This window comes from Prionailurus viverrinus, chromosome A3, assembly GCF_022837055.1.
Source record: "Prionailurus viverrinus isolate Anna chromosome A3, UM_Priviv_1.0, whole genome shotgun sequence".
Classification (NCBI taxonomy): domain Eukaryota; kingdom Metazoa; phylum Chordata; class Mammalia; order Carnivora; family Felidae; genus Prionailurus; species Prionailurus viverrinus.
This window is the reverse complement of record NC_062563.1, coordinates 10,000,832-10,140,000: the sequence shown is the minus strand read 5'-3', so window position 1 is coordinate 10,140,000 and position 139,169 is coordinate 10,000,832. Positions and strand designations below refer to the sequence as shown.

General features: G+C 47.3%; 1 protein-coding gene and 1 long non-coding RNA gene across 5 annotated transcripts; one reads left to right on the top strand and one right to left on the bottom strand.

Moving 5' to 3' along the window:
• Positions 1-20,612: 20,612 nt before the first annotated feature.
• On the bottom strand, positions 20,613-114,242 carry ZFP64 (ZFP64 zinc finger protein). Of its 4 annotated transcripts, XM_047852868.1 has the most exons (9): positions 113,668-114,242; positions 109,980-110,219; positions 95,535-95,696; positions 94,407-94,469; positions 90,536-90,787; positions 35,290-35,436; positions 34,785-34,847; positions 26,033-26,284; positions 20,619-23,066 (listed from the first exon to the last, which is right to left on the bottom strand). In XM_047852868.1, exons 1-9 carry the CDS (start codon positions 113,711-113,713, stop codon positions 22,357-22,359), a joined length of 1,935 nt encoding a protein of 644 aa, XP_047708824.1. In that variant the 5' UTR covers positions 113,714-114,242; the 3' UTR covers positions 20,619-22,356. The 4 variants fall into 4 exon arrangements, with proteins under 4 accessions (XP_047708825.1, XP_047708824.1, XP_047708823.1 ...); XM_047852867.1 differs by lacking the exons at positions 20,619-23,066; positions 26,033-26,284; positions 34,785-34,847; positions 35,290-35,436 and adding an exon at positions 82,913-84,788 and having other exon boundaries at positions 109,980-110,213; positions 113,668-114,233; XM_047852866.1 differs by lacking the exons at positions 20,619-23,066; positions 26,033-26,284; positions 34,785-34,847; positions 35,290-35,436 and adding an exon at positions 82,913-84,788 and having other exon boundaries at positions 113,668-114,232.
• On the top strand, positions 23,837-27,465 carry LOC125162180 (uncharacterized). The gene is made up of 2 exons (XR_007150922.1): positions 23,837-23,988; positions 27,002-27,465. It is a non-coding gene; the product is annotated as an uncharacterized LOC125162180 (long non-coding RNA).
• Positions 114,243-139,169: the final 24,927 nt, after the last annotated feature.

Below are 139,169 nucleotides of genomic sequence, written 5' to 3'. Positions count from 1 at the left end.
TGTGAAGACCGAGCACGCAGCCAGGGAGAGGAGCAGAGTGGTCACAATCATTTCAAGGCAATTAGTCAGGGCATACGTGGGTCGCACCCTCCACCACCCACGTAGTGAACAAAGCAGTCTCCAAGGCAAACGGGTTCAATGGCGAGTCAAGGAAGGGACCGTGGCTGGTGGTGTTTATTTCTCCTGCATATGTATAGTGGCCAAGGAGACTTGAACATCTGTGGCCCTGGGTTGTCATGGGTGAGTTAAATTGGTTGATTTGCATGCATTAAGCCAGCCTTGCATTCTTGGAATGATCCAGCACGGTCATAATGGATAGTGGGAAAGAGACGCATGGATCAGACCTCAGGCTCAGGTCCCAGGCTTCCTTGCCTCTCTCCAGACTTCAGGCACATGTGACCTTCTAGCCAAACCCCCCAACAGCTCCCTGAGACTTGGAAGTAAATACCACGGAATCTGTCACTTAGTGACCTTCAACCTGTTTTTCTTTTACACCACCTAAAGTAACTTTTAAGAAGTACATACTCCGGTAAATGTCGTAAAGTTGATATCTAAAATGTTTTCATAGATTTAAATAGCTTAAAAGGATTCTGGGGCACAGTAATTATTACATCGTGTATTTAAATATAAAGTAGCCTGAATACCACGTATCCTGGTTCATCCATTTAAATAACATACGCATGAGCTGTTGCGATTTGACATCATTACCGAAGGAGTTTTTCTCCTAAAACTTGTATTTTAATTCCACCTCCCTACAGGCTTTTATAGTCATGTAGTAATTATTCTTTGGCTGAGAAGTCTTGTATTGATCACCCTGTCAAGCTTCTTAGCAAGAAAATTTACATGGAAATTTTAAAACCCTTTTTAACTTCCTTTGATCAGATCCGAGTTCCGAGTACAAGGGTTATTTTAATGTAATTGATGAAATGATTATTTTTATGTAATTGATGAAAACAAGGTGACGGCATTACAAAATCAGAACGACAGAAGGTTGCTGATTGTTGAAGCTGGGTCCTGGGTACAGAGAGGGGCATTATGATCCTCACTCCTCTGTATATGTTTGAAATTTTTCATGAGAAAATGTTAAAAACACGTGGGAGATGTACGCCATACATTCTTAAATTTTACCGGCAATGACATTTTAACAAGATGGATATAACTTGAATGGTCTCTTTGGTGCCAAATAACAACTGCTATTACCAGGTTCTTGTGTATCTTTCCAGTGATAGTGGATGGACACATGAATAAATACTCGTATATACTCTTTTGATAGGTAAATGGTAGCACAGTGCAGGCAATTCTGCATCCTTTTTGCTTACGTACCTTCCCATGTGACCATGCCATATCATCACATACCGTATACAGACACACACGTACATACTTGGTGTATATATACATATATATAAATACACAAAAAATATGTGTAAATGTATGTGTAATGTTTACATATATTTTATGTTTATTATTATCATTAATTATTAACATTGTTTTATTATATATATTTTATAATGTTTATTCATTTTTTGAGAGAGAGACAGAGCACAAGTGGGGGGCGGGGGACAGAGAGAGAGGGAGACACAGACTCAGAAGCAGGCTCTAGGCTCTGAGCCGATACAGAGCCCGACATGGGGCTCGAACCCATGGACCGCGAGATCATGACCTGAGATGAAGTCGGACACTTAACCGACTGAGCCCCCCCCCCAGGCACCCCTGCTATATATTTTTAAATGTCTTCAGAGACTTCCACGGCAAGGATGAACCCTAAGTTATTGAGCCAGACTCCCTACGTGAGGGCATTTAACTGGTTTCCAATTGTTGGCCTTTCACAATCAGTGCTGTGATGAACGACCTCCATAAACTATGGTTCGTCTCTTAGTTTACATTAGAAAAAGGAACACAAGTTTTTAAGACCTGTTTTCATAGAAAAAGACCTCCTTCGATAGCCTGCAAAGTACCTTTCATAGACTTAAAAACGGATCAAGAACGATTCTCTTGGCTTTCCGGCCAGATCGTTGGCCCCTTCCTGCTTTTCTCATTCGAGTGGGCTGACCTCACTGACCTAATACAAATCTCTCTTCTCATTACTTACTTGCCAATTATATAAGTACAGCCAATTGTTCCTTGTTCTGAAATGACAGAGAACGGGAAGACAGCATTTAACGAGAATTCACGATATGCGGGTACCATGCCAGGAAACATGTTACATAAGATACATCATGGAGCCCTCACAACAACCCCACGGTGTGGACACTATTTAGAAATAAGAAAACTGTGGGGTGCCTGGGTGGCTCAGTCAGTTAAGCATCCGACGCTTGATTTCAGCTCAGGTAATGATCTCATGGTTGGTGGGACTGGGCCCCACGTCGGGCTCTGTGCTGACAGTGTGGAGCCTCCTTGGGATTCTCTCTCTCTCTCTCTCTCTCTCTCTCTCTCTCCCTCCCTCCCTCCCCCTCCCACACTGTCATGAGCTCTCTCTCAAAATAATTTAAAAAAAAAAAACAAAAAAAACCCCTAATGCTCTGAGAGGTTAAGTCACTTGCCCAAGGTCACACAGCTGGTAAGTGGGGGGTGTGTGGGGGAAGAGATTTGTCCCAGGTCTGTTTGATTTGGGGAATTCTTCTAATGTGTCTGGAGTCCTACAGTATATACCCATGCCATCCGGGCCAACACTCTTACACACTTTTTTCAAGTGTAGCTGGCAAACAATGTTATCAGTGATCCCACGTTTATACCCACCATGAAGTGACCCCCATGATAAATGCAGCTGCCATGTGTTGCCACACAAAGTTATTACAATATTGTTCACTATATTCCCCAGGCCGTACATTGTATCCCTGTGTCTTAAGACCTGAAGATTACACGGGTTAATTGTCTTACACTCTTAAAACTACCTTTAGATTTATGGGAACTTGTAACGATAGTACAGAGAGTTGTGCGTATGGCTCACGTCGCTTCTCCTAATGAACAAACCCCAAGCTTAACATTGCTCCGCTATTTTTTAATTGTTTAAAATGTTTTACTTATTTTTGAGACACAGAGAGACAGAGCATGAGCAGGGGAGGGGCAGAGAGAGAGAGGGCGACACGGAATCGGAAGCGGGCTCCAGGCTCCGAGCTGTCAGCGCAGAGCCCGACGTGGGGCTCGAACTCGTCAACTGCGAGATCATGACCTGAGCCGAAGTCGGACGCTTAACCGACTGAGCCACCCAGGCACCCCAACATTGCTACACTATTAACTAGACTACACATTTCCTTTGTATTTTACTAGTGTTCCCCCTAATATGCCCTTTTCTGTTGGGATCTAGGATACCACGTTGCCTGTAGGATTTTCTATTATTTTTACTTCTTTCCTGTATGTCTCCACGCCCCCACTACTCCTTGAGAACAGAAATATTACTTAACATTTAAGTCCATCCCAGGCCCCTAGGGACAGGGCTGGACTCACAACATGGAGTCAATCACAAAGTGACATGATTTATCGGGTCTGGACTGATTTATTAAGGTTCTGGCTGTAGAGGAAAACAGAAGATTCCAGGGCTCCGGAATATCAGGTGTGCTAATGAACGTCCCGTAAAGCCGGGGGAGCACATCAGCATTTTGTCACCTTGTCTGCCAGGCGCTGGCGGAAGTGGGAGATTTGTTCATAACACCCGGTCATTTCCTCCCTTCCCTTCCTGGCCCCCCAGCCCTTTCAGCAAGAGCCCTGCAGACGCTGTGGCCAAGTCACTTAGTGACATCTTAAGGTGAGGCAAAGAACTGACAGGGTGTGCTGGTCCTAAACGCAGACGGGACCCTCCAAGTCCAGAGACCCCCTCCTTGGATGGCTTGCCACGTGGCAATATGGGGCGGGGTCTAGACGTTACATGGATATTAGAAAATACTTAATAAACAAAAACGTCTGCGATGCAATCTTACCTGAGCCCCATGATTATCTAGTACTTTCTATCCCTATAAGGTTTTCTAAACGTGTGGGGTTCATTCATGTATTCATTCAACAATTGTCTACTGAATGCCCACTGTGTTCTAGGTACCATTTTAGGGGTTAGGTATAAGCAAGAAATGATAGTCCTAACCCCTTCCCTAAAAGCGCTTATATGGATGTAGGAAGCAGGTCAGTCATTGGTCAACAGTAAAGAGGCAAGTGAAATATTAGCCAATTGTGGTAAGTGCTAAATGCATTTAGTATTTGAGCACCTCCGTGTGATAGGTACTGTTGTAAATCTTGCAGATACGACAAGGAACCAAACAGCCCTTTAGCTTTGAAAACGCAGATCCTAATAAAAGGGAGGGGATTTAAAATAAAGGGGTCACGGAGGCCTCTCCAAGAGAGCACCCTTTCATCTGGGATCTGATAGAAAGAGCTAGGCTTGGGCGAGGGGAAGGAAGAGCATTCCAAGCAAATGGGGCAGCAGGTACAAAGGTCCTGAGGTAGAAAAGAGGCTGGCAGACTTGAAGCACAGAAGGGAACATAGTGGAGTGTGTAATGATCAAGGGGAGGAGAAGGCAGCCATGGTGTGAGTGAAGTTTAGCTCGCAGGCAACGGGAAGCCACTGGGCTAAATTGTTGCCCTTTGCACATTTCCCAGAATCCTCTTCCCCATGGGTTCCAGGTTCGAGACTGCCAGTGGGAGGCACTTGTAAGCAAGCCGGCCCACAGAGGAAGAGGTTAGCTGGGGGCAGGTGCAGGCATGGGCTTGAGGCAAGGGTGAGGTGGAGAGGTTGAGGCAGCTTCCGGGAGAACTTCATATTAACTGTGGTGCTACCTACAGAGGGCTAAGAGTTCATAGTGCCTTCGGGCAAGGTTTTGAAATTACACCTGCTAAAGCAGGCCAAATCCAGCTCATCGCACATTTTGCCAAGTTTTTCTGGAACACAGCCACGCTTTTAGTTGTACAGTGTTTATGCCTGCTTTGGGGCTACGACAGCAGGATTGAACGGTCTGCAAAATTGAAAATCTTTACTTTCTGGTCCTTTACAAAAAAAGCGTGCCAGGGGCGCCTGGGTGGCGCAGTCGGTTAAGTGTCCGACTTCAGCCAGGTCACGATCTCGCGGTCCGTGAGTTCGAGCCCCGCGTCAGGCTCTGGGCTGATGGCTCGGAGCCTGGAGCCTGTTTCCGATTCTGTGTCTCCCTCTCTCTCTGCCCCTCCCCCGTTCATGCTCTGTCTCTCTCTGTCCCAAAAATAAATAAACGTTGAAACAAAAAAAAAAAAAAAAAAAAGCGTGCCAACCTCGCACCAAGATGTGGCAGGCCGGTGTTGTTGTTGGCTGGGCTTGAGGAAGGCTGGCCACGCTCGAATGTGCAGTGTTCTGTTATCTCAACCCAACCTTGACACCCATCAAAGGTTTTATGCAAAGGAATGATACGGTCCAAATAGTGTTCCAAGACTATTCCCGTTACCACCTGGAAGGTGAGTGGGCGGAAGGCAAGACCGGAAAGAGGGGACCCGGAGAGGCGCAGGATATAGTCTGGAGATACCCAGTAGCAAGAGGCACGCTTTGTGCCCAGACTGATTTCAAATGCTATTCAAATAAAAGAAACCCGGGCTCCTTTCAGAAACGGCCAATTCCAGGGCTGGGGCAGGAAATGTGCCAGACGAGCCTGACACATCTTTTGGTGTCAGGAAGCAAGGAAGTGCTTAAAAAATGATGAGGGCAGGGGCGCCCGGGTGGCTCGGTTGGTTGAGCGGCTGACTCTGGACTCCGGCTCAGGTCATGATCTCACGGTTTGTGAGTTCGAACCCCGCGCTGGGCTCTGTGCTGACAGCGTGGAACCTGCTTTGGATTCTCCGTCTCCCTCGCTCTCTGCCCCTCCCCCACTCGCTCGCTATCACTCTCTCAAAATACATAAATTAAAAAAAAATGATAAGGGTGTGACGAAAAGACGCGGGAGCCAACACGAAGATGATCTCAATGGCCAAACATAAACCACTTTGAGCAACCAAATAAGTAATGAAAATAATAAATGGTTCAAGTCAATACTTGAATAAATAAATGGGGGGGGGGGAGGGAAAGGGCACTGCTTCCTTACAGACATTCCAGTAAATAAATGAGAAAGCAATGCCAGAGTTTGAAAAAATCATCATTTGGCAAACACCACGGGAGTAATTGTTGCAGCCACGGAGCACTGATGGGCGTTAAAGTGTGGGGCAAGGGGCAGAAAATGTAGAGAAACAGGACATTTGCATGGCATCAAAGAATCTCCCCATAAGGTATGTATTTAAGATTTTTGAAAAATGTGTTTTTTTGAGAGAGAGAGAGAGCACGTGCATGTAGGTGCATGAGTGCAAGTTGGGCAGGGGGAGAGAGAGGTGGGGACAGAGGATCCCACGCAGGCTCTATGGGGACAGCAGTGAGCCCGATGTGGGGCTCAAAACGCATGGGTCGCGAGATCGCGACCTGAGCCAAAACCGGAAGCTTAACCCACTGGGCCACCCAGGTGCTCCCCGCCCCCCCCAAGGTACAAAGGGGAAAAGGAAGCTTCAAAGTGGAGGAAGCCTACGGACACGCCTTGAGGCCGCAATGCAGCAAGCTCGTCGATTATGGGGACTGGACCCTTGTATCTCATATTTTAGCCCTTGTCAACACGTGGTATCGCCAACTGGGAAACGTCTGCCGGTCTCAACGTTTGGAAATGGGCTCCCCCGTCCATTTTCCTGAGTCAGGCTCGGTCCAGCCTCCCGCATACCATACTGGCCAGGTGTCTGTTCCTGTCCACAGCCTTTGCCACATTTTCCCCTACTGGGTTGTCTTTTTCTTACCGAAAGAGTTCTTTGTGGATTCTGGATTTGTCATCTGTCTAATACGGGAGGCAAATATTTCACCCAGCATCCTGCTGGTCTTTCACTTCGCTGTGCGCCTTTTTAAAATCGGTATTTCAGGGGGCGCCTGGGTGGCGCAGTGGTTAAGCGGCCGACTTCAGCTCAGGTCACGATCTCGTGGTCCGTGAGTTCGAGCCCCGCATCGAGCTCTGGGCTGCTGGCTCAGAGCCCGGAGCCTGCTTCCGATTCTGTGTCTCCCTCTCTCTCTGCCCCTCCCCCGTTCATGCTCTGTCTCTGTCTCAAAAAAAATAAAAAGGTTAAAAAAAAATTAAAAAAAATCGGTATTTCAGATCTGGAGCTATCCAACATCTTTCTTTGATGGCTTTTGTGTCTTTTGAACATAAATATATTCTTCCGTACATTCTTCCACAACCAGCAATTTTTTTGGCTTTGCTATTTAATCAGTGGGGATCTAGTTTTGTAAATGCAGAATCTAAATTTACTTCCCTCCCCGCCCCAGTAATTTTCCCAACCACATTTATTGAACTGTCCCTCATCTTTTTTTTTTAATTATATGTAAGATTTAAATCTTCTACAAATTACTTTTTTTTTTTTTTTTTGAGAGCAAGTGCGTGCGAGTAGGGGAGGGGGGCAGAGCGAGAAAGAGAGAATTTAAAACTTTTTTTTTTAACGTTTATTTATTTTTGAGGCAGAGAGAGACAGAGCATGAACGGGGGAGGGGCAGAGAGAGAGGGAGACACAGAATCGGAAGCAGGCTCCAGGCTCTGGGCCATCAGCCCAGAGCCGGACGCGGGGCTCAAACTCACGCACGGACCGCGACATTGTGACCTGAGCTGAAGTCGGACGCTTGACCGACTGAGCCACCCAGGCGCCCCAAGAGAAAGAGAGAATCTTAAGCAGGCTCTGAGCTCAGCGTGGATCCCAAGATCCTGGGATCATGACCTGAGCCGAAATCAAGGGTCAGGTGCTCAACTGAGCCACCCAGGCGCCCCTATATATTACTTCTTATAATGATAAAATACAATTACTTCAAAGGAAAGGAATAAAATCATATATTGAGATCTCTCTCTCGTATCTCTGTCATGCGCAATGCCAGGCACATAGTAGGTGTTCGCTGAGTATTGCTGAACTGAGGGCATCGACTTTTGTGTTCTCCTTAACAGTGTTATAAGTGATGCAATCTTTGTGTTAACTATGGCACTCTTATGGGGGTGAGATCATACTCTTGAAGGTTTTGTTCTGTTTTTTTTTTTTTTTTTTGAGGGTTTTGTTCTCTTAGCGCTAGTTTTTCAGGGAGCTTATACAGGATCCCATCCTATGGACACAAAACCAGTAATGGCGGGTGCCAGGAGTCTCTATTTTAAAAATGACATCAACAGGGGTGTCTGAGTGGCTCAGTCGGTTAAGCATCCGACTTCCGCTAAGTTCATGATCTCACAGTTCGTGATCTCATTACTTAGTTGCCAATTATAGAAGTACAGCCAATTGTTCCTTGTTCTGAAATGACAGAGAATGGGAAGACAGCGTTTAACGAGAATTCGTGATGTGCGGGTACCATGCCAGGAAACGTTACATAAGATACATCATGGAGCCCTCACAACAACCCCACCGTGTGGACGCTATTTAAAAATAAGAAAACTGTGGGGCGCCTGGGTGGCTCAGTGGGTTGAGCGTCTGACCTCGGCTCAGGTCATGATCTCGCTTGTGGTCTGTGAGTTCGAGCCCCACGTCGGGCTCTGTGCTGACAGCTCAGGGCCTGGAGCCTGCTTCGGATTCCGTGTCTCCTCCTCTCTCTGCCCCTCCCCAATCGTACTGTCTCTGTCTCTCGCTCTCTCAAAAATAAATTAAAAAAAATTCAAAATAAAAATATCAACAAACCATATATCATCTTTATGCTGTCTTACATTCTTTTTCATTGATGGATTATCCCTGTCACACATTTTTCAGTTATTCTTTTTTTTTCCCCAGCTATTCTCAAACTAAGCTACTGTGCAAGTCTTGAGTCTTATCCCAAATGATCAAACGCAGTTACAGAAATGACAGCATGAGTAGCCCCTGATACTAGATCAGTATTTTTTTTTTTTTAAATATGTCAACTTTGAGCGCTCGCTGGGAACAGAGTCTCCCCCACTCCCCCCACCGAGGTTTCCATCCATTTTCTGACATAAGGAGCTTAATTAGCTGCTGCACACTTCCGATTTTTAGGCTGCCCTCAGAGTTAACTGAAATCCGGCAAAGCTGTACATCTGTTTTATTGCGGCCCCCACCCCCATACCCTTTCCTCGACCCGTGCTTTGTTCAGCTATCAAGATTACATTTAAATACAGGAGTAGAAACAGACTTTGAGGCTATTAGCCATGAAAGATAATCAATGGAAAACGGGTCCGTGCCGGACAATTTTCAAGCCAAGTCATTACCAAAAAACTAACTGTGCCGGCAACTTTGCTCATCATCAACATCACTGTCCGATTAGAAGTTACGGTCCTACGACTGATACACAAGCAGTATTTCATATCGATTAAGGAAATTGACATGCAAGGGATAAATTCCCCATGTGGGGGCAAAAAGTCCCGATTCTTAATAATTTCCCTTTCTGCTGGTTACTGCAATCATCATGTGCTAAATGAAGGGGTGAAATTGCAAATGATTTTATGTCTATACAGTGTTTTTTTTTGTTTGTTTTTAAGATTTTTAAGGTAACTGTCACACTCAGCGTGGGGCTTGAACTCATGACCCTGAGATCAAGGGTTGCATGCTCTACTGACTGAGCCAGCCAGGCGCCTCTATACAGTGCTTATTGTGCCCTTGGATTAAGGGATTGGTAAATTTTCTTTCTTTTTTTTTTTTAAAATTTTTTTTTCAACGTTTATTTATTTTTTTTTGGGACAGAGAGAGGCAGAGCATGAACGGGGGAGGGGCAGAGAGAGAGGGAGACACAGCATCGGAAACAGGCTCCAGGCTCCGAGCCATCAGCCCAGAGCCCGACGCGGGGCTCGAACTCACGGACCGCGAGATCGTGACCTGAGCCGAAGTCGGCCGCCCAACCGACTGAGCCACCCAGGCGCCCCGGGATTGGTAAATTTTCTATTTGCGTGTTGGTACTGTCAGGATACTCATCATCACTTTTCCCCATTTATTTACTGTACTACATGTCACTTAAACTGTGTAAAAATATGACCATGTATGCAGTTTTAAAAATCTGCTAACGCCATTGAAAGTTACTAATGCCATACGGATAACTGGCTTAACTAAATTAGTATGGTGCTTAGCAAAATAACACCTAATTTTGGAGCAGGGGAAAGTACACTTGGCCTCTCAGTACCGTCGAGTATAAGACTGGAGCAATCTTTGCGGACAGCAATTTGGCAACATCTGGCCAGAGTCTTAAAATGCTAATAACCTTTGACACGGTAATTCGACTTCTGGGAATCTATCTGAAGAAAATAATCCTATCTTGAAACGAGCTTCATGCATTAAGATGATAAATACGGCATTATTTTTGATCATAAAAAAATGAGAAGAAACCCGAATGTTCACTGAGGGAACGACGGAAAGTAACGTCTAAGTAGTACACACGAGAACATGGGGGGAATGTCTTGCTACCTTCTAAAGAAGGGAAGATAAAAATGTCAAATTGTGCACGCGGTGACGCATTAGGCAATGATGTAAAAACACACCAAGCGGACCACGCTCTATGAAAATAGAGCAGCTGTTGCCTGTGAATTGAGGCCGAGATTAGAGGTAATTTTACTTTTATTGTTTTGTATTTTCCAAATTTCCTACAAGCATGGATCTAACTTGTATAATAAAAATGATCGTAGTGCAGTTTAAAAATTAACATCAACATTTTATTCTGGTGTGAAATATTCCTTCTGAAATATCAGTAACACATCATGTCATCTCCTAGTACAATATTACCTCTTCTTAAAAGATGTGGTAAAATTCTTGAGAAACACCGTAGCAGAGGGAAGCACAAGAGCGGGAGGTGAATCATCGACAGAATCGGTGTTGGGTGCCTGGGCGGCTCAGTCAGTTGAGTGTCTGACTATATACAGATTTTGGCTCAGGTCATGATCTCACATTTTCCTAAATTCGAGCCCTGTGTTGGGCTCTTTGCTGACAGTGCAGAGCCTGTTTGAGATTCTCCCTCTCTCTCTGTCTGCCCCTACCCTGCTTGTCTGCACACTCTCTCAAAATAAAAACTTAAAAAAATCAGTGAAAAGATCCACTGTATGACTGAAAATCTTTTTTTTTTTTTTTTCCAGACAGAAACAGGGCCAGCTGCTGAAATGACTACTGTGCTAATGGAGTAAATTCCTATTTTATCCTGAAATTAGCATCTCAGAAAGCAACAAAGAAAGGTGATCAATTCTTCCAGGCTCACGTTTGGAAAGACGAGACTCTGTGCAATTCACAAACTGCGTCACAAAGAACTTTTTCAGTTTGTTGTCCGAGGTTTCTCCAGACGCTGGCAGAAAGCGAAGCTAAAAATGTCCAAAGGTGGATGGCGAGGGGTGGGGAGACAGGTGCAGGGAGGGAGCAAAGCAAAATACAAGAAGGAAGACGTTCATAGGGCTTTTAAATTCTAAAGCATTTTATATGTTTAAATTAACGTATCGTATGCATTCAGAATGTGGACATCAAAGGGAATAAATGAGAACGGGGGGATAAACTTAAAGGCTCTTTTCATTATTTATGTAGGACTTGCTTGTTGTAAAGAGCCTAACAGAAGGCTAGTAAAGTCATAAAAGCTCCCCTCTCCTCACACCTGCTTCACTTACCAGAGACAGCCACCACTAAGGTTATTTTGTATCCTTCGAGACGAGAGCCACACACATAACCTCTTTTGTGAACACCAGTGGGGACAGGTGTTCTGTAACTTACTTTTTGCTCACCTTCAACCATTATCCACATCAACCACACCTTTGAAAGAGGAAAAAGGCCACTAAGGTTTCTGCGGTCATCCACTTATGGAAATTTTGGCTGTATCCTGCTAAGTGGTCCCACGGACAACGCTGCCCTGAACATCTTGACACGTAATCACTTACATACCCCATTAAACTGATTCCATGAGGGAAATCCCTACAGGGAGAATCGTTGGGTCAAGGAGAGTCGCATTTTATATTTTGGTAAATACAGCTGAATTCCTCTTCCAGGGAGTCTCCCCCTCACGGAGCACAAGAATCTCTTGCCCCCATCTTTGGCTGAGGAACTGAATTTTCTTCATAATAAAACAGATGATTTCTGTTCCTTTTTTTTTTGTCCATGTCGTTGCAAGACACAGGCATTTTGTACTTGACCAAAGACGAAAAAAGGCAAAATGTGTGGTCTGTTCCAATTCAAGTATGAGCATTGGAGATTTCTATTAACAAACTAAATCCAATGCAAACAGTATAGAATTAATTCCAAAGTCACACGTAACTGATTTGATCAAGGAAACTCTTGCATGTCCTGGTAGGCATGGGTAAAGGAGAACTGTCTGCAGTTATTAACTACTCATTTACAAACATAAATTATAATTAGGTAGCTTCAGCTCTATTACATATGTTAATTTATTTAACCTTTGTGACAATTCTGTGAGGAGACACTACGATTATCTTCATTTCATAAAGAAATAAGGCACAGAGGTCTCAAGTGATAGGACCAAGGTCATGAAGCTGATTAAACGACAGCCAGAGTTCAAACCAGGCATCCTGACTGTAGCCTTTGGGTTCGTAACCACCACGCCGTATCCGAAGTTCACGTTCAAGACCTAAGGATGCGCGGCGCCTGGGGGGCTCAGCCGGCTGGGTGTCCGACTTCGGCTCAAGTCATGATCTCATGGTTCGCGGGTTCGAGCCCCGCGTCGGGCTCTGTGGTGACAGCTCAGAGCCTGGACCTTGCTTCGGATTCTGTGTCTCCTCTCTCTGCCCCTCCCCCACGTGGACTCTGTTTCTTTCAAAAAAATGAATGTAAAACAAAAGCAAAAACAGAGTTCCTAAAAAAAAATATCGATAGTTCTCGAGGACAGAACACTGTCGATACCAGAAAGTGGCTCATCTTTCCAAATGCCTCATCCGTGCTCCCTACCAAGGGCCACTCGACATCAGGTGGGTTTCACATCCTCCCGGACACCAGAGGCAAAGTTTCAAGATTCCTGACCATAGCGTGTCACGTCGGTGCTTCCTGCACTTCGCATGCAAATCTGGAAGGTACCATACACCCACAGAATTTAGTACCGACGTGAGCACCCTGCTGTCTATACGCCCAGGGGAGGGTATGACGTGTCCACAACGACAACAGCCACGATCCCTGCGAGCAGAATTTGACAAGAGCGACGTCTGCTTCGGGAAGGAAAAGGGAAGACAGAGTCCTTCTGGTCAGGGAGAATTAGGAGGTAGCGTTTGAAACAGGCTTCTCGGGATGGAAAGAGTTCCGATAGAGAATATAAAAGCCCTGCCAAGTGCTTCTGGTACATTCCTCTGACGTTGTTTTCATTCACCGGCTAAGCAGCACACAAGAGAACCTAAAATCCACTGGACCCACGACCACTGGGGACATGGCAGAAAGACCTGGAACAGCTCAGGGGTTGATACGGGGGAAGAAGCTCGGTATTGGGGTGTCTGAGTACGAATGGTGACTCCATCACTCACAACATACCCTAGGCGTTCAGGCACTTGGGAAAACACCTGACACACAGCAATCACAAAACCAAGGCAAACTGGGGTGTGCCTTTTGGCTTGGTCAGTAGAGCATGAGACTCTTGATCTCAGGGTTGTGAGTTCAAGCCCACACTGGCTTCCCCCACAAGGGGGGAAAAATAAATGAACCCAAACCAACCAAACCAAAGGCAAGCTGTTACCAGCACACTGCACATCAAGTGTTGTGGGTTAGGGCAGGGTGGGCACATCTCCTGTGGAAAGACCATGGTCCTGGATATTTTAGGCTCTGCAGGACACAGGGTCTCTGCCTCTCCTCCGCCAGCACGGGACAAAGGCAGCCACAGACAAAGGGAGTGAAGGGGTGTGGCTGTGTTCTGGTGTAGTGTTATTTATGCACATTTGAATTTCATGTACGTTTTTTAAAGAATTCTTCAGAGAGAGAACGTGAGTGGGGAGGGCAGAGAGAGAGGGAGGCTCCCACACAGGTGCCACATTGCCAGCACAGTGGCCGATGTGGGGCTCGAACTCACAAACTACGAGATCATGACCTAAGCTGAAACCCAGACTCAAGATGCTTAACCAACTGAGTCACCCAGGAGCCTGAATTTCATGTAGTTGCCATAGATCATAAAGTGTTTTTTTCTTTCAACCATTTAAAAATATGAAAACCGTTCTTAGCTCAAGGGTTGTACAAAAATGGGGGGGGGTCATCCTTGGGGGGGGAAAGAAGGTGAACCGTACAAGAGCTTACCCTGTATTACTTCTCATGATCGCATGTGAATCTGGAATGATCTCGCCCACCTGCACACTGAGATGCCAATAACACTATCTGCAAAAACAGGCGGCTGGCCAGATGTAGCCCATGGATTGTAGAATGCTGATCCCTAGATTAGTCAACTGGTTCCTATTCTTCTCTAATAGGATGAGGCGCCCACATCCTTGGCTGTTGACCTCTGCAGTCCTCCCAGAGCACAGGACACGTATTTCCTCACCCCTCATGTTGGGCTTGCACGAGCAGAGACTTTCACCAGTGTTGTGAGTTCTGCTTTGCCTCGTGTGCTCCTGGGATCGGCCATGAGAAGATCGTGACGGTCACTGACCCCAGGAGAAGATGGAGGTTCACGGAATAGGCCGGAACCCAACCCCAAACCTGGAGTCCAGCTCATTTAACATACAACTGAGCTGCCGAGTCCACAAGTGAGAAAAGTAAATGTCTGCCGAAAGCCCCCATGTTTTGGTGGGCGGGTGGTTTGTTACGCAACATCGTCTCCAAAATAGCTGACTGCTACACCATCTAGGGTGTTGCTTTCCAGTTTGAGTGGCCCCGGTCAGGATGGAGGTTTCGTTCCCTCCACCGTAGTCTCTCTCTTTCCAGATAAAGCACTGCCAAATTCCAGTTTAGTCTGACTACACAAACGTGGGCTTATTTTAATGGTCGACCATGCCTACCAGATACAAAAAACGCAAGAAAGGTCAGGGGAGGTGTCCCGTCATCCTATGCCTCTTCAAGAACAATTTTTGAAATCCGAATCCTCCTCAAGAGCTGGTCTTCAGGCCATGTGTCTTTATTGGAACGGCCGCTGGTCACGCACCAGGTCACACGCGTCTCTGAGGGGACTGCAGGGGCTACGCAGTTAGCGTCGTAGCGCACGTCCGTCACAGATGAGGCCCCCGGGCAGATAAAGGAAGCAGAAAAGGAAGAGGGGATGGAGAGAGGTCATTCGCAAGGTGGGAGGCAAGAATCACCCCTGCTCAGCACGTGAGGCTAGACGGAGGACCTCCGTGCCCTGCCAAGGCACTTCCTGTGCAGACAACGGGCGGAATCACAAGACGTCCGGAGACCACTCCCTGCTGGTGACTGATGACCGTTCTCCCGGAAGTCCGTTGGAGCCCCTGAAAAGAGTGGGGCCAGCATCACCCGTGTTGCAAAGTTGCCGTGCGGAGCAGAGGTGGTGGAGAGCAGCACGCGCCTGAAGTGCTCACGAGTGTAAACCTTGGGCAGCGAACCCAACACCAAACCAGCGACGATGACAAATTTGAAATCAAAACTTGTGCAAAAACAAAGATCTTAGCTGCCTCTTGAAAGGGACAAAGAGGGACCAAGATGGGAGGGAGACTGCTCACGGCACATCCTGATACTGGTTTTTTTTTTTTTTTTTTTGAGTTTATTCACTTATTTTGAGAGAGTGCGAGAATACGAGTGGGGGAGGGACAGAGAGGGAAGGAGAGAATCCCAAGTAGGCTCCGCATGGGCAATGCAGAGCCCAATGTGGGGCTCAAACCCACAGAACCGTGAGATCACGACCTGAGCTGAAATCAAGAGTCAGACGTCCAACTGACTGGGCCACCCAGGTGCCCTGATACTGTTCTCTAAACTATGTGTATGTATTACACTTTTGAAATATAAATAGTCATAAATGACTTTGACGATGATGTGTTGAGCTAATCAAGTGAACATTTGACAAACTCACTTCCTATCATTTAGACGTTTGAGAAACACGAACGATTATAGGGACCACTACATGGCACAGGCTTTTATATTTGAACTGTTAATATAAAAGTATTTGGGAACAGCACACATCAAAAGAATATTCAAATGTTCTGATCACGTCAAGAACAATCTAAGAAAGGAGAGCGGTTTAAACAATATATTTTCATGGGGCGCCTGGATGGCTCAGTAGGTTAAGCGTCCGACTTCGGCTCAGGTCGTGATCTCACAGTTCGTGAGTTCGAGCCCTGAGTGAGGCTCTGTGCTGACAGCTTGGAGCCTGAGCTTCGGTTTCTGCGTCTCCTTCTCTCTCTGCCCCCCTCCTGCTCACGCTCTGTCTTTCAAAAATAAATATTGAAAAATTTTTTCAATGTTTGTTTATTTTTGAGACAGAGAGAGACAGAGCATGAACGGGGGAGGTCAGAGAGAGAGGGAGACACAGAATCCGAAGCAGGATCCAGGCTCTGAGCTGTCAGCACAGAGCCCGATGCAGGGCTCAAACTCACAGACCGTGAGATCACGACCTGAGCCGAAGTCGGACGCTCAACCGACTGAGCCACCCAGGCACCCCTAAACAAACATCTAAAAAAATTAAAAAAAAAAGTTCATAAGCTGTTCTGACCAGCAGGGGTTAGAAACTACAGCTTAGGGGCCAAAGCCAGCCAACTACCTGTTACTAAAATAAACAAACTTCCTATGAGAATTGTAGGTCCAAAGAACCAGAGATCCTGCGTAAACTTTGCCCAGGCTTTTCCATGGTAAGCCATCAACTGTTTTTGTATAATCCACAAACGAAGAGGGGTTCTTAGAGTTTTCATTGCTTAAACAAAAAATCAAAGTATTTTGTGACGTGAGAAATTACATGAAACTCCTTTCACTGCCCATGAAGATTAACTGGAACACAGCTATACATTCCCTTACGTACGGTCTACGGCTGCCTCTATGCTACAAGGTCAGAGTTCAGCTGTTGCAACAGAGACCGAAGGGCCTACAGAGCCGAAGGTATTTACTACCTGCTTTACAAAAAAGTGTGCTGACCCCTGGGCTAGAGACCAGGCTAGGGCCAGGGAAGAAAGGAGTATCTGGAATAAAGATTTTTCTTTCAAAGGGGAAACCTTTCCAAGGGACATTTGCACCTCGGATTCCCTCAGATACGGAGAGCGGAAAGGTCTTCTGGTAACCAGGGATGTATGAACCACCCAGGAGGGAGATGGACCTAGTTTTTCTCAAAATCCAGAGAGGTGTTTTTTTTTTTTTTTTTTTTTTTTTAAAGAACTATACACAGGGAATCAATTTCTCTCCCTCCTGAAGGGATCACTTATCAAAACTCAAAGAAATGGAGGTAGGTTGTTTCACAGCCATAAGTAACCACCAATACACCTGAAACCCCATTCCCCTCCCAGGATGCTTAAAACAGGTGCTCGGGACACCAGGCTGAATACTAGAATTAACCGTTCCGTATTCACAGGTTACCCTCCCAGCCTTGGGCAAAAAGCCTACCTTTGGTATTAGGCTGAAGCCAGTCTTTTGCAGCCTTCCAAGAAACAGATGATAAAACGTGAGTGCGAGCAGTGTCTTGAGAACGTCAGAACGGTCGGACGAATGTACAAGGTATTTTCTAGGGGCAAAAGTCCCTTAGACTGACATGTGAGCACGGAGTCATCTTAAAGAACAGCCTATCAGAAAAAGACGGTACAAGGAGCCCGTTTGGTGAAGCCTCCTAACGCAAGGTGTTTTGAGCAGGGGTACGGGGAGGGGGGGGCAGTTTTCAAATGCTGGTGCTACCAGGTCAAGTTATGACAGACGTGCAAGTTCACCATGGACACCAGATCCCAGAAACTGCATTAGCACTAGTGGCCTTCATATAGGATCAAGGGACCACGGATGGAACCCAGGAGGTCTGGGATCCAGACAGGAAAGAGGAGCTTCCTGCACTAGGCTCCAACCGGGCCCGTCAATTCTGGATATAGGTACCAAGTCAAAGGAAATCAGGCATTTTAACATCACGGCTCTAGTGATCTTGAAACACCATCACTACTGCAAAGGGAGAGCACTTCCTAGATCTGCTGCTAGAGCTTATTTAATGCAGTAATCGAAGCCTACATCATTCAAAAGGGGCGCCTGGGTGGCTCGGTCGGTTAAGCGTCCGACTTCAGCCCAGGTCATGATCCCACGGTTCACGAGTTTGAGCCCTGCATCGGGCTCTGTGCTCACAGCTCAGAGCCTGGAGCCTGCTTTGGATTCTGGGTCTCCCTCCCCCCTTCCCCCGCCCCACTCCAGCTCTCTCGCAAAAATAAACATTAAAAAAAAAATTAAGAATTTCAACACGGCAAGAACAGTCGAGCGTTGGCCCCTCTGTGAAAGCATACGTGGCAGGCCCTCGAATTGGAGCAGCTGTCCCACTGCACCTTAGAATCACCTGCAGAACTCCCAGAGATACCAATCCCCCTACCCCAAGATAGATTCCGAAAACCTAAAGGCTTCCCAGGTGACTGTAGCCACGGTGGAGACCCACTGGACTAGGGTGACAGAAAACCTTGGATGAAGGCCAATAAACCCTGATAAGATGGAAGTGTTTGTGTGGAGAACACCGAGGGTTCAGGATCCAGACCAGGGGTTTCCTAGAAAAGTCACCTGCAACTTCTAGGAGGCCTCATGACTGCATTACTAGTCAGAGAACACTCATGATCTGGGGTCTCTTTCCAGGTTTTAACTTGGCACAGGCTCTTCCAGAGCCACCACCTCCCAGCACCCTTCACTACCGTGTGACCAGCTACGTAACTGGAGGAGGCGAGCAGAAGTTTACCTATAACTTCTCGGTAGTGTTAAGGGGAAGGGGGATGGGCCTCTTCCACCTGGTGGGAGCTTAAGGGCCGCCATCTTGGACTACATGTTGAAGATCCAGCCTGGGTGAGAAGACAGAAGCCACGATCCCCAATGTCAGAAGCTACAGCGCTAGTTCTTGGTCATTCCCCATTCTGCCTCCCCCCCTGAACGAGAAAAGGACAAACAGGTAAGTCAACCTCGGTCTTGTTCTAAGCCGGTTGATTTTTATCATTACGCCAAACGCCTGAAGCGGCACATGCAGAGGAGCAAACTGAGAATCTGAGTCTCTGGCTGGAGGTCAGCCACATGGTGCCGCCAGAGGCTGGCCTTCCTCGCATCCTTCCTCCTCAACCCCATTCGCTTACATCAAAAGGTTTCCTGGGGATGGTGGTCATCACCCCGGCTCAGGTCAACTTATTAGCTTAACAAGATTTTTCTCCGAGACCCAGCCTCGCACTCTTGCTAAAAACCTGGATTCTGGAGCTACCCTGCCAGCGGCTGAAACCCAAGTCTGTTCCAGGAAGTTCCTTCACCTTTGTGTTTCGGTTTTTGCATTTGGCCAAGAGGCAGGAACCAGGGTGAGGTGGGTGAGGCGGTCCCCTCAGGTGCCAATGCAAAGTGGTACCAACCATCTCACTGATCAAGGTCAGTATCTTAATGCAATTTTAAAGATAGGATCCAAGTCTGCTCCCGATAGCTTGCCCTAAGTCCCAGGCCAACTTCTAATGCCACTTCACAAAAACAAAGTGGCTGACCTCAGCGCCGTAGCTCGCCGATCAAAATATTTGTCGGTTATGTAGCTTTTGGGGCTCTGGGCAAGTGCCTCCCACTCCCTGACTCCAGGCCCAGCTCTGGATGGCACTGGGAGAGATCAGTGAATGCAGGTAAAGTTTCAGCACAAGGTCTGGCCACGGCAAGAGGAATGGAGGTCCATCCTTTTAAGAAAGGAGCTAAACGCAGGGACAAAAAAAATCCATGGTCTATAGGGTTTAGAAGGCAGCAAGAAACCATAAGCAGACAAGAACATGAGGTCATCATCTTGATTCCTGGACTCCTCCCTGGAGATTTTATAGCCCATCTGAAGAAGAATCAGGAGGATCCAGTTTTCCCCAGTGCCTGCCACCTTGAACTCATCTGTTGAGTGAAATAGCCCCTTCCTCGAAGGGATCCCAGGACATTTAGCCACCTCAGTAGCTCTTCTCCACGTTTTCAACCCATAATCACTTACCCCGTTGCTTGCACTCAGTAGTCCAGCCCAGGGGCCAGCAAACTGTGGCCCTCCAAATCATGGCCCTTTTTGTAAATAAAGTTTTATCGGCACATGGCCACGCCCATTTGCTCACCTATCGCCTCTGGCTCCTGCAGTGACAATGGCAGAGAGGAGTTGTGCTACAACAGCATAAGTGAACACAGTGCGATAGTTTCATCAGAGACAAAGGCCGGCAGAGCCCCAAATATTTACTATCTGGCACTTGACTGAGAAAGCTCACCAACTCCTAGTCCAGGTGAAGTCAAACTGCCAACACGCTCAATTTCCCCCTTCAGACCAACAGGGACTTTGCAAACCGAGGCACAGAAACTTGGCTTTACTGGTCTGCACCGTCATGGCGGTTTCCCGTGGTTTTGGCATTGACTGTCCGCTTGAAGTCTCATCCTGGAAGGGATAGCCAGTTTACTCTCCCACCTCCTGGATTATCTTATCAAGTTTCTTTTTTAAAGTTTTATTTAAGTAATCTCTACACCCCCCATGGGGCTCAAACCCCCGACCCTTGAGACTAAGAGTCACATGCTCTTCCAACTGGGCCAGCCAGGCGCCCCTACGTTATGAAGTTTTATTGGAACACAGACAAGTTCATTCTTTTTCTTAGAGTCTATGGCTGCTTTTGTGCTAAAACCAGAGTTTCGTCATAAGGGAGACCTGATGGCCCCACCATGCCTCCAACATTTACCGTCTGGTCCGGAAGTCTTTGCTGACCTCTGCCCTATAGGGAATCCAAATTGCTGGATGATACCCAGGGTGGATCTTGGACCTCTGAAAGTCCATACAAAATGGGGGGAAAAATAGGCCTTCTCAAAAAGGCTGTTCCTGTTTATCTGAAGAGCTGTGATACCAAAAGTTTGAGGAACGTTTATGATTTCGATCTACGGGTTCCCACTTGAAAGGTCAACAGCCCCCTGCTACTAGAACAGAAACACAGATAAGACTCGTGACAAACAGCAGAAATGTGACAACAGCATCAGTACAATGCACTGGCATTCGGTAACCAAACACTCCCTTGAACAGTGGAAAACCACAGACGCAAAGCAAGGATTAATTCTATCACGTGTTTCCATCATTTTCATCTTTTCTTCTGGCAACAAAGAGGTCCGACAGGGTTTTATCATTCACCCGATGCCACACCTCAATCAGATACGTTCAAACAACAGAACGCATAACAAAGTAAGCTACGTACCTCTTGCTATTTCATAAGTAAACCATTTATTCCCCTGTAAACAATCTATAAAAATTTTCACGTCCTTTTTTTCCCTAGTTTACCAAAAACAATGGATCGACTTAATTGGTTTTAAAAGCACAGACGTCTAACTTGATGAGGGCAACAAAGACCGGATGTGAGGAAAGGTGTCAAAGGACAAAACAGCTTTGGATCAATTACATATCCACTGGCCTTCCAGAGCCCTCCGAAGTTTCGGCCAAGCAAAATGTCCATCTACAAGAGGGTGGGGTTTCCACTTGTTGGCGCAGCAAATACCAAGTGCTTACTGGGAGGAGACTCTAAGCTCCGGCCATCACGTGTCCCAGAACCAAGCTGGGGCCCCACTGGGCCCCTAGTCTTTTCTTCACGAAGCACGGAAGCGGAGTTTCGCAATTCGTATGGCAGGCGCAGGGAGTGCTAGCTTGACCTTTGGTGCCACCTACAGATCCAACTGCGTTTCACTTCCCTGAAGCAGAGACCTGGAGAAAGCCCGTGTGCATTCAGAATGCGTTACCCAACGGGCTGGGGCTGGGGCACCCCATGCCATAACCACTCTACTGCAAGGGCGTAAAGACAAAAATGGACCGTCCCTCTTACGTCATCCCACAGAGGAGTCTGCCTGTTTATTAGAAGACAACGCTAAAAGGGACCACACGAGCGCATAAGGCGAACACTCGGCACCGCCACCCAGGTTAAGATACAGAACTTTTCCAGCCGCCCCAGGCCTCCCCACATACCCCGCTGTCCTCTTAACCTTCCCCACTGTTTGCATCAGTTTGGTTTTCCATGTCGTCTAAGTAATTTAATAATCCCATCACAGATGGATTCGTTTTAGGATCAGAAACCAGCACGAAACCATCCCTACTGGATAGAGCCGTGCGTGATGGACACCCCCCCCCCCCCCCGACCTCGGGACGCCTGGGTCCGCTTGCTTAGACGACGCTCGGAGGGTAGACGGCAACGTGGAGGGCAGTCTCCACACTGGTGCTTTGGCGTTGGTTCTCATGCCAGCGACTGCGGCCACTGCCTCGAGGGCCTGGAAAGTTGGGGCAGCTGTCCCCGGAGCTAGCAGTTCAAGTCTGGCTTGACGGCCTCAACTCGGAGGGCATTTGCCTGGAATCCAGACAGCTGACCACCCTCTTTGGCTGAACTAGAGGCACTGGCTGGGCTCCAGGGGCGTCTCAAGCTGCCCCGTGGAGACCAGGGGGCCGAGCTGCCCCGAGGCACTGCTTTCGGGCGGGAAGGTGACCAAGTCCGAGTTCTTGTTCTCACTCTGGTCGTTGTGTTGCTTCTTATGGCATCTCAGAGAGTCATCCCTGACGAAGGAGGCGCCGCAGGTCTCACAGCGGAAGGCCCTCTGGGTCACTATCTTGGCCACGTGCTGGGAGCTGCTCCCTCGGGGCCCCTCCTTGCCCTGCGGGGCCCGGTTCTCCGTTTTGGTCTCGTCCCTGTGCACCTTGTCAATGTGCTTGGCCAGGCTGCTGGGCCGCTTCGTGTCAAAGCTGCAGAAGTCACACTTGAACGGGCGGTCTTTGCAATGCACCCTGCTGTGCACGCGCAGGGCGGCCGCGCTGGAGCACGAGTAGCTGCACTCGGGACACTTCTCGGGGTGGTCGGCCTGGTGCAGCCGGCTGTGCTCCAGGAGGTCGGCCCGGTCCCGGCCCTGGAAGGAGCAGTGCAGGCACTTGAACGTGTGCTTGATGCGGATGTGCGACTTGAGGTTGGCTTTCATGGTGCAGCGGACGTCACAGAACTCGCACTTGAAAGGCTTCTCCCCCGAGTGCACGATCATGTGCCTTTTCAAGTCCGAGCTGATTTTGAACTTGGCGCTACAGAGCCAGCACTGGAAGGGGGTGTCCCCTAACAACGGAAGGTGTGTTTCCATTAGAGCGGGCAGGCGAAAGAGCTCCCCCCAAACATACGTCAGAATACCTGTAGCCGCAGAGACACTTGGGTCTTTGAACTCTACCTACCAGTGACTCCCTGACAGCACCACTTACCACGTCTGTGACCTTCTCTTTTCCTCACGACAATCTTAGGAGTAGGTACCATAACCCCCATTTCATAGATGGGGTAACGGAGGCTTAGGGAGGTCAAACAGCAGGGGTTTAAACTCAGGCACCATGATATCCAATCCAAGTTCGTGCTCTTCATGAGGTCACTTTGCTTTCGAATCTGACTCTCACGCCTCAAAGTTGGACGTGGAAGAGGTACAATTTAGGTTACAGTTGTTCCAAATCCAACTAGGACCTAATCGCTTACTCTAGCGTTTGAGCTGTATTGTATCAATCGATAGGAAACTTTAGTAATATAAGCCAAAGTTTACGATTAGACTGAATTTTACTTCTAAAATTAATGAGGGAATATGTTGCCCAGCAACAAGTCCTGAAAATCCATAGCCTCCTTCTGTACTCCGGAGGCACTGCTAAGGGTTTTTAGTGCTTTGGGAGGTTCCTACTTTAAATTTTTTTTTTTTTTCAACGTTTTTATTTATTTTTGGGACAGAGAGAGACAGAGCATGAACGGGGGAGGGGCAGAGAGAGAGGGAGACACAGAATCGGAAGCAGGCTCCAGGCTCTGAGCCATCAGCCCAGAGCCCGACGCGGGGCTCGAACTCACGGACCGCGAGATCGTGACCTGGCTGAAGTCGGACGCTTAACCGACTGCGCCACCCAGGCACCCCGGGAGGTTCCTACTTTAATCATCATCAGCTGAACCTAAGCAAAGATGAGCATCTCACTTATCCTACACGCCCATCCTTCCCCCTACCCTCCATTATTGGGTAGGTGTTTTACTCTTCTGGTGTTACCTCCTACATTGGGTAATAACTTCCCGACTTCTAGTCTATCAGCTTGAGAGGTTTCTTGAGGAGTCCTTCCTCTTCATCACCACACTGTGTCTTCCTACTCGTCAGGATAGCTTTATTTTCACATTTAAGTTCCAGAACATTCGCATTCTGACCAGTGAATTCCCAGGCTTTAACTAGTTGTTTTCAGTGTTAGAATCAAATTACAATTTGTGACTGGGTATAGGTCATATTCACCAGAGGCAAATACTGGACCAGAATTCCGTCCACCTCCTTAGAGGGTTACTGTCACACCTGGGCCATGGGATAGTATCAAGGTCAAACTGATTCGCTTTTCCTTCATGCTTATTTTGGTTCACAGTTTAGCTTAATTCTTGACTGGACTACGCACTGAGGAAAAAAAGAATCTTGCCATAACCTCAGAGTCATCCAATCTTTTAATTATGTAACAGTTTATGGGAAATTTCTTGTGGGTTTTTAACTTCTGATTTATTGAATCTTCTCTTAAACCTTCTACAGAGGAATTATCTGCAGATTTCTTTACTGCAAACTTAACTATATCCAAATATACATCAAGTATCTCATGCCAAATTAGGTCTTCTCCCTGGAGAACAGCCTATCTTCCAGTAACTTCCGCCAGCAGGCTGGCTGGAAGTCTTGACTTCTTGCAGATTGTGCCTACTTTCTACTTGCATACTTCAGGAAGTTTAGCTGGGTATAGAATTCTTCCTTCAAAATCATTTCCCAGCTTTGAGGACACTATTCCACTATCCCCTTAGAAGCCAACACCACTGAGAAGTTTTCCTAGGTTTGACACTCCCCATCCACCCCCTCTGTGCTTGGAATCTTGTGAACCCTGTCCATTCTCACAGCTCTCTAGAATTGGGAAATTCTTTCTCATTTGATTTTCTCACTTCTGTTTTCTTTTTTTCCTAGGCCTAGTTAGTGACTCCGAACTTCCAGCTTCTTATTCTCAGTTATACAGATCAGATTTTTTTCATCTAATCTCTGCAAAATTTCTTTACCTTTGTAGACAGCAGCTCTCGTTTTAATTCATACTTTGTTCTCACTGCCTTCTCATAGAACTCGTCTTGGATGCAACATTTCTGCTAGTGGGAAGATACCAATTAGGATGGAAATGATTACCCAAGTACTTGGTTAACTCCAGGATTGGTTCACTTTGGTGCATTTTAGATCACTTGTTTCCACAATTGACATTTAGATTTAGGAAGAGTAGACGGATTTAGGATTAGACATAGGTGTCATGGGTTTTATCTGCCACTGGGCAGTTGGGGCCATATTGCCAAATCGGCTTTAGCTTGTCCTCTGAGCTATGTGGCCTTGGCAGGTCTACATGCCAGTTTCAAGTTCAGAGCTCTCAGGGCAGTAAGACATTGGCTGGAAGGATGGGCTCCCAACTCTATGTCTGCCTCCCATTTGTCTGCTGGAATTTTATTTACTTACTTAGTTTCAGATGTCAGCATTTTCAGCCTGCTCACCATCTTCTACGAATTCACTGAAAAGTCTAATTTTCTCAGCCTCTTGAGCTTCCCAACCCCCATATTTCCTGAGCCACCATGAGCTGGCTGGTTCTATTGTTATTCAAAAGGGGTCTCACCAGGGGAAGAGCAAGCTCCTGGCAAAGTCTGATTTCCAGAAACTAGAAACTTGGGATTCGCAGTTCCCGTCAACTAATTTGGTCACATTTCTGAATTAAGGCATGGAATCGATTTCTGTACAATGACGAAATGCCTACTTTATACATCGGACTCTGGAGACACAGCCTTTGCTTAACTGCTGTCTTGGGTATTCCTCCCCAGCTGTGGTCTGTGAAGTTAGAGAACCCAGCTGTCCGACTTCCATGTGTTACTGGAAGTTGTCTTCTTGGTGAAAAACCACCGAAAATTCCAATTCTTTTGCTTGGACCATCAAATCACCTCAGATGCTTGTGTTTTGAGGAGATGAAGGTTAAGAGGCTAGGTAACAAGTAAGGCACAGGTTTCCAAGGCCAGGGACCTACCTGTGTGGGACCGCAGGTGCACGGTGAGCTGGCTGGAGTTGCGGCTGGCGTAGGGGCAGAGCTGGCATTTGTACGGCCGCTCGTCCGAGTGTATCCGCAGGTGCTTCTTGAGGCTGCTGCTGTCCACGGCGGCGTAGTCACACAGGTGACACTTGTGGGGCTTCACGCTGGTGTGGCAACGCATGTGCATGGTCAGGTTGTCCTTCCGGCTGAAGCACTTGTCACAGAACTCACACTTGTGTGGTTTGTCTCCTTCAAACACATAAGGAAGATTCAAGGGGTTAAGGGTTTCTCTATGAAGAGGGTGGCAAAGAGATCTGACCAAGATGGGAGCCGGGGCATAGGGGTCTGCCTCTTTCTTCGGTCCAAATGCCCAGACAGGAAGATACCATAGCTCAGCACACTGGGACATGAGAAGGTGGGCTCTTCGTTGATGGCTCACAAATTTTAAGGAATCCAAAGAAACAGATGAGCTAAAATCAGACTGAAGGAGAACATCATAGGGCAAACCCGGTTTGGGAGAAAGCGAGGCATTATTAGAAGTATTCAAGTTCAGGTGTAGGGATCTTAGAACGGCTTTCTGGCTCAGCAGCTGACGAACCACACAGAATGATCGGGATGACTCCCTCCCTTACTTCTACCAAACCACAGCAGCAACGGTGTCTACCCCCAGGCTATTAGAAAGTGAGGGTGCTGACAACCACAGCAACAGTGCAAAGGCCTCAAGGAGCCAGAGAGATTCTGGAGAACAGGACCCTATTGCCAGAACATTTCCTCTGAGGAGTGCTCCAGCCCTCCCCTACAACCACTCCAGACTGATCATATGCAGGTAAAAAAAAAAACAAAAACAAAAACTACCCAACAAACAAATGCTTAGGGGGAAAGCCAGAACCACAAAAGGCATGTCCAAGAACCTGAGGTTCTAAAAGCAAACCATTTTCATTTTCGTAACACTTCCTATTCTCCTAGGACTCTCAAGACTCCAAGTTGTCTAGCAGAAAGGTGGTCTCAAGAGGACTTAGATGATGGAGCGAAAGAATCTCCCAGAAGGCTGCCCAAAAGGACAACGGGGAAAGTAGAAGACATGAAAGCCAGTTCTAGACGGTCTAGGACAGAACAGAGAAAACAGTTACTTCTCTACACAAAAGACAGCCACGGGTCTTCAGATGGCTTATGTAGACGCATAGGGAGGAGATCTTCCAGCTTTTAGAAAGAAATGCTCAGATCAGCTTATCATTCCTCCAACAACCCTGGATGGCAGCAAGATGAGAGCAGTGTCTGCAAAAGTTCTACAGAAATTATTTAAATGGAGTCCTACACTTGAACTAGCATGGAGTGGGAAGAGAAAATAAAGCCAGTTGATGACTCAGGGCATCACGCTTGAACTGTGTACATCAGGAAAAAAAAAAAAAAAAGGAAGATGTGGGATATAATAAAATGCAAACTATTGCTTCCAAACCACAAGAGAACCATAAAAGAGAGGCAAAAGAACACAAGTAAAAGTCAAACTACGTATAAGTAAAGATAAATGGGTTACGTTTCCCTGCCAAAAGTTTTAACGCATTTAAGGGGTCAGTTTAATGCTCTTAAGGTAAATAAAAATGACAAGTAGAAACCTATTCTAGGAAACAGATTCTAAGACAGAAAAACATTGTAGGAAAAGTACTAGAAGAGTATCAACTGTTAGACAAAACAGAAATCATGGCGAAAGCCACGGAGAAATTCATACTGAAAAGATAAAACCAAGCGGATGGGACTCAAACTTCTGAAATGAATGTGGTTTCACAAACGGTTTTCCAAAAGTCAGAGCATATATTTTTTACTTTAAAGTTTGAGAGGCAGTTTGAGTGGGGGAAGAGCAGAGAGAGAGAGAGGGCAAGAGAGAATCCCAAGCAGGCTCCGAGCTGCCAGCACAGAGCCCAATGCGGGGCCCAAACCCATGCCACCGTGAGATCATGACCTGAGCCGAAATCGAGAGTCAGACGCTCAGCTGGGTTGCCCAGGGGCCCCAAGAGCATATTTTAAAACTCTTTGTTCAAGAATCAAAATCAGATCACAAGCTCCCTAGAGATGAACAGGGAGAGCTCCATGGATCAAAACCTAGAGCCTATCCCTGTTTTCAGAGGAATGTTTATAGACTTGAGTTCATGGTTAACAAAAGGCTAAAGGTGAACCATAGGCAATTTAATAAACTAGAAGAAATTAGGATACGCAGCAGCTAACCCGTATACACATATAACGGTTAAGAAGGGAGATCTGCTCAAGGAGAAGATATCAATACCATAGGGTCTTCAATCTCAATATCGCCTTTTTGGTCAATTAGTTCTTTCCTGCAGGCTCTCCTGTGCACTGTGGGATGTTCAGCAGCATCCCTGACCACCTCCCACTAGATGCCAGGAGCACCTCCACTCCCAGTGTTAAGAGTCAAAAAGGTCTTCTGATTATTGACCAGTGTCCCCAGGGTGGGGGTGGGAGACAAGACTACCTACCTGATTGACAACAATTCCACCAGACTCTGGAAAAGAGGAAGGGGGCAGGATGTCGAGCCCATCGTGACTTATGTAGAACTTTACCCCAATCAAATTAAGATTTAATAACAAGGATAATGGTTTAGGAATAGGTCAAATTACAACGTCTGAACCAGGAAAAAACAGATCAACGACCATTCAAATCACTAGGTCAGAGATGTACCCCGAAGTGAACGATTCACTGCTCCAGTATTCATGCGCCCCCGCCCAGGAGAATTTTGCCTCCCTGGCCCCGGGACTGACCATAGGCTTAGGTACGGGTCTTGTGCCGCCCAAAGAAATAGAATTCAAGCTGAGGCGTTGCTGTCAGGCAAATCCTTTTTTCAAGTTTTAAGTAATCTCTACACCCAATGAGAGGCTTGAACTCACAGCCCCGAGATCGAGAGTCACCAGCTCTTCGGAGCCAGCCAGGCACCCCCAGGCAAAGGCTTTTTAAAAGCCAGGGTGTGGTTGGTCACGTTTCTCTTGCCCGGGATGACCAGTAACATTCCAGATCAGGGGTTCTTAATTCAGGGCTTGCGGGCAAGGTTTAGGGGGCCCAAGACCTTATACGGGAAGCAATTTTTATTTCTACTACCTCTAACTGGAAGTTAGCATTCCTACCCACTGTGCAGTCAACACGCTATACTAATAATATAGTCATACTAATAATTGACCTGAGACCCCGGTCAATAGACAGGAACCATGTTCATACCTGCGGGTCTCTTGAAGCCTCATTTATGCTCGTCACTACTTCCCAATTAAGAAGGATCTAGTAGCTGACCCGACATTAAACAGCGTTTCTTCTGTGTTCCTGCAAATACTAATGCGGGGGTGAGGAAGGCTGCATCACTAGGCGGTTTTGTCCGGCTTGGAGATCTAACGAACAGGACCTTAAGGCATCCAGCGTGATGACTTAATACAAGAATATATCGAGAAAGGATCACCACTAGAAGTTTAGTTAGCACCTCCTTGACCTCAGAGAATTATTTTTTGTGGTGAGAACACTTAAGATCTACGCTCAGCAACTCTCAAGAACGTAACGTTAACTGAACAGTCCCCACACCATACGTCAGATCCCCAGAACGCGTACATCTCGGAACTGGAGGTTTGCACCCTTTGACCATCATCTCCTAGTTCTTGCATTGAACTTAAAGAGTAAAAACGTAGTTTGCATCACGTCTGGGTTAGCCCCAAGATTCGGCCTTTTTAACAAGATCCCAGGTGATGCTTTCACTTCTGGTCTTTACTATAGTTTGGAATAGAAAGGGTTAGTCTAGTAGAAGACCACACTGGGCACCCGGGTAGCTCAGTTGGTTAAGCTTCCGACTTAGGCTCAGGTCATGATCTCACAGTTCGAGCCCTGCATCGGGCTCTCTGCTGACAGCTCAGAGCCTGGAGCCTGCTTCGGATTCTGTGTCTCCCCCTGAACACGGAGCAGTTGTACTAAAATATAGCTTAACGTCATTTTATCGCACTGAAAAACATTCTGGCGAGGGTCCACGGCAGGAAAGAAAAAAAAAAAAAAAAAAAAAAAAAAGGTCAAGACCGACTTTATCTGGCAGGTTCCGGGCAGAGGCTGCTGCTTCGGCCGGGTCCTGGACAGAAGACAAGGTGGGAAGCAATGATGGACTCTGGGGGACACCGGAAGGGGCCGAGCAGTCTTAGTTGCCACTGAGAGGACATTGTCCTCATAGCCTAATTGACACTCCCCCCTCCATCTGCTGCAAGTCCTAAGCAGAGAGCATCGCTGGCATGTTCTACCAAGGCTCCCAGGAAAAGTGTGCACACATTCAGTTAACGGTCTACTGGCAGAGGGAAAAGAGAAAAATGCCTCCACTCTTTCCATGACTGATTAACCTGCTGCCGCCACCAAGTGAGGAAGTAAAACCTCAGAACAGAAACCTTAAGCCCAACTCCTGTTACGACGTGCTGCAGGACAGGGCCATCTTCACTTCGATGAAATATTTTCGCCCAGGAGAGGGTCGTGTGCGTGACTTAGCTGGCCAAGCGTCCGATTCTGGACTCTGGATTGCGGCCACAATCTCGCAGTTTGAGGGTCTGAGCCCCACGTCGGACTCCGTGCTGGCAGCACGGAGCCCGCTTGGGATTTTCTCTCCCCCCTCCTCCCCTTGCACACTCTAATAAAACATTAAACACTTTTTCACCCAGGAGAAACTGGCATTTGGGCTATACAGACAAAACAGGACTTCTTTTTAATGTTTATTTTTGAGAGAGAGAGAGGACAGATGAGTGGGGAGGGGCAGACAGAGGATCCAAAGCAGGCTCTCTGCGGACAGTGAAGAGCCTGGTGTGGGGCTCAAACCCATGAACTTCGAGATCATGACCCCAGCCAAAGTCCTAATCTCAACTGACTGAGCCACCCCGGAGCCTCGAGAAGACGTAGCTCTAGGATAAAGGTAATAAGATCCATGATCAAGGTCTGGTTTTCCAAGAAGTCTCCAATGTGATGATCACAGCCAGCTTGCTAATTTACTCTTCCCAAATAGAAGTCTGCAGCAAGCCCACATTCTGGGTACACAGGCCCCCCGTTCTGAGCCACTCCTGTGCCTGTGGCACCCCCACCCTCCTGCCTTTGCCCCTCCAACTCCACCCTCTACGGTTCTCAAAGTGCAGTCCGTGGGTGCCCGGGGGTCCCGGAGTCTCTTCTGGTAAAGCCTGTAGTAGTATGGAAATACCTTTGACTAAGGGGGGGGGGGGGACTTTGTTTTCATTGCTGACCTTTACACCTGCCCCAGGAGTCGCTGAGCAGAACTGCAGGTGCCCGAGTACCGACCATCAGCTCTGCCAGCAGTACGGATGCCCTTCACCCCATGCCCTCCCAGGGAGCACAGAGCTCCTTTCACTTAGGAGTAGCTTTTCCCAGCAGCAAATTGCTCTGATTAAGCCACTCCCCCTGAAGCTTTTTTTTTTTTTTTTTTTTAACACCTTGTAGCGAAATACGAAGTATGCAGAAGGCACTCCGCCGTGAACCCGAGTACCCCGGTTGTCTGGAGAACAAGCACCATCACGTGGCTGGGATGCAAGCTAGGTGTCCACACCACTTGGACTTCAAAGAGCAGACCAACTACGGGTTTTTTTTCCTGCCCCAGGTCTGGCATCTGGCAAATCTACAGAAGGAACTAAGTGAACCTGTCATTGCAAGGAAAATTACCAACAGGGCCAGGGTAACATCCCAGCTCTGAGCGCAAAGTTGAGACGTCAGAATGGAGTCCCTCCCCTGAGGGCACAGCTTCCTGGTTCTTAGACTTTTTTTTTTTCCAAGGAGGCCGAGAATATGAAGGGATTTTTTTCCCTACAGGATTATGAAATGGGTCAATATTTGGAAGAATCACGTGAGTGGGTCAACCGGTATTTTCAAGAGACTAATGCAGGACATCTAAAAATTCAAGCAGGGGTTAAGAGCCAAAGTAATTACAACAATGGATTTTAGTTTAACGGTGTGAAAAGGTTGTGGATGTGGCTACAGATTCTACACAGCAACTAACCCTTAAGAAACCACCCTTTGTTGGGTTGGGTGGTTATCTGAAATGGCGATCAATACTCCCACCTCAACCACATGGGAGAGGCCAGATTTTCTTCCGACACCTCCAAACACACGGTGATGGACTGACTACAGGCGTGAGAATCCAGCTGACTTCAACAAGGAGATTTGCAAAGGTACAGATGATGCCCCTGGTCACATCTTTGGGGGAGTTAGTTTTTATTCAAGTTTTGAGAGACGTTCTTAAGATTTTAGGTAATCCTTCCACCCAATGCGGGGCTTGAACTTATAGCCCCAAGATCAAGAGTGGCATGCCCTGAGTCAGGCACCCTGGCTGTTACTTTTAAGCAGATATTTTAAGGTTTTCTTTTTTTTTAAAGTTGCTCTCCAAGAGTGTGTGCATGCACGTGCATGAGCAGGGGAGGGGCAGAGAGAGGGACAGAATCCGAAGCAGGCTCTGCACCATCGGCACAGAGCTTGACGTGGGGGCTCAGATCCACGAACTAGGAGATCATGACCTGAGCCAAAGAGTTGGAGGCTTATCTGACTGAGCCTGCCAGGTGCCTGTGGTTTTAATTTCTAATGCAGTAACTAGATAAAACACAAACTTGGGGTGGAGGGTGGGGGGGGGAAGTCTTTGCTTTTTAGATGTAAAAGCAGCTCTAAACAGTGCTTTGAGAACCACTGTTCTATCCATTTGGCAAAGGTCCAGCTGAAGCCTTAAATGATCACCTGCACACGTCACCGCCCCTGCCTCTCAGATCTGTCGGGGATGCCATCTGGCCCATGTATCAGTTCCGGGTTTTTTGTAAACAACCTTTTATAAGCTGGCCAAAGACTTTGTCAGCCTCCATTTCCACAGCTAAAAGTAGGCACGTGATGAAGTTTTGGCCCATCAGACATGAACCCAGGTGACACGTAGCTTCCAGGATGTACCTCGAAGGGGCAGGAAGCCTCCTCGGCCCATGCCTAGGCGAGCTACATCCTCGGGGTGTCAAAGGGACAACAGAAGAGCCCGACTCCCCGGAACCATGGGGGTTGTCCACCATACCTAATTTGGATGGTCACAGGATAGAAATACCTTGGTTTTAAAGCCACCATTAGCTGGCTCTCACTATTCCATGAATCATGACGGATACTACCTTCGGGGTCATGCCCCGAGGGAGAGATGCTGTGAGCGCCCAGAGCCCTCTCCTATTTTGCCACTGGTGAAGAGATTCAGACAACTAGAACATCTGCATTGGACACAAATAGCCTAATCATCCAATAGGGCAGCCATCTGTCCACTCCCCCTTCTGGATAGATCAGACTCTGAACCCCAAGGACAGGGCCTTGCCTCCTTCCTGTATCCCCAACACTCTGTATTTTTCCAATAGATTATTAGTCTAGTCTCTGGTAGCTTTCTCGGTCCACCCTGGCACTGTTCCATGTTCCTGTTGCCCTTGTGCTTCCAGGACACCCCCTTCCCCCTCTCGTGACCTACCCGTCCCTGGTGAGAAGGACCCTTCATTCTCTTGTTTGCACGGCACAATGCCGTGCAATTTCGGCAGAGATGACTCATCGCCCAGAAAGCAGCCTGCCTATCGCAGCTCCCAAGTTCAGCTGGGCAGGAGGCTGTCCTTCTGGAAAGGACTTCCCAGCCCTCCTCGATGCTGGATGTGGCCATGACCAAGTTCTGCTTCCCTCCCAGGAGTCATCAGGGATTCTGCTTGGGGGTGGGGCAGGACATGGCCTGAGGGAGGGATGCTTTAAGCCCCTCCCCTACTTCTGCTTCCCAGTGGTTAACCGAGTCAGGAGTGGGAGAGCAGTTGCCTTGGAGATGAAGCTCTATATTAAGGATGACAGGGCTATTCTACCAGCTGGGGAGTATTCCCTTCTTAAGTCGTACTCGAGAGAAAGTGGATCATGTTTAAGCCACTTCAGTTTCTGTAAGAGCCAAAAGACCAGTAATTTTTTTAAGTTTATTTTTATTCTTAGTCCTTTCTACACCTAATTTGGGGTTGAACTCACAACCCCAAGATCAAGAGTCACATGCTCTTCCAACTGAGCCAGCCAGGCACCCCACAGACCAATATCTTAACTCCCATGGACTAGGACCCGAGACCAACGGTGGGCAAAGTTTTTGTAAAGAGCCGGATAGTAAATATCTTAGACATCTGTGCCCCACAGTCTTTCTAGTGACTACTCAATGCCCACCGTGGGGCCAAAGCAGCCACAGACGACAAATGAGCCGCACAGGTTAGATCTGGCCCACAGTGTACAGACCCCAATTGTAGATCATGGAAACTCCTCTGCTCCAGCCCATTTTCTGTGTATTCTCAGCAGCTGGCTGCTCTCAAGAAGGAACCTTTAAGAAGCAACCTCATTATGCTCATCTGACATTTACTAGGGCCACAGGGCCTCCTCGGAACCTTCCCTCCACTCATTTTGTGCCTTCTAAGCCCCCGCCCCTGCTGCTCCCCCTGCTGGAATGTTCCTGGTCTTGTCTGGTTACGGAGCCATCGTTCAGACTTTAAGAATCTTCAGAAAAGCCCTTCGTGAACAGCCTTGATCCAATCTCCTGGAACAGGTTTCCCGGCACTTTTCCCCTAGCTTCTGACCTTTGAGGTCACAGCCCACCCCACCAGACCACTTCACGAGGCATCGACTCTTCCTGGCCTGCTTACCACATTCTATGCCAACACTTAAATTCATATCCTTTTTTTTTAAACATTCAAGCTTTGAACAAACAAACGGATACCTGTGTGGATTCTCAGGTGGCGGTCCAGATCTTTCATGCCATGAACAGTTTTGAAGTGGCAACCTAGGAGGGGAAAAAAAACAAAACAAAACAGCTTTTCTTAAAAAAGCTGGGCAGGTCTGGGTGGCTCAGTCAGTTGAGCATCGGACTTCGGCTCAGGTCATGATCTCAGTCTGTGGGTTCGAGCCTAGAGCCTGTTTCAGATTCTCTACACCTCCCCCGCTCGTGCTCTCTCAGAAATAAACATTAAAAAGTTTGTGACAAAAAAAAAGTTCACTAAAATAAATAAACAAAGCTCCAAAAGGAAGCTACCAGAAGTCTGAAGTTCTGGGAAGTCCCACTGAGCTCAGATGCCATACAGGATACTTAGAACACACAGAACGCTCCTGTGTGCCAGGACCATGTGGGAACACAGCACAGGGGCTCAGTGGGTAAAGTGAGGCAGAGCTCGTCCGCCAGCACCCGGTACAGAGAAGGGGCTCCACGTGGCACGTTTGGGGTTCACCTGGATAGCAACAGTTGAAGGTCCTTTCTCCGAGCATCACGGTTTGGTCCTTCGACTCTGGGGCAAGGGCCATGGCAGGGATTTTCTGAGCATCACTGCCATCCACGGCGGGACAAGTTGGTTTGGGATCATTATCTAATTCTGAAGCTGAAATGGAGACAAAAAAAGAAAAAAAAAAAAAAAGCGTTACTTTCTCAAATGGAACCACCATGGTGCATCTTAGGCTAGAACAGCCTTGGGGGGAGAAAAAAAGACGACACATTAAAAACAAAGCCAAGGGGTGCCTGGGTGGCGCAGTCGGTTAAGCGTCCGACTTCAGCCAGGTCACGATCTCGCGGTCCGTGAGTTCGAGCCCCGCGTCAGGCTCTGGGCTGATGGCTCAGAGCCTGGAGCCTGTTTCCGATTCTGTGTCTCCCTCTCTCTCTGCCCCTCCCCCGTTCATGCTCTGTCTCTCTCTGTCCCAAAAATAAATAAACGTTGAAAAAAAAAAAAAACAAAACAAAAAACAAAGCCAAGTACGCTCTGGCCTTATAGAAGTCCTTTCTTGAACTACCAACTTCCAGGAAACACAGGGGACAAGGGAAATGGTAACATGACACGCAACTGGCAAGATCCAGGAGGCAAAACTTGCAACAGTGCTTCTCAAATGACCTAGGGAAAACTTAGTTTGCAGACGTTTTCTGATCCATCACACGTGGACATTTTTTTATAAGTTGTAACACAAATTACAAGTGAAATAGGACCAAAAAGGCCAAATGTTATTTGAGAGGACAGAAAGCTGGGTGCCTTGAAAACATCAAGCTATTTTTATTTATTTATTTATTTAAAAAAAAATTTTTTTTTTCAACGTTTATTTTTGGGACAGAGAGAGACAGAGCATGAACGGGGGAGGGGCAGAGAGAGAGGGAGACACAGAATTGGAAACAGACTCCAGGCTCTGAGCCATCAGCCCAGAGCCCGACGCGGGGCTCGAACTCACGGACCGCGAGATCGTGACCTGGCTGAAGTCGGACGCCCAACCGACTGCGCCACCCAGGCGCCCCCAAGCTATTTTTAAAAGCTTTCTCAATTTCTGAATTTGCTTGGTCTCCATCCAGTAGGTCACAGACCACACTTGCAGCACCACGGAACTCCTACACAAAGACCATGGTTTCAACACCTCGCTTAAAGATGGGGGGCAGGGAGGAACCAGAGTCAAAGGCTTGAGATGATTTCTGCGATCAGGAGTTTCTCTGAATCCTGATTTGTACACACTTGAACAGCCAGTCAAGACCACGAGAAACATCAACACTCAAAGCTCGATAAGAAAAAAAAAAAAAAAATCCCTTCAGATTGCGAAGATGCAATCAGTTTTGAGAGCATTCTCATCCTTTAGGGACAGATACTTACAAGGCCTAGGTATCAGATTCATTTTCAAAGTAATCCAGGGCAGGGGAATGGTGGGACAGAGGAAACCAGACTGGCCACGCTGTCGTCTTTGAAGCCCAGCACCAGGTACGTCGAAGTTCACGGTATCCTTTTGCCAGGATGGCAGGATCATGCAAAACGGACATTTTTTTGTGGGCCAAAATGGTCCCACGGTTTCACGTGGTTTGAGCTAATGGGGAGGTTTAAGAATTTGTCACAAGGACCAAGTATTCCTAAAAGGTAAAGTGATTTCTCTCCAAATAGATTTAAACCCAAGGGAAAACAAAAGCTGTCAAGGTCTGCAGTCTTCAAGTATATATGCCTTGACTCCTGTAGGAATTAGAGGCCAAGAACTGGGACTCTTTTTGCTCCTGGTATACAAGGAGAATTCCATTCTCCGGGAGAGATTTGTCAAGGCGAACCTCTTACCAGGAGAGGCTGTTGAGCACACTGGGAAGGACATCAACTCCAGTATAGGGCTTGCTCAGCAACTTGCTAACTGAAACTTAACCTTTCTGAGCCTCAGTTTACCCCTGAAGAAGGGATCATTGACCTGTCGGCGTTGTAAGGTTAAGAAATGCACAATGTAAGTTCTCAGTATGCGACCCAGCTGGTGCCATGTAAACACTATTCAGGAATAAAGGCCTGCAGAGGTCACATCTGACTAGTGTGGTGCTCAGAGCCCCTTAACAGGATGTGAACAAGTGACCTAATCCTGTGGCTCTCGACGGAGGGTCATTTTGCCCCCAGCGGACATCTGGCAATGCTTGGGGACATCTGACTGTCAGATGTGCACACACATAGGGGATAGTGGCATCTAGGGAGTACAGGCCAGGGATGTTGAAACCATCCTACGATGTACAGGAGAGCCCCCACACCTGTATCAGGATCACCTGCACTATGGGTTTTATTTATTTTTAAAACATTTTGAAAGAACATGAGCCAGGGTTGGGGCAGAGAGATGGGGTGGGAGGTGGGGGGATCCCAAGCAGGCTCCGTGCTGTCAGCACAGACCCTGATGCAGGGGTCAATTCCACAAACTAGGAGATCATAACCTGAGCCTACATCAAGGATCTGTTGCTTAATGGACTGAGTCACTCAGTCGTCCCAGGAGTTGAAGGTTCTAATGTTTTTATTTATTTTTGAAGCAGAGAAAGAGAGCATGAGCAGGGGAGGGAGAGAGAGAGAGGGAGCCACAGAATTCAAAGCAGGCTCCAGGCTCTAAGCTGTCAGCACAGTGGCCGATGTGGGGCTTAAACTCATGAACCAGGAGATCATGACCTGAGCCAAAGCTGGACGCTTAACCGACTGAGCCACTCAGGTGCCCCAAGGAGTTGTAGGTTTTAAATGTACCTTCCCAGTGCTCATCGCAGATAACTAGGGGTTGGGGTTAAGGGCAGATCCCAGGAAACAAACAAAAAAAATAAGTTTGAGAGAGGAGGAGAGAAAGATCAAGTGAGGGCGGCGGAGGGGCGGGGAGCGAGAACCCCAAGTAGGCTCCACGCTATCAGCACAGAGCCTGACACCAGGCACGGTCTCCCAAGACAAAGCATGAGATCAGGACTTGAGCCGAAATCAAGAGCTGGATAATCCACCAACCGCCACCCTGGCATCCCGGAACCCATACTTTTAAAACAGGCCCCAGTGATTACGGCATATACTCTAAGCCCTTTTGCTACCTGAAGGGTGGTCCCAGAGCTTCTAGTTATCAGCGTAACTTGGAAGCTTGTTAGAGAAGCAGAACCTCAGGTCCCAGACCAACAGAATCAATCTGCCCCTTAACAAGATCCCCAGGTGATTCCTGTGCACATTCAAATAGGAGCCCAATGCCAAGGCAACGCTTAAGTGCTCCAGGATTACCTGGAGGGCTTATTAAGGCACAGGTTTGGGCTTCATCTTTAGAGTTCCTGATTCAGTGGATCTGGAGTAGAGCTGGTGATTTTTCATTATCTAACAAGTTCCCAGCTGATGCTGATCTGCCCACCAGTTTAAATTTTTTTAATGTTTATTTTTGAGACAGAGAGAGACAGAGCACGAATGGGGGAGGGTCAGAGAGAAAGGGAGACACAGAATCTGAAGCAGGCTCTAGGCTCTGAGCGGTCAGCACAGAGCCCGACGTGGGGCTCGAACTCACTGACTGTGAGATCATGACCTGAGCCGAAGTTGGACGCTTAACCGACCGAGCCACCCAGGTGCCCCTAAATGTTTACTTTTGAGAAAGGACACACACGCCCATGCATGGGAGGGGCAGAGAGACAGACCTAATCAGAAGGCGGCTCCACACTGTCAGCACAGAGCCAGGGCTCTGTAGAGCTGGGACTCACAAATGGAGATCATGGCCTGAGCTTCAGTCAAGAGTTGGATGCTTAACAGGCTGAGCCACCCAGGCACCCCTGGCAACCACACTTTTGCAAGCTCTGAGGGGCTGGCTCAGAGGAGATGCTGAAGCCCAGGGGGCTAGAAGTCTTCCAACTGATCAGAACCCACAGCTGCCGGATCTGAAACCCATCACTATGTGCCCTGGAAGCAAACCCCAAACCTTGCACTCTAGCAATGCATATTGAAGACAATAGTCAAATTCTGGAGGGTTTTTAATCCCACAGATACCAAGGAAGATTGAAAAGTGAAATCTACAGGAGAGAGCGTAAGGCGCCGTGGTTTCGGGAACTGACCGCGAAGCCAGCTGCGAAGTTTCAAATTTTGGTTCTATCATTTATCAGCCTTGTGGCCCCTGAGAAGTTGCTCCGCTTCCCTACTCCTCAATTTCCGTATCTAAAATGGGGATCACAGCTCTGATTTCGTAGGTTTAGGTGAAGGTTAAGTCTTAGTATGTATAAAAGGACCTGTTACAGAAGTCATTAAATCATCATTATGGTTTTTATTGACGTGTAGGCACGTGAGCCACGATTCTCCACGGGAGGGAGACACGTCATGCCACGAAGGTGTGGAAACAGGCTGAAGAGACTGAGGGGTGAAAGTGGTAACAAAACAAAAAAAATGGTAGAAAGGGGCATCCAGCTAAAATGTGGAGTGGCATGGAAGGGCCCCCCCGAAAGGCACTTCCTTCTCTTTTAAACATCCAGGAAGCCAGTGAAAGCTCGAAGCCCACATTCTCCTGAGCACCGTGCAGCTGGGACAGAGTCCCTTCTCATCTCAAAGTGGGGGTGGGCCACGTTTGACAGGACCCCATTTAGCACAGTGGGCCCTTTAACCCTAGGAAAAACTGCCGGCCCTTTTAGAAGGTTACCCTCAGGGCTTTCTTCTGGTTTTGTTTTTTTTAAACTGGTCACCACTGAAGTCTACCAGGTGACCTGCTGCATTTTTGTTCTTCCAAAGCCTATCTGAGTTGCAAACCCATTTGCCAGTTAACCTTAAAGCAAAGTAAGACCTCCACGAACCTCAAAAAGGAGGTGGGCCTTTTGTTCGGCTCGAAAAACCTAAGATGCAGGGGAAAAACCGCATCAGTCGGGAAGGTTTTTTTGTCTCTGCAGCGGTAGCTAGTGTTTAGTTCTGGTTATGCCCTGCTCCCACAGGGGCACCCCAAATACTGCACGGTACAGACCACCACAAGCCTTCTAAACAGAGGGGGTCTCTACACTATACTCGAGAAGAGAGGCCCATGGCACTGACCAACAGCCAGGGGTCACTCGGGTTATGCTCTTTGATAATGGCTTCCCCCAAAAGATTCAACACCCCCCAGTTCCTCTTTTAGAAGATCAGCAGGGGGCCTGCTCCCCCCACTAGTGGCAACCTGGGTCCATCACAGTCCTTGGGCACAAAGGTAGTTAGGAAGTTTTAGGTTAATGGGAATACCATCCAGCCAAACTTCAGTTTTAGATACTATTATTTGAGGAGTAGTTTCCTTAAGTTTCTCCCCTCCTCCACCTCCTTGGATAGTGGTTCTCAAAGCCCACACCAGAACGATCTGCACTGCTGGACGTCTGACCCGAGGTCCCTTGCTCCCTTCCTGGGCCGAGAAAATGGAGAGAGAGGGAGAGAAGAAAGTTCATTTGGGACTAAGGAGAGATTCTCAACGAACTGCGGGAGAAGGGCAGGGAGAGGCGACCGAGTGAGAATTTACATTACCTTAATCCGAGGCCGAGATGATCAGAACGGAAGCGCCTTAGAAATGCAGATTCCCCAGCCCCGCCTCACCCCAGAGATTCCAATGGGGGCGGTGCCCAAGGGCGGACGCAGGAATTTAGCGAGTTAGCAAAGCTCTCCACAAACCGAGGCTCCACGGACCATAACGCCCTGAGGGCTTAGGGTAGGCGGGGGGCCTCGTAGCTTCGCTCCGAGCCCCTCCACCCACTCTGCAGCTGGCTCGGCCCGCTAAGTCCTACCGTGGCGCTGCTCTGCTCAACACACCCCTCCCTCCAGAGCCTCGCTTAGAGTAAAAGGTGAAGTCCTTACTGGACCCGCCCCCCTCCCCCACCCCAGGCTGCAACCTCGATGACTCCCCCCGCGGCCCCCACTGGCCGTTCCTCCTACCTGGTTCCTCTTCCCCCAGCCACCTCCAAGCCTCTCCCCCGCACCCTTTGACGATGCCCACCTCGGGGAGGCCCTCCCCGGACCATGTGAAATACCTCCTCCCCTGCTTCAGGTTTGCAGCCGGCACTCACCCCTAACGCACCTTACGCCTCACCGCTCTATCTCGAGTCCCATCTTTCCCGACCCCACTCGGCCCTAAACTCGAGCAAGAGCGGGAGTTTTGCTCGTTCGTTGCTGTGTCCCGTCCCCCACCCCGGCCCCTAGCTCCGGGGTGCTGCGGAAACTCAGTCGTCTTTCGGAAATCCCCCTGGGCTCGGGACGCCGCACTCAGAAGGCTCACCTTCCAGGCGCCCCGGCCCGGACCAGCGCCAAAGAAGCAGGTCCAGGACCCGGGCGCCGGCGCACCCCGAAGACGGCCTCGGACAGGGTCTCGGGGCGCCCACCCAGCGCCTTGGAGAGAAGATTCGCGATTCGCTAGCGCTCGGGGGGCGCGGCGTAGTTCGCCCCGGGAGAGAGAATTCACAAGGAGGTGTAATTTACAAAGGCGCACGGCAGGGGCGCCGAGGGCTGAGCCGCCGCGCTGGACGCGGGGGCCTCAGCCGCCCTTCCCCGCCCGAGGCCTCGCACCCACGCGGGTCCCGGGACCGTCCGAACAACCGCCCGCAACCCCTGGGCGGGGCGCCCGCAGCGCTACTCACCCGACAGCCCCACCCCCTCGGGGGCAGCGTCGGCGACCCCCGGGCGCGCGGGCTGCGGCTCCTCCGAGTTCAGGTGCTGGGGCTTGGCCTGTTTGCGCCGCGACATGGCGAGCGGATCGCGGCCCCCGGCGCCGCGCACGCCAGTGGCCCGCCTCTCCCACGACCGCTTCCCGGAGTTCGGAAATTTCCCCCCAACCCCGCGACCGGAGCGCGCATGTCCCGGCAATTTTGCGCCTCGGCCGAGCAGGGCGATTTATCAAGAACCCTGACGGCTGATTGGCCCGGCGCCAAGGCCTCGGGGGGTCCCGGGGAAGCGCGGGCCGCGCCGCTGCAGCCCACACCACCCGAGAGCTCGTTAGAAATGCAGACTCTCGGGCTCCACCCCAGACCCGCCGAATCAGAATCTGCATTTTAACAAGCTCCCCAGGTGATTCGCATGCACATTAAAGTTGCAGAGACCGTGTCTGCATTTTAACGAGATCCCCAGGTGATTCGCTTGCCCATTAAAATTTCAGAAGCACAGCTCTCCTCCAACTTTCCTGCGCGCACGAATCACTGGGGATCTCGTTAAAATGCAGATTCTGACTCAGTGGGTCTGGGGTGGGGCCTGAGCTTCGGTATTTCTAACGAGCTCCCAGGTGGTACCACTGCCGCTGCGGCTGCACAGGCCGTGCTCTTAGATTCTGACTTAATTGGTCTGGGCTGAAGCCTGGGCATTAGTGTACATATATATATTTTTTTCTTAAGCTCCCCAGGTTATTCTGACGTGCAGCCAAGGCTGAGAAGCACGACCTCCAGCATATTCGCATTTGAAATTTAAATGAGGCCAGAGAGTCTCCAACGGCAGATGAACCACTTTATGGAGGAGCTCATTAAAAATGCAGATTTCGGAAAGTTTGGCTTCAGGCGGCGGAGCCCGGTAATCTGTATTTCTATACGGCGCCCCCAAACCCCGTCCCTCGTCCGGTGACTCTGGCGCCCCAGGTCTAGGACCACACGCGAGAAGCCTCGGGGCCAGCAGGGGAGTGGGCCTGCCTAGCAGGTGACCGAGGCGTGGTCTGGGGAGGGGAGGTGTTGAGCTAATTGGCGTTCAAGCTCAGACTGGCTGGGACCTTGATGAGACCCGAGGGGGACCCGTCCTTGCATCAGGTTAACACGGGGAGCAAGAGAGCCACCTACACCGCTCAGGTGTTTACTTTCTACAAACTGGGGAGTTGCTCAAGGCGGGGCTGTACCCTAAGCTTGCCCAAACCTGCGAATCACGAGAGGGCCCTCGTTAGAAAGGACCCGGGCTCGGCTCTGAATCCGTGGGGACGGGGGCCTAAGAATCTGCGTTTCTAACAGCAAGGATGGTGCAAGTTTACTTTGTGGCTAGGGCGGGCCCCGTGGGGTTCGGCAGCCGCCTGTAACTCGTCTCCTTGGGGTTGCCGTTGGCAAATCGTGGGGTAGGGCCTGCGGGATGAGCATTTTTACTTTTCTCAAAAACTGAGCTGTTCTCCAACTTCCCGCTGATTTTCAAGTTCTGAATTGACTTTAGGGATGGTTGTGTAATGCCAGCTGAGGTCACTCAAGGTTAAATTACTTATTTATGACTTAAAAAAAAAAGCAATCCCTACCCCCAACGTGGGGCTTGAACTCAGCCCCCAGAGATCAAGACTCAGGTGCTCTAGGGACTGAGCCAGCCAGGTGCCCCGGGATTAAGTTATAGAGCCAATTTTTTTTAACCTTTAAACTTTTCTTTCTTTCTTTAATGTTTACGTTTATTTTTGAGACAGAGAGAGACAGCATGAGCAGGGGAGGGGCAGAGAGAGAGAGAGACACAGAATCCGAAGCAGGCTCCAGCCTCCGAGCTGCCAGCACAGAGCCTGAGGCGGGGGCTTGAACCCACAAACTGCGAGATCATGACCTGAGTCCCAGTCGGATGCCCAACCGACTGAGCCACCCTGGTGCCCCCGACCTTTAAACTTTTCTTTGGGATGTGCGTGTAGTTACACATACACATAAAGCCATTTGAAAACCTATCATGTGCTTAACTTTTATTGTGTCTGGTGGAATGTCTCAAGAGGATACTGGATAAACTGGGGACAGTGGTGTTGCCTCTGGAGAAGTGCCCCCAGCCAGAAGGATGGGAGATCGCCGGTACCCCGTTTATACTGCCTGCGGTGTGTATGTGCTTGTATTTGATATTTATATGGCATTTCATCAGCTCAGGTGCCCAGGATTGGATTAATCCTTGGTACGTGACACCTGGTCATTACTGCTCATTGCTGGCTTGAATGGTGGCTTGTTTGGTCCCTGGCTTATTAGGGTATAAGAGATACTAGGGAGCCCAAAGCTGGGAGCATTGGTGTTAGGTAGAGTCTCTCCTATGGCCCCCTCCTCCAATTTCACGGCTGTCAACCTAAACCCCATACACTTCATTCCTTTGCTTTCTTTTCAGTAAGTTCTTTTGCACGTGCATGTAATCTTAAAAGACACAATTTTAATTAAAAAAAATTTTTTTTTGACATTTATTTATTATTGAGAGACAGACACAGAGTGTAGGCAGGGGAGGGGTAGAGAGAAGGGGAGTCACAGAATCTGAAGCAGGCTCCAGGCTCGGAGCTGTCAGCACAGAGCCCGACACGGGGCTCGAACCCACAAACTGTGAGATCATGACCTGAGCCAAAGTCGGTCGCTCAACCGACTGAGCCACCCAGGCGCCCCACAATTTTAGTTTTTTTCAAGAACTAAAAAAGCGTATGTAATTTTCTAGGAATCCCCCATATTATATTGCTAAAAGCATCCACATTGCTGTGAAAATAGCACAGTTTATTCATCTGCCCTCCTGGTGGTGGGCACTTGGGTTGTTTCCCAGTCTTTCTGAAGCGTGTGGGCATCATCTGTGACGCTTCTAAAAAAGTGTCAGAGTTTGGGGCACCTGGGTGGCTCAGTCGGTTAAGCGTCCGGCTTCGGCTCAGGTCATGACCTCACAGTTTGTGAGTTCGAGCCCCGCGTCGGGCTGTGTGCTGACAGCTCAGAGCCTGGAGCCTGCTTCAGATTGTGTCTCCCTCTCTCTCTGCCCCTTCCCTGCTCATGCTCTGTCTCAAAAATAAATAAACATTAAAAAAAGTGTCAGAGTTTAAGTGAATGTACACATTTTCGGATTGCAGGTGACCCTTTAAGAGATTATGCTAAAGTCCTGGCACCAGATTACATTTTTGCCAGCAAAGGGAGAGAGAGATACTGCGGAGCCAAATCCTTTCCTATACTCGGTATTATCAGACATGTGAATATACAATGATATTTCACTGTGGTCTTGATTTGCATTTTCCCTGCATGCATTGTTTCCAACACAAAAAAAACAAAGGCAAAATTATTGTTTTTCACAAAAGTAATGACAGCAGCTGATAAAATTTGTTTCATTTTTTTGAAGGCACCGTTTTATGATTTTTTAAACACATCTATTCAAAGTTACTGTGGGGGCGCCTGGGTGGCGCAGTCGGTTAAGCGTCCGACTTCAGCCAGGTCACGATCTCGCGGTCCGTGAGTTCGAGCCCCGCGTCAGGCTCTGGGCTGATGGCTCAGAGCCTGGAGCCTGTTTCCGATTCTGTGTCTCCCTCTCTCTCTGCCCCTCCCCCGTTCATGCTCTGTCTCTCTCTGTCCCAAAAATAAATAAAAAATGAAAAAAAAAAAAATCAAAGTTACTGTGTAAATTAAGTTTATTACCATGTATAGTTTTAATGGCTTGACTTGAAGGGTCTAAATGAAAAATTGGAAGAAAAATGGAGGCACGCCTGGCTGGCTTAGTTCGTAGACCACTCAAATCTTGGTCTCCGGGGGGTGAGTTCAAGCCCCACGCTGGGTATAGAGCCTACAAAAAAAAAAAAAAAAACCAAAAAACCCAAAACAAAAAAAACACACAAAAAACCCCCCAAAACTGAGGTGCCTGGGTGGTTCAGTTAAGCGTCTTGGCTCAGGTCATGATCTCACGGTTCGTGGGTTCGAGCCCCACGTCAGGCTCTGTGCTGACAGCTCAGAGCCTGGAGCCTGCTTCAGATTCTGTGTCTCTCTCCCTCTCTGCCCCTCCCTGGCTAGCGCTCTGTCTCTCTCTGACTCTATCAAAAATAAATAAACATTAAAAAAAAAATTGAGGGGTTCCTGGGTGGCTCAGTTGGTTAAGCGTGTTCACTCAGGTCATGAGACTTTGGCTCAGGTTATGATGACACGGTTTCTGGGTTCGAGCTCCGCATCAGACTCTTTGCTGACAGTTCAGAGCCTGGAGCCTGCTTGGGATTCTATGTCTCCTTCTCTCTCTGCCCTTCCTCCACTCACACTGTCCTCTACTCTCTCTCTCAAAAATAAATAAATGTAAAAAAACAAAACAAAAAATATAACTCCTAGATTAGAGATCTACGTAAAAGCAGGGTATCACTCAATGGCTATGATAAATCACACTTCTCCTCCAATTCCATTCACCAGTCATACAAATTGACTATTTTCTTGACATCCAGCTCATAAATTTTCATCTTCCCTGATAATCAAACCCGAGGCTTTTGCAAATTAAACTAAAGAGGGCACATCACTACGTCTTTAACAGATGGATTTCAAACCACTGTGCTTGGACAATGTTTAAACAGATTAGAAAATTCCATCGCTAAGTTTAAACACGCAGAATGAGGTTTTTTTCCGGGCGACACCTTTTCATCGTCCTTCGGCAACAAAGTCACAGAACAAAGAAACTACGGTCGAACACGCGTTTCAAAATACTTCCTCCACAGGGTGTTTCCCTTCCAGAGAAAGTCAAATTTGCAACCCTTGCCACTTTTTAAAGGGAGAATGGAACATATCTGTAATTTTGATCACTTAAGGCTTTTGCCAAGAGCTGAGCGGTGCCCTCTGAGTTCTACAAAAGAGTCTCCTTCTCCCTTTACGGAGCATCATACAGATTGAGAGGCAGTACAATGTAGTAACACATGGACTAGAGCCAGCTTGAGTTGAAATCCTGGCTCTGTTAGCGCGTGACCTTGGGAAAGCTGTTCTGTGCTCCCATTTTCTCGTCAGTAAAATGGCAATGCTCATATGACTAGGGCAGTCGTGAGGACGAATGGGTTTCCGTATGCAAAGTACAGAGAACAACGTCTGGCGCCAAGGGGGTAAGAGTTAACAATCACTATAACGGAGTGCGAGTATTAGTTTACCAGTACTAGTTATCATGTGTAATAAGAGCTCACACTCACCCAGAATTGGTGGTTCCAATTAACGAGGCGCAGACGCTGTTTTCCACGGAAATAAATGGGAAGCAAACGAGACTGTGTTGACTTTACGGAACCCTCAGGAGCTGCAGATTTTCCCTGCTTTCATAACACCTTCAGTAGAGGTATATTAAACGAGGAGTTCAACGTTACTCATTGAATTTGGCGCAAGTAACTGCTTTCTTTTTTAAGAGAAAAAGTCATTGCTCACCTCAGTGCTGTCCTGTCCCTTACCTTTTTTCCACTATGGATACAGGAATGAAAGAACGGGTAAATGTTTTCCAGGTACAAATGGTTCCCAAACAGGAAGTAAAGGCAGACACGAGCAAGTCTGACTTCTTCATCTGCCAAGAATTTATTTGTTCAACTGATCATTTTTTGACTTCTCGCTGTTGCGTGGCTCCGTTCCAGGTGTTGGGTACAGAGCCCCACGCAAGACAAACAAGATCCCGCGGGCAGCGAGAGGACGAATGAATGAATGAATGAATGAATGAATGAGGGCAAAAGGTCACTTCGGATAACAATGGGGACCACAATCAAGATGACATGGGGTGGTGTGACCCAGAGTGGGTGATGCAGGGGAGGGTAGCTGAGTCTGGCTAGAAGAGACCTACGAGCTAACACCTGATCTAATAGGCAGCCATGGGAAGAAGCAGAGAGAGAGCATTTCTGGGAGAAGAATCCATAGCAAAGGTAAGAAAATCAGCTTTGGTATGTTTGAAGCAAAGCAAGAAGCACCCGTGGCTAGCTGGTCGCCAGAAAGAAAAATATATGGCTTGTAAGAAGTTGGAAAAACAAAGTCCCAGCTCACTTATGAGCAAAGAAATGCAAGTTAAAATAAATTGAAATACTGTTTTATATCCTCTCTTAACAGAAAAGATTAAACCCACACACGTTATTAGCAAAGGTGAGCATGTGCCTTTTCTCCCCCACGCTGCACTTCTCAGACTTACTGTTCAGGAGAATCACCTGGGGACCTTGTTAAATGCAGATTCTGACTCCAGCGTGTCTCAAAAATGTAACATGAATACAGATCACCTGGGGACCTTGTTAAGGAGTGGATTGTGATTGCTCAGACCTTAATGTGCAGAAGAATGACCTGGTGATCTTGTTAAAAGCAGATTCTGGGCAACAAACCTCTAAGAGTTATACAGCCTCACTGCCTCGCTAATTATGAGGGAATGAATATTAAATAACCATCAATTCCACACACAGCCCCCCGCCCCCCTCCGCATCAGATCAGTGAAAATTAAGAATGCTGGTAACATCTACCCTTAGCAAGAGTGCAGGGAATTTGGTCTTCCAACGCGTTGGTGGCGGGAGCACCTATGAATGTTCATAGGTGCTGCAGAGGGCAATTTAGCAGTACTTTTTAAAAAAAAATTTTTTTTTAAACGTTTATTTATTTTTGAGACAGAGAGAGACAGAGCGTGAACGGGGGAGGGGCAGAGAGGGAGGGAGACACAGAATCCGAAGCAGGCTCCGAGCCGTCAGCCCAGAGCCCGACGCGGGGCTCGAACTCACGGACCGCGAGATCGTGACCTGAGCCGAAGTCGGACGCTTCACCGACTGAGCCCCCCAGGCGCCCCTACAGTACTTTTTTAAACGTGCCCTGCCAGTGATCTGTCAATTCTGCTTCCATCTGTTCTCCAGAGAAACGTCTGCACATGTGCACAAGGGAGCAAGGATGTTTGTGGCAACACTAATATCGTAGCACAACAAAACAAAACAACCCCCCCAAAACCAAAAACCCACAAACCATTGAGAAACCACCTAATAATGCCCAGCAACAGGGGACTGGTTAGGTTAAACTAAGGTTTAACCATACTACGGAATACCAGGCAACAAATGGAAGTAATCATCTCCCCCCTCTCTGCCCCTCCCCTGCTCTCTCTCTTTAAAAAAAAAAAAAAATTTAACGTTTATTTATTTTTGAGAGAGAGAGAGAGAGAGAGAGACAGAACATGAGCGGGGGAGGGGCAGGGAGAGAAGGAGACCCAGGATCCAAAGCAGGCTCCGAGCTGTCAGCAAAGAGTCCAACATGGGGCTTGAACTCACAGACCACGAGATCATGAACTGAGCTGAAGTTGGATGCCCAACCAACCGACTGAGTCACCCAGGCATCCCTCTCTCTCTCTTAAAATAAATAAATAAACTTAAAAAAAATAGGGACTGTATTCCCATCCTGCTTGATAGTTAAAAAGTAATAACTAAAATACTTAACTAACTGATGGTTCTTTTTTAAAAAAATGTTTATTTATTTTGAGAGAGAGAGAGAATGAGAACACGAATTAGTGAGGGGCAGAGAGAGAGGGACAGTGAGGATCCCAAGCAGGCTCTGTGCTGTCAGCACAGAGACTGATACAGGACTTGATCTTGTGAGATCATGACCTGAGCTGAAATCAAGAGCTTAACCAGCCGCTTAACCAACTGAGCCACTCAGGCGCCCCAAGCGATGGTTGTCATACAATGCGATACATTTTATATGACCATAATAGACAATAACGTATTTCTCTGTGTGCTGATACAGAATATTATCAAGATATGTTAAGTGAAATATTCAAAGGACAGAAAAGTAGTAAGTTATGCTATTGTGTGTGTGTATGTATGTATATATGTAAAAACATACATATATAACAGCATCTCTCTATTTTTTTTTTTTTATTTTTAAAATTTTTTTTCAATGTTTATTTATTTTTGGGACAGAGAGAGACAGAGCATGAACGGGGGAGGGGCAGAGAGAGAGGGAGACACAGAATCGGAAACAGGCTCCAGGCTCCGAGCCATCAGCCCAGAGCCCGACGCGGGGCTCGAACTCACGGACCGCGAGATCGTGACCTGGCTGAAGTCGGACGCTTAACCGACTGCGCCACCCAGGCGCCCCATAACAGCATCTCTCTATTAAATTTCACACACACACACACACACACACACACACACACACACACACACGAATGCAGAGACCAGGGAACTGGGAACATGCATCATCCATGGGGACAGGACATCAGTTGTCTGAATGACATCTTGATATGTACTTTTTGGCAATCTCGTAAGTTACAACATTTTATTTTTTTTTTCAACGTTTTTTAAAATTTATTTTTGGGACAGAGAGAGACAGAGCATGAACGGGGGAGGGGCAGAGGGAGAGGGAGACACAGAATCGGAAACAGGCTCCAGGCTCTGAGCCATCAGCCCAGAACCCGACGCGGGGCTCGAACTCACGGACCGCAAGATCGTGACCTGGCTGAAGTCGGACGCTTAACCGACTGCGCCACCCAGGCGCCCCTACTTATTTATTTTTGAGAGAGAGAGAGAGAGTGAGCAAGCAGGGGAAGGACAGAGAGAGAGGGAGACAGAATCCCAAGCAGGCTCTGTACCATCAGCACAGACCCTGATGCGGGGCTTGAACCCACGAACCTGACATCATGACCTGAGCTGAAACCAGGAGTTGGAGCTTAACTGATTGAGCTGCCCAGGTGCCCCTCAAAGAAATGCTTCACATGCTCCTGTCCGTTAGCGTCTCCTGCCTTCTGCCACCTTCTTTCACTAGTTCTAATTTTGGGTAATTATGATTTAAAAATAGTTTTGTCACTGTACATCAACCATACTTCGATGAAAAACAAGAACAACAGTTTTGTCACCTAAATAATGATGCTTAGTTTTGCTGCCTTTTGAGCTGCATGAGTAATATTCCTTCAAGTGCTTCTTGAAGTGTGTGAGATGCGCTGTGGTGAGGCAGGCAGCTGGAGTCCACACTTGAATATACGACATTTTACACCTTCGCTGCCAATGGGCGGTTTCCAATTTGGTAATTATGAGCAATGTAGCTATCGAGACTCTTGCACAGATCTCCTGATTCTTGGGTGTAAATTGCTCTACGCCCAGAATCTGCATTTAACAAGATCCCCAGGCGATTCTTCTGTACCTTATGGTTTGAGGAGCACCGAGGTCAGAATCTGCTTCTTAACAAGGTCTCCCGGTGATCTGTATCCATGTTAAAGTTAGGGACGCACTGGAATCAGAATCTGCATTTTATTTTTATTTATTAAAAAAAAATTAACGTTTATTTATTATTGAGAGACAGACACAGAGTGTGAGCAGGGGAGGGGCAGAGAGAGAGGGAGACACAGAATCCGAAGCAGGCTCCGGGCTCCGAGCCGTCAGCACAGAGCCTGACACGGGGCTCGAACTCACGAACTGTGGAATCATGACCTGAACCGAAGTTGGTCGCCTAACCGACTGAGCCACCCAGGCGCCCCTCAGAATCCGCATTTTAACAACGTCCCTGTCCCTGGTACGGCTGAGACGTGCAGCTGGGGGGGGGGGGGGGAGCTGGATCACAGCATATGCTCACCTACAACTTTTTTTTTTTTAATTTTTTTTTCAACGTTTTTATTTTATTTTTGGGACAGAGAGAGACAGAGCATGAACGGGGGAGGGGCAGAGAGAGAGGGAGACACAGAATCGGAAACAGGCTCCAGGCTCCGAGCCATCAGCCCAGAGCCCGACGCGGGGCTCGAACTCCCGGACCACGAGATCGTGACCTGGCTGAAGTCGGACGCCCAACCGACTGCGCCACCCAGGCGCCCCAGCACCTACAACTTTCCTAGGAAGTGCCGAACTGTTTTCCAGTGTGACTGTGTCAATTTACATTCCCGGCAGCATATGTAACTTTTAAGATGAAAATGATTGGGGGGACAAAAGGGAACTAGTTAAAAAAGTCACCAGGGCACAGTCTTATTCGAAAATGTTCATAACGGGGCGCCCGGGGGGCTCCGTCGGTGAAGCGTCCGACTCTTGATATCGGCTCAGGTCATGATCTCGTGGTTCGTGAGATTGACCCCATGTTGGACTCTGCACTGACAACGTGAAGCCTGCTTGGGATCCTCTCTGCCCCTCCCACGCTTGGTCTCTCTGTCTCTCAAAATAACCATTTAAAAAAAATGTTCAGAACCAGTACTCGCATCCTCACATCTCTCCTTTCTGCTCCCACACCCCAGCCCCTCCCCTTCATGGATTAGAATCTGTAATGAAATGACGTACTGGAGGAGGAGGCCGTGTAGGTGCCACAGTGTATCAGGGCCTTTATTTATAGAGAACACGGCCTCCAGGTCACCTGCTGATTCCTACAGGTTTGGTGGTTCCTGAACTATAAAGGAATGTTGTCTAAGAGTAAGACTTCTAAGCTTCTAGGGGCGCCTGGGCGGCTCCGTCGGTTGAGCATCCGACTTTGGCTCGGGTCATGATCTCGCGGTCCATGAGTTCGAACCCCGCGTCGGGCTCTGTGCTGACAGCTCGGAGCCTGGAGCCTGCTTCGGATTCTATGTCTCCCTCTCTCTGTTCCTCCCCCACTTGCACTCTCTCTCTCTCTCTCTCAAAAATAAATAAAGATTAGGGGCGCCTGGGTGGCTCAGTTGGTTAAGCGTCCGACTTCGGCTCAGGTCACCATCTCACGGCCCATGAGTTCGAGCCCCGCGTCGGGCTCTGTGCTGACAGCTCGGAGCCCGGAGCCTGCTTCGGATTCTGTGTCTCCCTCTCTCTCTCTCTGACCCTCCCCCGTTCATGCTCTGTCTCTCTCTGTCTCTCAAAAATGAATACACATTTAAAAAAAAATTAAAAAGAAAAGACTTCTAAGCTTCTAGATCTCGGGCAGGGTGTGGCAACATGGGTTGTCCGTTGTCTTAGCCAGTCCTGAGAAAAGTGAGTTTCCGATCCCTTTCCAGCAACATCGAAATCACCCAGACCGATTGTCACCTGCAGATTCTTTTCGTGTTTCCATGTCTTAGGCCACAGTCTCCCTGACTCTGACGTTGTCCATTAGGGCTTGCCCCAGAGCCATTCACTTGTTGGCCAAACATTTATGGGGTTCTCTCCGGTTTTGAGGCACTGTGCTAACCTCTAGGAATGCACCAGCAGGCCTTTGAGAAAGTCACAGATTAACGATGATGGAAAATAAGGAAACGGGCAGTTACAAGACAGTGTGATAAAGGTTCACACAGTGCTCAGGGAACGCTTCCTGCCACGGGCCGATTCGTAACAGGGTGAGTCGGTCTTGGGCAGGTACAGAAGTGAGGTGAAGAGGGTCACAGGCACAGGGACAGCCTGTGCAAAGACCAGGAGGTAAGAGATGGCCGTTTTGAGAAGCCTCAGTCTGGCCGGAGGTGGGCGGGACGCTGGCGATAAGGCAAAGGAGGCCGGTGGGAGGTCGACTCCATGGCCTTGTATGGCAGACAGGATACATTCAACCGTTTCCTGCTCCCTCTTTCCCTTCTCTTCCTGCTCAGCTTCGGACACATCCAGAGGCCAATTCCAGGCTTGGTTTGACAAGGTGAAGTTACTTCACCTCTCCTCGCCCGAGAAGCAGCCATGCCGACAGTGGTAATGACTCTGACCACGAACACCGTGAACGCTCACTGATGCTAAGGCCTAGTCTCACCAGCGCTTCGCAGATGTGTGCTTTGTACAAGCCTCTTAACCTCTCGAGCCTCAGTCTCATCTGTAAAATGGGGATAATAATTCAACCTACCTCAAAGGGGTTTCCTGAGTATTCAAAGGGAATGTATGGAAAGGGATCGACAAGCAGTACGTCATGAAGAATGTTACTTGTCATTGTTATCGGCAGTCACCCGCCTACTCCCCTTACACGATACTAACTTGGAAAACTATTGCACAAGATAACCTCACACCTGTCAGAACGGCTAACGGTAACAACACAGGAAACACCAGATGTTGGCGAGGGTGCAGATGTCGGCGAGGGTGCGGAGAAAGGGGAACCCTCTTGTACCGCTGGTGGGAATGCAAACTGGTGCGGTCGCTCTGGAAAACGGTATGGAGCTTCCTCAGAAAGTTACAAATAAGATCTGCCCTATGACCCAGCAATTGCACTGCTAGGTAGCACTTTAGCCAAAAGATACAAAAATACAGATCCGAAGGGCAACGTGCACTCCGATGTTTACAGCAGCATTACCAACGTAGCCAAACTATGGAGAGAGCCCCAAAATCCATCGACTGACAAATGGATAAAGAAGATGTGGTATATATACATATACAACGGAATATTACACAGCCATCAAAAAGGATGGAATCTTGCTGTTTGCAACGATGTGGATGGAGCTAGTGGGTATTATGATAAGTGACATAAGTCAGCCAGAGAAAGACAAATACAATGTGATCTCGTTCATATGTGAAATTGAAGAAACAAAACAGATGAACACATGGGAAGGGAAGACAAAGAAGGGGGAAGCAAACCATAAGAGACTCTTAACTATAGAAGACAACCTGAGGGTTGATACAGGGAAGGGGGGTGAGGATAGGCTAGATGGGTGATGGGTACTAAGGAGGGCACTTGCTGGGCTGAGAACTGGGTGTTATATGTACGTGATTCTACTTCTACTAAATTCTACTCCTAAAACCAATATTATATTATATATTAACTAGCTAGAATTTAAAAATTTGAAAAAGAAAAAAAAACTATTATAAAATATAATAACAATTATTATAAATGCTGATTTTACTTAATATCTACATTGTGCTGGGAGTGCTGGGGATACATTGGTGAAAAAGACAGAAGGGGCTGGGCGCCTGGGTGGCGCAGTCGGTTAAGCGTCCGACTTCAGCCAGGTCACGATCTCGCGATCCGGGAGTTCGAGCCCCGCATCAGGCTCTGGGCTGACGGCTCAGAGCCTGGAGCCTGCTTCCGATTCTGTGTCTCCCTCTCTCTCTGCCCCTCCCCCGTTCATGCTCTGTCTCTCTCTGTCCCAAAAATAAATAAACATTGAAAAAAAAAATTAAAAAAAAAAAAGACAGAAGGGGCTGTGTCTGGAACACTTAGTGTTCAGCTGTACTATAATGCAGGCTGTGATGTGATCCTGTGTTTAGTTAGGCTAGTGCTTTGAGTTTGTTTTTTTTTTTAACAGAGACCAAATGAAAGTGACGAATGAAAATAGAAAGTTTACTTCTGGCGGATGATGCTGCAGGAGATCAGCCGGGGACCCGTGTCCTAGCGTATTGCTGTACGAGCCCCTGCAGTGTTTCTCGCAAGGTGAAGATCCACACCTGTGATCCAGTCCATGGGAAGGAGCAAAAAGGGAGAGGAAGGCAAGCAGCTGTCTTTTACAGAGTAACCCAGAGTGTGTATCACTTCCTGGTTGTCCCCCATTGGCCAGCATTTAGTCACATGGTCACAGGTAGCTGCAAGGGAGTCTGGGAATGTGGATTCTTTTTTTTTTTTTAATTTTTTAAATGCTTATTTATTTATTTATTTTTAAATTTTTTGAATATTTTATTTTATTTTTGAGACACAGAGAGGCAGAGCATGGATGGGGGAAGGTCAGAGAGAGAGGGAGACACAGAATCTGAAGCCAGCTCCAGGCTCCAAGCTGTCAGCACAGAGCCCGACGCGGGGCTCGAACTCACCGACCGTGAGGTCATGACCTGAGCCGAAGTCGGAAGCTCAACCGACCGAGCCACCCAGACGCCCCAATGTTTATTTATTTTTGAGAGACAGAGCACGAGGAGGAAAGGGAGTCACACAGTCCGAAGCAGGCCCCAGCTCCGAGCCGTCAGCGCAGAGCCCGAGGTGGGGCTCGAACTCGCAAACTGCGAGACTGTGACCTGAGCCAAAGTCAGTGGCCCAACTGACGGAGCGGATTCTAATAGGGTGGATGTGTGCCCAACTAAAACTTGGGGAAGATTTCTGGGAATTCATCCTACTGATACAGAGGCACACGCACAAAATGACGCCTCTATGAGATCCTTTACTGCAGCGCTCTCTGAAATTGCAAAAGCCAGGAAACAACCCAAGGGTTTGTCCACAGGTGAGATGCTGAAGAAACTGTGATACAGCCCCACACGATGCGATACTCTGCAGCTGCTAAAAAAGAATAAAAAAGAATGAGGAATCCCTGTTGTACTAATATGGTAAGATTTTCTGAATATATGAAATGAAAAAAGCAAGGGACAGAACTGTCCCTTTTTTTGTTTTGCGAAAGGGAAGGAGGTAATGGAAGAATATTTTCGTATTTGCTCATGGTCGCAGACAGAAACACCGGAAGGCTATAGAGTGTAGCAGTTGCTGTTGGTGCCCCACCCACGGGCCCTCAACCTTGTCCCCTCAGTGCATGATGGACTGACTTCCAGCTGCCGGGACCGCGTTTGTTTCAAAAAAAAATTAAAAAAAAATTTTTTTTAATGTGTATTTATTTTTGAGACAGAGACAGAGTAAGAGCAGGGAGGGACAGACAGAGAGGGAGACACAGAATCCAAAGCAGGCTCCAGGCTCCGAGCTGTCAGCACAGAGCCCGACACGGGGCTCGAACCCATGAACCATGAGATCATGACCTGAGCCGAAGTCGGACGCTTAACCGACTGAGCCCCCCAGGTGTCCCTGCACCTGCATTTCTTTTTCTGGGGTTTTCTCTGTTTGCGAGCATTCACTTTGCCCCCCAGTGCAGCAGCCTGAAAGGCTTGGGCTGTCAATCTCTTCCTACTAGCTCAGGAGCGGCTCTCAATCAGCAAATGCGGGGAGTTGGTGGATGAATACCTCAGCAACCTTGCCCCACAAATGGATAACTCTGGATGCATCGGTTCCTTCCTGCCTCCCAGGGGTTCCAGCAGGAGTAAGTGCCAGATGCCCACAGCAGCAGCTCCGCCGATCACACACTCTGTATCAGCTCTTTCCCTCCTCTGTCTCACTCCTGCACCCACCTGACTCTGGGTGTTTCCTGGGATCACCTCCCAAATAAGCTCCTTGCTCTCTAATCCTTGTCTCAGGGTCTGCTACTGGGGAAGCTGCAATAAGACAAAGAAAAGAAGAAGGAAAAGGAGGAGAAGGAGGAGGAGGAAGAAGAGGAAGGGAAGAAAAAGAAGAAAGAGGAAAGAGAGAGAAAGGAAGAGAGAGAAAGAGAGAAAGGAAAGAAAGGAAAAGGAAGGGGAGAAAGAAAGAAAGAGAGAGAGAGAGAGAGAAAGGAAGAAAAGCAGTTACCCATAAGGAGCAGGAAGGGAACACAGGATGAGAAAGAGACACATCAACGTATACCATCTTATGTGAATGTATGAGTTATTCACGACAGGCCTCACAAAAACATTAGTGACTCTAGTCTTACAAAGAACACATTGAGGCACCTGGGTGGCTCAGTCGGTTAAGCGTCCGACTTCGGCTCGGGTCACGATCTCGCGGTCCGTGAGTTCGAGCCCCGCGTCGGGTTCTGTGCTGACAGTTCGGAGCCTGGAGCCTGCTGCGGATTCTGTGTCTCCCTCTCTCTCTGCCCTTCCCCTGCTCTCTCTCTCTCTCAAATATAAATAAACATAAAAAAAAAAAAAGAACACATCGGCTGATGGGGGAAAATGAACAGTTTTTGCCGGAGTACCCTATTCATGCTATGCTCATTTCTGTTCGATGCCAAACCACTTGCCATCTTGCAAAGGTGTAAGTCCCCCCAACTCCTCTCCCTCTTGTGTTAGGGGCATGAGTCCTAGGTTACATATGGAAGGGGGAAGTTGCACGAGGGGAAGGCATGGCGAATCGTGCCATCGCCTGTCCGGCAGTGTGCAGCGTGGAATGGCGGTGAACCCGTGAGTTTTGGGTCTCTGTTCCGTCACCTAAGAAGTGGGCACAATAAATACCCACACTATTTCCCTCTCAACGTTGTAAGGGAAATGCTGGATCTAAAAAAGTTCACCCTCAAGAGGTCTGCGTGCCTGACACGCTTATGGACTGCTAAATCAATCCATCGACCGATCACTCAATACGGCCAATGTATTTAACTTGAGGTGCTGGGCTTACAAAGAGTCTAAGAACGACTTTTCACCAGAGACACTCACTGAGGAACAATGTAGCCTGAACAACACTCAACAGATATAAACTTCTGTATCGGAGATGGCCACGTCATAGCTCTATGGCTTGGAACAAATGGCTTAATATTTCCGGGCCTTGGTTTTCTCATTTGTAGAAAGAGCATTATTGCATTGTCTCCTGTTTAGGGCTGCCATAAGGGTTGATGAAACACTAGTTGTAACACGCTTAGGGCATTACTTAGCACAGAGGGAGCAGTTGATGAACAATGCCTGAGACACCCAAGGCTTCCTTCGACTCAGTTTCTGTAATGGAGGGTCTATTAGTCAGGATTGTATGCTTGCAAGTAACTAAATACCCTTTCCTTTTTTCTTCCCCCTTAAGAAAGAAAAGAATTTGTGCCAAAGAACTGAAGGCCGAGAGTACCTTTGTATTCCAGCTCTGGCGTGACCCAGGGGCTCAAACATCACGCCATCTTGGTTTCTCTGCTCCTCTCAGCAAAGCTTTGCTGTGTGTTGGGTTTAGTCCCAGGTGGTTCTCTCATGGGGTAGGCAGCTTCTGATGTGGCCCTTAAAGAGCCTGGCTTCCAGAAATGCTTGCTCTTGGCTAATCCCCTCCCCGTGGCCGGACCTAGAGATGCACTCCTAATAAGCTGAATTGGCAAAAGTGATGAAATGTCACTTACAGAGACTGTCTTCCTTCTTGCTCACCCTGTCTTGTTCTCTCTTGCTGGCTTGCTCTGATGGAAGCCAGCTGCTATGTTTTGAGCTGCCTCATAGAGAGGTTCATGAGGCAAGATGTTGATGATAGTGTCGGGCCAACAGCCAGTGAGGTAACAAGGTCTTCAACCCAATGGACCATGAATCACTGAATCCTGTCAACAACCATGTGAACGAGCTTGGAAACAGATCTGTCCCCCTCATCTGAGCCTTCGGAGGAGACCCCAGCCCCGGCCAACAACTTGATTACAGCTTTGTGAGGAACCTTGAGACAGAAGTCCCAGTTAAGCTATGCTTGGACTCCTGACCCACAGAAACCCTGAGGTAGTAAATATTCTTTGTGTTAAGCCACTAAGTTTTGGGGTAATTTGTTATATAGCAATAGATTAATAATATATCTCTACTGGAAGATTTGGGGCAGGGCCAGCCTTATATCCTCAGAGCTCCAAGGAAAAGAAAGGTAGAGAAAGTGCCCTTTTCCTGATCATTCAAACAGAAGTCCCAGGATTTAGCCCCGGTTAGGCTTGATTGGTTTGCCTCGGGTCATCTGCCCATTCTTTAGACCAGGAAATGGCAACCCATGGTCTGTGGGCCAAATCTGGCCACTGCCTGTTTCTGTAAATAGGTTTTTGGGGAACACTGCCTCATTCATAGATGTTTATTGTCTATGGCTGCTTTTGTGCTGAAACCACAGAGTTCAGTAGCTGCAACAGGGATTAGATGACCCCCTACATCTAAAGTATTTACTTTTGGGGCATCTGGGTGGCTCAGTCGACGGGTTAAGCGTCCGAATCTTGATTTTGGCTCACATCATGATCTCACGGTTCGTGAGTTCAAGCCCCACATTGGGCTCTGCGCTGACAGAGTGGAGCCTACCTGGGATTCTCTCTCTCTCTCCCTCTCTCTCTCTGCCTTCCCCCTCCCACTCTGTCTCTCAAAATAAATAAATAAACTTAAAAAAAAACAAAAAAAAAATTTACTATCAATTATTTCTGTTGAAATCAGCCACCATTTCTGTTGCTTTAGCAAGAATTTGCTGGTGCGCCTGGGTGGCTCAGTCGGTTGAGCATTCGACTTCGGCTCAGGTCATGACCTCACGGTCGGTGAGTTCGAGCCCCGCGTGGGGCTCTGTGCTGACAGCTCAGAGCCTGGAGCCTGCTTCGGATCCTGGGTCTCCCTCTCTCTCTGCTCCTTCCCCACTCATGCTCTGTCTCTCTCTGCCTCAAAAAAAAAAAAAAAAAACCATTAAAAAAAAAAAAGAAAAAGAAATAAGTTGCCGACCCTTCCTTTAGACCAGTAACTTTGACCAAGATCACGGGGTACTTTGATTGGCCAAGCATGTGACACACCCCTTCCCCTCATGCAGGGGTGTGTCAGCCCCACTTGGAGCATATGGACTGAAGGGGGGGGCGGGGCAGATCCCTAAGGAACATCTAGGAAATGCTAAGGGGAACAGGTAGTTAGCAGAGGGAGCAGAGGCTTAAGGCCTCTGCAGTGAACGTTTATGGTTTTGTATAACCATGCTACCCTATTTCCTCCGGGGAGGTGGTTCTTGTCGGACTGGCAGAGTTAGGGGAGGTCACGGAGAGGATGTGGCCACCGGTTGACCCATGAGCTGGACCCCAGCCATCGGAGGCTTCTTCCTCCCTCCTCTCTACTTGAAATAGGGGTTCTGTTTGCCTTCCCCACTCCCACAAGCCGCCCCAAGGACGCAGCCTTGAGATAGTGATGTGGTGCTTAGACCGTCTGGATGGGATGGTACACGACTGAACCCAGTGAAGGCTTCCATATAGACTTTTGAGATTTGGCAGGAGGGTGTAGAGATCTCTTTGTCTTGCAGCCGCCCAAGACAAGTGTCGTGTGTACCTTCCCTTGCATATGAAAGCTCCCACCCTCTAGTATGGAGTGGCTTGACTCTTCAGTCTCTCTTTACCCTGCGGTACAGAGCTGGTTTCAGATTATACCCAGGAAGCTCCCAAGAAGGTTTTGCACAGACAGCTAGTTATGGAAAAGCCACAGATGGCCAGTGGGCAGGATGGGCTCGTCCTAGCTCACTGTATCCTCCAGACCACAGAGCGGCTCTAGGATTGGGCGTGTGCCTCAGCGGAGGGCCGTTCCTGGGCTATTTATATACCAAAGCAGAGAGAGAGAAGGACTGCCCTCTGGGTTTGCTGAATTGGGATGATGTTAAAGCTGGAGCTGCTGTGACCGTATCCTTCTGCCAAGTACCAAAAACAAACAAACAAACAAACAAAAACCAAAAAAACACCCATCTGCCGGAGGAAAGCATAAAGCCAAGCCAAGATCAGCTGTATGGGCGTGATCATGAAAAAAGATGCCCACAAAACCACCTCCCTGGTGTAGGTCCTAAGTTCCCTGGGGCTTAGCCCTGTGTTTCTTTCTTAGATTCTGGAAACTACCCACTGTCTGTCCAAAGTGTTCTTACTTCTGCTAGTTTTAGTATGTTTCCTGTTACGTGTAACCAAAAGAATGTTGAAAATATCTGATCAAACTGGAGACAAAGACCGGACAGGGGCTTCTGAAGTCCGGAGAAAGCAAAAACCCAAGGTGGAAGCCACGGGGTATGTGAAAGAGACAGAATAGAGGTGAGGTGCAGCACTGAAAAAAGAAATCCAAACAAACAGATCAATGGGGAATATCTGAGTCTCATCTATGGCAGAGAAAATACCCAAGAATTCCCAGAGCTAATAAGCTGTACCTACAGCCTCTGATCTCCTGAAGTCCAGCGGCCAAGCTTTCACTGTTTTGTATCACACAGACCTTCTCACATTTTTGTTACCACCTGGGTCTTACCAGCTTGTAAACGCTGGATTAAAAGTCCCTTTGGGGCTCCTGGGTGGCTCAGTCAGTTAAGTGTCTGACTTGGGCTCAGGTCATGATCTCGTGGTTTGTGGGCTTGAGCCCTGCATCAGGCTTCATGTTGGTCGTGCAGAGTCTGCTTGGGATTCTCTCTCTCTCTCTCTCTCTCTCTCTCTCTCTCTCTCTCTCAAAATAGATAAGTAAACTTAAAGGAAAAAGGAGGGCCTTTAAGAATGAACCAGTTTACAGGTGGCTGGCTGGCTCGATTGGGACTCTTGATCTCAGGGTTGTGGGTTCCAGCCCCACGTTGGGGTTAGAGATTACTTAAAAATAAAATCTGAAAACAGAATGAACTAGTTTCGCATGAGCTGATACGGAATGATTTCTGAATCTTCAGGCCCAGATGGTGGTGCGAAATGATTCCACCCTGTCAGGGTGCCTGCTGGCTAGAAAAAGTGCCTGGCACCTAGTAGGTGCTGAATAAACTTTACAGAATAAATCCTGAAAGATATATTGTTAAATGGAAGAAAAAGAACAAAAAGAGAAGACCCGCTACAGGACAGGATGTCGAGTAAGGGCCCACTGAAAAGAAGCAAGAAGAAAAAGAAACAAAAACTACACATACAAGCATGTGTTAGCGCATGGTTGCTTTGGGGGAAGAGAGGCGAGAATCCGGTCCGGTAAGGAGAATAATTTTTCATGAGATACCACATTGAAATGTTTGAATTTTTCCAGTCTGCATGTATTAACTTTTCTTTTCTTTTTTTTTTTTTCAACGTTTTTTATTTATTTTTGGGACAGAGAGAGACAGAGCATGAACGGGGGAGGGGCAGAGAGAGAGGGAGACACAGAATCGGAAACAGGCTCCAGGCTCCGAGCCGTCAGCCCAGAGCCTGACGCGGGGCTCGAACTCACGGACCGCGAGATCGTGACCTGGCCGAAGTCGGACGCTTAACCGACTGCGCCACCCAGGCGCCCCCATGTATTAACTTTTCAATGAATAATGTGTTGTAATGGAAAGATACTCCATAGAGCAAATACAGGGGCGCCTGGGTGGCTCAGTCGGTTGAGCGTCCAACTGGCTCAGGTCACGATCTTGTTATTTGTGGGTTCGAGCCCCATGTCTGGCTCCGCGCTGACAGCTCAGAGCCTGGAGCCTGCTTCAGATTCTGTGTCTCCCTCTCTCCCTGCTCCTTCCCCACTCGTGCTCTGTCTCTGTCTCTCTGTCTCAAAAATAAATAAACGTTAAAAAGCAAATATAGTAACATGGTGATAGAATCTTCATGCAAAGCCTATGGCTATTCACCAGAAAATTCTTTCAGTTTGCTGTACGTTTGAAACTTTTTACAAAAAAAAATTGGGGGACGGAATTACTTTAAGAAGTTCCCCTTCTGTGATGAAATCAAAGGCTGGCCGTGAAGCTGGTACCATCCAGCTCTCAGAAGGGAGGCAAGATCCCATGACAGTGGTGGGGGGCAGCCTTCTGCCTCAAGGTGCCAAGGTTCACACCTGAGCTGGCTCAGTGCGGGCAACAGAAACCAGTTGAACCAGAACAGGGACTTACTGGCAGCTAAGGGCCTCGATGGGCGTGGAGAGCCTGGCCGGGGTGATGAGCAGAGGGGGAGGCGGGCCAGACAGGTGCCACCATGACATGTCCCGTGGGGACCATCTGCTTTGGGTAACGCGGGGAGACTTCTCTGCTACTGACGCCGAAACCCCGAAGCTGGACCCCACGCGGCCCCCATCCCGCCATCGCACCCAGTTTACACGTCCGCTGAAACGCTGCCACTGTGAGTGAATTCTGATCCCTCCCGTCTGGGGCAGAAGCATCCGGCGGGCCAAGCCCAGGTCATGTGCTCGTCCTCCAGCTCCAAGGAAGGGGTGGGTGGGAGTGGCCGATGTGCATCGGCTGGTGCTGTGGCAGGTAGGGCACTGCCCTCCACCCAGGTGAGCACGGGGACCGCACAGGGCGGAGGTGGCTTGCGAGCAGCCCTGACAATGACGGGTGCGAGGTCTGGGTGGCTTCACCAAGGACGCATGTGCGCTGAGCGAGCGGCTCATTAGCGCTGCTCTTGTATTTGGCTACATCAATTGACCGCCTACTGTGTGCCAGCTTCTCCACATGCATTAGTTTATTTAACCCTACTTTACGAGGCTCTAAGGTAGGTGCTGTTATTATTCCCGCCATACAGGAAAAGACACTGAGGTTCGGAGAGGTTAGGTCGCTTGCTGGGTCAAATATTTGGGAAGATGCCGAACCGGGATTTGAGCCCAATTCTTTCGGACTCCAGGGCCCCTGTTCTTTTATTTTTTTAGTTTCTAATTTTTAAGTTGTCATTGAGCCTTCGACATACCCATCTTTTATTTTTTTGATGTTTATCATTTATTTTTGAGAGAGAGAGAGACAGAGTGCGAGTGGGGGGCAGAAAGAGAGGGAAGACACAGAATCGGAAGCAGGCTCCAAGCCCTGAGCTGTCAGCACAGAGCCCGACGCGGGGCTCGAACTCACGGACCGCGAGATCGTGACCTGAGCCGAAGTCAGATGCTTAACTGACTGAGCCACCCAGGAGCCCCAACATACCCATCTTTTAGACTGTTTGTCTTTCTGAAGACCCTGGTAAGTGAGAGGTAGCTCGAAACGAACAGAATCCTCTGTGGGAAGGTGTGAAGTCTCATAAAAGCGGAGGCATCTCCAGCACTACGTTCCTTCTGTGCGTCTGCTCCTGGGGGGTGCTGGGTCTCAGAGCCAACCGGCAAAATGCTGCCTTGAACAAAAGATGCCCTATGGAGGCCAACAGGTCCTACGTAGATTGGGAGGGGAGTCCTATGGGCAGGTGTCCTTGCCCATGAAAGGAAAATGAAATTAAAATTAAAAAAAAGAAAAAAAAGGAAAGAAAAGGAGGCAAAACAAGATGGGAGGAGAGACCTGATGTATTTACATCCAAATGGTTCTTTTTCATCACCCTTGTGTTGAAAGTGATTTTATTTTATTTTTTAAAAAACATTCTTGAGAGAGAGAGAGAGAGAGAGAGAGAGAGAGCAAGTGTGAGCAGGGAGGGGAAGACAGAGGGAGACAGAGGATCCCAAGCAGGCTCCATGCTGACAGCACAGAGCCTGATGTGGGGCTTGAACTCATGAACCACGAGATCATGACTTCAGCTGAAGTCTGACGCTTAACCTACTGAGCCACCCAGGTGCCCCAAAAGTTATTTTAGTCAAAAGCGAAAGATTTATTTGATCTGAAGAGAAACCAGAGTATGAAAGCTATTTTAAAGTAGGATTGTAGGGAAAACATGATTTCACTCATTCAAATAAATACTGAATACTGGATATGGCAATTCGGTATTCGATCATACATTGACGTTTTCACTCATCGTCTCCTGTATTAGTCAGTCTTTGCTGGTGTAACAAACAAAAATCTCAGTGGCTTTCCACAACAAATATTTATTTTCTTTTTTCTAGGTCTGTGAGTTCATTGTGGCTCTGCTGGCTTTGGCTCTAGGCTGAGGGTTGGGTTGAGGTCAGTTCCATTTGTCTGCCCGTTTCTGCTTGGGCCATCAGCCACACAGGGCACGTTCTTCTCAGGACAGGTCACTTGAGAATAAGAGGATAAGCCGAATCGTACAGGCACATTAATGAATGTGAGATTTTCCCCATCAGGTCCACTAGTACTCCATTAGCCACAGGAAATCACATGGTTTTGCCCCAGATCAGTGGGGGTGGGGAAGCACATTTCACCCACCATGATGCCGATGGGCGAGGGTGGATGCATAGAATTCGGTCCCAGGGAGGGAGTGTCGAGTTGGAACAATAACCTGATCTACCGCAGCTGTTAACATTGAAGACTGGAATACAATCACACAGTGAAGCATAAACAGATTGGTAAAGGCTGACAGAGACATTTATACTCCTAATCAATTCATGTCTAAAGCATCAGGTCAAAGACCCCACCTTTGATCAGCTTTGGGGCATGGGACTTGTTCTTTTCTTCGGAAAACTGACCCGTGGGAGGCGACACTCTAATATCTGCCTTGTGTTGCACTGCTGCATCGTACTGCTAGGGCTAAGCTCTAGTCATTAGCTGACAGCTTCTGGCCGTGGCCTTCCGTCAGTCACAACGGCACGTTGGAAGCTGATTCACATCTGCTCTCCCAACATCATTCTCAACGGTGCCCCTTCACTCCCACAGGTGTCCCAGTTTGGACGGTGAACTGTACGATCGTCTTTTATTTTTGGTATACGTGTGGCACTGTTTTCTCCTGCGATAAACAACCTCCCCAGGCGCCAAATGCACCACGAAGAACACCAATCTGTGTTCTTCCTTTTTCCCCTTCTCCCTGCTGGAAAAATGCTCCAATCGCAAAGGACCCCTCTCCCTCCAGACCTTCGTATGTTCCCGCCCCCCCTTAGAATGCTCACTGCCCATTTCCTAGTTCCTGCTTTTCACCTGTGGCTATTACTGGGCATTTTGACCTTCCGTAGGCAGCCTCCCCTGGGCGGTCCAAACCTGGGTCACCTGGCTTCCTGGTCACGCTTTCGTGTCCCCCGCGAGAGCACTTATGTGCTGTCTGCCTCATGAGACCGTGAGCTCCCAGAGGGCAAGGGTCCTGCCTGCCCCGCAGCACCAACAGCATATTTGCAGAGTGAATACAATTGCTATTCTTGCTTTAATTTTTATCATGATATATGTCAGGCACGCATAAGGCATAGAGAAAAATTCTCGCATCATCCTCGTTGTCTACTGCTGTTGTTCGTTTTCTCCCTTTTCCAGCCACATTTACACCGAAAAGCACTCTCGTGTTTCGCTTAGGGTTTTTCCACTGGCTTTTCCCTCTGGAATTCTCCTTCCCTTGGCAACCACATGGCTTCCTCCCTCATTCCAGTCTTTGTTCTGATCTTAACTTCTCAGGGAGGACTTCCCCGACCACCCTATTTAAAACATCAACCCCTCTCCCCCTACCGAACTCCCCTCCCCCCCCAGCACTCATCACCTCCTGACACTGTTATAACACACTTACGTATTCTGTTTGCTGCGTATTGTCTGTTTCCCCGCCCTGGAAGGGGGACTCCATGAAGGCAAAGATCACTCTCTGCTCATTGATAACCCTCAAGTTTCCAGAACTGCATCTGGCGCATGGTAAGTGGCCAAAAAACACTTATTGTATGAATGAATGAATGAATGAGTTCCATGAACATTTACTGAGCGCTTTTTCCGGGGGTGCAGAGTGGTCAGGATCAGCCCTGACCCTGATCAGCCCTCCAGACCCACAGTTTTGGTAGAGGAAACAATGGTGCCCTGGACAATAAACAGCTTCAAGGCAGGGGCTCAATCATTCGACCCGGTGTCTTCGTCCCCCTGACCTGTCCCTCGTTCTGTACACGCAGCCGGAACGATTCTACCAACGAACTGCCAGTATCATAAGAGTGGATGGGATCCAGAACATTCACTCTATAGTCTCCCTTGTTCTAAGAACTAAATAACATCTAGTTCCACCTTCAGAATCCCGTGCAGTAACTCTCAGGGCAAGGATAATACTGGAAAAATGTAGTCCAAGGTAAATGACCATCACCATTGCTCAAAACCACACCAGCATTAAAAAAGTAACTTCCTAATTCTTCTCAAATGTCATAGTTAATTTTCGAGAAAAAAAAAAAGAAAAGAGATTGATGTCAGGAAGAATAGTCAAAAGTACCACTGGACTTGTAATTTTTCCGTCCAAAAAAATCTTGACTGTCCTAAGAAACCGTGTTTTAAAAATACGAATAAATGTATCTATGTTAAAAAAAAAAAAAAGTAAATACGATATGAGTATGGAGGGATGTATTTCCTGGGGGCTCAGGGATGCCAATGTTGTTGCCGGAAGAAACCTCAGAGCTTTCTTCTGGTCCATTCTTGATTTCGGGGGAGTTGGAGGTAGGAGGCGGCAGTTAAATGCTTAGTAAGTACCTGGCTTGCAGTAAGTGCTCAATGGACATTAGCTTAGTAGGAGAACAGAGCACCTCCTTGGCCCGCCACCTCCACCTGTCCTACTCACCTGAGCGAGAAATGTCCCATCCCCCTGCCATGTCCTCCCATTTTCATGTTGGCCCCTGGGCTCATACCTACTGCTCTGTCTTTGTGTTCAAGCAAAGGCGGGAGGATGTGCCCTGCTGTTTACTGGATTTCCGACGCGGGATTCTGGCTCCAGAAGATCTGAATCACTGTGTGATTCAAATCAAAGCAAATCAACTAGCCGTGGGACCCGGGGTCAGCTGCTTACCCTTTCTATCGCTCAATCTCATCAGCTCTAAGATGGGGAGGGTAATAACAGCTCCTTAAGGGGCTGCCGGGGACGTTCACTGAATTAGTGTGACTGACCCAGAGTAGTTGCGCAATACGCAGCGGGTATCATGATCAAAGTGCACAAATAATTCTAAAAATCTGAATATATGAATAGCTTATAAACAAGGGCTAATAGGAAAGCAACCTAAATTTCCACCAACTGGTGAACAGATAAACAAAACGTGGCCTGTCCAGACAGTGGAATACTATTCAGCACGGATACATCCTACAACACGAACGTTGACAACGTTATGCTGAATAAGAGCCATCAGTCGCAAAAGATCCCGTATGGTATGATTCCAGGGATGTGAAATGCTCAGAAAAGGCAAAAACGTAGAGCCAGAAAGCAGATTTGTGGTTGCCAGAGGCTGGGAAGATGGAGGAACGAAGAGTGATTCCTAAGGAGCCGGGGTTTCTTCTTGGGGTATCAAGAATGTTCCGCAATTACATACTGGTAATGGTTGCACATTGTTAGTGAATATACTAAAAATTGTTAAATTATACGGTTTCAAGGGTGGGGGCATCTGACTTCAGCTCAGGTCATGATCTCACGGTTTGTGAGTTAAAGCGTGTCGGGCTCTGCTTTGGATTCTGTGTCTCCCTATCTCTCTGCTCCTCCCTGGCTCACGCTCTTCCTCCCTCTCAAAAATAAATGAACGTTAAACAAAATTTAAACTTATACAGTTTCAAGGGTGAGCTGTCTGGTATATGAATATTGTCTTAATAACGCTTTTGTAAAAAAAAAATAAAATAAACTAGGGCAAAACAAATACAAGTGAGTATCTTTCTGCCCAACCCATGTCTTCTCCCTGTAGAACGAACCTACTCTTGCATTTCTCATGTTGGTTATAATCTCCCAGCCCCGGGGCTGACTTTTCCATTAAGCTCAGTGGGCATGATGCTCAGAGTCCATGAAAGTGCTTTAGAAATCAAAAGAAAATATATTTAATATGATCCAGCCTGGCTCATCCATTTTTATACCCACACAGTTGTAAAATATAATTTTAAATGTGTGTGTGTGTGTGTGTGTGTGTGTGTGTGTGTGTGTGTGGGAAGGGGGCTTATGTAGGGGAAAAGGACCCACAACCCAGGACAATAGCAATGTGACCTTGCTGGTTCTTAATAAATCAATATTAGACTGTTACCTTTCTGGGAGCCTGTGTTCTCTGTTTTGGGGACTTTTGGGGGGACCCTGATTTGCTCTCATAACAGGATGAAGTCAGAGGCACCAAGTGAAATTAGAAAGCTAAACCAAACAGAGTGAAAAAGGTAATCTTGGCTCTGAGCGTTAGCCACTAGCTGGGTACTCAGGGCTGGGGAAGGAAGTGATGATGTATGAAGCGGGCTGGGCTCAGGGGCCATCAGGCCAGTCACCAGCAGAGGGACCTTGGGCGAGTCATGTGACCTCTGTCTCACTCTGTTTTCCCATCTTACTGGAAGCACAGAAATAAGTAGTGAGAGACCATTTCAAAGAGTGAAGGGTCGGGGCACCCGGGTGGCTCAGTCGGTTAAACGTCTGACTTCAGCCAGGTCATGATCTCACGGTTCGTGAGTTCGAGCCCCGCGTCGGGCTCTGTGCTGACAGCTCAGAGCCTGGAGCTTGCTTCCGATGCTGGGTCTCCCTCTCTCTCTGCCCCTCCCCCACTCACTGTCTCTCTCTCTCAAAAAACGAATAAACATTAAAAAAGATTAGAAAAAAAAAGTGAAGGGTTGGTTTAAACGAGAGTTCACCCTTTGCAGCCTGTGTTGTTGAACGTGTCGTTCGTGGGCTAAGAGCGGGGAGTCCCGTGGTGGGAAAGCCCTACGGGGTTGAATCTGGTTCCTCAGACCACCTCGGATAATTTTTCTTTTTTTAATGTGTTCTTTATTTACTTTGAGAGAGAGACTTAGAGTATACGCAGGGGAGGGGCAGAGAGAAAGGGAGAGACAGAGAAAGAGAGAGAGAATCCCAAACAGGCTCCATGCTGTCAGTGCAGAGTCTGACGTGGGGCTCGAACTCACGAACTGTGACATCGTGACCTGAGCCGAGACCAAGAGTCCGACACTTAGCCAACTGAGCCACCCAGGCGCCCCGACCTCAGATAATTTCTGACCTCCAGAAAGGACAGCAGCACAGCACTGAAGGAACCAGGAGGGGTGGAGGAGAAAACCACTGGCGTTTTCAGTCTCTACTGAAATCGTTCCCAAAGATCCAAATCTGGCTAATGGATTGAAGAGAAATTTCAGTTGCAAGCATTTCGTTTTTACTTCTCCAAGGAGAATTCTTCTGAAGCCCAAACAGGAAAGGATGAGTTACTGAAAAGAAAAAGCGTCCAGTAGCTAGGATGCACACAGTCACCGAGTTCCAGGACACAGCCCTGGGGTTCCTGATCTCCTCGAGAGAACTCGTGTCACAGTACAGGTGTGCATTCACCAGCTCTGCTCGGCCGGGCGGAGTAAGTGCAAATATGACACGGAGGCATTTGGGTGTGCCCAGGTTCACCGCAAAGAGGCGAACTCTGAGTTCCCCGAATCATACTGTAAACTAAGGCGCAACAAAATTAGACCCGTCATTCACATCTGGGGGTGGGCTCGGCGGGCACGCCAGGAAAGCCTGCCCAGTCTCACTCAGTATCCCACGAAGGTCCCTCTGCCCATGGATTCCTGCAAACAAGCCCTGATTTAGCAAGTGGGCTGAAGGTCCTGACCAGCAAAAACACACTGATTAGAACGAGGGCAGGTCACTTGAGTGTTGGCTCTAGGTTGAAACTTCTTAGGGCTAACGGCTGTGTGACCTGGGGAAGGTCTCTTACCTTCTCTGAATCTCTGGTTCTATACCTTGATGTTTCACAACTGCCTGGATCAGAAATATCCCTGGAGGGGCTAGATTTTCTTTTTTTTAATGTTTATCTACTCATTTTAAGAGAGAGAGAGAGAGAGCAAGCACAAGCAGGGGAGGGGGAGAGAGAGAAGGAAAGAGAGAATCCCCAGGAGGCTCCGCACTGTCAGCGCAGAGCCTGATGTGGGGCTCGAACCCACAAACCACGAGCTAGATCGTGACCTGAGCCGAAATCAAGAGCCAGACACTTAACCGACTGAGCCACCCAGGCGCCTCCCAGAGGTGCTAGATTTAAAATACAGATTATCAGGACCTGTCCAGAGGCACCGTATTGGAGTTTCTGGAGCTGGGCTGTGTCCGTGGGCACTTAAAGCACATTTTTCAGCTGATTCTTACACCAGGCCAGTTGAGAAACACATCCTTCCCAGCACAATGTGAGGGATAACCGCCCTCATGGGTGGAGGGGAGCATTAAATGAGATTATTGCGTACAGCATTCAGCCTGGTGGTGGCATATCGCGGGTCAAGAAATCTCAGCTTTTACCACTGAAAATCATGACTGCCATTTATTTAATAAATATTTGTCATGCACCTACTATGCGCAGGGTCCAGATCAAGGGTTGGCAACCTATGGCCCAGCCCTTGTTTTTTGCAGGACCTATACGCTAAGCATGGTTTTCAGTTTTTTTGAATGGCTGAAAAAAAATACAAAAGGAAAAGGGTATTTCCTGACATGTGAAAATTTTATGAGATTCAGATTTTGATGCCCATAAGTAAAGTTTTACTGGAACACAGCCACACCTACTCCTTACGTACTGTCTATGGCTCCCAGGATATATGGCGGAGTTGAATAGTCGTAACAAAGACCGTGTGGTCCACAGAGGTGAAAATATTTGCTATCTGGCTCCTTACACGGAAAGTTAGAGCTGAACCACCGCTCTAGGGACAGAGACTTCAGGTAAGGTTCTTGTGTTTCAGGAGTAAACAAAGGTCTTTCAAGAGGTTTATGGGATTGATGAAGGAAATCAATTCTCAGATCCTTGATTTCTGTGTGTACTTTTTCCTAACCTTGATCATTTGAGAACTCATCATGAATAATCTGTACTGAATCAATGCACAGGACTGTAAAATTTCTGGGATGCCAGAAAAAAAAAAAAAAAAAAAAAGGACAAAATGTGGGCACTTACGGTGTCAGTGTTGAGAAGGTAAGTGCTCCATGCCTGGGAGAGAAATCCCAGGTGGTTTTCACCTCTTTGCTTTTACCCAAATGGACCCAGTTAGGATCAATCATTATGTGATTTTCTAGCATGTAATTCAGAAGGCATTAAAATAATTGAGAAGCATCACTATAACAATACAGTTTCTGTTTCCATATCCTTATGTGAAAGAGACTTCTCAGGGTTTACACCCCTTAAAAAGAGAATAACTGAAAATTACATGTATCTTATTCCAGCAGTTGGTAAAAAAAAATTTTTGTTTTTGAGAAAGGTAACATTCATCAAGGATATATAAGCTGATTTAAAAAGTAGGCCTATCTGGGGAATCTGGGTGGCTCAGTCGGTTAAGTGTCCGACCTTGGCTCAGGTCATGATCTCACAGTTTGTGAGTTCAAGTGTGTCGGGCTCTGTGCTGACAGCTCGGAGCCTGGAGCCTGCTTCGGATTCTGGGTCTCCCTCTCTCTCTGCCCCTCCCCCACTCATGCTCTGTCTCTCTCAAAAATAAATAAAACATTAAAAAAAAATTAAAAAAAAAGTAGGCCTATCTAGCTCATCAAGATATATATTACCAGTAAGATTTTGCTTATCTTTAATAATTACTTATCAAAATGTATAATATATTTATGTAGTTTACCACATCCCAATAGAAAAAAATTTTTTTTAAGGTTTATTTTTTTAAGTAATCTCCACACCCAATGTGGGACTCGAACTCATGACCCCGAGATCAAGAGTCACATGCTCCTCCCACTGAGCCGGCCAGGCGCCTCCTGCCCCCCCCCCCCAAGTTATTTCTAGTGATGATCTGATGTAGAAAAAAAATGTTTAAAGCTTGGAGCTCTAGCCAAATGGGTGCGGCCACCATGGCAAACACTGTGGAGTTTCCTTAAGAAAACTGAAAATTGAACTACCATGTGGCTATTTGTCCGAAGAAAATGAAAAAAACACTAGCTCGAAAAGATAACTGCATCCCCACGTTTATCGCAGTGTTACTTACAGCAGCCAAGTCATGGAAGCAGCCTAAGTGTCCATCAATAGATGAATGGATAAATTCATATGTGAATATTACTCAGCCATAGAAAAACGAATGCTTGCCCTTTGCGGCAACATGGATGGGTCTAGAGGGTTGTCTGCTAAGGGAGATGAGGTCAGAGAGAGAAAGACAAATACCATATGATCTCACTTACATATGAAATCTGAAAAACAAAGCAAATGAACAAACAAAACAGACTCATAAATACAGAGAAGAAACTGATGGTTGCTGGATGGCAGGTGGGTGGGGAGATGGACAAATTAGGTGAAATGGATTAAGAGGCACATCCTTTCGGTTAGAAAATAAATAAGACAGGGGGATGTAACGTACAGCATAGGCAATACAGTCAGTAACACTGTAAAAACTTTGTATAGTGATGGATGGTAACTTACGTTGGGGCTCATTTTGTAATATGTATGTATATTACATATGTAACGTATATGTAGGTATGTGTAATATACATGTAACAAATCATACTTGAAACTACTATAATATTCTGTGTCAATTATACTTCAGTTAGAAAAAAAAAAGCTAGGAGCTGCATGGTCATAGGGAATAAAAAAATGCAAATTTCAAATGAGATAACCCCACTTTTGTTGCTGAGAAGTAGGAGGGCACGTGCAACAAAAAATTTTTCTAGATCGTAACATTTGCCACGTCCAAGCCCTTCGGGTCCCCCTATTCTGGAAGCTTCAGAGACTGGTTCTGTCACTCTGATTGGGCGAGGGGAGTGAGGTGAGTTTCCACGTTGTCCCCTAGCGACACTGACATTTTGTCTCAGCGTGGCTGGTCCCTGGATCTAGGGCATCTGCGAATTGGATGAGATCAGTATCAAACCTTTCATCTCCACTAGAACAGACTTTAAAGATCACTGGAGAGAAAAGAATCCTATGTCCAAAGCTATCTTTCATCTGCCAGGACCAGGGGAATGCCCACTGAAGTGCCCGTTCTGAAAAACATACTCAAGAAAGCACTCTTAACGGAATAAGGATCAGAGTAAAGATGTGAAAGAGGGGAAGAGGAAGAGTAATACAGGAAATGATGGCAAACAGTGACCATTGTCATCTTTGGCCACATGTAAGTGGGTGATAATAATGCAGGAATTGAGACAAACCACAGGACAAATCTTAACAAAAGCTTGGAAATAAACTCATGAACTGTCTCGGCAAAACTCAGGATTTGGGGAGGGGAGTTTTTGGAAGACATGGGGGAGAAGGTTTTTTGGGGGAGGTTGGGACATGGTTAATATTTATATTTGAGACAGCAATAGAGAAATGTAAATTTATGTATTTTTTAAGTTAAATATTTATTTATTTAATGGGGGGGGGGGCAGAGAGAGAGAGCCAGAGAGAGGGAGAGAGAATCCCAAGCAGGCTCCATGCTGTCAGCACAGAGCCATTCATGGGGCTCAATCCCATGAACCACGAGATCATGACCTGAGCTGAAATTAAGAGTCAGACACTTAACCGACTGAGCCCCCAGCGCCCGGAGAAATGTAAGTTTTAAAAATGATCCATAAAGCTTGGAAAGTAACTGTTAGCAGAACAGAGACATTTGCAAGAACTTTCAAGAGAAAAGAGAAAAGCTAAAAAGGAAAAGGGAGAAAAATCACAAAGTTTAATAAACAAAATATTCAATAAGACAGTAGTGAATGTACGAATGATAATTCTCCTACCAAAGAAAAAAGGAAGCTGATAAAAGATATTAAATAACAGAGAAGGCAAAAGTAAGCCAGGCACGTGTAAATAAATATAAAATAGGACTTGGGGCACCTGGGTGGCGCAGTCGGTTAAGCGTCCGACTTCAGCTCAGGTCACGATCTCGCGGTCCGTGAGTTCGAGCCCCGCGTCAGGCTCTGGGCTGATGGCTCGGAGCCTGGAGCCTGTTTCCGATTCTGTGTCTCCCTCTCTCTCTGCCCCTCCCCCGTTCATGCTCTGTCTCTCTCTGTCCCAAAAATAAATAAACGTTGAAAAAAAAATTAAAAAATAAAATAAAATAAAATAGGACTTAGAATATTATTATGATATTATAATATATGATATTATAATTTAAGGTCAAAAGCTACTGAATGGAAAGAATTGGTATAGAAAAGGAAAAAAGGTAAAATTGACAAAGAACATATAACAACTCGTACTCTGCAAATGACATAGGGCAATGGGGCACCTGGGGGCTCAGTCGGTTGAACGACCGACTTCGGCTCAGGTCATGATCTCACGGCTCTTGGGTTCGAGCCCTGCGTCGGGCTCTGTGCTGACAGTTCGGAGCCTGGAGCCTGCTTCGGATTCTGGGTCTCCTTCTCTCTCTGCCCCTCCCCCACTCATGCTCTGTCTCTTTCTGTCTCAGAAATAAATAAACATTAAAAAAAAAAAAAGTGACACAGGGCAAAGTACAATACAGCAAAACACCCTAGTAGTTATAAGAAAGGCTTGGTTAAGGGGCGCCTGGATGGCTCTGTCAGTTAAGCCTCCAACTTCAGCTCAGGTCATGATCTCGCGGTTTGTGAGTTCGAGCCCCGAGTCAGGCTCTGTGCTGACAGCTCAGAGCCTGGAGCTTGCTTTGGATGCTGTATCTCCCTCTGTCTCTCCCCTTCCCCTGCTCACACACACACTCTCTCTCAAAAATAAAGATTTAAAAAAATAAATAAAAATACTTCTTTCAAAATTCATCAAATAGACAAAAACTGAGAGACGATTAGAGGAACTGAATAGCTCAGTCACCATGCTTACTTCATTGATAACCCGCCAGTCCAAGCAAAACCTGGGCCCGTGCGTGGCCTTAAAGAAAACTAATAAATTACAAAAAGCACGTATTTCACAGATCACACGCTCATTCTGAACATCAGAAGCTATAATCCAAAACACAGTTTCACAAATTGAAAATACTTGAAAAATAAGAAACGAATCTCTGTATAAACCCTTGGATTCTGTTCTGACAACCCACCAAACTAAGCAACCCACCCTAAAATTGAAATGACAAAGAATCTAGAAATTTAGGAAAGAAGGATACTTTATATAAGAATCTATAGGGGGACGCCCGGGTGGCTCAGTCGGTTGAAGTGTCCGACTCTTGGTTTTGGCTCTGGTCACGATTGCATGGTTTGTGAGTCTGAGCCCCGCATCAGGCTCTGCGCTGACAGCTTGGAGCCTGCTTGGGATTCTCCCACCTTCTCTGCCCCTCCCCCACTCGTACTCTGTCTGTCTCTCTCAAAAATAAGTAAATAAACTTAAAAAAAAAATCTACAGGGATATGGACATCACGGACATTTCTGGAAGACCCCGAAATAGGCAAAAATGATTGCTGGGTATCCTGTCTGTTCCCAGCTCTGGGTTATCGAATTCTCGACAGGTTAGTGCCTTTTGTTAGTTTTGAGATATTTGGCAACTTTGTGAGTCACTGGAACGTATGATAACGCCAATACCTCATTCACGGGAATGCAAAGGCACTTTGTCAGGTGGAATGCAGTGGTTTTTGCCCGCGAGACACTGAGCAGTGGTGCCCGTGTCTGTGAATTCACTGTAGCATTTCTGATCGGGTATGTGAGTGTATGTGCACCGAATTCTCCTTCGCACTTGCTGTAACCTATGGAAACCAATGCCCTCGTTAATATTTTCGTTACGTTTCACTCATGAATATTTTATGTTTGTGTCACGTCACGTGTGACTGTCATTTGTGACAGTCCTGATGTAAACCCTTTAAATGATTATCTTTTTAACAGAGGCGAAGTCACCGTGGAAAATACATAGCTTTCGATGCTTTCATTATGAAAGGCTGAAAAGAAGTGAACGCGCAGGAAATTAGAGGAACAAACTAAATGGAAAGAAAAGTAGGAAAATGAATGAGTAAAGAGAAAAGAGAAAATAATAAAATGGAGGAGGGTAAGGCAAGTAAATAAAAGCAAACGCTTTTACTCTAATATTTTAACTTTTACTTTAAATTTTTTTTTTCAACATTTATTTATTTTTGGGACAGAGAGAGACAGAGCATGAACAGGGGAGGGGCAGAGGGAGAGGGAGACACAGAATCGGAAACAGGCTCCAGGCTCTGAGCCATCAGCCCAGAGCCTGACGCGGGGCTCGAACTCACGGACCGCGAGATCGTGACCTGGCTGAAGTCGGACGCTTAACCGACTGTGCCACCCAGGCGCCCCTTAACTTTTACTTTAATACAAGTGGACAACAGACAATCCCTTTGGCAAACTGAGGAGCAGACTGAAAATACAAAAAAAAAACAACAAAAAAACAAAACAAAAACTAAAACAAAAACAGAAACACCCCCTAGAAACCAGTAGCAATAAGAAAGCTGGTGGGGTGCCTGGGAGGCTCAGTTGGTTAAGCATCCAACTTTGGCTCAGGTCATGATCTCGCGGGTCCTGGGTTCAAACCCCGCATTGGGCTCTGTGCTGATAGCTCAGAGCCTGGAGCCTGCTCCGGATTCTGTGTCTCCCTCTCTCTCTGCCCCTACCCCACTTGCACTCTCTCTCTCTCTCTCTCTCTCTCTCTCTCTCTCTCTCAAATAAATAAACATTAAAAAAATTAAAAAAAAAAAAGAAAGCTGATAGATCTCCCCCAAATGCCGAAGATTTAAAAATAATTTTAAGAGGATGTTGAACAGAATTATAGAGCGGGCGACTTGAAAGCTAGAGCAAAGTGAATGATTTTTCTTTTGCAAAATATAAATGACCAAAATCGAGCCACAAGGGCTATAAAACCCGCACAGACTGATAACTGTAGAAAAAGTTGGGAAGTTTTGTTAAGGATGTGCAACAAAAAAGGGCTTGCAGCCCACACAGTAAACAGATCATTCCCGAGATGGCAAAATTATTGCTAAGTCCCTGAAAAAGAAGAGTGCCAAGTTATCTTCAGAGTAGCATCACCCACCAGGAACAAGCAAATATGAGCACAAAAAAGAAACCCAGAGATCAATGGCGCTTATGGTTAGAGTTCTAGAACTTCCAAGTGAAACAGAGTAAATGCAACCGAGCAGTGTGTTACAAGACTCAGCCAATGTGATCGAGATGGCTCATTCCGGGAACGCAAGGTATACGAATTCACTACATCCGCGTACTTACGGGCAAACCCCAAACAGCTATGTCAGGACACTCCAAAGATATTTGACAAAATTCAGCAAACTACCCTGATAAAAACTCTACGTGAAAAGTGCAGAACAAAGTGCTAGAAAAACTACTGCTCAAAAGAACAGCGTATATTATATTAAACGGGGAAATTCTGAAGCCATTCACATTCCAACTGGAGACACAAAAAGATGCCAGCTCTATCACCTTTTCTTGGAGGCTCAGGCTAATTGCAACTGGACAAGAAAACAAAGTAGCAGAAATATTACAAGATGAAAGAACCTAGAAATGAGATGACTGTATTATGACCATCGTAAATTATAATTATGGGAGACCAAGAGTTTCTAATACTGATTGTCAATTAATACGATTTTTTAAAAGATTTTATTTTTACTTATTATTATTATTTTTTTTTTTTAATTTTTTTTTTCAACGTTTTTATTTATTTTTGGGACAGAGAGAGACAGAGCATGAACGGGGGAGGGGCAGAGAGAGAGAGAGAGGGACAGAGGATCTGAAGCGGGTCCTGTGCTGACAGCAGAGAGCCCGATGTGGGGCTCGAATTCACAAATCGTGAGATCACGACCTGAGCCTAAGTCGACGCTTAACTGGCTGAGCCACCATATGATTTTATTGAATAACGGTTACCACAGGATTTGAATAAAGGTTTTTGGGTGTAAGAGTTAACATGTTTTAAAATTTTTTTTTTTTTTCTCAACGTTTATTTATTTTTGGGACAGAGAGAGACAGAGCATGAACGGGGGAGGGGCAGAGAGAGAGGGAAACACAGAATCAGAAACAGGCTCCAGGCTCTGAGCCATCAGCCCAGAGCCTGACGCGGGGCTCGAACTCCCGGACCGCGAGATCGTGACCTGGCTGAAGTCGGACGCTTAACCGACTGCGCCACCCAGGCGCCCCGTGAGTTAACATGTTTTAAAAAGTCATTCTGTTTATAGGTGCGATATCACATTGACACATTTCTTTTTTTTTTTTTTTAATTTTTTTAACGTTCATTTATTTTTGAGACGAGAGAGAGCATGAGCGGGGGAGGAGAGAGGAAGAGGGAGACACAGAATCCGAAACAGGCTCCAGGCTCTGAGCTGTCAGCACAGAGCCCGACACGGGGCTCGAACTCACGGACCGTGAGATCATGACCTGAGCCGAAGTCGGACGCTTAACCGACTGAGCCACCCGGGCACCCCAACACATTTCTAATAAAAATTCTCAAAAGGTTTCTTTCCTGGGGAGGGGAGCTGAGAAGTACTGTATAGTACAAACAAACAACAGCTCATTTGGAAGAAAGAATATCTAAGAATCGCTAAGAAAATCTTGGAACAGAATAGCTGAGGAAGGCTTTGTGATTCTAAAAGACAGTAAGGCTTATCTTAGAGCTAATATAATAAAGTCTGTGCTGCCGGCAAACCAGAAAAGACATTAAAGATCAATGAGACAAATCAGAGTTTCCAGAAGCAGACCCAAGTGTATTCGAGAACTTGGTCTACAGGTGAAATTAGGGTTTCCGTTCCGAGGAAAAGAATATTTTATTTAACAAATGGTCCTGCACGTGTGAGCCACCAAATTCCCATGTCCTATGGGCATAGCTAGGAATTTTTGCTGCAGTAACTTGCTAACTAAAAACACACCACAAAAATATTAAAGGAAAAAAACCCTTTTTTCATCTCAGGGGAAGAGAGGACTTGTCCTAGATAAAACAGGAGCCACAAGAGAAGCAACAGAAGATTCCGACTATAGAAAAAGATAGTGTTTTTTTGTATGGTGATGGCATCGCAAGAACAGTCCCCAGACAGAGGACAGGAGGGAAGAAAACTCAGCAATATGTGACAGACGTGGGGTTCGTGTCTCCAGAGCCCAACCATCCAAGGAGGAAAGTGAGGGAGGATGCGTTTAAGGTTCACAGACAAGAGAAATGCAAATCACCAACAAGTCTATATAGAGACGCCACAGAAAGGCAGATGAAAACACCAGCTGGCGAAATGCACACAGACCAGATGGCTCATTTCCCTCGCCAGCTTGACAAAACTTGGAAAGATTGCTAACACCCAGGATTGGTGATGGTGGGGATGCACACCACGCGTGAGACTACCGTGTCGAAAAAGTAATCTCAAACTATGCCAGTACCAGCCACGGCCACTCGCTGGAACTCCGAAAGCACAACGGAACGTGAGCGATCAGGTAGGACGTTTACCGCTGCCGTTTGTAACGGCAAACGAAAACGGAGCAACCTGCACGCCCACGAGTACGGAGACGGTCGAATAACGTGTGGTATGTTCATCCTACTGCGTTTTGCTTAAGCAGAAAGTTAGAGATAGCTGTATTCACCTGCAGTACTGTTAATACACAGCATCGTAAGAGCAACGTACAGAGAAATATACATAGTGTGATACAATTATGAGAAAAATAGGAAAAAAAAACTTCTCTGTTATTTTTTGAGCCTATGTATGTTAGTATGAACGCAGAGAAAACTTAACATTATTAACCTTGGGTAGGATGAGAATAGGAAAGGGGCTGGAGATGATTGTGGTTTTTGTACCATTCTATAGATAGTTTGTTGCAAGGAACACATTTTGCTGTTGTGGTTTGTTACCAAAAAATCCAAATATGCACGTGTGTGTGTGTGTGTGTGTGTGTGTGTGTGTGCATAGGCATGTATACGTGTATATAGAGGGCAGCAGCCAGGCAAGGTGCAAAGATTTAAAAAGAAATAGAACATATAAACAGAAAACAGCATGTTCAATTCAAACCCAACTCTATAACTGGGGTGGAAGGCATACCATACATAAACATAGAAACAAAGGAAGTCCATCAAAAAAGAAAATCCATCAAAATGGTCACAATTTTTATGTCTGGGTGGTAAGAATACTAGTAACTTTAATTTAAAAAAAAATGTTTATTTATTTTGAGAGAGAGAGAGGGAGAGAGAGAGCACACAAGTGAACGAGCAGGGGAGGGGCAGAGAAGGTGAGAGACAGAATCCCAAGCGTGCGGGGCTTGATCTCATGAACTGGGAGACCATGACCTAAGCCCAAATCAAGAGTCGGACATTTAACCGACTGAGCCACCCAGATGCCCCTAGCAACTTTAATTTTTAAAAATAATATGTGTTTCACATCTTTTCTACCTTGAATGCACACTGCATTTCTAATCAGGGGGAAAAAAAAAACTCTTTAAAAGTTGAAAAAGAAAAGGGGGCATTCTGGGAAAAAAAAAGAAAGAGATAGAAAACAAGTTCGTGGTGCTAGAAGTTTCCCGGATGAAACTGAATAGCTACATAGTTATTTATTTTTTTTAAGTTTACTTATTTTGAGAGAGAGAGAGAAAAAGGATGAGTGGGGGAGGGGCAGAAAGAGAGGCTCCCAAGCAGGCTCCCTACTGTCAGTGCAGAGCCCGATGCAGGGCTCGAACCCACGAACCATGAGATCATGACCTGAGCTGAAGTTAGATGCTCAACCAACTGACCACTCAGGTGCCCCTAGCTAAATAGTAGGCTAAAGAGCTATAAGCAAGAATTCTAAAGCAGTGAAATTATTAAAATATTAACATAGTATGCTGGAAACGTTTTCAATTTCTTACCAAATCATGGTTAGTGGCTCACTATATCCATTGCTAATAGGAAAATAAATTGTGGCAACCCCACCATCCCAGAACCTTCAGAATTATGTTCAAATATTAAGGATCAAAGAAAGCTCAAACTCTATAGCTATTTCCTAAGGGAAGCTGACTTTCCTTTTTCCAACAGGCAAACCCTGAAGGTTTCTGCATCACCATTGTGTGTATTTCCTAAGTTTGTTATTGGCAGAGAAAAAGGGGGGGGGAGGGTAATATTTTTATGCAAAAGTGAGCTGATCCGCATGTGAACTTTGTGCGCCAGGAAAGTCAAAGTGGTGAGGACTCTGGAAAAAATGTGTTTTGGGGGCACCTGGGTGGCTCAGTCGGTTGAGCATCCGACTCTTGATTTTGGCTCAGGCCATGGTTTCATGGTTCATGGGTCTGAGCCCCACACAGGACTCCACACTGGGAGTGCAGAGCCTGCTTGGGATTCTCTGTCTCCCTCTCTCTCTGCCCTTCCCCTGCTCTCTCTCTCTCTCAAAATAAATAAATAAACATTACCAAAAAAAAAAAAAAAGTTAGGGCACCTGGGTGGCTCAGTTGGTTAAGCATCCAATTTGGGCTTGGGTCACCATCTCAGTTCGTGAGTTCGAGCCCCATGTGGAGCTAGTTGCTGTAGTCACAGCCTGCTTCGGATCTTCTGTTCCCCTCTCTCTGCCCCTTCCCTGCTTGTACTCTCTTTCTCAAAAACAAATAAGTCTTCAAATAAATAAATACATCTTAAATAAAGTTAAAAAATGTGTTTTTTCTAACATTGTAAATGTGTTTCTCTCACAAGAGAACCCTCCTCTCCTCGCCAATCCTTGCTGACACTCTGTGAGAGCATGTTTCATTCATTCAGTATATACTAAGAGCCCAACATGAGCTGAAGATCATGCTAGAGGCTGGAAATTAGTGAAGTTCATGTCTTTGGGTGGAAGCCTGAGTGATTCTAGCTTGCTCTCTGGTGCCACCTACTGATCAAACAGCATTTCAACCCAAAACAATAACCCTTAAATTTCCCTTTCCATCGTAGAGCCTGCGCTTTCGAAAACCCTAAGTACTTTCCCAGTCCCACTCATCTGGTCCCTGGGACTGCACGTATGTTGATATTTAAAACAATCGCATCCAAGAAAACTATCCTAAACGTAAGTAGGAACTCACATCACGTTTGCATCTAAACAGAAACGTCAGGTTCATCAATCTCAGGTTTCGAAATGCTATACAGTTGGGTCGCTTTGGACACCATGCATACTTAGGTTGACTGGTATGTTTGTATAATATTTATCAGGGGTCTAAAAACCTTTGCTTCTTCAAATTCTCTTTAGCCATAAGACAATTCACACCCATCATGCCCCAGTCATACTGTGGCTCTAAAGAATCATTAACATTCAGTATATTTTACTCACATATCAATTTATTAGGAAACCATTCCTTTTTTTTCTGATTAGCGCTAAACATTTTTTTTTTTTTTTTGGTGGAGGGCGGGGGGGGGGGGGGTCCAGTATCCGTGTAACATTATGTAGAAAATGGTCCTCACGCCAATAGATTGGTATCCATGTACTAAAACACCAATAGCCCAAACTCAAAGGAGAATTTCAGAACCGTAACTTAAGAGAGGTCGGGAAGTCCCATCTCGTACACAAATTTAATGAGATTGGAAAAAACCCTTCTCAGAACTGGGAAATCAAGCTGGACAAAACAAATGTACTCACGACTCACTGCATTTAATTCCGACCCCTAACTGGAATCATCTTGGGAACATTTAAGAATCCTACAACAGCTAAATAACACGGCGATTCAGAGGTGACCTCAAAGTTATTATTACAGCATTAAAAAATTATAGTTAAGCAGTATAAAATTACAATTTATTACGAGGGGAGGGGTTTCACAACAATCCTTAAAAACATTAAGAGCAAACCTCTCACAGAATTCTATTTACGACTTCCCGTTTTGTCAGTCCTCTTTCCCCTTTCTTTTGGTTTTTCAGTTCTAATCTGGTATGGAATCCGCCGGACAGAGCAAGGCTGGGTGGGCTCCCCCCTGAATGATGGAGTAAGTCTGCTTGGGTAATTCTTGCTGGGAAGAGGAGGAGAATATAGGCGGGGCCGTGGTGGCCACGGCGATGTTCTGACCTCCGTCGCTTACCACGGTCACTTCGGTTGTCCCCTCCTGAATCAAAGCATTAAGGCCTTCAAAGTCAGTGCATGTAATCCCCGAACTGGTGATGAAAGTCTGGTTGCCGGAGCCTTCCTGGGGGCTGCCTGGGGTCGCGGGGATGAGAGTCTGGTGCAGAGTGGCTCCGTCGGCCTGGTCGTGAGCGGTGAGCAGCACAGCCGGCTGGGTCATGGCGCCCGCCTCGCTCGGACACCCCGAGGGCTGGGAGGGGGCGATCAGATTGACCTGGCGCAAAATCTGCAGCCGGCTGTTCCCCGGGAGCTCCTCCGGGTTCTGCGCCACCAAGGCCGGGGGCACGATGTTCACCGCGGCGGCCGCGGCCTGGATGATGGTGTTGGCCTGCGGCACTTGATGACCAACGATGATTTTGACTCGCCCCTCGCTGAACGGCGGCACTTGGCTGGGCTGCAGGGGCACCTGCAGGTGGCCCACGGTGAGGGGCGCGGCCGGCTGCTTGCTGGGGTCTATCTGGAACTGCAGGACGGTCACATCCGAGTTCTTGTTCTCGTGGTACTCACTGTGCTGCCTCTTGTGGCTGCGGAGCGAGTCCTCGCGCATGAACGAGGCTTCGCACATATCGCAGTGGAAAGTCTTCTTGGCGTCCAGCTTGGCCACCTGCCGGCTGCTCTGCCGGCCCGAGTCCTTCCTCTCCAAGGCCTCGGTCTTGACCACGTCCGCGTGGAATTTCTTCACGTGCTTGCTCAGGTTGCTGGGCTGCTTGCTGTCGAAGCTGCAGTACTGACACTTGAAGGGCCGGTCGGTGCAGTGGATGCGCTCGTGGACGCGCAGCGCCGCCTTGCTGGGGCACGAGTAGCTGCACTCCGAGCACTTCTCGGGATGCTCCGACTGGTGCGCCCGGCTGTGCTTGCGGAGGGTGGCCTTGCTGTCACCCAGGAAGTCGCAGTGCGGACACTTGAAGTTATTCCCGCTGTGCTTGATGCGGATGTGCGACTTGAGGTTGCCCTTCATGGTGCAGCGGACATTGCAGAACTCGCACTTGAAAGGCTTCTCCCCCGAGTGCACGCGCATGTGCCTTTTCAAGTCCGAGCTGATTTTGAACTTGGCGCTACAGAGCCAGCACTGGAAGGGGGCGTCCCCTGTCAACACAAGGTGAGTTTCGATAAGAACAGGCAGGCAACAACCACAGCGGATCCCCCCGAAGCACACACCAGAAAATCGCTTATACCAAGGCGGGCGGGTGGAGACCTTCTAACCGCAGCTGCTAGTTTCTGACCCTGGGAGAAAAAAAAAAGTGGGGGGGGGGGAGGGGGACGGGGGCTTCTTTTCTTTCCCCAAACCTGAACCACCAGGACCGTGACAAACCCCACGGGAAAAACGGGAGAGTGAAAAGAGCTATTCAACTGTCCCGAATAAGAGAGTATTTGTGAATATAACTTCAGTTCTTTAAAGCAATCAAGCTAGCGTTCATTTTGCTCAGGTGCCCACTCTGCTACTTAATGGTTCTCAGTTGCGGAAACTTTGCGCAATCCGTGGATTTCGATTGAGTTACGTGGCGTAACGGGTTCGAGGCCACATTTTGGAGTCAGCTCCACACTCACTCATTAGAACAGTCTTTTACAAAGTGATCGAAACGCCCAGCTTACACTTCCTGCAGAGTTTTATTAACAAAGACGTGTTTATCGCGCAAAAGTTATTTATCCCACATTGCCAGCTGCGTTCTTTGCTTGTGAAGTTACGGAATCCAGCTGCTCGATTTTTGTTTTGTTTTGTTTCGAATTCATGTTCGCGGAAGGATGAGCAGGGGAAAGTGAAATTGCAAACATCTGAGTGCACGTGATATTCCAAATGTATTTCCTCAATGAATGGCACGTCCAAATCATCTAAGGCACTGATAACTCACGCGAATGGGTGACCCCTGCCCATTTTACGGGTTAAGCAAGCAAAGTAGCAGCTGACATTCTTCCGTTGCTTCCAGGATGGCAGGCCCTCTGCTGAGCACTCCACAAGAATGGTCTCGTCTGATGCTCCCAACATTCCCGAGAGGTGGGGACTATCACCACTATCATTCCTAACACTACCGTACGGATGAGGCCTAGGCAGACTACGTGACTCGTTCGTAGCAGGGCCCAGTAGTACGTAGCAGGGCCTGGATTCGAACCCAGGCTGCCTCCAAGGCTGGTATTCTTAGATGCCGGGCAATGATCTGTGCACAGGACTGATGTGCGCTTTCTCAGGCCATAAACTCAGAGAAGGAATCGTGTTCCGGCTTTTTGGTATAAGGCCTAAAACGTCACCATAAGCGGCTTATTCATAAACACAAATGAGTGAAGATGGCCGGGGGCAAATTTAACAAGCTTCTATAAAACCGAGAGGCTCGAGCCTCAACGATGCTTTGTAGGACTACACGCCCCCAAGATCGTGCACGCTAAACTCTAGAACCAGGGGTGGTAAGCTACAGCCTGTGGGAAAGCCAGCCCACGGCCTGTTTTTATAAATAAAGTTTTATTGGAATCTAGCCACGCACATTTGTGCGTGTGTTGTTGCTTCTGGCTGCTTTATGCTCCCAAGGCAGAGCTGAGCGATTGCAATTGTGCTGATACAGTTTGCAGCAATTGTATGGCCTGATACAATTGTATGGCCAGCGACAGCAATTGTGCTGATACAGTTTCAGCAACTGTATGGCCTGAAAAGCCTAAAACACATACTGTTTGGCCTTTTACAGAAAGCTTGCTGACTCCTGCCTCGGCATTTTATGCTGAACCTCTCTGATGCTATCAACTCTTCTCTGGCAGGTGAGTGTAAACCCCCGGACCCTTTCTTAGGACACTGCTTAAATACACAAAGTAAACTAAAATAAAAATCAACAGGAATCCAAAAGAAACCAAGTATTTTGAAATAGTTACTTAAGAAATGAAAAGGAAAAATTCACGCTATGGCAATGTCGTGTGCTTTATTAAAATCTTTTTTTTGAAGTGATCTCTACACCCAACATGGGGCTCGAACTCATGACCCCAAGATCGAGGGTCGCACGCTCCACCGACTGAGTCAGCCGGGTGCCCCTGTGCCTGTGCTTTATTAATGCATTAAGTAAGATGTGGCGGCGGGTCTAGAACTCTAATAATTTCTAAACAGAGAAGAGCGGAAGTGATATTTCGATCTATCTACAACAAGCGTCCTGAAAAGATCTGTGATCTCTCCTGGCGACAAGTCACAGGCACTATTCTCACACCAGTTGCCTTTTTCGTAATTGAAGCACACGGCAAATTTCAGTACAGTTAGTGACAGGGAAGGTGGGCTTTTTTCCCCCCATCCAAGTTCACGGACCACCGAAATTCTACTCATGCATCACCGAGTGGAGGCATCTGTGGACCCAGAGTAAGACTCTCTACTTCAGAAAAGTCTCCTAGGTTTTCCAGTCATATCCCTGCCCTAATGACTGACAGTCTTTTTGCCCTTTTCTTTTTTTTTTAAAGCCATCAGTGCGGGGTGAAATCCAGAAACACCGGATAACCAAATCTCACAGCTGAGTTGCAGAGTTTAACAGCACTTGTTGATACGAAGGCAAAGGTCCTAAATCCCTTTGTCATCTTTCTTCCTTTTTTTTTTTCTTTTCTTTAACCACAGATTTCTTAACTGAGGCATCCTGGTTAGTAATAGATGCACGGGGCCATACGCTCTCCAAAGCTGATGACTACATTTATTTCTGCCCACTATGGGACCCTCGCGGTGTCTAGGACCTAGCAGGGACTTCATGAATGTTGCCGAATGAATGAGCAACTGATCTTAGCCGACAGATCTCTTCTCAAGTTTACGTTGCTGCTCCAACCATTGATGATGGAGCCAATCTAAGCGATGACAGGGTGAAAACCAAATCCTATTAATCTTACACTCTGTAAAATCTCGTAAGTGCCGCAGATTTAAAAAAGGGAAATGAACCTTCTAGGGAGACCTTGCGTACACGGCACACGTTTCAATTCTTGGAGTCTTCACCTTTTCTACACCAACTTGAAGATGCTACTATCAACGGTAAGTTTATCTTTCTAAGTGAAAATGATTCTGAACCCTTTCACATATGAATCCTTCGGCTCTTCTCACTTAGGCTGGGGGGAATTCTCAAGAAACCCGTTGACCACCGGTTATGCCGATGTCTTAAGCTGCTGTAACAGGTTACAAAAACGGTCCCAAATCTTGCCACCTCTCCTCCCTCCCTGTAGCTGCGACCTTTGCCACGTGTGGAATCACGCACGGTCTCTCGACAGGGGCAGGACGACCTGCCGTGACCCTCGACACCACGTCATTAGATTTTGGCTGAGGGTAGGTTAACTGGGCTTGATACGCGTAATGGCTCGAAATGCGCTTGTGCGTTGGGATTTGCTCGCTTGTACCTCCGTCAGCCGTCGCCGCGGGAAGATCAAGGCTGGCTCAGCCCTGGTCCCAGGAGGAGGAGGATGACAGAAATGCGGAGCGGTGCTGGATTCCAGCAACCAAGGCCAGTGGACGGACAGCCCGCAGCGAGCAGATTCTCAGACACGTTAAGTGAATCCAGCCAAGATCAGGGTTGCTGAGGTGACACCCAGCTGATCCCCAGCACGTGAACAGAAACGGCGTGTTGTCACATCTGCTGAGGTTTTGTTAATGCCGCATTTCTGTGACGACAGATAGCTGAGACAGATATCGGGTATCTAGAAACAAAATGCTGCCCTAACAGAAAACTAAAATCTGTAGCATTGGCCTTGGGACTGGGTAGCAAGCAGAGACCGGAGACATGGCAGTTGGACACTGTTTAATGGCAAACATTTGGTAAAACTGTCACCTGTAGCCACTCAGAAGACAGAGAATGCACCTACTGAACGGTGGACTCGAGCAAAGAGATCAATTCTGGGCAGAACCGTGAAAGCGTCTTACAAGCTGCATAGGATGAGGTCCAATAAGGAAGAGACAAACTCAAAAAAGAACTGGCCATTTCCTAAATGGAACTCAGAGAGAATACAGAAAACCAAAGATGGGCTGGGTTAGAGAAGATTTCTCATCTCCAGTCAGTAAAAGGTTTTCAGAGTAAGACAGAAACTCGGGGATTGAAGATCAGATCCAGGAAAGTGATCTCAGGGGGAAGACCGGATGACAAGCCAGGGGTGTCGATGTAAAGTAAGGCTCTTCGTTAAGACCTCCGAAAGAACGAAGTTGGCCTAAGTAGGTTCTCCCGCTGGCCGCGATTCCTGGGAATCTCCAGGGATTCAACAGCAGGAGGTTTTAAGCCAAAAGTGCCTAGATTTGGGTTCGGAGAAAGGAGAGCCTCCGAGAGAATTGCGGGTGTGGCGTTTGGCACAAAGATACGCAGGAAACTCACAAAGTCTTGCTGATGGCTCTACTAGGAAACTTGTCACCACCCTAGAGTCAAAGAGCCGTACCTTTGGGTGGGCAGGAAGCAGGCTGAGAAAGTTCCTCAAAGGAACATTTTCCACCGCTTTTCAGAAGTGGCTCAGGCAGGTGATAGGAAGGATGCTGTGGTGGGGAGGGTCGGGAAACAGGGAGCTGAGCCAAGGAAGGCCTAACCAGGAAACATTCTCTGGCCCCAGAGTGAGGGGACCCGGGGACATTTGCCCAGAGGGATCTTGGAAATCTGTGGAGCAGGGACCGCCAAGGGCTTCCCATTCTTCCCCTTTTGAACAGCAGGATTACTGGAATTATTCTGGCTCTGTGTCACCACTGCACATTGGGAACGTAGGAACACACGGCTTGTCTTTTCATTTCCAAGGTCTCTAGGTTAAGAGAAGCCATATCCAAACCTGGTGGAGATCACAGTATCCCGGCCTTTAATCTTGATCCTGTGACGGGGTGTGATTTATGTGGGTCTTGGGAAGGTATGACTCCATCTTCACGTCAGAGATGTGAGTGATGGCGAGCTGGACTACAGTTGTTTGCAAAAATGGCCCCGATTCCTTACCCTTCCTCCTATCTCTGGCCTCTGCCGTGTAACCTGGCGGTGACCTCCCACCGTGGGTGAGCCCAGTCCCATCTGTGACACCAGGCCCAACCATATAGCCTGCTTCAGCCAGTGGGATGAAGGCAGAGGCTTGACTGGGGCTTCCCCACTGGGGGGTGCCGGCTTGTACCCTGCCGCGGCCATGAAAAGGACAAACCTGGGGTAGCCCACTGGCCCCAGAAAGAGGATGAGAGGCATGTGGAGCAGAGCCAGACTGCCGCAGCTAAAGTAAGTCTACAGCCAGCTAACCCACAGGCAGCAGATCCCCAGCCAAGGTCAGTGGACAGATACCCAGCCTTTCCCCACACATGCGACTGGGCCCTGCCGAGATCGACACAGTGTCCAGCCCACCGGCTAGACCTGAAGTCCGTAAGCAACGAACGCTTATTATAATACGCCACTGAGGTTTTGCAGCGGTTGTTACACAGCATCATTGTATCGATAGCTGACTGATACACTCGCCCAAAGGAAAACGCACACGCTTGGTTAAGTTACCTACTCTGCTGGGTTCTTCCAAGAACCCGTGCCCATGCTGAGCGAATCCGAGCATACTTCAAAAAGGATGGAAGTAATACGGAAGCTATGCAGAAACGGATGAAAAGTGCATTGTTTATATTTGTATCTCTATTTCATTTAGCTCACCTCCTCAACCAAATACCTTAGAAGTGAAGAAGGTAGAAAGCCACATACAGATATACACAAGGTTATAAACTCCATGTTCCTCCCCGCTGGACCGAGCAGAGGCGTTTCTGGGTGGATGAAAAGCAAACCCACGAACGGTGCAATGACCACACGTCCCCGGGTCGCTTACTGCGTTTGTGACTCGAGGCTCTGGGGTGCTTCTGACTCAGGTAACAGGCAGTTACGAGTGCAGCGCGAGAGGCAGCGTGAGGGACCTACCTGTGTGGGACCGCAGGTGCACGGTGAGCTGGCTGGAGTTGCGGCTGGCATAGGGGCAGATCTGGCATTTGAAGGGCCGCTCGTCCGAGTGTATCCGCAGGTGCTTGTTGAGGCTGCTGCTGTCGGCTGCAGCGTAGTCGCACGTCTTACACTTGTAGGGCTTCACGCCCGTGTGGCAGCGCATGTGGGTCTTCAGCTTATCCTTCCGGCTAAAGCACTTGCCGCAGACTTCACACTTGTGGGGCTTGTCTCCTTCAGACACACACACACACACACACACACACACACACACACACACACACACACACAGATGGCATCAGAAAACGATACTGAAAAGGAAACAGGCTTATTTCCCACTGCCTTACGAGAAGAGGAATACGCAATCACCGGAGAACATTCAGGAAAGCCCCAGGGCTACGCGGAACACGTGCAAAAGAGCTGCCCAACACGTCAGGAGAGGGGGAGTTCCTTCGCGTTTGCCTACTGGCACTTTCTAATTTCTCCTACATCGAAAAGAGTTCCTTGTTAGTTACGCACAGAGGGCGACCCAAGTTGTTAAAGTACAGCTCAGTAAAACAAGACGCTGTTCTCGCGGAGGTCTCGCTCCATTCCGTCCTGTTCCCTTTTCTTCACGGACACGCCCTAGCACGCGGAGGCTCACGTTTTAGGGGCGCTCCCGGCCAAGCAGCTCAAGGCTGCATTTCTCAGCCTCACCCGCAGCGAGGCCTGATTCGGCAGCAGGGTCCCCCTCGCTGATGTCGCAGAGGAGGTAAAGGCGTCCCTTTTGTAAAAGGACACTGCTTGCCTTTTACTTTTTGCTTTTCCCCCTTCCTGCCGGCCGTTTCCAAGACTGGGGGGGGGGGGGTGAACCGGCAGGTGTGGGCAGCAGGTGTGTGGATGGTGTCACGGGACACGACGCACCATAACGGTGTAGAAGGAAGCGAGGTCCTTGGATGATCTCGTAGGACAGAGCCGCCTGCCTGCCCTAGACCACCTGCCTTACCTCCGGACAGTCATGTGAGAGACCCACAAACCCCCACCGCGTACGAGCCGCTGTTTGGGTTTCTTTGTGACAGCAGCTTAACCTGTCCTCACTAAGCACAGGCCAACTCACCACCCATGAACAGCTGCTAACTTTTCGATGGAGGTCTCTGCAACTATTTACGTGCGTCTGTGTGCATATCAGGCACAAAAAACTTCTCGGCCGACGTCAACTCGAATACCGTTTCCGAGGCACCGGGCCTCTCAGTGACTTTTCTCAATCCTGTCAGCACCCGGGATTAGAACCCACGACGGTCTTGCTTTCTGAGCCAAATGCAATAGTGCCTCCCCACCGACTACTTCCTGGCACTTGAAATAATTTCAAACGTCTCGTCACATCAGTAAATGGCCACAACACAATTTTGAAAGCTGGCGTAGTTCACTGTATGGATGGAGCGTAAATTATTGAACCAATTCCCTACCTGGCCACTGAAACCAGTGAGGTAGTTGTATGGACAGATGACCACTATTGAATGGTGTTTTCCACTGCAGTTTGCAGTGATGGCTTAGATGATATCAACTTCATAAAGGATGGGAAAAGTAGATTTGGTGCCTTTTTAGCCCCAGTCCAGGGATGCCAACATTTAAGAATAAGACTCAGGAGACCATTAAGACTGGTGACTTTGGGTCTATATGGGATAAGGAAGTGGGTGGTGAAGTCAGGATCTCCCCCTTTTGTTATGTATTAAATATGACTTTTGGCCAAATTCTAAGTAGCCAACTGTTAAAATCAATCATTGGCCAAAGCTGATCACTCTTGTCTTACAGCAAACATCTGGGGTTTAAGAATACATCTAAAAGGGTATGAAAGAGGGGTACCTGGGTGGCTCAGTCGGGTAAGCCTCTGACTTCGGCTCAGGTCATGATCTCGCGGTTCGTGGGTTCGAGCCCCACATTTGGGCTCTGTGCTAACAGCTCACGGCCGGGAGCCTGCTTCGGATTCTGGGTCTCCCTCTCTCTCTGCCCCTCCCCTACTCACACCCTGTCTCTCTCTCTCTCTCTCAAAAATAAACATTAAAACACATTTTTTAAAAAGGATATGAAAGATTATAATTTTATGATTGCAAGTGCTAGCCATCAAATTTAAAAGTCCATGAACAGTAATTTCTCATGGTTGTCAGCTGCTGATTAGCTCCTGTGGTCGCCACCCTCCGTGTGTGCCACACTGAGCAGGTGCCGGAAGCTGGGGAAGAAGGATGGCTTCCGGCCAGAGAACAGCCTGCTGTCGCTGCTCCTGGCCACGCCCTCCTCTCTGAAAGTACCTGAGGTGAGGACGCCTTCTCGTCAACTCTCTGACTTGAAGATGCGATTGGACATGTTGCAGTCACCTAGAAACTATCCTACAAACCTAGGCTTAGCTAACCGCGTGCCTCAGGTTTTCCCTACGGACCTGCAGAAGACTCAAGGTCATTGCTTCACTTAAGTATTTATAGTGCTTCCTCAATCATCATTAATGATGACAGAACTTCACTCTGGCAATGATGAATACGCTTGACTGATGACGTTCACATCAAACCCACACGGAGAGATCCACTGTTTGTTACCTCGAGAAGGCTTACCCATTCTTGAGACTTAATAGCTTAACATTCTACTAATTGGAATAAATCCAAATGAGGTTGGGGAGAATATCACGACGACCCCGCTGCAACAAGGCAATCGTTGGCCGTGGCCAACAAATTTCAGAAATAATTGCTGGATATTTCATCTTCCAAAGGCTGAGGCTAAATGGCAGACTTGGGGCAATTAGTGACGCCCCAGCTACATTTCAGCGTATCCCTGTCTTATACATATTGACACTTTCTGTGTTCGTACTGTATCATTTGAATTACAAGTATCTGATACTTTGTTAAAAATAGTCTAGGGGCGCCTGGGTGGCGCAGTCGGTTGAGCGTCCGACTTCAGCCAGGTCACGATCTCGCGGTCCATGAGTTCGAGCCCCGCGTCAGGCTCTGGGCTGATGGCTCAGAGCCTGGAGCCTGTTTCCGATTCTGTGTCTCCCTCTCTCTCTGCCCCTCCCCCGTTCATGCTCTGTCTCTCTCTGTCCCAAAAAAAAAAAAAAAAAAAAAAACAAAAAAACCGTTGAAAAAAAAAATAGTCTAAATGCAGTTCCTTCTCCATCCAGAAAATCTGGGAGACATAAAAATGTATATTAAAGAAAATTAAAATCACCAGAAATAATCACGTTTTTCTTTTTCCGTGCATCACTCTTTTCCTCTCCTTTTGCTTTGTTTTCAAAGTAATCTCTACACCAATGTGGGGCTCGAACCCATGACCTCAAGATCAAGAGTCACAAGTCACATGCTCCACCGACTGAGCCAGCTGGGTGCCCCATCAATCTTTCTTTCCCTCTTTTTTTAACAAAAGTATTTATGAATTAAATTTCGCCTTCAAGATGGCAAAAATAGCACACGTGCACCCTGTGTCCAGTGATATGACGTAAACATAAAAATATTTACTATCCTTCCCTATCAATTGTGACGCACACACACGCACGCACGCACACACGTACGCACATTTATAGGATCATCTCAAAATGAGAAGAAAATGTACATTTTAATTAATTCTGGCTGATTAATCATCAGAAATGGAGTTCACATTTCCACTAGCTAAGCTTGCTCCTATCTGTTCCAGCACTGGATTTTATTGCTTCAAACATTTTCTGCCAAAACCATGTGCGGAAATAGCATCTTATTTTTATTCAATTTGTATTTGTATTCCTGTGACGACCAGTGAGGTTCTGTGTCCTATCACAGGTCTGACTCATCTGGATCCCCGGCTCCTGGCACGCAATACATGTCCCGGGTGTACGAACCAAAGAAATGTTACTTACCAGTGTGAATTTTTAAATGACGTTCCATGTCCTTCATGCCGTAGGCAGTCTTGAACTGGCAACCTTATAAAGGCAAGAAAAGATGAATTACAAAGGGAAACATAGTAACTTAAGGGTGGAGAAGGCTGGCAGAAACTTCCTTAACCAGGTGATGAAAGTTAACCCCACAGTACACAGGACAAACAGGCATCACGTGCCTCCTGATACGACGCACCGAGAAGGACACGTGACACTTCTGTGCTTCCTGTCCGAACTGCAGAGCTCCAATCTGATCGCGAAGAAATATCAGGCAAACCCACACGGAGGAGCATTTTACAAAATAACTGTACTTGGCAAAATATCAAGGCCACGGAAGACAAAACTTTAGGATTAAAGGAAACTAAAGACGGATGAAAACGCAAATCAATGGGGGATCATGAACTGGATTCTAAACCAGGGGAAAATGTTTTTCTTCTTCTAATTTCTCACGTTACTGAGAAACTGGTAAGATCTTAATAAGGTCAGTAGTTTGATAATAGCGTGTATGAATGTTAATTTCCTGATTTTGATGATTGTACTGTGGTTATATAAAAGAATTTCCTTGGTTCTAGGAAACATAAATTGTGGTATTTAGGGGTAAAGCGACATCATGTCTGTAACTTAGTCTAAAATGGTTTTGGGGGAAAATATTTATATACAGAAAGAATGACAGAGCAAAGACAATATGTTAACATTTGGGAAATCCAGATGAAGGGCATACGTACATTTTTTTGTACTATTTGTGCAACTTTTCTGTAAGTCTGAAATTATTCCCAAATACAAAGTTTCGCTTTATTTTTAAAGGAAACGACAATCTTTCTGGATGTCTCTGTAAGCTACAGCACAGGGAGAAAAACTCACAGTCCCCTGGATACTCACGAGTTTCATTTCAAAGCCCATGGCTGTAAAGGTTTAGAGTCCACATGCACAGTAACCAGGGACAGCGAAAGAGAGGTCATATGTGATGATGTAAATACAATGGGGCTCTGATTTTTAAGCCCAGCGCTTTGGAGCACGTCTATGTCCACTTGTCAGGGATTCACCACCGAGGGCCCTGGAATCGGTGAATGTCACATCCTTTACACAAGCGGGACCCAAGGCTGCCTTTACCTGGATAGCAACAGTTAAGCCTTTTCTGAGCAGGTGGGGCCGTGGGCTTTTTGGCACGTGACTTGGCAGGGAGAGAGATGACAGTGGCTGTCTGGTTTTCATTGCTTTCCGTGGGCAGATAAGTTTGATAGCCATGTTCAAACACAAATTCTGGAGCTGAAACTAAAAGACAGGACGGTTGTTAGCTCTCATCATATGAATACCCGACAGCTCTTCCCTTTGCCTACCCTCCTCCACAGAGAATGAACAGGTTAAATTGCTTTCCCGGTTTCCTTTGCTGTTTAGGACTGATCCTGTGACCCTTTTCTAGCCAGTGAGACACTAGAGAACATCTGTTGAGGGGCTTCTGGAAGAGATTTTCTTCCTGATTTAAAAATAAAAAAAGAGGCAGTCGAGGAAAGCTCATTCTTACTGGCCTGGTTGTCCCATTTTCTGTCTTGAGATGTGCTGGAGTAAGGATGTGATGCCTGGATCTGTGGCAGCCATTCTATGACCATGAGGAAAGAGCAAGGAAATCTGATGTTGAGCCAGAACTCTGAGACTATCCAAATCTAGACTTATTAAATAAACAAGAAATGTGCCTATCATTTATACCAGGCAAGCTTTCTATTATCTCTGGCCAAATGCACTTGGTACCTTTATACGTTTCATCACAAAATCCTAACAAGCAATTGGAGAGGAACTGATCAAAGGAATTCTGGCCCAAACTACAAATACTCTCTAAAAACACAAGTATTCCAAAAACAAACAGACAGACAGACAAAAACCAAAAACAACAACAACAACAACAACAACAACAACAACAACAAACCAAAAAACAGAAATCAAAAACTCCTTGTATTCTTACTGAAGTTTTCAGGGGAAAAAAAGAAACCAAATATCTTTATCATCTTGATCTTGGTTTTTATTATTATAAAGAATAAAACAGGCAGTCTCAAATTTCTTTTCCTGCTTATAAAAACTTTTGTGACTACTTCGTTAACTACAGTTATGGTTTTGGGTTTGGAAATATTTTCTTCCTTTATGACACATAATTTGTTACATGGAGACTTGGTTTCACAGGAAGAGTCAATATGACCAGTGGCAGGTCTGTTCATTGGGTGTATTTTTCAGGCTGAGAGGTCCTAACCATGGCGAAACTGTGAACTTGTTGAATGAATTAATTTCGATTTCTTTGGACATGTTGAGGAAACCCAGGCTTCTCATCTCCACCTCTTAAGGACCTTTGGCAATGACAGCATGAAGCCCAAGAACGCCTGGGTTCCAGCAGCACTTGCTATGCAAGTAAATGGTTTCACGGTTTCAATTGCAATATGCAGGGGGGAGTTGAGTGGCTTTTTAAAAAATTTTTACTATTTATTTTTGAGAGACAGAGAGAGACAGAGCATGAGCGGAAGAGGGGCAGAGAGAGAGAGAGACACACACACACACACACACAGAATCCCAAGCAGGCTCCAGGCTCCGAGCTGTCGGCACAGAGCCCGACGCGGGGCTCGAACCCACGAACCGCGAGATCGTGACCTGAGCCGAAGTCGGAGGCTCCACCGACGACGCCACCCAGGTGCCCTGGAAGTTGAGTGGCTTTTGTTTAAAGTTGGCCAAAAGATGCTGACAAACCGATATCCTGTCTGCACGCCGAGTCCCTTGGATGCAGGTACCAACCACACTTGCCTCTTGTTGGAACGTTTCATTGACGCTGTGGGATTTTGCTTCCAGCGGCCAGCAGCCCTGGACCCACGGCGGAGCTTGCTGCCAAGGCCGATCCTCGGGTCCCGCCCCAGCCCACGGACTCAGAAACCCAGCAACCTGTGTTCTAACAAGCCCCCCAGGTCGTTCTGATACGTGGTCAAGTTTGAGAACGCTCTCCATGCGCCTCAGTAACACTGAACGCAGCTTTGTCTAACTGAGGGAGTTCATCTCTCTTGGTTGTTGCTTTGCAAGAAAGGCAAGCACCGCGTTGTTCCTCCAACAACCATTTGCGTCATTAGTATCAAATTGACCCCCTGCTACTCTTTGCGGGTATTTCTGCGTACACGGTTACTTTTCACCTTCAACCCGGTTCATCATGCGACATCTTGGAAGATGTTTACACAATGAAGCTCGATATACGTAGTCCCCCCAAATGCACACCCTTCTGCTGAGTGATAACAAGGTGTTCAGCAGTGCTCAAGTTTGTTTGCAGGCTCGCAAAGACATTTGGGGTTTAAAAAAAAAATTTTTTTTTTAGTATTTATCTTGAGAGAGACAGAGCGTGAGTGGGGGGAGGGGTGGAGAGAGAGAGAGGGAGACACAGAACCCGAAGCAGGCTCCAGGCTCCTAACTGTCAGCACAGAGCTGGACGCGGGGCTCGTGCTCACGAACTGTGAGATCACGACCTGAGCTGAAGTCAGACGCTTAACCAACTGAGCCACCCTGGAGACCCTTGGTTGCCTTTAAAAAAAAACATGTTTATTTATTTATTTTGAGGGGGGGCAAGGGGCAGCAAGAGAAGGAGAGAGAAAATCCCAAGCAGGCTCTGCGTGGTCGGTGCAGAACCCGATGTGGGGATCGATCTCATGAATCACGCGTGAGATCGTGACCCGAGCCGAAATCAAGAGTCAGTTGCTTAACTGACTGAGCTACCCAGGCACCTCAAGGTTGTCTTTTCAGCCTTGTTTCCTCTGATGCACAGAAGTTTGATGGATTTCCATGTGTCTATTTCCGCCTTTAGGCAAAATAGACAAGTTGCCGGTGCTTTTGGTGTCCTGGGGGAGGCAGCAGGAAACAAAGGGAGCCAGGCACCCAGCTGCAGGGGTCATTTTGGGGTGGGTCTAATGACACATAATGAGTGAGTCATCCCAAAGTAGCTGGGTCCAAGACCAGAAAGGGTTTGCTCAAGAGCTTGGGCTCTTAAGTCTTATCTCCTTGAGCCTCAGTTTCCTCACCTGGAGAATGGGTACAATTTCTATTCCTACCTCCTAGAGCTATTGTGAAGAGTAGAAATCAGGCATGGAAAACTGCTACCGCTGTTGTCATTTTTCATGGACTTATTCAGCAAATATTTAAAAAAATTTTTTTAATGTTTATTAATATTTGAGAGACAGAGACAGCATGAGTGGGGGAGGAGCAGAGAGAGAGGGAGACCCAGAATCGGAAGCAGGCTCCAGGTTCTGAGCTGTGAGCACAGAGCCCGACGCGGGGCTCGAACTCAGCAGCCGCGAGATGGTGACCTGAGCTGAAGTCCGACGCTTAACCGACTGAGCCACCCAGGCGCCCCGGAGCAAATATTTTTTTAAATGTTTGTTTATTTTGAGAGAGAGTGAGAGTTGTTTAACTGACTGAGCCACCGAGGCGCCCCTCGTTTATTAAGCACCTACTGCGGGCCAGACACCGTTGTAGGCAGTAGAAACACATCAGTGAGCCAAAGGGACAAAAGTCCCTGCCTTGGTGCCTGGGTGGCTCAGTCGGCTAGCGTCCGACTCTTGATTTTGGCCTAGGTCCTCACCTCCCAGTTCGTGGGATCAAGCCGCGTGTCGGGCTCTGCGCGGATAGCACAGAGCCTGCTTGGGATTTTCTCTCTCCTTCTTTCTCCGCCCCTCCCCCCACTCAGAAAAAAATCCCTGCCTTCATGGAGCCCACACTCTAGTTGGTGCAGGCAGTAACTCACCCACACGCCATACAGCGAATACAGATATATAGCTAAATGCTATGGAGGAAAATACGCAGAGAAGGGGTCCGGGGAGTGCTGGGGGGCCGTGCAGTTTCAAGTAGGGGGATCTGTGAGGGCTTCGGGGAGAAGGTGACATTTCAGAACACGGAAGCACGTAGCTGTTCACAGTGCCTGTTGCAGGTGCCTGGAATTCAACACGCGAGAAAGGAGCACTGGGGTCTCTGGTTACCAATCTTGCTGGAGCCTCTGGGCTGGCTTTAGAAAGGGTCCCCCCCCCCCTGCCCCCCATCCCCACCGCCCCCTCTGGCTTCTTTCTAGGAGGCCCTGGGAATAGCAGGGCCTACAGATACCCAGGGAAAGGCTTCAAGTGGCCTTGGTCACTGGGGGACGGCCTCAGGCCCCTTTAGGTGTCTGTGTGTGATGTGACCCAGGCGTTAAGGGGGTGTGAACAGTCCCGCTGACCCGAGGCTTTCGCAAGCAGTTCAGGGCCTCGCCGCCTCCTCCTCTGGCTTGGCTATGAAAGTCAAGTCCTACGTTCAGTGAGATCCACCCCCTGCCCCCACACCCTCCGGCAGCTCACAGCCTCACACACCTGCTTTGGGCTTTCGGTCTTGTTTCTCGTCCCTGGGGGAGTTCCCTGGCTTTCTGGGTGTCCAGGTGTGCACCCGAGAGCCCGTCTGTTGTAGTTAAGTCCCGGTTTGTGGCCAGAGCACCGTGGGTGTTGGGTTACTCAGTTATGAGGCTGCTTAAAATATAAGACTGTTAGATGAATGTTACAGAAGCAAAATCTCTCAGAGGTCACGCCCCTCAGTGTCTTAACCCGCTGGGCTCACGTGGACCAGTGGGAGCTCCTTTTCCGCAAAACGGCCCTTCGGATATCTGACGGCATTGTTCACACCCTCCAGCGCTTCTGGCTTCTCCCGTCTCTCCTTCAATTTTTAAAGACTCCCCTTTTTATCTCTTTTATTTTTATTCAAAAAAAATTTTTAATGCTTATTTATTTTTGAGAGACAGAGCGTAAGCAGGGGAGGCGCAGAGAGAGAGAGAGGGAGACCCAGAATCCGAAGCAGGCTCCAGGCTCCGAGCTGTCAGCACAGAGCCCGATGCGGGGCTCGAACTCACGAACCGTGAGATCATGACTTGAGCGGAAGTCAGACACTTAGCCGACTGAGCCACCCAGGAGCCCCTGTATTTTTTTAAATTAATTAATTACTTTTGAGAGAGAGAGAGACAGAGAAAGAGAGAGAGACTGCAAGTGGGGAAGGGAAAGAGAGAGAGGGAGAGAGAAAATCTCAAGCAGGCTCTGCACTATCAGCACAGAGCCCGACGTGGGGCTCGAACTCACAAACTGTGAGATCAGGACCTGAGCCGAAGTCGGACGCTTAAGCCACTGAGCCACCCAGGCACCCCTGTTTTTCTTTTTTCTTTTTAAAATTTTTTTTTTTCAACGTTTATTTATTTTTGGGACAGAGAGAGACAGAGCACGAACGGGGGAGGGGCAGAGAGAGAGGGAGACACAGAATCGGAAACAGGCTCCAGGCTCTGAGCCATCCGCCCAGAGCCCGACGCGGGGCTCGAACTCACGGACCGCGAGATCGTGACCTGGCTGAAGTCGGACGCCCAACCGACTGCGCCACCCAGGCGCCCCTTTTTTTTTCTTTTTAAATAAAAGTAAACATTAACTGTAGAATATCTAGGGAGTACAGAAACAGCACAGAGAAGAAAATAAAAACTGCCCAAGGCCGTCAACATGGCAATATACGTGCTCATTACATTCTGTATTTTTTTCTCTAAAGCACTAATCTCTACTGTGATCAAATAATTACTTGGGAAATTATCTCATCGTGGTCCTCCCCTCCCTCTGGCTGGATGAGCCGCCCGAGGTCACGCCTGTCCTCTCCATCTCTGTCTCCCAGCAACTAACAGAACTTGGCAAAGGGCAGGGGCTCAAAAAATATTGGTGAATTAATGATCTACCTAATGGCTAACACATTCTTTGTATGTAGATTTCAAAAGTGTAAAACTGGGATCATGGCTTGAATCGTGTTCAGTCCCCTTTTGTTAAAAAGTGTCACCATTTGAAGCTGTTGGCCAGGCTATCATTCACCTAAGTCACAATTTCAAATGGCTACATCCTATTCCTTCATTTTGGTTCAGCTATATCATCCATTCCCCTGTTTTTAACACTGAGTTGGCTTCTGGGTATTTATTTGTATAAATAACACCTACCCCAAATTAAAAAAAAAATTTTTTTTCATGTTTATTTACTTTTGAGAGAGAGAGAGAGAGAGAGAGAGAGCACACGAGCAGGGGAGGGGCAGAGAGAGAGGGAGACACAGAATCCGAAGCAGGTTCCAGGCTCTGAGCTGTCAGCACAGAGCCCGACGCGGGGCTCGAACTCACGGTCCGTGGTATCACCGCCTAAACCAAAGTCAGTCGCCCAACTGACTACGCCACCCAGGCACCCCCACCCCAGATTTTTAACTGACCTCTGGATACTTTGGATACATTCCTCTAAGTTGCAAGATTGGTCACAATGGTATGGTCACCGTGTTCCTTGGTGATACATGATTATAAGATCCTTTCTGCCAATCTAAATCAATTTACATTCTCCCCTTTACTCTTGCTAGCACCTCAGCTATTTGACAGAACAAAATGAGATCATTTTAGTTAACCCACATTTTTTTCAAACAACTGGTGAGGATGAATTCCTTTTGACATTTTTTTTTTTTTATCCATCCCTGTACCTTCTGTAGTGAACTCCCTGTTCATGCTTTTTTTTTCTTTTGTGTTTTTTTTTTTCTATTGAATTTCACTTTTTTCTTGTTGACTTGTACATGAGCTTTACAGATTAAGGATATTGTTACATTGTCATATATTCAAATCGATTGTACTTTTCTGTTTCTTCCAATGTTGTCCACGCGTACGATTGACATTTAGGGTTCTGGAACCAAATGCAAACTCAAAATTCATCTCCTAAGAAAAAAGGCCACTCATGCCCCTCCAAAGGGTTTTCACGCATGTCCGAGGTGAGGTCCCAGCCTGACACCGCCCCCTCGCCTCTGCCGCAGCTGATTGGTCCAGCAGCAGATACCTACAGGAGCTGAGCCAATCAGACCCACTCACCCAGAAGGTAGGAATTGGGACTAAGATCCCGCAGTTTGGTGTGAACTTTCCTTTTGTGGGGGAAAAAAAGGCATAAAACCTGGGGGCAGTCATGCAGATAGCTTCTTGGGATCTTGGGATCTATCTGGGGATAGATAGATCTGGGGATCTCTGTAAAACGCAAGCCTTCATCGGCTGGTTCAAATTCCCAGGGCCCTTTCAGAGCCACGGAGATGTTACCGCCAGGGGAAGGGGATCTGGATATTTCCACGTTTCACCGAAGTTTCAGGGGCTCCTGAGGCACAGACACGTTTGAGAAACACTGTCATGAGGGTGTTCTAAGAGGTGGTGCGTAAGTGGTCAAGTGCACAGATTCTCTAGCCAGGTGGCTTGGATTTGCTACTTTCTGGCTCAGTCAACTTGGACAGCTATTTAACCCCTTTGTGCCTTAGCTGGTTATTGGTAACATGGGGATTAATCATTCTTCGCATCTAATTTATGGCTCACATGCAGTGCTTAGAAAAGACATGGTGAATAAGCACTCACATAAGAATTGGCTCTATTATTGTCGGATTCTTCCAGCAAATCATGATATAGTTTATCTTACTAAATCGCTCACCTGCTCAACAACCTTCAATGGCTCCCCGGTTCCTTCGGAATAAAGGCCAGAGCTGAAGCATGGTTCCTAGCACATACACTCTTTGTCACTCCAGCCACTGTTACCAGATACTGCCTGGAGCTTCTCCACATCTAAAGCACCATTAGGAAATGCCCCCTTCCCACCATCTTCCTCCCAAAGGCCAGTGAGTCTTTCAAGGACTATTATACATTTGATCTCATTCCCCACCCCCCCCCCCCCCCCCCCGGCTTTCCCCACTGGGACCAATCTGCTCCATTAACTCTTTGCACAAGGCCAGACTTGTCACCGACGGCTGGTTTTGTAGGTCTTTGCAACTAAATTCTCCTCCCCCGTGGGCTTGGAATTCTCCAGGGGCAGGCATCTCCATTATCTCGGCTCCCTCGTCTGTCGCGCAACAGTCTCACGGCACTGCCGTCCCTGGACCCTCAGGATGGGGCAGACACCAAGTCACATGCTACACGCACATTAATCTAATCCTACAGCTGCCCTTTCCCGTGTCCCTTCCAGAACTGTTTTATTGAGGGTCTCCGGTGTGCCAGGTCTGGGGCTAAGGGGACAGGAAAGCAAGACGATTAGGTCCCTGCGGGCAGGGAGATCTACAATCCAGTAAACAAGAAATCAAACCACTGATTGGGGGCCCACGGGCCAACCTGAGCCTTCGGAGTCTCTTTCAAGGCTTCCAAAACCCGCTAGGTGGGCTGGACCTTCCCTCTATCACTGTCCTCTGGCCAGAGACACTAGGGACATGCCTGTCACTCATTGCGGCAGGAAAGCGTCATTCCACGAGAGCCACGGGGCATCTCAGTAACCGGTGGCTACAGACTTCTTACTGGTTTGGGGCTCACGTTAAGCGAGGTTTGGGGAGGCCTGAGGAAGCCAGCCTGCAAGTCGTCAGAAAGCGGGGAGAAGCCTACGATGTGGTGTCTTAGTTAAGACTGAGGAGGAGAAAAGGCTCACCTGTAATAGGCAGAGAAGCAGCTGTCACCCCGATGCGCGGGGGAGGGGATGTCGGGTATCTGGCGTCTCAGGCGGAGGGAGCGGTCTAGTTGTGGTCCTGTCGCCCCAGGGTCCCAGAGCGGCCCAGCTCATGCTGGCCTTGCGGGAACTGTTTCCCAGGAGAACAGGGGACAGGGGACCAGCCCAGCCTGCCTGGTAGAGCCAGCCCGCCCCCTAGTCATACCGAGACGAAGCCGGTGCCGGTTCCTGGCTTTCCTTTCCCAGCTGGTGGTCCCTAGGCCCTCCCACTCCCCATCGTGGCAAACCTGCTCCTGCATTCACCGTCCCCGCCTGCCCTCTGACAGCATCTGAATCCACTTCTCCAGCTAACGAAAGACTGCTTATCCCCAAATTGCTAGTGAATAACAAGCGAGATAAGTAAGTGCCGGGTGGGGAAGCGGTAAAACACGTAACCTCGGGGGCGTGGGGAGTGAGAAATCACGGAGAGCTTCTAGGTGGAGGTGACCTTTAGCGTGGGACCCAAAGGGTAGGAATTAACCAGACGGGGAGAGAAAGAAAGATCCTTCTGGGTCAAGAGATCGATTCAACTACTCTTGGCTGGGGGCTTGTCATGGGCCGGGCCCTGCAGCCGCATTTTCTGTGCTGTTTCATTGCGTTTTCACAGCCCTCGGATGTGGTTCAGTACCAGGGGCTAACGCTGACAGCTCTAAGCGTCTTCCATGGGGGAGGCCTGGCTAGAACCCTCTGAGGTGAGTACCGGCATATTACATAGCTGGGGAAACAGACACTGAGATCCTGTTACCTGCCCAAGGTTACCCGACCGCAGGTGGGGGCGGCTGGGAATCGAACTCAAGGCAATCGGACCCAGACTCTTTAACCATCAGACCCCGTGGCCTTTCTATCTATTCTTATCCCCACCTCGAAAACAAGACACCAGGAGCTCCTATAATTTGCCATGGTCACGGCCGGGACTCCAACTCAGGGGCCTAACTCCTAAGCCCTGTGATTTTTAGAATCTTAGAAAATGTATGTGGGCTGCTCACTATGTTTTTCACCAGCGTCAATATCTACTGTTACTGCACCTGTTGAAAAGTTCTTTGGCCAAACGCCAGACAAAAGGCAGCTTTCAAAGCAGGCAGAGAATCAAGTTTACTTTACATCCACCTACTACTATGATTCTCTTTTAGATTCAACTATATTATTGGACAGAGAAGGGACAGAGATGAGTTGAGCGATCCGGAAAGGTTTGGCTTTAGTCAACGACTGGGAGGCACAAACAAGTTTGGACAGTGTCTGCGTGAGAATATCTGGAGAAATCTGCCTGTCGGGGGTCAGACCGTGGCCTCGAGCAGCGAGGGACTCTCCAACTTGGCTGAGACGTGGAATCCCTTAGGAGCTTGTTAAAAATACAGATGCCTGAGCCTCGGTCCCAGAGACTCGGCTTCAGGAGGTGGGGCCTGGGCATCGGTGTCTTTAACAAGCTCCCCAGAGATTCTGGTCCACGGGCGGGTCTCGGAACTGCCACTAAATGGAACAGGGAAGCCCAAGCTTTTGGGGAGTCAGGCCCAGAAGACCAAATGAAACAGTGTGAAAGAAGAGGGGAGAAGGCGGGCTTTCGGTTGTTCTGCGGCACAGAAGCAGGAATGATGAGTCAGGCAGAGACGGAACAGACTGCAGGTCTCACGTCCATTTGCCACCTGTTCATAAAAGCGGTGGTTTACTGAACCCAATGACTCCGTCCCAGACCCTTTATGTGGATTATCAGAGTCCTCCAATAACACAATGATTACTAGGTATTAGGCACCTAATTCTATTACCTAACAGCATTAGGTGCCACTGTAACCTCTTTTTGCACACGAGGAATATTAAGCAGCCAGCAGAGAGCAGCTTGCCCGTGGTCTAGGGCTGGTGGGTGGCCGACCGGGGTGCAAGCCTGGCAGTCTGTCTCTGGAGCTCGGAGCTCCCTGCAGCACCGTGAGCTGGGCGCACAGGGGTCTCCAGGCCCAGCCTGAACGTACGGGGCGGCCGGCACAACCCAGGCGTGGCCAGCGTGAGGGATGGCAGGGTAGTAGAAATGCCAAGGAAGGGTAAGCGTCCTTGAGCAAAGACACAGGACGCAAGAAGGAGGTTTGTGGGTGTGGGATCAGCCTCACGACGGACGGGAGACTGGGGCAGCTGGTCAGTCCCTGAGCAAAGGCTGGTGCTGGGGATCCGGTGGTGGTGGACGGGAAGGGTGCTGCCCTTGACCTCACGGTGCCCATGGCTCAGTGATGGGACAGACCTGAGGTTTGTTCCCCAGATATTCATTTAATTACAGGGACCTGGCCTGGCTCGGGGGAACGGCGTGTGTGTGTGATGTTCGAGACGGGATCTCCGAGGAGATGCCTTTAAGCTCTGCTCTGGCGTCTACGTAAGAAGGACTCCCACGCAGAGGGAACAACACGGTACGAAGCCCCCAAGGCAAGGAAACGGGGTTCATTGGAAGACAGAGGACTTCGGCTGGGCTGCCGCCAGAGTGAAGGGGGTGTCCTGAGATGAAACCAGATCCTCTGTGTGGACGGTCATGCCAGGTAAAGGCAGGAAAAGTATTTCAGGCCCAGGGAACAGCCCGAGCAAAGGCTCAGAACCCAGAAAGGGGCAGTGGCCGCAAGTAAAGCCTCCTGAACCTGAGGCATTATTCTACAGGCTTCGTACCCACCGTGTGGGGTGATGGGAGTTTGACTGTGAGGACAGTGAACAGGGACAGGGCCGCTGGGGTAAAGGCCAAAATGTGTAAGTCCTGGGACTGTCCTGAACTCGTGGCCGCTGGCCGTGTCTCCTCCCCACGTACAGCTTCCCTTGGACCAGCAGTAAAATCGGAAGGTTGCCCCCTTAAGGCTTGTGAGTGATCAGATCATTATATTTCAGTGTTTTAAAAACTCGGCAGAGGGGCACCTGGGTGGCTCAGTCGGTTAAGCGTTGGCCTTCGGCTCAGGTCATGGTCTCGCAGGTGACAGGTTCAAGCCCCGCATCCGGGTCTCTGCTGTCCGCGTAGAGCCCACTTCAGATCCTCTGTTGCCCTCTCTCTCTCGTGCTCGCTCTCTCTCACTCAAAAACAAATAAACTTTGGGAAAAAAAAAACCTCAGCAGAAACATTCTTGTGGATGCGTCAAGAAGACAACCACAAAACTTTGCTTATTGCCAAAAAAATGGAAACACCAACACAGGACAGAATCAGCAAGGTACAGGTTGGTGGCCCGCCCCCCCCATCAGACGTTCTCTCCGCTCCTCAGCTCCAGGTTAACCACCTGCTGAACAGTGTCGGAGAGAGGCTAGAAGAAGCCTGCAGACTCCGTCAAGCTTATAGATGTATTTTGTTTGGCCAACGAAGTTTGAAAATGTAGGACATTTTATATTTTTCAGCCTCTCTGAAAAACCCAAATATCTAAGTGACCGGATCCAAAGGGCAGCTGTATCTTTGGATGAGTCGCGCACGCTTTTTCTCTATGCTTGTTCTCTACCACAGTCTCCCCCCACCACCCCAGCAGTGCCCGTCACCTGACGCACAGCTTCTATCATTAACATTACCTACCTCATTCCTCTTCTAGAAGCCTGCCTTGAATACTATGCATGTATGCATATGTATGTGTATTTTTTTTTTTTTTACACTTACCCTGGGAATCTATGTCCGTATAAAGATCTAGCTCCCCTTTTCAAGGCTAAGTCATACTTCATTGTCCAGTTGTCCAAATCTCTGATGTCTACTCATCTCGTCATCTCTTGATGTATACATGTATATATACAAAGCTTCCACTTTCTTTCTTTTAATGTTTATTTCTTTATTTAGAGAGACATGGGAAGGGCAGGGAGAGAGAGGATCCCAAGCAAGCTGCATGGTCGGTGTAGAGCCCGACTTGGGGCTTGAACTCACGAACCTCGAGATCGTGACCTGGGCCGAAATCCACAGTCGGACGTTCAACTGACTGCGCCACCCAGGCACCCCTAAAGGTTCCACTTTCTCGACCGTATATACCGTAAATGAATAAAATTTTACAGGATACGTAGGTTTGTAAAATTTTACGGGATAAATACCGCGAAGTGGACTTACTGGGTAAATGTGTTAATGTACATTTTAAAATTTGAAAGATTTTAAGTTTAAAAGATATCACAAAATTGCCCAGGTTATATGAATTTACATCCCCGGAAAACGAAAGCCGTCTCCTGTCCGAAGTCTTTTCACTTACATTTCTTTAATGACTAAGGTGACAGGGCATCCTTTCATATTTGGTGGCCCTTCGTATATCATCTGTTGTCCTTTGCTGACTTTTCCATTTGGTTCTTTTTCTCTACTTTTATCGATTTTAGGAGTTCTGTCTACGGCCATACCACCCTGAACGCGCCCGATCTCGTCTGATTTTAGGAGTTCTTTGTATATGAAGGACATTAGGCCTTGGCCATCGATGCTGCAGTTTCCTCCCCCGCCCCAACCCACCCCCAACTGCGGGTCTTTAATTTTATACATTGTTTTTACTTTGGAAAAATTGTAACTTTGTTTGTAGCCACATACACGATTCTTTTCCTTTTGCTAGAGGATTTAAGTGTATTTATTTTGAGAGAGAGAGGCAGAGAGAGAATCCCAAGCAGGCTACACACTATGAGCACAGAGCCAAAAACGAGGCTCGAACTCTTGGAGTCATGAGATCATGACCTGAGCCGAAACCAAGAATTGGACACTTAACCAAATAAGCCACTCAGGCACCCCTATGTATATATACGTGTATATATATGTGTGTGTGTTTGTGTATACATATATGTATATATATGTATGTATATATATATATATGTATATATATATGTATATATATATATGTATATATATATATGTATATATATGTATATGTTTTGTTTATATATATAGTATTTTTCAAGTCTTTATTTTTAAGAATTTCTATACCCAACGTGGGGCTCAAATTCACAGCCCCGAGATCAAGAGTTGCATGTTACACCAACTGAGCCAGCCAGGTGCCTCACAGATTTGAATTTAAAAACCTGAATGCTTTTAACTAAGGAGTACATTCTTTATTTCCCCACAGGATTCGGCAGTGTTTGTACTATGTCCTCATAAATGGGTGACTTCATGGTTTTAAAGTTGTCTGTCTAGTCCCTTGAGACAGATTATAGAGGTATAAGTATAGATATATGTTTGTGCACGAGTGTTTTCACGTGAGTGTGTATGTGTGTGTATGTATTTACTCTAGAACTTTTATGGTCTCGTTGTGAAATGAAACCATTTCAATTTTGGACCCATCTGCAATTTTTTCGAAGTAGGCTTCAAGCCCAGCGTGGAGCCCAGTGCGGGGCTTGAACTCACGACCCCGAGATCAAGACCTGAGCTGCGACCGAGAGTCGGTTGCTTAACTGACTGAGCCCCCGGGGGGCCCCTGCAATTTATTTTTGGTGGAGTAAATGAACACGACCAAGAACTAGGATGAACTTTTCTATCTTTCTGGCAGGCAGCACAGGGGAGGGTGGGCGTCAATGCCGCTGGCAGATTCAAAACAAACCTATGTTGTTTGTCCCTTTAGAAAAATGAAGCAAATTCTGGGATGATACACATAGTCCCACCACCCAAAACAACTGCCTTTTTCCCATGCAACGTATTTCCTGCAAGTATTTTTGCTTCCTTAGTATGTACAGGCTTTTGTTTCACAAATCTGTTTTTTGCCTGTTTCAACATGTGACAGCATCTCTAACTGCTAACACTTGACGTTTTCACCCAGCAGTTCCCAAACCTGGCTGGGCAGCTGGCTTCCCAGTGGAGCTTGTTTAAAAAGAGTGAATCCGTGGGGTGCCCGGGGTGGCTCGGTCGGTTAAGCGTCCAACTGTGGCTCGGGTCATGAGTTCGAGCCCCGCGGCGGGTTCTGTGTCTCCCCGTCTCTCTGCTCCTCTCATGCTCTCCCTCTCTCAAAATTAAAAATAAATAAACATTAAAAAAAGAAAAAGAAAAAGAATCCATAACCCCACGGGGTGGACCCCGGGAATCCACGTTTTCAATGAGTTCCGCGGAGGTGCCTGGGACATAAGCAGGACGCCTCTCCCGTCCCCCCGGCCGTACCTGTGATCGTCTGGGTCTCGGAGGTGATGGTCCTGGTGGTGGCCTGAGTCTGGGCGGCAGGCACGGTTTCTTCAGACACAAACTGGACCGTGCTGGGGGCGGCCCCGGACGAGCCGGTCAGCGGGCAGCCGCTCTGCTTATGAGCCACAAAGGCATCCAGGTTGTTAAACTGCTGCTTGCAGATGCCGCAGATGTGGATGTCTGGAGTAAGTTCCACCAGCACCGTTGTGCCACCTGGAACTCCATGGGACAAAGGGAAAGTCACAGATTAATTAAGCGGTCAATTCCAAACAGCTTCAAATCGCAACACCGACCAGATCGCGGCAGCGAGGGCCAGTTGTTGGCGCCATGTCCGTTCTGCTCCCTTCTTTTGTCCCAGCCAGCAGCAGCGTTCCCAGAGCCAACTTCCAGCTCCTGGCACCTTTGCACCGTTGCCCGTGGGGACACCGGTGGCACTGTACGCAAGAAAGTTCTTTGGTGTGCAGGGCTGCTTGCACTCTGAAGGACCAGCAGCTAGTCCTATCCCAACAAAAGGTAGTTGTACTTCCCAGTCATTAGGAAAACCAACCCCTCCGCTTGGACAATCCTCCCGCCCCCATCCAGGAGAACTACTAGTCTAAATAATCTTGGTCCCTTACATACTTGGGAACTTCTGGGAAAATCTGGCTTTCGTGATAAAAAGGGATTAGACATGGTTGGCACTGGTCCCCTGCTCTTCTGGCCTTGCATGCGGATGTGATGCCAGGAGCTTCTGCAGCCATGTTGTTACTATAAGGAAAATGCTAAAATCCCTGCAGATGCTCATCCTTACTTCATTGATCCCCTGAATCAACCAATCCCAGACTTTTCATTAGCTCAGTTTGTTACCTGTAGCCAAAATTCACTCCTGATAGGGGTACTGTTTCTCAACAGTCCATAATGATACCAAAAGTTAACAACGTGTTAACATTTGCAAAGCACTTCCCACAATATCTGGCACTGTATAAGAAAGTGCTATGTAAATGTTTCCTAAATAAATACAATCAGGTACCTGGCTGGCTCAGACAGTTAAGCGTCAGACTTCGGCTTGGGTCATGATCTCACAGGTTCGTGGGTTCAAGCCCTGTGTCTGACTCTGTGCTGATGGGGTGAAGCCTGCTCGGGATTCTCTCTCCACCCCTCCCCTGCTTGTGTGAACACACACGCATGCACACTCTCTCTCTCTCTCTCAGAATAAATAAAACTTAAAAACATATAAAAAAGATACACAATCAATGAATGAGTCTCTAATAGGACTACCTTTATTTTTAAAATTTTCTTTGCCTCATCATAAGGAAACTCATGTTAATAACAGAAAATTGGGAAGAGAAGCAGCCAAAGGAAAATCACTCACAATCTTTCCACCTCTGGGTACCATGAACATTACAAAACATTTTCTTCCATTCATTAACGCTTAAAAATTAAGATCATAATGTACTGTAAAATTGGTCTTTTCCCCACATAATATCACATAAGCGTTATGGCTAGATCACTAAAGTTTTTATAAATCTTATTATTTAATAGCACACGATCATATGTTATCCATGCATCATAACCTCAGTACTTATAAGGTCTTTATATTATTTCTAATTTTCCTCAAGTCTAAATCCTATGAAAACTACCTTTGTGCATATGTGGTTGGTATATATGCATCATAACTTTCTGAAAATTTATAAATATTTCCATTATGTTCCATTTTCCTCCAAGGTGAGCAAAGGCAAGTAACCTCTGTGTGGAAATACAATTTGGTTGACTTGCTAAAGACACAGACTCTGGGCTGTGCTGTCAGTTTTTTAATTTTATTTTACTTTTTTTAGGTTTATTTATTTATTTTGAAAGAGCGAGAAAGAGAGCACATAAACGGCAGAGGGGAAGAGAGAGAGAGGGAGACAGAGAATCCCAAGCAGGCTCCATCCATGCTGTCAGTGCAGAGCCCGATGTGGAGCTCGAACTCACAAATCGTGACATCAAGACCTGAGCTGAAGTCAAGATCTGGACACCCAACCGACTGAGCCACCCAGGCACCCCTGTGTTGCCACATTGTATAAGCCGTCTTGCAGAGTGCCGTGTGCACTTAAGTACATCAAAGTCGATGGATGGAAGAAACGAAGCCTTTTCTATTCCTCTGGAACACTGCCTCCCTGTCGCTGAGGTGCCCATGAGACTAACAGGGAAACAAGGAACCAGGAAATGAAGTGATTTGCATCGATGAGGATTCCTTAATGATCGAACAAGACTGATACCCAGTATGGAAGGGTCTTAATAACAATGGCTCCAGGATGTGGCCAAGTGTACAGGTCATGACCGAGACTTGCCTTAGAATCCAGACACTACGATTTACAGTGACTCGGGCTTCGTCTCTCTCGTCTGCAAAATGGGAAGTTTCTGTTGCAGAGGAAGGTGCCAAGGATTAACCGAGATCGTGCTTGTAAAAGGCCAGCACAGGGTCTCCATCCCCCGGCAGGAGTCTGGTGGTGCACTAAGTTACCCCATTTGAATGTGAGGGTATCCCCCTCTGAAAACTTGGGACTGATAAAATATACCTAACCTCCTGCATTTGTAGTGAGAATTAACAGACCAGATACAAAACACTGGGCACGGGCACAAGCTTTTAACAGCAACGAGAAAGAACCCCTTTATCTTCACTCCGTACTCCAAATCTGTCTCAGTATCAGAAAATCTGGGTGTGTGTGTGTTGGGGGGGTGTTAAACATGGACACATCTGAGCCCCACTTTGGAGATACTGAGTCATAATGGAGGTGGGCGCAGAAGGGGCTGGTGTTTAGAGAAATCTGGGCTTTTCACAAGTTATGCAAGGAATACCCAGCCAAGTTTGGGAGGCAATGTCTTCAAAGCAGCTAAGAGAAGCGCTTACTATGCGCCCGGTATCTGCAACCCCCAGTGCCAGAGGTGGGTTCTCTAGGCTGTGTGCGTCCGAAGCGTTCAGGGTAAGGCCAAGGATCCCCTCCCCCACGTCCCCATCTCATGGGTGGGGCCCAGGGAGCTTTTTTTTCTTTTCTCTTTTTTTTTTTTAAATAAGCGCTCGCGCTCCCAGGTGGCTGGTGTGCGCTCAGGCTCCGGACCCCACTTTGGGAAACAATGCAGCGGGAGAAATGAGGTACGCGGATCAGGCTGCTGTCCTCGTCAGGCAAATTCAGATGAATCCCAAACTCAAAGAAAGCGACCACCGCCCCATTCCCCATTCAGATCTCCACCTTTCATGCGTAAAAGGCTTTGCAGTGCCGCGGCCAGCCCGGCCCGCCAGACCTCACGCAACCCTCGGATCCCCAGACTTCAATGATTTTTGAGCTGCCAAGGCAGAAGTTTACCCCCCGAACCCCCCAAACTCCGCCCGGAGGGGGGCGGGGAATACCCCGAGGGGGTGGCGATTGTCTGAACGGCGTGCCCTCCCCCACCGTTCCTTTGCAAGGGGTCTCGCCAGGCTGGAGAGCGCCCCCCGCCTTCCACTGGCTTGGGTGCCCCCATCCCAAGCCCACTCCGGCGCCCCCTGCCCGGCGCGCCCGCCGCGGTGCCCGAGACGCCGGCTCCGGGCCGTCACCCCGATTTCGGGGCCCCGGGCCTGCTCGCTGCGTCGCAGACGTGCTTGGGCCCGGGCCCCGGAGCGCGCACTGGGCCCCGGAGCGCGCACTGCGCCCGGAAAAGCACTTACTTTGCACCGAGCCCGGGAAGCTCTCGCCCTCGCTGGTCGCGTTCATGGCCGCAGACTGGGAGGTCCCCGGCCGGCCGGGGTGCCAGGGTGGGGGGCGCTGATCTACATGGTGCAAGCACTTTTCCTTTTATTTTTCCACACCCCCCAGCCTTCCTTCTCCCAACTCCGCCAGGCGGGGAGGACGGATGTAAAGCAAGCTCCACTTCCGCTGCCTAGAGGGCGCTGGCCGGGCCCGGCCGCCCCAGCCTGGCTTTGCATCAGCGGCTCCCGGGGGAAGCTGCGGGCCAATCCCGATGCCCGGGCCGCGCGGCCTGGGAACGCGGAATCCCCCGGGCTCTGGACCGCGCACCAGCGTCCCGGCGGGCTGGGCGACCGCGGGCGGCGAGGGATGCGCCCCCACCCCCGGCCGCCGCCGCCGGGCCCGAACCCCTGCGGTCTCGGCCGAGGAGCCTGGCCTCCCCGGCTCGGTCGCTTTTGCACCTGCCGCCCTGGGCGTCGCTCCCGGATCACGGGGGCGCTTTGCAGAGGGGACCGCGTCAAGCTGCGGTTGGGGGGTGGGTGCGCGGGGCGCGGCGGGCTGGGGAGAAACCCCAGCTGAGCGTCAGCGCCCGGCAAATCAGCGAAGCGCTGGGCGGGTCCCGAGGACCGTGATCACGTGGATCACAAGAGTAACAACTGGGCTCGAACGCCCACCCCGCGGGTTCTGCACACTTTATCGCGCCCTGTCACCTGGCGGGCCCCTCCTAGAACGCCGGCTGCGGGGTCCACCCCAGAGTTTCTGATTCAGTGAAGTCTGGTGGGAGGTGCGAGAACAAGCATTTCCAAGTTTCCAAGTGAGGTCCCAATCGTTGGTGGACGCAGCCCTCCCTGATCGGTACCCGCTCGGTGGACCTCGTCTCCTACTTCCCTCGGGCTTCAGCGGCAAACCGCTCACCAGCCTCAAGTCTCCTGTGCTAGCGTTCTCTCCTTACCCACCTGCCACTCCCTACTCTCTTCGGGTCTTGATTCAAATTCACGTTCTTGGGGAGGCCAGTCATGGCTAACCCATTCTATTTAAAAATGTTTTAATGTTTATTTACTTTTTGAAAGAGAGAGAGAGCGTGTGTGGATGGGGGAGGGGCAGAGGGAGAGGGAGACACAGAAACGGAAGCAGGCTCCAGGCTCTGAGCCATCAGCACAGAGCCCGATGCAGGGCTCGAACCCACGAACTGTGAGATCATGACCTGAGCTGAAGTCGGACGCTCAATCCACTGAGCCACCCAGGCACCCCATTGGCTAGCCCATTCTAGTATCGAAGCTTCCTCTTCCCTCGCCCGACTGCTCCCTGTCTCTCTCTGGCCTGCCTTTTCTTTCTTCCCAGAACTTATTACAGTTAGCGTTATGTATCTGTAGTGTATCTATCCATCCACGGATCCGTGGATCTAGGAGATAGATAATTTACTTGTGTATTACCTGTTCCCCCTTACACATTCAGAAGCTCCCAAGAAAGTGGGATTAAAAAAAATATCTCTTTGCTTCACTGATATATTTATCCCCAGCAACTTGGCCTAGTGCCTGGCACATAGTAGCTTCTCAGTAAATATGACTGTGTAACTAATGGAACTTGCCCTGCTGCTTCCTTTAAGGATTTGTTCATTCCTCCAATTGTTTCTGTGTAAGTGTTGCAATGTGCCAGGCACTGTGCTAACCCCTGGAGGTACGAGGGTGATCCAAATGATTTGGTACCTCTCTAATAGAACTTGGCGAGTGGCTAGTGATTTAGCCAACACTAAATATAGTCCTATCAGCAGTGTGATTTCTTAACAGCGATAAAGTCTCAGGAGACATAAAACAAGGCTGTGATAATGGCTGCAGGAATGGTCAAGGAAGGCCTCTCTGAGTAGCTAATAATCAAACTGAGAGCAGGGAAGATCTGTAGGTGGTAGGTGGTGGAGGGGAGCAAGAGCCCTGAGGCAGGAATGAGCTGGAGGTGAATTGGCCAATCCCCGCCCCCTGCACGCCTTACCACTGTCCTCTTGCTTTGCTCAGGCCAGTGCCATCTGCCATCTTGCTGTTGCCCCAGGGCCTCTGCATCTGGACCACCCTCTGTCTGGAATCTTTTCCCAGGACTGAATGCTTTCTGTCATCCAGGGCCAAAAGGAATGTCCCCTTCCTAGGGCGATTTTTCCTGTCTCCTATCTAAAGCACCTGCCCCTCTCGGCACTCCACCTTCACTATACCTATCCCCAGCTAACAGGATCTAGAAAGGCCCTCCCGCTTAGGGCAATGTTTATTTTCGAATGCTTGATTAATGTGCGCCCAAGTGCACACCTCAATCAGCCCCACCCGGATCCAGATGCAGACGATTTCCAGCCTCGCCACGCTTCCCGGTCAATGATGCCCCAGCTCCCCAAGCCCGGAGAGGTAAGCGCCCCTCTGCATCTGTTGCCACAGATTCATTTTGTTGGGACCAGAATTCTTCATATTTGCCTGCAGAGACCAAATTCTCAAGTCCCGGTCTGGACCTACTGCAGCTTTTCCTAGGGCAAGACCCGGTCATTTGCACGTATTTCACAAGCGCCGCAGGTAATTCTTACTGAGATAAAAGCCTGGGCTTTACCAACTGGTGGTGAAGTCTGTAGGATCTGGAGGCAGACCGCCTGTTCCACGGCCACGTAAATCTGGGAGCTGCTTCGCGGTGACTAGTTGGGTGACCTTGGGCAACTGCTCTGTGTCTCAATTTTCTGTAAGTGGAGATAATAGGAGTAGCTACTTCATTAAGTTGTTTTTCAGAGGAAGCCGGTCCATACATATAACGGGCTTACAACAGCGCGTGGCTCGTATAACTGGGCAACACATCCCAGCTCTCTTTACTTTTTTTTCTTTTTAATTTTGAAATGCTTATTTATTTTTTGAGAGCGAGAGCGTGAGCGGGGGGAGAGGCAGAGAGAGAGGGAGTCACAGAATCCGAAGCGGGCTCCAGGCTCCGAGCTGTCAGCGCAGAGCCCGACGTGGGGCTCGAACTCATGAACCGCGAGATGATGACCTGAGCCGAAGTCGGTCGCTTAACCGACTCAGCCACCCAGGCGCCCCTATCTATTTTTCATTTTTACTTGGTTATTATCTATCTCCCCACTGGCTATAAGCTCCAAGAGGGCATAGACCTGACTTATTTTATTAACCTTGTATTCTCAGAGCCTAGGACAGGGCCTGGTTCACAGGTGGCCTCAATACATTTTTTTGTTGTTGACTGAACTTGTGTATGTTTCCATCAGCTCGAATTTAACCATTTGCTACTATGCCCAGCCATATTTACTCTTGTCCATGTAGATCACTGCAGTGGTGTTTTTTCTGGTCTTAAAATTCCCTCTTTTCTTGTTTTTTCTTTTTTTCTTTTTTCTTTCCATGCTTGTTTTTCTTATTGTAGGAGTATTACAGGGTCAGTGTTAGAAATTTGGGGGAAAAAAACCCAGAAAAACTTAAGGAAGAAAATAACACACATTTATAATATAGTACCCAGAAATAACATTTCTTTAAAAGTGAGCTCTACCGTCACTGTGGGGCTGGAACTCACAACCCTAAGATCAAGAATCACATGCTCTACTGACTGAGCCACACAGGCACCCCCAAGAAATAATATCTGATTGATAAATATACCTAAAGTCTTTTTTTCTTTGTGTCTATGTACATCTGTGTATATGTATATATGCATAAACACACAAGTTGTATTCATATTTTTTATTTTTTTTCTTTTATTATTAACAAAATTTTTTTTTTCAACGTTTATTTATTTATTTTTTTTGGGACAGAGAGAGACAGAGCATGAACGGGGGAGGGGCAGAGAGAGAGGGAGACACAGAATCGGAAACAGGCTCCAGGCTCTGAGCCATCAGCCCAGAGCCTGACGCGGGGCTCGAACTCACGGACCGCGAGATCGTGACCTGGCTGAAGTCGGACGCTTAACCGACTGCGCCACCCAGGCGCCCCTATGTTTGTTTATTTTTGAGAGAGAGCGCGCGTGTTCATGCAAACAGAGGAGGGGCAGAGAGAGAGGGAGACACAGAATCGGAAACAGGCTCCAGGCTCCGAGCCATCAGCCCAGAGCCCGACGCGGGGCTCGAACTCACGGACCGCGAGATCGTGACCTGGCTGAAGTCGGATGCTTAACCGACTGCGCCACCCAGGCGCCCCATCATATATTTTATAAAAATGTGATTTTTAACTTACATGGCATTTTAAGCTCCCTTTTTGGGGTATGTATTATGATCATTATTTTTAAAAGTTATACGAATAATATATGGCTACTGGAGATGCCACCATCCAGAGATAACCAGTATTCACTTATGTACTATATATCTTTTTAGATTTTTCCATAGAAATACAATAGAATGAATCGAATGAACTGCTGATGTTTGTCTAATTTTAACTTAAAAATGTTAATTTCATACGGTTCAAATCAATACGAGTCACCATATTAATATTAGACTTCTGGTAGGGAATGCTGTTTATGTACAATGGTTGTCTCAAATTCGTGGTTGCAGAATGTTTGATTTGCAGCTGAGTGCATGGCCTCCTGGGAAAAGACTTTTTCCAGCCTCCTTTGTTGCCAGACATGGATCCATGACTGCATTCTCACAATGTAAATGAAATGTTGTGATGGAACGTCCCAGAAATCTCCTAAACATAACAGTGGACGTAGCCATTTGCCCCTTCTTCTTTTTCACTCCCTCCCGTCCTTGCTTGGAAAGAAGATGTGATGGCTGGAGCTTTAGCTGCCATTTTGGACTATGAGAAGGAAGTTATACTCTAGGTATGGCTGGTTAGGTCCCTAACTTCTTTGTGGAGCTGTCAGCTGGACTGCCGACTTCTGGGCTTCGTTTACAGGAGAAATGCACTTTTATTTTGTTTCAGCCACTGTTACTTGTGTGTGTGTGTGTGTGTGTTTGTGTGTGTGTGTGTTTCTTTCACATGCAGTGGAATCAAATCCTCATCAAATTCAATACTTTGCGGACGGTTTCATAACTGGCTTTGATGCAGAAGGGTTTTCCCAGTTTGGTTGGTGCATTAGAATCACCCGGGAAGTTGCGAAATATGCAGATTCCCCCCACTCCATTTGTGGAGACCCTGGTACAGGCGGACTGGCAGGAAGCTTGGGCGTCTTTATGCTCTTGGTGTGTGCAAGCTTGTGCTTCTCACTGTTAGCTTTAATGGTTGCATAATATTTTATTATAGGATTGCATCATAATTTATTTGATGTGCTATTGGATGTTGTTAATTACTTTTTAAATGTCATAAGTCATACGCTCAGTGGCTTTTTTATTGGCCCAGGCGAACCCATTGCCTCTCTCTGCCAGCCGTCCTGAACAGAGCAGCTATGAGAACTTGTTTCAACACCATTTGGAAGGGTTTTTCCTCCCCTTTTCTTTTCAGATCATTTTCTCAATATGGTTTCCTTCCAGATGAATTTCTGGGTTAAGGATTACATTTCTTAGGGGCACCTGGGTGGCTCAGTCAGCTAAGCATCCGACTTTGGCTCAGGTCATGATCTCGCGGTCTGTGAGTTCGAGCCCCGCGTCGGGCTCTGTGCTGACAGCTTAGAGCCTGGAGCCTGCTTTGGATTCCATGTCTCCCTCTCTCTCTGCCCCTCCTCCGCTCCCTCTCTTTCTCTCTCTTTCTCTCTCTCTCTCAAAAATAAATAAACTTAAAAAAAAAAAAAAAGAATTACATTTCTTAAAAAGGCTTGGCCTGACTAGAATGCTCACAGTCTCTTCTGTTCTTACGGTTTTGACTACTTCGCACTTAATAAAATACAACCAAACAATGGCAAACTTCCTGTAGGTTTTAGATATAATCCTGCTACAGGTTGGAAATCTAGACTCTAGAAGAAATTTAAATCTGTTGTCAATCCCGGGGCGCCTGGGTGGCGCTTAACTTACTCCGTTAAGTTAAGTAAGTTAACTTACTCCGTTAAGTATCTGACTCTTGGTTTCAGCTCAGGTCATGATCTCACAGTTCATGGGATCGAGTCCCGTGTCAGGCTCTTCCCTGACAGTTTGGAGCCTGCTTGCGATTTTCTCTCTCCCTCTCTCTCTGCCCCTCCCCTGCTCACGCTCTGTCTCAAAATAAATAAGTGAACTTTAAATCTATTGCCAATCCTTAAAAGATGACAAATTTCTCAGAAAAATAGGGATTTATAGCATTTTTTTTTTTTTTTAAATGGAGAGATCTGGCAAATCTGGGCCTGGATTATCATATGTGTATAGCAGCACTTGCCTGGGTCTGAGAAGCCTCCCCTTCATATAAAGCCCGGCCTCTCCAATTTACCCCAGTCTCCACTCCTCCCTATTACTTCTTGATATCAAGATTGAGTTTTAGTCCCCTAGATCATTGCCCTTGTGCTGCATGTATTTGAATTTACCCAACATTTCCAATATGTTTCTTTTTTTTAAATTTTTTTTTCAACGTTTTTTATTTATTTTTTTGGGACAGAGAGAGACCGAGCATGAACGGGGGAGGGGCAGAGAGAGAGGGAGACACAGAATCGGAAACAGGCTCCAGGCTCCGAGCCATCAGCCCAGAGCCCGACGCGGGGCTCGAACTCACGGACCGCGAGATCGTGACCTGGCTGAAGTCGGACGCTTAACCGACTGCGCCACCCAGGCGCCCCACCAATATGTTTCTGATAGAAAAAAGGATTTGTCCTTTCCTATGGTTTAAATATTTCTTTTGACTAAAAATCTCTGCCAAGGAATTACCTACATTACCTGTGTTTGTCATTTAACCCTCAGAACAACAGAGGGGTAGACACTATTGGCATGATTTTATTGATGTAGAAACGGAGTCTCATAAAGGGTAAATAGATTTCCTCCAGTCAGAAGGCCAATAAAGGATGATTTTAGGTTAGAATCTTTGAGGGCAGGTAACATAAACTGCAGAAGAACCGAGATTTGCACAGTGTTTCAAAATCAATCTATGAGAATTATTTGCTTACTTAATTTCTGGAAGGAGATTTTCAGATACTTTCTTAACTTATTAAGAGAATATACATTTTTAAATCCTGGTAATGTTAATCATAACCAGAATAACAAGGTCATAATCACTGGATTAATTGTCATAAGTTTTATGAGCAAAGATAACCTTCCTTAGCAAGATAGTTCATTGTTTCAAGTAACCGATTTTTTTCTCCTATTGTAAACATTTTTCTTCTTCTTCTTTTTTTAATGTTTATTTATTTTTGAGAGAGAGAGAGAGAGAGAGAGAGAGAGAGAGAGCATGAGCAAGGGAGGGAGGGCAGAGAGAGAGAGAGAGAGAGAGAGACATACACACAGAACCTGAAACAGGCTCCAGGGTCTGAGCTGTCAGCACGGAGCCCGACGCGGGGCTCGAACTCACAAACTGTGAGATCATGACCAAAGCCAAAGTTGGACGTTTACCTGACTGAGCCACCCAGGCGCCCCTCCCTTATAAACATTTTAACAAAAGCAGTTTGCTATAGCGATCGTGCACAATCCACTAAAATGTAAGTTCTCAGGACAGCAACTTTTGTTGATTTTCTTCTTTACTTCATCATCTATAATAGGGCCTGGTACGTAAAAAGTGACGGACGGATAGATAGTATCCAAGTTCCTTTGGAAGATCACTATTAGAGCAAACCTTTGGCCATCAGAAGAAAGCATTTTTTCCCTGTTTAGTGAAACATACAGACAAAAGTGTGATACGATGACTGAGTCTAGAAGAATTTCCATTGAAAAATTTTCCAGTGAAAATGGAAACATTTCAATTTCCATTGAAACTGTATGGTAACTGGTATTCAAATATTTTTTAAACCTCCCTTATTTTTCCAGACAAAGGCTAACAAGAATGGCCAACCCAGGGCTTTGTACTTTCAAAAGCACTTGCATGAACCACGTCTCCGCCCAGAGTTTGTCACAATTGCGCAGAAAATCATGGCGCAAGGCATCGGCTATATATTTAATCAGAGGAGGGGGGCCCCGCCCTGGGTCTGTTGTCCTCTGATCCGTTGTCTGCTTCCCCTGCTCAGCTCTCCCTGTCAGGGCAGCTGACCCCCCCCCCCCCCCCTTTGTATTTTCCAGGCTTTTAGGACTTCTGGCTTCCCGCTGGGTTTGGTTAATGGACAGAAGGGAGAAGCCAGAGGATTCCTTCCCGAACCTCTCTACCTTGGGGGCTGTGGCTGCGTCCGCTCTGTGGCCCCAGATCCCAGACAGGCCACTGTGGTCTCATCTTCTGCCAGGTGACACTACTCCCTTGTCTCTGAAAACACCCCTTCTCCCTTTGTCCCCAGCCGCATCCCTGGGGAGGAGGGGTAGTGGCTTCCAGTCATTATTAATCTCTTGGTTGCCTAACTGCCCCCCTTTGGCTTTTCGGCTCCGTTATCCTGAGTGTATCAAATTCCCTGCTTTAAATTGACACCTAAATCCTCAGAGTTTGCTTCTCTGTTTCTGGTTGGGCCCTGACTGGAGTAGCTGTAATAAGGCTTGTAGGGCTTGCAACTTTGTTGCTTTTCTGGATCCTATGGCAGATTCCTAACTGGAGAGCGCCTCCGACTCTCCACGGGAGCTTGCTGGGAACTCACAGGCTCAGGCACCACCCAAAGGCGCTGGAACGGAATCTCAGGGCGTACGGTCCAGGCACGCAATGTGGAGTCACAACTTGGGTGACTCTAACCAGCACCCCCTGACCGCATCACTGAAAGCCCATCTGAAATCTTTGAAGGGGCCCAGGGCAAAACGTATTCCAAAATTGATTCACTAGCGATATTCAGCCACAGCCCTTACATAAACATAAAAGTCCACGAAGAAAAAGAGGACAGTTAAACGAAGCGCTAAAACCCTCTGTGATGGGGTCCGCTCAAGACTCAACCCGTTGTGCATTAAGTGGTGATTACACAACCAATTATTTTGAGGAGAGTTGGCTTTGAGTCTTGCCTGGCCCCTCACCAAGGGTGGCACACCTGTGTTTTAATAGTTATATTGACTTAGATAATTTCAGAGGAGCAAGCATACACAGGCCTTGCTTTTTCTTCCCCCCACTCCTTTATATAGTTAATGCATCAACATGAAAATACTCCAACAGCATAAAAGAGTATACAGGGAAAAGTGGGTTGCCTTCAACCTCCCTCAGGCCCCCAAGTTTCCTTTCTTAGGAAGCAGCTGCTATGATCAGTTTCTTGGGCGTTCTTCAGAAGTTTCCTACAGTATGTACAAAAAAGTTTATGTATACTCATCCATTTCTGTTTTCCAAATGACACCATAATGCAAACAACATTCTATATCCCCTTTTTCGCATGCCAATGTATCTTGGGAAACACTGGTTCGTAGGGCTCCAGATCTGCCTTATTGCTTTAGGAAGAGTTCACTTGTCCACGTACACGTGGACACTTGTACACGTACGTATGGTAAAGTGTATTCAAACCATTTCTGTTAATGGACATTTAGTTTGTTGTCAGTTTCTTTGTTACTGCAAACAAAGCTGCAACAAATATCTGCGTCTGTTTTTATATCGGTACAGGAGAGAGTATATCTGTAGAATACTTTCCTAGACTAGAACGGCTGGGTCCGACGCCATTTAAAATTTTGATGCGATTCCGATGGGGTTGTGCCACGTAGAGCTCCTACCAGTAACTTGTCAGAGCACCAGTTTCCCACCTGCTCACATGATATTATCACATTTCTGATCTGTGTCGATCTGATGGGTAAAAAAAAAGGCTAAGTTGTAGATTTCATTTGCATGTCTTTAATTATGATACAGGCCTGAATTTAAGCAAAATGAAAGCAATTAAAAAAAATTTTTTTTCAACGTTTATTTATTTATTTTTTTATTTTTGGGACAGAGAGAGACAGAGCATGAATGGGGGAGGGGCAGAGAGAGAGGGAGACACAGAATCGGAAACAGGGTCCAGGCTCTGAGCCATCAGCCCAGAGCCTGATGTGGGGCTCGAACTCACGGACCGCGAGATCGTGACCTGGCTGAAGTCGGAGGCTTAACTGACTGCGCCACCCAGGCGCCCCAAAAGCAATTTTTTTTAATGTTTATTTATTTTTAAGAGAGAGAGACAGAGTGTGAGTGGGGGAGGAGCAGAGGGAGCGTAGACCCAGAATCCAAAGCAGGCTCCAGGCTCCGCGCTGTCAGCGCAGAGTCCGGCGCAGGGCTCGAACTCACAAACCAATGAGATCATGGCCTGAGCGGAAGTCGGACCCTTAACCCACTGAGCCACCCGGGTGCCCCGAAGGCAAGTTCTCAACCCTGATCTCCAACAAAACCAAACCCTGTCCTTACATTCTGTGTAATTATTGACTTCTAAGAGGTTCAAATATAATGCATACATGACGGGAGAGACACTTTGTTCCAAAGTTTGAACTCCAAAGACGGAATCTGAAAGCGAACCTCCTGGGGGTCCTCCGTGTGTTAAAAGTTAGCATGTAACACATCTGGGTGTGCCGTTTTCAAATGGTGTTAATTATACATTAAAGATGAAATTCAAATCAGGTATTTGCTGAGCTGTTGGCACACCCTTTGCGACACCAAGGTTTGAAAACTACTGATCTAGTTCTCATTTTGCGGAGAGGGAAACTGACACCCCCCCATTCTTGTGGGAATCCAAAACTATTTGAAAAAAAAAATTTTTTTTAAACCTTTTTGGGAGATGTTTTTATACCCTTTTGTCATGATATAGTTTGAGCCCCCAAAAGTTGTGAAACTTTCATACCCTCGTACCCTTCACCCAGCTCCTGCCAAAGATCGTTTCATAGTCTTGATATCTCTGTCAGCACAGAGCCCGACATGGGGCTTGAACTCACGAACAGCCATGAGATCATGACCTGAGCCAAGGTCGGTCGGTTAACTGACTGAGCCACCCGGGCGCCCCCATATGGTGACCCAGGCGCCCCCATACGGTGATCCCGTTTATCTGGCATTCTCTACAAGACAGTGACAGTGACGGGAAGTACATCAGTGCTTACCAGGGTTTAACGGGAGGGGGAGGGTTTGACTACATGGAGGTGACATGAGCCAATATTGTGGGGTGCTGGAAACATTCCGTGTCCTGATTGGGGCGGTGGTCACCCACATCTATACCTGTGTTAAAATTCACAGAACTATACACAGAAAGAAAAAAAAAAATCTCATTGTATTGTAATATAAAAAAACCCATTCTATATTAAAATTCTAGTTGATTCTTATTATTTGCTGTAGTTGTGTTCTATAGTTACCCTAACCGTTGAATTACAGAGCTCCTAGGCGAAAAACAAGGTTGGGTCTCTTGAGGCTCTGCTTATGACATTTTCATCAATGCGTAACCTTATGTGTGTTTCTGTTTAAAGACGTTTTATTTAACATATATTGTCGATTCGTTAGCACTGAACTCTGCCAATAGCATTGTTACTTATGCCTGAACAGACCTTACCCAACACACCAATGTTCTCTGTAAGGATGTCACAGCCTTCCTGCCTGTAGAGCACTAGACGTCGCTTCGGCACTTTGCTTGGGGGCGTTTCATTATTGTTAATTTTATTAAGGAATGTCTGTGCCCAACGTGGGGCTCGAACCCATGACCCCAAGATCAAGTCACATGCTCTACCGACTGAGCCAGCCGGTTGCCCCTGCTTGGGGGCTGTTTTAAACAGTTTGAGGGGTGCTGGGGTGGGTCAGTGGGTTAAGCGTCTGACTTTTGATTTTGGCTGAGGTCATGGTCTCATGGTTCATGGGATTGAGACCCTCATGGGGCCCTGTGCTGGCAGCATGGAATCTGCTTGGGCTTCTCTCTCTCTCTCTCTCTCGCTGTTCCTCCCCTGCTCTCTCTCTCTCTCTCACACACACACACTCTCTCACACACACACACACTCTCTCTCTTTCCCCTAAAATAAATAAACATTAAAAAAAATGAATAGTTTGAAATCACCAACAAAAGCCACACACAGTGTGTAAAACGTGGCACACAACAGACCATTGAAGACCCTTGCTCAGAGAATGAGAGCAGAATTGAGGAGGCAGAACATCGCCTTGGTTTGCTTGACGTCAGCTGGGAAGGTGGTGTCCCATGACCCAAGTTTCTTGCCCCTCTGCGCATGTCCCTGAATGACCAGGAAAACGTATCGAGTATTGATTTCAGTGTGAAATTTGAGCCAGCAGGTAAATTACAAATACAGAACTTGGGAATAATGAGATCTACTGTAATCACCTCCGTGTCGCTGTGTTTCCCACGTCCCCGAGGACCTAAGTGTGATGCCATTCTGGTCGTTGTGCTGTTAGATGAAAACTTCTGCGTGTTCTCACTAGCTTTCAGCTGCTTTTCCTTGTTTCCTAGTAACCTAGAATTTGGTGACAATGTTCATCAGTGGGATCGATGTCCGCCTGTGGCACGGGGTACCCAGAGGAGCCCTGTCATCTAACAACTAGTGTCCTCTGTCGTGGGCTCTGGGACATTGTATCGACTTTTTCTCTTCCCCTGTTTTCTCTGTTCTCTTGCTAGGACCCCCGGCACTTGGAAGCGGAACTCCTTCCTGCCTTGGTCCTGTCGTTACATATCATTTCTCTCTAACTTCCGTGTCTTGGTCTTTTTGCTTTGCCTTCTGGGATATTCCTCTACTGTATCTTTCGGGCTTTCTGTGTCATCTTCCACTCCTACTCTCATGTTTTTTAATTTCCCAGGACTCTATTTTTGTTATCTGGATTACGAAAATGCCGCCTGATTCTTATTTTGTGGATACGATACTTTCTCTTCTCTGAGGATGTTGATGTTTGGGAGAGGGGATTTTTTTCCCTCTCACCGAGTTGTGGTTTCCTCCGTGTGGCCTCACACTTCTCTGTTCAGCTGTTTTTGCCTTGGCCAAGGTCCCGTGCTCCTTGGCTACCCAACCTTACTGTAGAAAGAGGCACGAAAGCGCTGATTGGCAGTTCTGAGCGCAGGGGGGAGGCTTGGCTGCTTGTCAAGCCTGAGCATCATCGTGTCCTTGCCTTCACCTCCTCACACCCACAGGTTTCCTTTTTCTATGCTGGGCAGATTTCTCAGAGAATACGTGCCACCCAGCTGCTGGAGGATGGCCGCCATCTTGCCTGTGGTCTTGGGAGGTGGTGGTGGGGGGAAGGTCAAGGGACCTCAGCAGTCAGTTTGTAACCCTTCTCTTGTCCTCTCTATTTTCGGTTTAGTCCCTGTGCCTAAAGCTCCCTGTCCAGAGACCTCACCTAACAAAAGGCACTTTGCAGATGTGATTCAATGAAGGGTCTCGAACTGGGGAGATTGCCCTGGGTTGCCTGGGTGAGCCCAGTGCAAGGACAGTGACCTCACAAAGGGGAGGCAGGAGGGTCAGAGTCACAGAAGGTGTGGTAATGGGCAAAGAGGTCAGAGAAGGACCTTCAAGCTGCTGGCTTTGAAGATGGAGGAAGAGGCCACAATCCAAGGAATGTGGATGGGACAGACGGGAAACGGATTCTCTCCTAGAGCCTCCGGAAGGATCCAGCCCCACCAACACCTTGGTTTGTGGACTTCTGACCTGCGGAACTATAAGATAATGAGCCACTTCGTGTTTTAAGCCACACAGTTGGTGGCAACTTATCGCAGCAACGGTAGGAAACTACTACACCCCTACTGGTGCATTCATTTCAATTCTTCCTGATCTGGGCATAGGTCTGTTCTTTGGGTCCTCCTTTGAATGAGGTCCAACACCTCCCAAAGGGACCAGCCCAGTGAGACTGCGTTTGGACTTCTGGGCACCTGGACTGTAAGATCCTCATGGCTGCAAGCCTCTAAGTTCATGGCAATTTGGCGGAGCAGCGGGAGGAAACTGACGTACTTCCCTCGGCTTTGGCACGCACAGGGCATTTTAGTACGTGTGCCTGGGATGAAAAGGTTGGCGTGGAGACATTCTCGAATAACTCACTAACTTAGTAAATAACTCAAAAGGAAGCCCGCAGCCTGCAGGACAAAAGTCAGCTTTCATTGTACCAGGATCACTTATACGGTTTTTGAAATGTATGCACGTCCCCGCGCTCCTAGTAATGTCACAGAAATTGAACTAAAAGTGTGAGAGCCAGAGATCCTGTTGGGTCAGCACGAATGTCTGCCCGCAGGACTTGAAAGGTTCCCGAGACCTCCTGTAGTCGCAGGACATGAAGTCGGTGTTAACAAGGCCACGTCCAGGAGGTGTCCGAGGCAGAAGGAAGGCGCGCAGTGAGAGCCACTGCTTTTAATCTCCTTTCCCACATCGCGAAGGTGACTTCGCGGTTGAAACATCACAACTGACTTCCTCTTTGATTTTTACCAGAGATTTTGCCTTCCTCTTCATTTTTTTTTTTTTTTGTTGTTGTTGTTGTTGGCAGTTATGGGACATATTTTTTTTTCCAAAAGAACTTATTCAGCACTTCAAGGTGTCATGACTCTTTACTCCAGTGTCCTGGTATGTTTGGCTCAAGTTAAAAAGAAAAAAAAAAGGGGGGGGTTGACTTTGGTCCATGCACTTGGCTGACCAGGCCTAGAATGAAAAAGAAAAAAAAAAAAAAAAAGAACAGAATTGACTACGAAAAGTCACTGAGTTCTCATAGCGGCTCATTTTTGGCCTAAGTTCCACATACTTATTCCTTGTTTGTTTGGTTTTTTTTCTTAATGGCCTCCTGCTTGGGAACTGCTTAAGAGACACATGAATAACCTAGTTTAGGCTCTGGATCCTGTCGTGGGTTGAACTGAATCCCCCTCTAAGATATGTTGAAGACTTTACCCCTGGTACTTGTGAATGTAACCTTATTTGGAAACAGGGTCTTTGTAGACGTAAGTAAGGATGAGGTCAGACTGGAGGAGGGTGGGCCCTTAGTCCAACAGGATTGGTATCCTCATAAGATGAGAAGAGACACAGACAGACAGGCACACACACACAGGAGAATGCCGTGTGGGGACAGAGGCAGAGATCGAAGAGATACCGCTACAAGCCAAGGACGCCACGGATTGCGGGCAGCACCAGCAGCCAAGAAGTAGACACGGTCAGATTCTCCCCTCCAGTCTTCAGAGAGAACACGACCGTGCTGCCATCTTGGTTTTGGATTTCCAGGCTCCAGCCCCGTGAGAGAATTCATTTCTGCTGTTTTAAGCCACTCAGTTTGTGGCTTAATGTTATAGGAGCCACGGGAAATGAATACAGCTCATCAACCACAGTGCTCTTGACATTTGGGGCCAGATAATTCCTTGTCACGGGGGCTGCCCTGTGGATCATAGGATGTTTAGCAGGATCCCTGGCGTCCACCCACTGGATGCCAATGGGACCTGCCCACTTGCGACAGCCAAAAGTGTCTGCAGATATTGTCAAATGTCCCCTGGGGACCAAATCACCCCTGTGATTGTGGTTGAGAGCCACTGGTTTCTCATTTAGGAATCTTCTGTCCATTGCAATGATAGGGGTGTAGCCAGTAGCGCCGATTATAACGAACCCTGTTCACTCTTTTGACCGATAAACCACTTTCTAGTTGCCGACGACTCTGGGTGCAGTGTTTCTCTCCCACACAGCATCCTCAAGTTCTGCGTTACCTCCTGGCGCGTTTCTCCCCTCTGGGTAATGGGGGGACTTGGATTCTCTGCGTTTCCCTCCCTGGGGCCACACAGGAGGCCCATTAGGCAGCCATGCTTGAATGTTCAGAACCACACCTGCAGACCCCTGCCTTGCACCATCTCGGGGGCACAACTTGGTAAGAGTGCAGATTTCTGGGCAGAGAATGTTGACTCTGAATATACAAGGGTGGGACCCCAGACTGTGTATTTTCACCAGCCTCCCCAAGTGACTGCCATGGGAGACACACGAAGTGCGTGAACTACGGGCTCAAGAACCAGAAAACACCATGAATTTTGTTGTGCTCGTTTCTGCCCTTCGTATACATTAGAGAGGACCTTCTGGGTCACACTTATGTTGTACAGTCCCTTCAGACTGTTTGTAGACATTTGTCCAGGATTTATTTAAATTTTTAAAGAATTTTAAGTTTACTTATTTTGAGAGAGACACAGCACGAGTGGGGAAGGGGCAGAGAGAGAGAGGGAGAGAGAGAATCCCAAGCAGGTTCCGTGCTGTCAGCACAGAGCCCGAAGCGGGGCTCGAACTCACGAACCGTGAGATCACAACCTGAGCCGAAATCAAGAGTCAGACACTCAACCAACTGAGCCACCCAGGTGCCCCTGTCCAAGATTCATTTAGAGGGAGGCTCAAGGCTGGGGGAGAGGAATGGTGAGGATTAGCAGTCAGTCCCTCTGAAATGATTCAAAGCCACTTACTCCCTTGGATCCCACCGGCCGCAGGTAGCAGAGAACATAAGTGATGGTGGATGAAACCTGAAGGTGGCCGTGGCTGATTCTGAAGAAGCCTGGACGCAGGTAGCCTGTCCAGGGACAGGCTGCTTCATGTGTCCCCCGGAGACTGGGCTTTCCCCAACCTTCTGCCCCAGCTGGCTCAGCACCTGGCTTTTGTCTGTAAGTTGGTCACCTGATTCTTTTCCAAACGGCCCTAGCTGCTCACGTCACTTGCTGGCAGATGAGAGGCAGAGAGGTGACTAGGGGGAAGGGGGGTGCATGGCACCCGAGGACTTTGTTCCCTTCTTACAGTGATGCCGTTGCTGACGGGCACCCAGGCTCCCGCTCCTCCAGCCAATCCCTCTTACAGTGTTCCAGTGAAATAAGAGATAAAAACCATGTCAGTGAAAGGAAAGAATTTTGAACTTCGTGGTAAAAAGATTTTCTGGGCAAGTCTAGATTTTATGCCAGTGAAGACTTGCCAACGTCTGTTTTCTGTCTTCCCGTAGGGCGTCGCATTGTGTCCCGAGCCCACATGGGATGGAAAGAGAGGCCTGACTGAAACAAAGTAAAATCAAGCAAAACTCACCAACTAAATACAAGAGTACACGAAAAAGTGCCCCAGTAACTAAGGACATAAATATAAAGACAATTAAATAGTTCTAAAGCTTAAAGGAAACTTAGGGATCCTTTTCCTAAAAAAAAAAAAATCCTTCTGTTGATATTATCTTTACCTTAACTTTCTCTTTTTTTTAAGTTTATTTATTTATTTTGAGAGAGAGAGAGAGAGAGAGAACGAGTGGGAGAGGAGCAGAGAGAGGGAGACAGAGGATCCCAAGCAGGCTCCTTGATGTCAGCTCGGACCCCAACCCATGGGCTAGAGCTAGAGCCCATGACGTCATGGGCTCCAACCCATGAACCGTGAGATCACGACCTGAGCTCAAATCAAGAGTTGGACACTTAACCGACTGAGCCACCCAGGTGCCCCTAGGGCTCCTTTTAAAAAGAGATTTTTAGGGGCGCCTGGGTGGCTCAGTCAGTTAAGCGTCCGACTTTGGCTCAGGTCATGATCTCATGGTTCATGAGTTCGAGCCCCGTGATGGACTCTGTGCCGACAGCTCCGAGCCTGGAGCCTGCTTCGGATTCTGTGTCTCCTTGTCTGTCTGCCCCTCCCCCACCTTCCTCTCTCTCTCTCTCTCTCTCTCTCTCTCTCTCAAAATAAATTAACTTAAAAAAAATAAAGGGGATTTTTAGGGGCACTGGGGTGGCTCAATCAGTTAAGTATCTGCCTCTTGATTTTGGCTCAGGTCATGATCTCATGGTCCCCGGATCGATCCCCACATCCAGCTCTGCATCAGACTCTGCAGTGAGCATGGAGCTTGCTTAAGATTCTCTCTCTCTCTCCCTCTGCTCCTCTTTCCTGCTCATGTGCGCTTTCTCTCTGTCTCTCTAAATCAATCAATCAATCAATCAATCAATCAATAGATAAATAATAAAAAAGGAATTTTTAACTGTGTATGTGTGGGGATGTGCACGCATTTTGGGAAAGTTTTATCAATATTTGGAGACGCAGATACATACTTCTGAAGACTGTTCACGATTTTCTTGCTGCCCAGAATATCTCCCCATTTTAATGGTATAAACATGCATTTTTCTTTTGGAGAAATTGGATCTCCTGTGTTGCAGGAAGTCTTGGTAGGATCATTAACGAAGATGCCCTTCCTTCCCAAGCCAAGGGACTGATCAGACATTCATCTCCTCCCTGTCCTACTGGAGACCAAGGACGGGGCTCCTTCCTTCCAGGGACTGGACTCTCAGCCGTCAGTCAGTTTGTTTTTGTGACCTTGTCTATCAGTCAGGTGAGAGCGAGCCCTCTTCCTGATTCAAAAATAGTTGCCTCTTGTTATATTTTCACAAGGCCGAGAGAGAGAGAGAGAGAGAGAGAGAGAGAGAAATTCTCTTGTGTGTGTTTCTGTTAGGGCACTAATCCCATTCATGGGGGCTCCCCCATCATGACCTAATGACCTCCCAAAGGCCCCACCTTCAAATACTCTAATACTGGGAATTAAGGTTTCAGCATATAAGTTTGGGGATGGGGACACAAACAGTCCATAGCAGCTATCTAGAACTGCTCTGTTTAAGACAGCAGCCACCAGCCACTTGTGGCCACTGAGCTCTTGAAATGTGGCTAGTCCAAACTGAAATATTCTGTCAGGGTGAAATACACACCAGGTTTTGAAAAACGCGGTACAAAAAACCAAGAATATAAAAGATTTCATCAGTAATTTTTAATATTGACTACCTATCAAAATGATACGTTTTGACTGTAATGGGTTAAATAAATTGTATAATCAAAATTATTTCATGTGTTTGTTTTTACTTGTGTAAACATATAGCTACCGGAAAGCTTTAAATGACCCAGATGGATGGTATCGTATTTCTAGGGAGAGAACCAGTTTATACCCTTGCACCTGTCGGTTAAGGACAGTGGTTAAGGCATTTCTAGCTCTACCCGATCCCAGGCGGACAAAGACCCCAAGTGCTTGGCTGTCAGGAGTGGGAACACACTGGGGGTCTGTGTACAGGTAAACAGGAGGCACTCACGGGGGTACAGCGGTATGCTGACGTCGTGTGCTCTAATCTGTGTCCTACTTGTCCCATGAGTTAGTTATATTTTCATTTATACAAACTTTTTTTTTTTTTTAATTTTTTTTTCAACGTTTATTTATTTTTGGGACAGAGAGAGACAGAGCATGAACGGGGGAGGGGCAGAGAGAGAGGGAGACACAGAATCGGAAACAGGCTCCAGGCTCTGAGCCATCAGCCCAGAGCCCGACGCGGGGCTCGAACTCACGGACCGCGAGATCGTGACCTGAGCTGAAGTCGGACGCTTAACCGACTGCGCCACCCAGGCGCCCCACAAACTTTTTTTTTAAAACAAGAGACCATCAGGGCGCCTGGGTGGCTCAGTCGGTTAAGCGTTCGACTTCAGCTCAGGCATGATCTCACAGTTCGTGGGTTTGAGCCCCACATCGGGGTCTGTGCTGATGGCTCAGAGCCTGGAGCCTGTTTCCGATTCTGTGTCTCCCTCTCTCTCTGCCCTGTCCCTACTCGTGCTCTGTCTGTCTGTCTCTCTCTCAAAAAATGAATAAACATTAAAAAAAAAATAAAAATAAAATAAAACAAGAGTTCATTGTAAGCAATAATATTGTGGCATCTCAGGCTTGGTACACTAATAATATTTCTTTATTTAATATATTATTTTTTTGAGAGAGAGAGGGTGCAAGTGAGTGAGGGGCAGAGGTGGGGGGGGGGGGAGAGAAGCGGGGCTCACCTGGAGCTCATGTTTTGCCCAAAGTGGGGCTTGAGCCCACCTGATGTGGGACTCAAATTCATGAACTGTGAGATCATGACCTGAGCCGAAGTCATGCTTAACGACTGAGCCACCCAGGCGCCCCATCTCTAAGACACATTAAAATAAACACAAAACTATTAAAACAGAATCATGTTTATCTCCTGTCCCACCTGTAGTGCACATTTTGGAACATTCTGGCAAAAGCCAATGTTTGTTAATCTTCAGCAAAGGAATTCATTTGAAAGAATAGTTCATCATTCTCTGATATGTGTAATTATGACTTTCCTTCTCTTTGATTTTATGAAGCCATTTGAATTCCTCCGATGTGTTCCTTTGACACTTAATGCAATGTTTATGCAACAATCATAAAAATTAATTGTCTTCCTTCTTGAAACTATTTAAAATCCTCATCCTTGGCTTGCCTTATTGACATGTGCACATTAAAGTATGACTATGTGACAATAATAATTTTACAACAATGAATAAATGTCAAATTAATTATGTTAAAATAGTAATTTGTCTGCCTCCTTTCAAACGTATATAATTATTAATTTGGGGGAAGTGTGCAGGAAATATTAAGTATATTGTTAGAGCTGAGGTTCAGTCTCTGAAATGATGTTTATTTTTTCTTCTGAAATGAATTATTTGGGAGTTTCCTTTTTTGTCCAAATCTGTTCCTTGATGGCCAGTGAATTTTAGGGAAATTCCACACTAGGTCTTACATTTCAAACCAGTGGCTAGGAGGTGTCAATGGCCTTATGACCAGAACTTTCTGTTCATGGAAACTTTGTAGGTTTTCTTGATGTGGGTAGGTGGGGGGGGGTGGGGGGGGGGAGGGTTGAGAGAGGGGGCAGGTTTTTTCCCCTGATGATAAGGATTGTACCATCTTCCACTTTTGTTTGTTTACCAGAAGAGCTATGCGGCTAAAACTAGAAAGCACGTATGGTTCTTTTTATTTTTCAAATATTGTCTTCAATATACATCTTTAGAGAATCCTTCCCAATTAGGCTTAACACTTCTGGTAGTATCCTGTCTTCATCTCAGGTGGTATAAAGAGATGAACTGAATCTCTCTCTCTCTCTCTCTTTTTCCTGTTTTGTAATTATACTTAATTTAGAACTTTTACGCAAATAATTTTCCATGCCTGTATTTTCACAGTACTCTGTAAGCGGACTCTGTGAAAAGCCCTGTGGCGGTATGTGGGGTTTGTGGACAGAAATGGGGACCCTGGCATGTTGAGGTTTAGCTCCCCAACGCCCCTACTGTAATACGGTCATATTGCAAAATTTCTTACTAGAAATTACAGGGCCCAGCGTTCGGCATGATTTTCCCGAAGGCCTGGGAAACAGGAGACGATGAGAGCTGTTCGCGGTGGGCGTGTTTCGGGCAAACCGCTCCTCTCTCTCCTAGGCTAGGACTTGCCTCTGAGCGGTAGCTCTTTCTCTTCCTTCTCCCTTCTTTTCTTCCAGCCGCATTTCCCCTCTTAGAAGGCAGGCTTGGGACTCGGAGCCCAGCAAATGGAGGGGTGGGTCCTGTCCTTACTTAAATTTTTGCTAAGGGTTCATCATGGAATTTTCGCATCAACTTTGATTTTAAAAAGTATTGCGTTAAATATTATTTATCTTGATTAGTGAGCTCTTTGGTGCCACCTTAAATTTTCCACCTGCGGTGAATTCTTCCCTTGCCTCACCCTTAATCCCCTGCCCTGCCCTGCCCTGAGCTCTTTCCTGAGAAACTAAAGGACTTGCCCCAAAGTCTTGATGGTCCCTGATAATTACTGGATCTGAGTAATGAGTATATGGGGCATCATACCATCTACGAACGTTTGTATTTTTCCAATAAAAAATACAACTTTACAAATACAATACACATACATGTGTCTTTATATATAATAGAGAAAAGTTCGTTATATTGCTTGATATATATTATATGTAAATATAAGTATTAATAATAACATTTTTCCTTATATTAAAATTCCACATTTACATCGTAAAAATTTGGAAAACGGTTGTCCAAGAACAATGAAAAAGATGAACGTTACTCTTAAATTCCACATTCAGAGGGTTACTGATAACATTTTTATGTATCTGTCTCATCTTCTGCTTGTGCGTGTGTGTGTGTGTGTGTGTGTGTGTGTGTCCGTCCATGAGACACATCAACCAGAGGCAGAGGAGGACATCAGTTGGAAAAGCCCATTAGCAGGGCGATTTACGACTTCAAAATTGGAGATCACTATTTTATAACATATGCAATTGACACCTTTCATTCTTGCTTTTACTGTATGATGTCATTAACCACTCATAAAAGGCTTACAAATAAGTGTTTGCGTCTAGTTCTGATCCCAAAAGGAATCCATGTTAATTTCAGAAAAATCCTATGTTGGTATGTGAATGTGTGCTCCCAAATCATCACTACACTAGACATGCTATGTTGCATTATATACTTTTACGTAACAAGAAATCACAAATATTTTTCCGTGTCAGTGATATGCCATCATCTCTAACGGCTACCTGGCATTCCATCAGGTGAATACAGATTAGCGTGTCCGTTTAAGATCGCAGGCTGTGTCTTCTTGACTGCCTGGGTCCGTTCCCTGCTGTAGTTCTTACCAGCTGTGGATCGGGGACAAGTTATTGGAATGACTCGTGTCTCTGTCTCCTCACCCGTAAAGGTAGAGAGTTATAGTGCATACCTCGTGGGTTGTTAAGGAGAGTACGTGAACAATGTCCATTAAGCCCTTGGAACAATGCTTAGCATACTGTAGGTAACCCATAAAGGTTTAAAAATCAATTGGTTATCTAATCTTCTCTGACGAGATGTTTATGTTGTATCCCACTCTGTTATTTATTTATTTATTTATTTATTTATTTATAACAGTCCCAAGGTCACCTTATTAATCTTAGAAACACTATTTTCAAAGACAAAACCTTCAATAAGCAATACATAAATATATTACTTGTATAATTTGAACTTAAAACATACAAAGCAGTTATGTGTTTTGTTTAGGGATGTACTCACATCCCTGGAACCCAGTCTTTTTTATTTTTATATATTTTTTATTTTAGAAAGAGAGAGGAAGTGTGAGTGGGGTAGAGGGGCAAAAGGAGGGAGAGAGAGAGAGAGACAGAGAGAGAGAGGGAAGAGAGGGAGAGAGAATCCTAAGCACACTTCATGCTTAGCGTGGAGCCTAACTTGGGGCTCAATCCCAGGACCCTGGGAACGTGACCTGAGCCAGAATTGAGAGTCAGAAGTTCAACTAATCGAGTCACCCAGACACCCCTCCCCGCCCTGTTTTTTAAAGTAGTGCTGTGAGCATCATCTTTTTCTTAGGTGAAATTCTTGGAAGTGGAAATACTGGACTGAAGAACACAGATGTTTGTAAAGCTCATGATATACAATACAGAAGTGCTCTCTGGAAAGGTTGTGTGAACTTCTGTTCCTGCCATCAGCTGAAATATTTTCAGTACCCTTTTTGCCAAGTTAGATAGTAGTATTATTGTCATTATTAGCTTACATTTCTTTCACTAGATATTTGTCTTTTCCCTTTCCTAGTCCCTGGTACACACGCCTATTTTAGTATGATCCCCCTGAATCTCATGTAAATGACATTTTTTTCATTCATTACTGAACGAGTGTTTAGACGAAGTGAGTATTGTTTAAAGTGGTAGTGTCTTTTGTTTAAGTAACACAGGTAAGAGTGAATGTTCTTTCCCTCCTGTTCTGCTCACTGCAATAGCCATGAACACGTTGTTTGGTATTCTTCTGGACCCTTTAAATAATCATTTAAAAATAATACGATGGCTGATATGTTCTTGTTGTAAAAATGCAAACAATATTCAAATGTATCTATGAGTTCTTATTTCTGGAGGACATCTTAGTATTCTCATTAGTATTCTCTGAATGCAGAATGCTTTTTATGTTTACCACTAGGACATGGATATGTCCACACGGGTGGACATGCTGATCTGTTCAATTTTTCAAAATGTCTGCAAAGCACTCTCTGTCCTGCTTATCTGACTCTAGTCAAAATTGATTAGCTATTCCCTATTGATGGACGTTTGTCTCCAATTTGTTAATACTGTAATTTGGTATATTCAACACCTTTTTACCTATATTTTTGCTTATTTGTATGTGGATAAATAGCTCAGTGTCCAGTTGTTGGGGTGATTTGTTTAAAAATACTAATGCAGTCAGTAAACAAAGCCAGATAAAGTTAAGATTTGAGACAATACAGTTGTAATCTCTCTTCTTCCCCCAGTGGTTGACTGAGGTATTCCAGCATAAATAATAAATGCGCTTAATTAAAAATGAAAATTAACCAAGCAAAAGAAGCCCGGCTTCGGTTTTAAATTCTTATTTACAAACATTAATTGTGTCTTGTTTTTTTTTTTTTTTCCTGCCTTCACTGTGAACTTTAATTTTTAACTGTAACCCAAACCACCTTTAAAACAAATCATTTATTCCAAAGGTTTGCGATGTCATAATTGCCTGGTTATTTGGATGATGGATGTGTCATATCTGAAAACAAACTAGTTATCTTGCAAAATTTATTTCAACATGCATTATCCGAACCACCAAAGATGGGAGCACTGCATGGATAAATATGATAAAAACCATGATGGATTTAGAAGCCTGATGCTCAGGTTTGGTATTTCGTCATTTTTATTATATTGTTGGGTCAAAAATGCAGAAGGCCAGCAAAAGAACCGTTAATGTGCCTTTTGGAGGTTTTTTTTTTTTTTTTCCTTGACTGGGAAGCAGGTAATTCTAGCCTAGAAGTGCTCAAATGCTTTACAAGTAATAGGAACCAAGTGGGAAAAGCATGTTTTATATTTTCATGCTGACATCCTCATAGAAAAAAAAAAAAAATTAAAGATTCAGAACACTTGGCTGTGATTCAGTACCTAAACACTTCCTGGTGTTTTTCAGAATTCCCTAGAGACCCATAAATGCTTCTGTGCTAGAGGTACCATTGTTGCCTCACACTTGGGACAGTTTATCAAACTAACGAGCTCAAGAGTGATGCTATTTCGGGTTCAGCTCCACCAGGGAGGGACGGAGAGAAAACAAAACCAAAATTCAGACAGGAGCGTAATCCTAAGGGCCAACGTGACAAAAAATTTATTAACTCATACGCACCAAATCTTACCCAGAGTAATACTCTCGGTGGAGATTTGACTCTACAAATCTTATGCCCTTTCCTCAAGTCAAAGCCTTTATGGATGAAGCAGTGGTTTTTACCCTGGGTGATGTTTATGGGTCGCGACTTAAAAAAAAAAAAAAAAAAAAAAAAAAAAAAAGTACTGTGTGGCTTTCTCCAGGAACAGAATATTTGCAAATAGCTGGGGAAGAGGTAGAATGTGTTTTTCTCTTGTTAGGCGCCTAATGCTTCGTTTCTAAATTAACAGAAGGGGGAGGAGGTTCTAAAATTCATTTAGAGAGACTTTTCCTTTCCTTTGGGATTTGGGTGACGGGGTAAGACTGGGGGGAAATGGTGAGTTTTTGTGTCAACTTGTATTGGGACGTGAGCTACTCATGGGATGCCTGGGGGGTTCAGTCGGTTGAGCGTCTGACTTCAGCTCAGGTCATGATCTCACGGTTGGTGGGTTCAAGCCCCAGGTCGGGCTCTGTGCTGATGGTGTGGAAAGACTGGAGCCTGCTTTGGATTCTGTGTCTCCCTCTCGCTCTGCCCCTCCCTCGCTCAGACTCTGTCTCTCTCTCTCAAAAAGAAACATTTAAAAAAAAGTTCAAAAAAGATCATGAGATAATACATAATGAGAAAAGAAAATGGAGCTTATATAAATGTGTATTTCTTTTTTTTTTTTTTTAAATATTTTTTATTATTTTTGAGACAGAGAGAGACAGGGCATGAGCAGGGGAGGGGCAGAC

Coding starts and splice junctions, on each gene's coding strand:
- ZFP64 (XM_047852866.1), bottom strand. CDS start 113,713: ATGAACGCGACCAGCGAGGGCGAGAGCTTCCCGGGCTCGGTGCAAA. Junction 94,470..95,534: donor GCTTAACTGTTGCTATCCAG/GTAAAGGCAGCC, acceptor TGCCTTTATAAG/GTTGCCAGTTCAAGACTGCC. Junction 84,789..90,535: donor GCACCTGCGGTCCCACACAG/GTAGGTCCCTCA, acceptor TTGTGTTGACAG/GGGACGCCCCCTTCCAGTGC.